The following is a 141,374-nucleotide window of genomic DNA, read 5'->3' on the forward strand; positions in this document are numbered from 1 at the left end:
TCAGTTTCAATGAAGAAGTCAAATACCATCGCACACTGTTGCTTGCTTTGCTCTGCTCAAAAGTAGAGTTCTAAATTAGATTATGTTTTTTACGTGTTCGGAAATTGTATATTTATTCTTCTAACTTCACAGAAATCAGCTTCAAGACATGACTTTTCACAGGGAGCAACCAAACCAGCTATTCCTCTTGACAGTGTTCCTGATAATTCTGATTGCCAGGTGCATCAAAGTGTTACACTTCATCCAAGTCAATCAAGGTGGAGTTTAAATGATGAAGCTAACAATCAACTTCATTCCAAGTGCCCCCCAAGCTAACTTTTTACAAAACCTGTGTGAAGATTAGGTTTCAGTGTCAAAAGTTCCGTCTGACTTTAATGCATTCTACATCTCTCATTACTTCTCTTCCTCGTCCTAGTAATGCATAAACTAAAAATTAATATTACAGGAGCTGCTGCAATGTAGTTAGTGGATGATGTCTGCATGCTGTTTCTGCTACTCTATGGGACAAAGTGGAGCAAGTGTCAGATTTAAGTCTGGAGGAAGAAATCAGATGTAGAATTGCTGTTGTTTTGTGGCTCAACATGGTGGTGTGGCAGAAGCTCATCGTACATACACTACACATTCCTTCATGCTGTGGTTGGCCATCCAAAGCAGATTAAGGATCCAAGATAAGCCGCCTTGTCAGGGTTGGGGATTTTTGGCATCAGGTTGACTGTTGGCAATGTAATGAAGGTGAAGAACATATGAGGGTCATCAACTTTGTTAATGTGATCTTCTCAAGAAAAGCTAAACTTTCAGTAGCTCATAAGAAAATCAAAAAACCAAAACAGAGAAACTAATTTTGCAAGGAGTGTCTCCTTGAAGCTCTATTTGGTTTCTGGAGATGTGTGATTTGGTGGTTTGGCTATTTCCTTGATGGTAACTGATCTTCTAAATATCTGAATATTTTAGGTAAATATTTGATGCTCTTTTTCATAATAGAAAAATAAAATTCTCTAATCTTTAAAGAGTGAATTTTCAAAAAAAACATCTCATCTTTTAGAATTTCCCGGATTGCAAACAGTATCTTTTAGAATTTCTTATAGAGTTTCTCTTTTTTTTTTTCTCAAAATGATCATTCTACCCCTATCAACCATTATCCTCCACCCAATCCGTGACTGTCCTTCTGTCCCAAAGGGTTGCTCATTGCATGTGGGGTAGGTGCAACCACGCGTGGAGGTGACCAATGACGATCGGCCTCCTTTCCCCTCTGTTCCATTGGACTCGCACCCTTGCACGAGAAAGGTAGGGGTATAAAGGCCATCACCACCTCCTTCCTCACATGAAGGTTATGGGTGGGGTTGATAAAATTTGCAAAAACAAGATAGCCCTTGTGCCCCCTCCTTGCGCGACGATTGCGAGCAACATATCCAAAGAGGTAGAAGAGAGGGGAAGCGATTGCTGGGGTTTAACGAGGCTACAAGGGCGATAGCGAAGGCGAAGGCGACACAAGATAGCAGTGCAAGGAGAGGAGGTAACATTTGGTTCGTTGTAGGCGACGCAAGACGATGGTGTAGGGAGGAGGAGGTGATGATCGATCCAACGGAGGCACGGGTGTGATCTTACTACGAGTGTTATGCGAGAATTTCTCAAAATTTAAACGCTTCATAGGAAATTCTCAAATTTATGGGTTTTTTTATAAGAACTCAGCCCATCTTTAAATAGCCGTCATCCTAGTGTGACAAAATCTTTTTAATTCAAAAAAAAATAGAAATAATATATTTGTCCTCACAAAATCTTAGTGTGACAAATTTATCCCTCCAATATTAAGATTTTTCACATACATCCTTGGTTAACATACATAAAAAAAAAACTCCATCAATCACTCCTAACCATGATACCAAAAACCACTTTAATATTCTTATCATAAAATATATTTTGAAATAGCGTAAATATCAATTAGAGGTCCTGACTAATAGGCAATTTTTTTAGCTAGAACATGAAGCATATGTTAAATTTAAATTTAGAATGATAAATATATAAAATATTGGAGATATCTAGCGATGAATGCACCGTTGAATACTTAGTATGTCTTATGCCCTAATCCACCCAAAAAAAAATCGTATAATATAATGAATAAAAATTAATCTAAAAATATAAATGTTACCAACTTTGAAAGGATAATATAATTAAAAAAAAACATACCAACATCCTTCCTCGATCGAGTTATATCACATCAAATCATATCACATCAAATCATACTCCAACGAAAAAAATATATAATTAAGCTTGTATCATAATATATGGGGCAATTTTTTGAAACAAGTTTCTAACTTAAAGAGTTTTTCTCGCAGTGAAAAGACTATTTTACCTCCGAACACTGTAAACCAAGCCCTAGCCGACAGTGACCACCTGGCCCACCAATCCTTGTCGTGTACCGCGGCCCTCACACAAGCTAAGAGGGGACACGACGGCCACGGGCACGTCCGAAGACCCCACTGGCCTCGTTCCTCGTTGTCGGACCCGACCCACCGCCGCCTTCTCCCTCTCCGTACTTCTCTGCCTCCTCCCTCGCCAATGATTGCCAACACGCCGATCGTGTGAAGGCTTACGGGCGATCCCTCCTTCCTCGCACGACGGTCGTGCTCCACCCGGAGTTCCTTGCGTGAGGGCCGTAGTCGACCACGACGGTGGCCGACGAGCGAGGTTACCAGGAGCCGGGCGGAGGGGGGCGACCGGCGGGGCGTAGGTGCGGCCAGGCGCGAGTGGAGGCACGACGAAATGCGATGACCGACGGGAGTAAAATAATTATTTCTGAAAAGAAAAATACTCTACACGAAAAACCCAAAGTCATGCGCTTTTTATGAGGCTTCAACCGATATCCGAAACCCGACCACGTCACCTTTTAACTTTCAATTTATATCCGAAAAATCGAGCATGAGAAGAGAACACATACCAAAATTATCTTGACTCGGTCAAAATCACCGGGTCACTGCGTGGGCCCCCGCTCGTCACCTGGAGCGTCGCCCCTTCCGCCGCCGCCCAGGCAGTCGAAAGGGGTCCTCACGCCACCGAACCTCCCCCTCGAGGAACCCTCCGCCTCCCCCTTCTTCACCGACCCTTCGTTGTCCCCTCTCTTCCAGGCCGGGATGGTGAAGGAGAGCGTCCGGATGAGGAACGACGGCCACCGGTCTGAAACCCCTGCCCGCACGCTCCGCCCCCCGCGGCTGCTCCCCTCACCTCCCGCGGCAGCACCGCCGCGGTACCCCGGACGCGAGCTCCCTTCCCCGGCGACCGGGAACGCGACGCAGCTCGTGGACCGGTGGAATTTACGGGCAGCGAAGATCTCCCGCCGTATGTGCTCCGGTAGCCGCAGCGTGTATCGGTCGACGTCCTCCCCTTCCTGGGGCTGCGCCACTGAGTGCCCGGTCGAGTGAGATCGTGGAAGCTTCGTCGACCGCCGCCCCCTTCTGGACCGCGCCTCCCGCCTCTCGCTCCCTATCCGGGTCAATTCGATCGTCTCCTCCTCTGTCGGGGACTGATCGACGACGACGACGTGATCCGGCGCCGGCGCCGCGGCGGAGGATGCGGGGGGCTGCTCGAGAGAGACGGTGGAGAGGTCGGAGCGGCAGACGGGGCAAGTAACGTGGGAGGCGAGCCAGGCGCCGATGCACTCGGGGTGGAAGACGTGGCAGCAGCCCGGGAGCAGGCGGAGTGTCTCGTCGTCCTCGAACTCGCTGAGGCACACCGCGCATTCCAGCGTGCCGCGCCCCACCTTGAGGGCCTTCGCGTCCGAGTACGACATCATCGGGAACATCTCCAGCACCTCCGGGCTCATCCCCACCGCCCCGCGCCGCCGCCCCGACCGGGCCACCGCTTCGTACCCCACATGCTGGTTCGACGGGTCGTTGTCGTTGGCGCACTGGCGGATGTAGACAAAGAAGAAGGCGAGGAAGAAGAAGGCACTGATGAGGACTGCGATGATGGTGGCCGTCGAAGGGCTTAGGGTGGTGGGGTTGGTCGGGCCGCTATCGTGGGAGCTCGGGGTCGAGGACTGGGCGGCGCACCGGGGGGTGAGAGGAAGCAGCGCGAGCAGGAAGAGGACGGCCATGACGCCTCGACCGTTGCTGAGGGCAGCGATCGAACGGCGACGGAGCGTCGTCGCCATCTACGAGGAGGAGTGATGGCGGGGGGCGAAATAATGAGTTCGATGATGCCAAGGGCGATGATAAGCGAATAGATGGCAGCGCTTTGGGCTAATTACACATATGTAATTAGCTACCTATCTCAATCTTATATTTTTTTTAATTATATTAAATATAAGATTGCGATCATTTTACATGGTCGGTAAAGATCATTTGCCTCTTATTGGGCTAACAATGATGACGTTGGGCTTGCAAATGAGGTCCAGCTCACCATCTAATTATGAGATCAATTATTTATTGAGAGAATTCTTGAAAATTTTGCTAGTATAAAAATTTTTCATATATAAGATCAATTATTTATGGGATGACTTTTCAAAAATAAATTCTAAGCATGAATTTTTCATATAATGTAATAGGTTTAAAAATTTTTTATAATTATTTTATCTTCGCCGATCATCATCCTTCGCCTAGTCTCTGCCCATGTCTCTATAACGTCGATTGCTCCTCTTTGTCAAACTCATCAAGTAATAAAGATGTAGTAGTCCTTGTTGGACTCTATTGGAACAAAAATAAAGACAACCTCTACATCCAATGATGAAGGCTAAGGGTAAGGTAGAGCCAACCCCCTCCCTCCTCACTTGTGACCAACGACGATGGGGCTGCAAGTGATAGATGATAATAATGGGGCATGAGGAGACTGTGCAATCATCAACAGAGATTACGGACAAGGTGGGCTACTCCCTCCCGCTTCCTCGCCCATAGTTGATGACGATGAGGGGCAACGAGCGATAGTGATAGTCGTAAAGGTTTTGCCTTCGTCACTAGGTCTAGTGAGGTCCGATGGAGGATCGACTCAAAAATAACAATAATGATGGGTTCGAATGATGCAAGATTAAAAATGGTCTTTTTAACATCACTAGAGACTAATATATATATATATATATATATATATATATATATATATATATATATATATATATATATATATATTCTTAAGAAACTTTATGATTTTTTATTTTCTCATATAGAGTTTTCTTTTTATTTTATTTATAGGTAAGAGATGATGGTACCTTTAGCCTTTACCCTATTAGTTGTCATATTTGTTTTACTGACTATTGCCTTTGCCCTACAGGTCCCCGCCTCCGTCTCGCCCCCTTGCCCTTCCATACAAGAGGAGCCCATCACTTACTCTCGAGTTGTTATGCTATATCAAAAGTGATAGGGTATCAAACATATTAAACTGAATGATAGAAGTCTCAAATGAATGACAGACTCTTCCGACATGATAGGACAAAGGGGTCGAAGATCACAAATGGATGATGGGCACCTCTAGCATGAAAGGGTGAGGGGCAAGGGAGAGGTGACAATTGATGAGGCAAAAATCAAAGATAATTTTGCCTTTTAGAAAAATAAGAGATGCTCTATAGAAATAAAATAAAAAGCGGTGTGCTACAAAAATAAAAAAATAATAATAAATAATAATAACTTTGAGTTTTGAGAGAATTATGTATATTTGACGAGTTTCCAGCTACTTACAAGTGTAAAGTGGCAAAAGTGAGGGTAATGATTGAGATGGATGAGAAGATTGGAGCTGACCGGTTCCCAGGATGTTGTCTTACTGGTATAGGGAGATGGTGGGAAAGGAATCAACTCATCATGGAACATTGGAGAGGGCGGTTTTTGGTCAATATGGCTTTACGTAAAGGCTTCTTTAATCAAATAATAAAGCTGGAAGCTTCGACCAATTGCAGTGACAGAACAGCATCAGCTCTTCCATCTCCTTTTTAAAGAAGAGATAAGATGGGCATCCAATCCTTCTTCCCATTCAAGTTTGGCTTTGGTTTCACACACTCATTGCCAGCCGTCGTGCTTGTCACTTTCTCCGACGCTTATAAGAATCATCCTTCACACTCACTGAACGTACCGACTATTACTTTTGTTATTTTAATTAAGCATATATATTTTTTTACAACTAATTATAAATGCATATATCATTCACTGTATGCCCTAACACAATATTATTAACGATTTATCCTGAACAAGATTAATTAGTCAATTATCCTATCAACAGGAAGCAGATAAACATTTAAATTGATTTATAAGAATTTGATTTAGATATTTTGAATTAATTGTATTAATTTACACACGGTTTCACTTTGTGATGCCATTTGACAACGGTGAATCACCGGGTGTTGATAAATGTCTCAGAGTCCGTCTCACTAATTTTGGACGTATCGTCAACGTTTCTTATAGGGCGGGCGGTCAAAGACGACCGCACCGGTGAGTCGGCATTGAGCACAAGAGAGAGCAGTGGTTTTGTACCGGCTTACTCGCGTGGCGCATTAACGAGAGAGACAAAAGCAAGATAGAAGGTGTTACGTCATAGCGTTTTAGTTTACATGGAAACAAGTCTACAGTCCAAGAGAAGTCTGTGCCTACTTTGGTCCTTTAAATCATTCGCACTAGTTTGGGTGGATAAAATGTATTATATGTTTCCCATGGGCTGGAAATTGTTCTTGTGTTCATATGCTTAATATCTAATTGAGATTTAACACATGAAACCCAATCAATCATATTCTGTCTAATATCTAAAACATTTGGAGGACAAACATCTAATTCACACCTCGTGAAAAATAGTCAAATCTGCTCGACAACAGACGATCAAATTTGACACTAACATATGCTAAATGTCCCACAAATCAAATAAGATTCTATTGATAAAATCTTAATTCTCAAAGATTACACCTCTCGAAAAATAGACGGTTCTCGATCCAATTTGACGCTAACATATACTAAATATGTCACCGATCAAACAAGATCATATTGATAAAATCCTAATTCTTGAAGATGACATCTCTCGAAAAATAGTCGAATCGGGATTGACGATCAAATTTGACACTAACATAAAATAAATATCCCACCAATCAAACAAGATCCTATTGATAAAATCCTACCACAAGCACTACAATTTCACAGAGAAAAATGCATTCATCATGTATATAGCACCTCAGGAATCAGCTGAAAGCTCCACAAAGAATGAAGGTTCAATGCAGGAAGCCGACAAGGGATAGTTGTGGTCACAGTCAAATTCATTGCGAATGGTGGCCACACAAAACATGAGAAAAAGGAAAGCACAAAGTAAGAAAAAAGAGCCTTATGATCCTTCAATGGATTGACTCTTGCAGCATTATGGGGCCACATCTTGCATCAGCAAAATCTACTTTAATAGTTAGGATATACTTTTCCTGGTAATAACATTAATCAGCTTCAAAGAACCCCCAGAAGGCATCTGTATAATACCGTGAAGTAGTATAACTATCCACCAGTCCAAGAAGCAATTAAACCTTTTGAGGAAAGCAGCACCAGTGGATGAACTTATCTTACAAGTGGCAGCATGGTCAACATCCAAGTAACACAGAAGGATCTAAAAAGGCTTGAGAAAAGACAATGGTGCAGTTATGCGTTTTAGGATCATGCTACTAAGCTGAAGATACAACATAATGCAAGAGGAAAGCCATATTTTCATAGCTGTAGAAGCCTTAGAACCAATTATCTTGGTATCAGACACGGGGTTATCCATCCACGAACTTTTCTATGCAGAAAGTGCACAGCTTTCCAGAATTTAATGTCAAATCATAATAAAATATTATGATCTTCAGTAATGAAACCAAATTATCTCATTAACATGATCTGCATTGAATCACTATGAAGCATGGACAAAAATAGGAGATATGAACACATGATAAGTCTGACTAGCACAACAATCTTAAAACTTCATGAAACAACATGGAGTGAAGATGGAAACTGATATGTACAAAAATATTGTTCATACTAATTAGACAATTTGAGATCATAAGAACAACAATCGTTCACAAATTTACTTCAAATGAAAATTAGAATATTTTAGAACTACATATAGTTATTCTAAATTAAAACCAACTTACATTAAATTTCCATTAATCAACATGTCTAGAAGCCTTGTGTAGAAAACATGCTTGTCTCGTATCTTCAAGTAACTGACATGTCTACGGAAGCACAAGATAAATGTCAGTGTTTAAACAAGAATGCATGCCACGAACAAAACATACATTTTAAAGTGTCTCTGCTTCATAGTTGAGATAGCTTACCATCTGATTGATTTAGAAGTCATTGTTTCATCATGAGTATATCTGATTACTGAACTAAATTTGTATTCGACTAGAAGTCATTGTTTCATCATGAGTATATCTGATTACTGAACTAAATTTGTATTCGACTAAAAACCTTTAGTGTTTCTTAAGGAGGAATTACATCATATTTGATAACATAATTTTTTGGATAATTGAGAGTAAATAATAACTTGTGTACTACTAAAGTGTCCTGGTTAGCCTATTCCATTAGCAGATAGATACATAAAAACAGTTAACTGTACTTTATTCTTTGAAATTTGACTTCATGAATTGTTGTGATATAGTTTTTTGCATTGTCACCAGTATCTAAATCCATGTGTATGGTCTGATATTGGTCCTTGGCCGACTGGCAAACATCAGCCGGTATGCACCGTACCAACCAGTATTTAAATCCATGCTACACATAATATAAAGACTTATGTGATGCAAATATATACATATATGCTATGAGTAAATGTATGTCGCGATACTCAATACCTCACAAACCATGGCAGTGCTGGATCTAAGATGGCCTCAGCCATGCTTGAGAATTTCTCAACTGAGGGCCCTTCATGGTAACCATCTTGGGTGTTGAGGTTCCCAAACATGCCCGAGAACTATTGACCCTACAAGCTCAGATCATGTCCTTGAGTAATCAGGATCTGTTGCTTTCCTTTCAAGCAATTCTAGTCCTCCCAAACTCAGTCTGGATCATGGTCAACGGTTCTCGGGCATATTTGGGGACCTCAACACCCTTTGGGCAGAATTGGTTGGAGGCTTGCCACCACAACTGACAGCCCCTCCACATAGAGCCATTCTAAGAGCTTCATTGTTCATTCTCTCTGAATCAATGATTTGGATGTGTATATATAAACTACATCTGTCTAAGTTAAGCATAAAAGACATCCTGGCAAAGAAAACAGAAACACCCTTCTAACTTCTTAGTATTATAGGCCTCTTACCTTGACAACTTAGCATCCTTTTTTTGATGACCTAGTTAATCTCATCAGGAAGATCACGTGCCATGCAACTATCTTGTTTGCCATGACAGCTAGAGACAGTTATGATACAACAAAAGTAGAAAAGTATCAAATTAATAAACAATTTATTTAAATGGTTATTATGTGTATTAGCAAGCCTCATCTTCATGGCAAGAACGATCATGTTGGATTGATAAAAGAAGAAGACACATGGATCGAATACTCCAATGGTGCATATATAACTCTATCGCCTAATCCAGCTATTTAAACTCATCATAAAACAAATGACGACCCATTAACTACTATTCATGTTATGGAAGTATCAAAAAGTTTCACCAAAGATGTTCAAACAGAAATATAAACAAGTACTAAGAATGCAATGTAGATGTGATAGGGCCTAAATATGAATCTAACAATGAGAAATTCTAGTCTTTTAGTCATATTCTCTAGACAATTTAAGTTGAGTCATATCTTATTCCATTGATGATCACCCCCTTAGTTCATGGACACAAACTAAATTTGCATGTCTTACATTATTGATAATACGTATTCATACTATGAAGAAGGACAATAAGTAAACAATTACAAATTTTAGATTTTCCAACTGTAAATGATTCCACAAGGAACGACACCATGTAATAGTGACAATTGAAAAACCGAAGCAAACTAGTTCTCTATCAAGGGCAGCCAGATAATTGAGGCTCTCGCCAAAGAAAATTCAGGACTCGAGATAGTAAGTCAGCATTGATGCACTGATTAAAAGCAAATGGATAAGATGTTTTGGAACATATTCAAATTTATCTATCAATGACAATGAATTGAATTCAAAGGCAACAAAAAAAATCACAAGCAAAACTTCTTCCAGACAAATCTGGCAAACAACAAAACCAAAGACATCCTGCATGCGCAAAGCGATGGCAAAAAGAAAAAAAAAGAACCATATAAACAAGCAAAGGTGGCTAAAGAAGCAAACCTAAGTTTCATTTGCAACCTCTAACAATACAGATATTACTTTAGGTAGAAAAGCAAAAAGATAATTAATTCATGCATCCGACCGACATAAAACCAAAGATGCACTTATTTTCATTACTGTCAATTTGAGTCCACCAGGAAAGTTAACATTCTGAAACCCTTTCATGAGTTTCATAAATAGAATCAAGCAGCTCCTGACATGCCTCGGACCAGTAAGTTATTCAAAATTCTCAGATGCTACCAACTCAAGACAAAGAAAATACCCGCTTATAGAGGCATACTGTGGATTCTATTAACTCGTCCATGTCTTGAGAAGAAGAACCCTCTCCCACTGCTAGATAATGATCTTCCTATACCGGAATCATCCTTTTGGTCCTCAACCCCATTGGAGGAATTCCCCTGCTTTCCTCTGTTATTGGGCATGCTGTCTTTCTCAAAATTCAGATCTTCCCCCTCCTCATCAATGGGACCTTCTTCTGGCCTCACTCGGAAGATGACAGCATCCATCGATGGAGTGTCCATGGAAACCGATCGCCAAACCGGCTGTAATCCACATTCCACCAGATCACTCTGCACACGCGACACAGAACTTTCAGACCATGAATCAAACACTTGCAGGGAATTGACCGGAATCCCAATTTCAATTACGCTCCCCGGTCCTCCTCCGTCCTCCTCCTCCTCCAGTGCTTGGATTCCCATCTGGGAAGTCTCCACCGGAGCAAAGGAGCCAGAGTCCAAGTCCACTGACTCACCGGCGGCAGCGGTAGGAAGGGCTGGGGCAGCAGCTGGGATCGCAGGTTCGGCGTCGGGATCGACGATGTGAGACCGGCAAAGGGGGCAATTAGCGTGATCCCGGAGCCAGGTATCGATACAGGAAATGTGGAACGCATGGCCGCACTTGGGGAGCAAACGGACCAGCTCCCCGTCGCGGAACTCGCCGAGGCAGACGGAGCAGTCGGAGGCGCCGTCGAGGAGGCCATCGCCAGCCTTGAACTCAGCCACCGCGATGGAACCAATGGTGGACTCGTCGAGCCCGACGGTCCGGATGTACCACACATGGTGGAACGGCTCCCCGTCGTCAAGCGACGCAGCATCGTCGTATTCCGGCCCCACACCCGCTGTAGCGGCGCCGAAGGGGCGGCGCCGTCGGCGGAGGACAGCGTAGTAGGTGAAGAAGAGAAGGACGCCGGCGAAGACGGCAGCCGCGATCAGTATGATGTGGGTGAAGGGGAGCCCCGAGTGTCCGTCGCGAGAAAGCGGAGGAGGCGCCGGGTGGTCGTCCCCGGAGAGGATCCGACGGTAGGGAGCCATCGGGAGGCGAATCTAGGTGTGATCGGGCGGCGGAGGACAAGCGAAGGACGACGACGCTCCAATCGCCTGCCGTCGGCGAGAGGCGGAGAGGGAGGCGAAGCAACAGAGGTCGTCGGTTTCGCGTCGGGGAAGTCAACCGAGCGGGGCTCGTCACCCCATAAGGACGCATCCTGTGACGGCCTGGCCTTGCCGGTTTCGTGCGGCGGGTGCGACAATTAGGTGACGCTGGCGCGGGGTGGGAGGGGGGGGCGTTGGGGAGTGAACGACCCATCTTTTAACAAAATTCCTAGACTCACCCGATTCTTGGCCCCACCCGAGTCGCGTCACAGTCGAGACCAGCCTCCTCTGACTCGTGTCTCTCCTCGAGGCGGTCTCTCCGGTTTCCAACTTGCGGGTGCAGAATTGGGTCACGCAAGTTGGAGGAGGGCCCCGATCTTTTTATCAAAATCCTAATCTCACGAGTCATGGGCCCCGCCCCGTCTTGGTCGCGTGACAGTCGGGACCGACCGTCTCGCATTTCATTAACGCAAGTGGGACCCACACGATTGTGGCCCCACGTTAGCAAGGAGAAAAGTTTGGGTATTAAATGACCTTTCCCCGCACGGCCGAAACCGACCTGTCTCGCCTACCTACCTCGTAATTAGAGGTACATATGAGCCCACCAATATACCTATATACACATATACGATATATATATATATATATATGATCTCTTTGGTCTTTTAGGAAAGCAAGCATGACACTATAAAGCATGAATGTACACAGCTGGCCAGAAAGAGATATCTCAATTATAAATAGTATATGTATATATTAATCTCAATGAGACTATAGAGTAACCATCAGACGTCTACGCGTCTACAGTGGAAGTGAACGGACATAAAAGGCATTTTAATCATCAAAATGTGTTGCCAAAGAGGGTCTTCAATAAGCCTATTGTGGGTCATGTTCAATGTAAATGGTTGCATTGTCACGTTGAGGTCTTCGTTTATAAAATTAATTAGAATTTTTTTATTATATTAAACAGTCTTAAGCTTATCACTTATGTAATAATGTAATAACCACTAAAATATCTTTTCAAAAAAGTTGAGAATTTATCATCTATGTCATAGTTTTATCTTAAAATTATGTTAATTATATATTATTCCTATAATTAATTATCTTTAATATTTTGATTATTGTACTTTCAAGAATTATATTGAGATTCTTATATCTATTTAACTCTGTTATTCCAACAAAATCTTTATTTTGATTTTTAACTCTATGAAATTATCTTTTTAATCTTGTATAAAAATATTAATATTTTATTTTCATAAATATAAAGATCCTAATATAATTAAAAAAAAATTAATTATATGAGCTAATATAAAATTTTAGCGTAAACACATAAGCGTACACAATCCATAAACATCGATACTTATCCATCAAACGTACAAAAACCATACAGTGCTAAAGAGTACACAAACACAAACCCTGCAGTGCCATAAACATCAGTGATAATGGATAGAGCTGATATCATCGTTGCTTTGGCTCTGCTTAATCTTCAAGAGGCTGTCCCACGACCTGCATGGTCCTCTTGGGTGGCGCATTCAGCAACTCCACCAGCAGTGGCTTCACCTTCTCGGTCATCTTCACGACCACCAAGAACAAGAGCCTGTAAATAATCACCATGGCAAACAGTATGGCAAGATCGACCCACTTGGAATATCCCACCTCCATCTGCCAGTAATCCTTCACAACCTCCTCCCCGGTGATGGTGGCTGCTCCACCTGCTTGGTTGCTGGGGAAGGTCAGCCCTGCGAACTCGTTCTTGTAGTACCCTTGGTTGGCATACTTGTGGAAGGAAATATAGTACATTGGGTACTTCCACACTGGCTTCGGCAGGTCGCCGGGCAACCGGAAGAAGCCACCTGATAGCATCATCAATCCTTGGATTCCGGCACCGGAGATGATGCCCATGAGATAGTTGGGCACGACGCTTGCTACGATCATCATCAGTCCTTCCACCACCATCATGGACGCGAAGAGCACCAGGCAGAAGAAGAGGAAGTGATCAAACCCTCTCTGGAGGCCGATCAGGAAGTAACCGGAGGCCGCCGGAATCAACGAGACGAGAGCCAGAAATGGCGCCGAGGATAGCGTGTTGCTGATCATGAACGCAGCGACGCCGTAGTGTCCATTTAGTCTTTCCGCTCCAAAGATCTTGTTGTTGGAGAAGAAAGAGTTAGCAATTAGCTTCGTGCATGTACGATAAATCTTGAAGTGTTTTACCTTCATATCTTCCACAAAGGAAGGAAATCCTCCGATCGCCATGAAAGTGAGAAAGCCTCCAACAAACATGAGCACGGAACCTCTGGCCTGGAACCATTTCATTAATAGATGCATGTATGTGACTTGCAATTCATCAAAATGAGTTTCATTAATGGATGCATGTATGTGACGCACAATAGACTTTCTTCCGCCATCTTAGCAAAAGGAGAAATCAAGATCATGTCAAAGAAAGCTACGTGGGGAATCAACTCACCTGAATTGACCCATAACTGTGTCCAATATCGTGGAATAGAGTACCGATGCATATACCCAATATGAGGTATACTGCAAGCCGAAGCCAGTAGTAACCCAAATCCCTGTGCATGTTTACCAAGGATCTCTTTGTGAGGACAAGCACCTGGGTGAAGAAACTGACTTGCGCTCTGTTCTCTACAAGATCCCTATCCTGCGAAAGCAATGGTGATTTATTAGTATCAGCGAGACAAGATCATGATCAAGTGTTGGTGATAAGCGTGACAAGCTCACCATGTTACAGATCTCAGCTACTCGTCGCTCCACGTATTGGCATGTCTTGTACTGCTTGTATGCGGTTGTCAGCACATCGATCGCCTTCGTGGCATTCATCAAGCCGGCACTGGAGCCTTCTTCCCGTTCCTATTCAGCGTAAGCTTTTAGTCGAAATGAACGAGCCTGAAACTTGGAATACAAGTTCCGAAAGCTTCACAACGCAAAGGAAGAACTCATCGAATACCTCGTCGAAGTCCTTGTTTATTGTTCTAAGGAAGTGGTCGGATGGGTTTATGAAGGTCGGGCATGCAAAACCATTCAGAGCAAAGAACTGCAAAGAGATATCTTAAGTTAATAGATGAAGTAAATTTATTAGTGTTCTTGATCTCCCTCCGTATCACTCGTACCTCGTTGGTTCCCGAAGTCGGTCCAAAGTATACTGTTTTGCCATCAGACAAAAGGCACAAATCGTCGAACAGCTCGAAGACATCACTGCCAGGTTGATGAATTGACGCGAGCACGGTCCGGCCGTCATGCTTGGCAAGGTTGACGATGCGGCTCATGACATGGTACGACGCCGCGCTGTCGAGGCCGCTCGTGGGTTCGTCCAAGAAGAGGAGCTTGGGGTGGGTCAAGATCTGAATACATATGCTCACTCGTCTCTTCTGCCCACCGCTGATCCCTGTGGACGAGAAGTTGCCTCCGATCCTGGCGTCCATGGCTGCCTGCAGACCCATGTCCCTGATGGTCGTCTCTGCTCTCTCCCTCTTCTCCGACCTGGTCATGGTCTTGGGGAGCTGCAGCTCCGCCGAGTAGTACACCGCTTCTCTTACTGTGAGCGTGGTCATCAGGATGTCGTCTTGTGTCACGTAGGCCTGAATCGAAATCGAAAGAGATTACTGTGAGATGGAGCAGAAGAAGGGGCTGTGTGATGAGAACTACTATTACCGAGTTCCCAAAAGACAGTCGCTGTCGTCGGCCATTCACCAAAATGTGGCCGGATTGCTTCGTTCTTGCGCCGAGCCTCCCTGCCGTAGTCCTTGCATGAGTTGCTCGACTTTCATGCAATAAAGATCTAAATTAATAGTTGTAATTTACACCATCTCATGCGATCACCTGCTAAAGCGTTAAGTAGGGTCGTCTTGCCGCAGCCGGAGGGGCCCATGATGGCCAAGACGGCGCCGGGCTGGGCGTAGCCGGTTATGCCGGAAAGGATGACGTGCGACGCATCCTTACTGTTGGATGCGGTCACCCACAGATCCTGCCACGTCAAGTGAACCCCGACATCAGCCGACCCCACCCGAACCACATGGTCCGCCGTCCCGCCCACCACTCCCATCTCCTGCGCCATCTCCACCGCCATCGAGCTTACGAACGGGAGACGAAGAGCAGAGAAGCAAAGAGGCGAGAGATGGTTGAACGTTCAAGCTTCCATCGTCTTATGTAGCCAACGAAAGAAGACTTCGTCTTCGACTTGTGGTGCATGAGACACATGATCGATGAAAACGTCGCTATGCTTTTGGTACCCATAATTAATGGCGCGAGAAATAATCGGGCGGCAGAAGGGGACTGCAGGCGAGAAGTCCCGCTGTTGACATAACAAATGGAAAGGAGAGATGGAGAGGAAGAATACTAAGAAAATTAATGTAACAAACAAATATAGATGGATTCTCATACTTCACCAACTCTCCGTCTATCGTGTATCATGAGAATCTCATCTATTTATAGCACATAGAATTATAGATGGGAGTTGCAATCCTTAATTACACTTTTATTACCATGTATAATCTATGAAATTTACTGTTGACTTTTTAGTTCTTATAATCCATGCATTTTTTTTTTCTTCATGGTCATTTTTATCATGATGTCACATTTCTTATCTTTCATTTGATTGATGTTTCCTTTTCTCTCCTCTCGTCAGTCAATACTACTGTTTGGAGTCCACCGTATGCATCTGTTTTGTCTCTCTTCCACCCTTGAATCTGGGATCTTCTCAGTTAAACGGTGCAGAATAGTGTCTGTGAGATAAATCAACGCAACCATTTTGGGGCTTTCAATCAAGCTATCTGGAACAGTAACAAACGTGCAATGTGTGCGTTTTGGGAGACGACTTTTCCACCGTATGATCTCAAAATTAGTTCTCCACCAGACCAAAAACATTGGCACAAAGCTACCGATGTATCCGCTAGCTTGGATGATTACCGTGACATCTATTTCTTTCGCCCTCGTTGATGGATGTTTTAGGACGGTATGGTATCTCAGTATGGTTTACATCGAGTGCTTCATGTGCCAACCTCCTATTATAATTTGGCTCTTCAACTTTATAATGTGAAAACTAGTACTAAAGAGATGTCCATTAGCTTGGATGACTCTCTTTCTAAGGGATTACTGATTTAAATTTCCTTAATAGATAATACTTATTTTCTTGTAACCTCGTTTGTGGATCTTTGCCCAAATCTCAATTTATGTATGTTGCGTGTTTTGTGTGTGAGCCATTATCGATGATTTTTTTATAATTTTTTTGGTACAGTATACTTAAGAAAATATACTATTAAGCTAATTTACGTCCTACAGAGTCATTATCGATGATTTTTTATTTTATTTTTTGGGTGCACAATACATAAAAAAGATGTTATTTTAATATTATTATTTTAGATTTTGATTATTTGACAGGGGATTCAAAGCTAAGTTACATCCTACATCTAAGTTTATCACAAGTCCGATGTTAAGAAAATAAGAGATTTAGTAGGTGATCTTATAGGAAATACATAGAAAGTGTACCTAACAAAAGTCAATGAAGTTTCCTAGGATTCAAGAGAATAAATGCATAGTATTTTCACATAAATTAAAGGATGTACCTGATGAGTGAGGTTGAGTAAGTATCGAATTGAGGTGGAGAGAACTAATCTAGAAGATGATTATATAAGATCATCAATTTTTACTTAACCGTGAAGACATGCGGTTGAACTATCCAATATTACAATTATAGTTAACATGACCACACTGATATAAAAAATGATTGATATTGTTGATTTAGCATCGGATCCACGTCTCTATTTTTCTCACATGCGGTGAAGGGCCATCCACGTCTCTATTTTTCTCACCGTTGACTTATGGTGCTCATAACTGTTGAATCTCAAATTTAGTGATGGCCGTTGGTCCCTCACTCTGTTTTCGGACGCTGTGTTTTCGCATCAGTGATTGCGGAACAGAAATGATGATATGACAGGAGAAGTTTTGTGCCAGCTTTTGAAAATGGGCAACGCTTCTTTATCATGTTGGACAGTAACAACGTCACTTCTTGCAATAAAAAAACACAGTACAGTACTATGCAATGAACACTGTGATTCCAATGAGAAAAAAAAAAAAAGAAAACAAAGCATCTACTACTTTGTTTCTAAATCATTAATTGAATGTTGAGCCCATCGTTCATGTAAAGAGTGAAATTAAAAAGATAAAAAAATTTAATTAGTATCATATGGTATTTATTTATATATGGTGAAAGAGAAGATTATAATATTTCCTTGTGCAGTTGAGAAAATCTCATTTGCAATGCAGTTAAAAAAATATCTTAATTATCATGTCTTTATAAGATCGAGCTCTTATCAAGAATATCGATCTTGGATCGATCCAACAAAAATAGTTATAGACTAAAGGCTTCGTGAATTAGTTTGCTAGTTAATCAATTATATGGATATTAGATTATTCATATTGGCCTTATAATGAGACTCATCACAGGGTATTGATGAGTCTGCTAGTTAATATTTCATATCCTCTGTATATTGTCACCATATAATGGGAATGTAGCATTAGTCGCAACCAACCTCTCATCTCGATCTGCATTTTCGCTCAGAAGTCTCGGACTTTCCATGGTTAGCTCCATTTACAATGATCATATTAGACATGACTGCCAATTACAGCGTGAATGATGTCGATCTCCCTGCCATAAGCAGCAAAAGATGATTGTGAGTTGCCACTCCAAAACCAGAAGGCATTAGATGGTCGAGACTTGAGCATGAAAGGTAAGTTACCATAAAGATCATTGATGTCTTCTTTTTCTTCTTCTTCAGTAGCAGTGGCATCAGCATCGATTAGGTTTGTGTCGAAGGTGTTAGTTTAGCAAGTCCCACATAATCCCACATCAGGAAAATCAAGTTTGGTATCTCCTGTTTAAACTATAAATAAGGGCATGGGTTTTCAAGTCAGATGCACCACAAGAACACATAATTGTTTGCTTTAGGCTTTTCTTATTTAGTAGTTTCGTGTTTTATGGCCTAGGAACATGCATTTGTAATAGTCCCTCTTTTATAGTAGTAATTTGCTCCTCCTTCGTCCGTAGATGCATGTCAATTGACCGAACCACGTAAATCTGGTGTTCGTGTCTTCTTTTATTTTTCTGCTTTATTATCTTTTTTTGGGTTGCCAAATTACCCTTTGGTAAATTTTCTAGGGCTAGCTCTAACAAACTGGTATCAGAGCCTGGTTTCGGGATCTTTTGGCAACGATGACAATAACAAAGATCGATTTCGGCATGTGACAACTCAAGATGGAGACTATTCTGGTTCAAGATGAAGTTGATTTGGTACTATAGGGAGCTGAGAATATTCCAAATGGTACGTCAAAGGAAGATCTTGTGGGTATGGATAAGAAGGCCCGATCAAGCATTATTCTAAATCTCTCTAATGAGGTTTTACGGGAGGTAGCTACGGAGACTATGGTTAAGAGCATGTGGGACAAACTTAAAGCCTTATATATGAAGAGGATAGTGGAGAATCGTCTCTTGAAGCATAGTTTTTATACGCTTCGGATGACTAAAGATATATCTATGCTCTCACATCTTGATAAATTTGATTCCTTAGTTATGGATTTGGAGAATATAGATGCAAAAATTGATGACGAGGATAAGGCCCTATTACTTTTGTGTTCTCTTCCCCAATCCTTTAAGTATTTCCATGATACTATGATTTATGAAAAAAATAATAATTTCATATCAGGAAATTAAATCTGCACTAAAATCTAAGGAGCAGATAGACAGGGATATCACTGGAGAGGGAATCAGGCTGAAGGTCTGATTGTCAGGGGTAGAACGGATAAAAGAAAATTTGACAGTAGTAGATCTAAATCTAGATCTAAATCAAGATATAGAAATTTAGAGTGCAGATATTGTCATAAAATGGGACACATTAAAGCTGATTGCTTTAAATTGAAAAATAAATTAAAGCAAAAAGAAAAAATTATTGAGAAAACTACTGAGTCCGCTGAAGCTAGTGTAGCAGCTGATGAAAATGTTGGAAATATTTTCTTTGCTACTGATGACAGGATGAGGTCTAAAAATAAATGAATTTTAGATTCGAGTTGTTCTTATCACATGTGTCATAATAGAGATATGTTTTCTACATATGAATCTTGTAATGGTGGAATTATTTTGATGGGCAATAATACCTCGTGTGATGTTGTTGGTAGAGGCACAATCCGAATTAAAATGCATGATAGTATGTAAGGACGCTCACTAATGTTAGACATATTCATGATTTAAAAAAGAATCTCATCTCTTTAGGCACCCTAGAGGCTCTTGGGTGTAAATACGCAGCTGAAGGTGGAGTTATGAAAGCTTCTAGAAGTGCTCTTATTGTTATGAAAGCTTGTAGGTCTAGTAGCTTGTATATTTTGCAGGGAACTACTGTCACAGGCTCAGTTGCAGTCTCGTCATCATCATTATCTGATTCTGATATCATTAAATTATGGCATATGCGTTTGGGTCATATGAGTGAAAAAGATTTAAGCATATTGAGCAAAAGGGATCTTCTTTGCGAACAGAGTATTTGACCACTAGATTTTTGTGAACACGCATTTTAGAAAGCAGAAAAGAGTCAGCTTCAATTCTCTAGCAGTTCACAAAACAAAAGGTACTCTTGACTATATTCATTCGGACCTTTGGAGTCCAGCTCATGTTCAGTATAAGGGTGGTGTCAGGTATATGTTGACTTTCATGTTGAATCTCGTTTTGATGATGAAACCACTTGATATATGTTTATGATTTAATCTACATTTTGAGTGACGCAGGATCCATCGATCGGGATGAGACAATTAAAGCAGGAAAAATCATGTTGTGCCGGAGGAACATGTAAGAAGATTGGACGTCGGGCCGGTGGATCGGTCGACGTATCGACAGAAGGCTTCGAGCCGTGGACTCGGACATCGGGCCAAGAAGAGCGGGTATTGTGCCAAGGATATCGGAGTTGCAGAGTCAAGACATGCAGTAGGAGTTGTGCCGGAGTTAAGACTATGATCACGTTGGGAGTTTGAGAGTTCGACGAAAGTCCGGACGGTCGTCGGAGGTTCTGCGAGAACAAATTCGAGAAGTCCAAGAGCTTGCCAAAAAAGCTCGTGGGAACTCACCAAGTGGATCATCGCAAGTCTAAGAGTTTGCCGGAAGTCCGTTGGAGCATCACCGAAGGTTCGTCGGATGTTCGCCGGAAGAAGCGATTGACGCACCGGAGAAAGTTGCAGTAAATGTCTTAAGAAATATCGTAGTTAGCAAAGAGGAGAATCATCCGAATGAATGAAATGATACAAATGAATCACATATATCTTTTTGATTTATCTTTTTAATGTGATGTTGATAATTTGATATGCCTATTGAAATTCATGATATTAGATAATTGAATCCTTGACTTACTCTTTATACGGCTTGAAAATAGATGTTTAAAATCTTGCTTGATGAGTTGTTTTATAAGATTTTGCCTTTATGTCTTCTAGAACCTTAATGCTTATATTGATTTGGCATATAAAGACTAAGGTATGCTTAGATGAAAAAGAATCACTTAAAAAATGTCATTTCCATCTGATCGAGATTAATGATTTCAAAGCTAAATTACATCTTACATCTAAGTTTATCATAAGTCCGATGTTAAGAAAATAAGAGATTTAGTAGGTGATCTTATAGGAAATACATAGAAAGTGTACCTAACAAAAGTCAATGAAGTTTCCTAGGATTCAAGAGAATAAATGCATAGTATTTTCACATAAATCAAAGGATGTACCTGATGAGTGAGGTTGAGTAAGTATCGAATTGAGGTGGAGAGAACTAATCTAGAAGATGATTATATAAAATCATCAATTTTTACTTAACCGTGAAGACATGCGGTTGAACTATCCAATATTACAACTATAGTTAACATGACCACACTGATATAAAAAATGATTGATATTGTTGATTTAGCATCGGATCCACGTCTCTATTTTTCTCACATGCGGTAAAGGGCCATCGCATCTCTATTTTTCTCACCGTTGACTTTTGGTGCTGATAATTATTGAATTTCAAATTTAGTGATGGCCGTTGGTCTCTCACTCTGTTTTCAGACGCTGTGTTTTCGCATCAGTGATTGCGGAACAGAAATGATGATACGACAGGAGAAGTTTTGTGCCAGCTTTTGAAAATGGGCAACGCTTCTTTATCCTACATGTTGGACAGTAATAACTTAACTTCTTGCATCATAATACACATTACTGTACTATGCAATGGACACTGTGATTCCAATGAAAAAAAAAAAGAAGAAAACAAAGCATCTAATACTTTGTTTCTAAACCATTAATTGAGTGTTGAGCCAGTCGTTCAGAGGTCTTATCACATCGTGCCTATTAAAGATCTAACCCAAAATTTTCATGATGATTTGATGAACTTGATAACATTTTACCCATCATGTAGGTTTATAACGTCAACGAAAACCTAATGCAAATTTTATTATGCAATAAATATTGTCTATTTAACAAAAAAAAAAGATAAAAATGTTGAATAATTTGTTTGTAGAGCATGGATTGTTTGTCAGGAGTTGGCTAAGATTGTTCTCATCTTTTTAATGGTCCTCCACTTTATTGATGTGGACAAAAGAATATAACTCAAATGTACGACCATTAATGAGAAGACTTAATGTACCATGTCTTGGTAAATATACTCAAACAATCAGCACATCCGAGTGTTTGTTAGATTACTATCAAGTGTCCCTCAAAAATATCAAGCATCCAACACACCTAATAGGAGATGAGGACAAAACTAGACCCCAATTGTATGACTTGTCAACTATATGTAGATGAACATTGCATTTACTCCTTTATCAGATTTTTATTGAATGTCACTTCAAAATGTAAAGCTTTCAACAAGCAAAGGGTAGGATATTTGTGAATTTTACTTTACCCTTTCTCAAACTTGGTAAAGTATTTAAGTGCTCCAAATGTTTTCTCAAATTCAACATTAATATTTTCTTGTTGTGGTTATCTTGATTAAAATTAACATATGCATTTATTTGGCTTAAGAGGGGGTAGATTGACGTGAATATCGATTGTCATCTCAACATTAATGGTTATGAGTACCTTTATTCGACCTAAAGAAAGGGACTTAACTTTTAGGACGTTTTCTTTTTTCTTAAAAAAACTTAAGCAATTGAGTAAACATAAACACATAAAACATCTCAAATAATTGTCATTCAAAATTACTATATGCATTCCTAAACTCAACTATTGTGTTCCAAGGGTACCTATTTTGCGCACCTATGACCTACCTTCTTAGATATTTTCTTTACTTAGATAGATTTGTTTATTTGATAAATTGAAATATTAATTTATTATTTTTTTTGTTTTCCTTTGTGTTTGTGAGAAAATAATAAAATTTAAGAAAATGAATTATGCCTATGATGTTATGTTTTAAACCAGTTGAATACTTGGATTTGATGTTTATTATTAATTAGTGGAAATTTAATTCATGGCGTGTGTTACTAAATCATGTTTTCTATCTAGTTTGTTTAAATATTACCATGATAATTGCATTTACCAAATGGATTGTGATTGATAATATATAATTTATTTATTTCATAATTAACATTAAAATTCTATTGTTAGCCCCAAAGTCAATTGTCGACTAGAAATGTTGAGATGATCCGATTTAATCTAGTCAATGTCGGTGCGGTTTGACACCGACTAGATCAAGCTTGGGTCAGATATAGTCTGTCTTGAGCAAGTAGGCACAATGTAAGTCAAACCCAGCATGGGCATGCCAAGTCTGACCTAAACCAAGCGTTCTCAGGCACTCGAACCAATGTGGGCGGGCATAGGTGTCCGACCCAATACATGGGCCATATTAATTCGGCCTCTTAAGGGCCACACTGATCGGGTGAGTTTAAGCGATCGCTTTCCCAACATTGGATTAGCGCTACGCAGGTGACTCTAGCGTGCTCGACTTAATTGGTGGTGTGACCCAATTGATCCGACCGTTGGTTTGTGCGTCATCCCATGGTCCAACCAACTTGGGGAATTCACACTAGCCAAGCGTCCAACAGCCCGTTTGTGGCTCAGACAATAGCTCGAACACCTCAGCGGCCAAACAAAATCGTCATTCTCGGTTTAGCATCTCGATCCTATCTACAGCGAAAAGGAAGAAGAGACGACGATCCTAATACGGAAAGAGGTGAAGATTACCTAGGAAGGAGTCGAGGCCGCGGTCGTCCTTGTCGTCGAACTCGGGCCGGGGGCGGCGTTGGTGTTGGGGGAGCGGGTGACGATGGCGACAGCTGCCACGGAGGGCGACTAGGGGAGATGGGAAGCTTCTCCAAGAGCTTGGACGCAGCAGTTCTCCTGGCGGCAAAGAGGGCGACCATTGTCGCCGTGTGCAGCAAACGGAATCAAAGAGACGGAACAGGCGAGGTCGGGTTTAAATAGAGCAGTTGGGGTGTATCATAGTAGCTTCTGGAGAACGGGGAAGGTTCTAGAAGAACCCAATTGGAATCATAGCGAAATTGTTGGAAGTCCTTTCTTCTTGGATTATGTATTAATTACAAAGTATACATCGTATAGTATAATTCAGTTACATAATATAAATTTCATACTATATATTGTATCTTATGAATTATGCATTAAATCACTATGCATTACATTTCCTCTCTTTCTTCCTTTTATGAATATAAGAGCAACTCTCCAAATAATAAAAAAACTTGAGAACATGAAAAATACTTTTACAAACAAATTGTTATTGATGATATATTGGCTTGCATTATTAGTTGTTTATGATTGAGCCTAAACTTTGAACAAAACAAGGTTAATTCAAAAAATCATAATTAAATAGGCCCAAAATAGTAGGATGCAAGTTCAAATGTATGGCATTGGGTTTTTAATAGCATTGGACCGATTTAGGTTCAATCTTCACCCCCAATTTCTTTTTATGAGTGGATTCTATGTTAATTAGCATGATAAAATATATTTCAATAGTTCTCTAAATATAAGCTTAAAATATTGGAAGGAAAGGTCTTACTAATCTGAGTTTATCATACTAATTTTTGTTGAAGGAAAGCATAATATAACCGTATTTATAGCTCGATAACATTTTTGCGATTATAGATCATGAATAATTTTTTGATGTATAACTTGACATAATGTAAATGATAAAATCCTCACATATCTATTAACTTAAGATTTTGTGTCACCAAATAAGAAAAAATATACCAATGGTTGTCTCTTCATCGATATCTAATCTAGATTGTTGATTCTCATCATTAATCTCAACTTTAATCCTAAACATCCATGTTCAAACATTGCACTTAGTGGTCTGCTATGGAAAATTTGTAGTTAAAAGAACTCATGAGAGCTGTTGCCACCTTATTGAAGGATGCATCTCATCAAGTAGCTAACTAATATGCTTTTATTTCAGTAAAATTGTCAGGAAGATGTTAAAGACCTAAGTTTTGTGCAAAAACTTTCTTTTGTTTCTCACACATTGGATGTTGAAATATCATGACATAGTCGATCTCACATCAGGCAGCCATCATCAATTTGGAGTCACCTTCTTCCTGTTCTCTTAGACTTATCTGCTTAATCTTCCAACCTCTCCTGTCATCAACTTGTCACTCATCTAATATTAGTCATGCAAAGCTGAATGCTCCATCAACTTCTGCAATCAAGAATGGTCTAACTTTGTGTGTCAAATCAGTTTGAAAAATCTATTATATTTTGAATCTTTTCTGAAGATGACACACCAACTACTCCTTGGTCTTTGTTCATATCCACAATGGATCAAACATGGTTTTCACAAGAATTATATATTCCCAGTCATTGTTTTCCTCTTTCAGATGATAGAGGATCTATACATATGGAGGCCATCTGTGTGTCAGTTTTGCTGATAAATGCTGCTCGTCATCAATCTGAGTAGATATAGTGCAATTAAAATGCATACTTTGTGTTGAGAACATGTGGTGAGGCCTATCTGATGCAGACAATATACTTTGAGCTGATCAATATCTTTGACTTATGCTACTTACCATTTAGCCTATTCTAATGAGAAGATTCAGATACACCAAAACACTAATAGTAACTACACTTCTGTTGAGCTCTTCAGATGAAATTGTCATGTTCAAGCTCAAATTATATCCATTGAGTCTGTATGAAACATTTCAATTATTTTTCCAAGTCTTGCGTGCTGCACCATCAAAGCTTTCATGGCCTGTAAAACTCTGAACAGTGTTGATGGAGTTGACATGATGAATATCCAATGAACTGTGTGTCCTGTCACTTGAAATCCGCCTAACCCCATAAATGACATCCGAAAGATTGATACAGTTGATTGGCCACTTGCATGCGGCCAAGACCATATTATTAACACAAATTGATGATAAGGTCTTCTTCAATGGACTTCGTGACCTGGAGATGGCTCTTGACCAATGAGAGTTCAGCTCTCTTCTCTCATACTGAAAGTAAAGTTAAACAGGGAAAGAAACAGTGCAGTTCTTGAAATGCTGCTCATCGCACCATCAAACTTCTGTAGTTCTCCAACAACTTGGAGGGAGACATATATCAGATTAGCTTCAAGTGTAGCATCTGCAAATAGTAGACAATCGATCTCAATTAATGCATCGTTCTTCGCTTTGATGATATAAATACATGCACAAGATGGCAGCTAGGAGGCTGGTGAAAGAGACTTGGAACAGCTTAGAGGCAAAAGAGAGTCTGGGGACGGAGAACAGCATGAGGGTTATGGGGAGGGATAAGGAAGACACGGGGCGTGGCCGACATGGAGGGAGTCGGGTCGTCGGAGGGAGGATAACGACAGCACAAGGAGCTCGTGCCGCAGACATGGTCAACCGTTGGTCTTTGGATGACGTCGGAGGTGAGGGAATGAATGGATCGGCGCGCGTGCGAAAGCATGGATAAGCTTGCCGACACGCCTCGCACGTGCACCAATAAGCTGATGTCATAATATCTATCCAGAACGGAAGCAAAAGAGGGAAAAGACAATTTTAATGTCTTTATTCGAAGCTTTTTTATTATCTCTTTATAACTCTTAAAATAAAAAGAATTATAAAAGTGATAACTTAATTTTACATGATTTAATTTGTTCAAAAAAAATAAAAAACAAAAAGGATGAATTCAATGCACTATAATTATGCCAATATGAAGTTTAGGAATTTGTGTTTTCCAAACTAGATTATGTTATTACACATCGCATTTGTTTTAGATATAGGGTTTGAATTGAGATTTTACATAACTTATTTTAATTTTATATAAAGTTTTATTTAAATATTTTCATATCACTTTATAACTTTAAAAAATAAAAAAAATTGTAAAACATATGAAAATAAGATTATAGCATAAATTTATCCGATTTAACTTGTGCAAGAAAAAAAAAAGATGCATCACTATCTTCAAAGATAAAAAGGTCGAATTCGATATGCAAGATGAAAAAAATCAATCTATATAACCACACCTTTGAATTTAAATATATTCATTGTATTTGGATTTGGTGCTTACCATCACATGCATCTTTTTAGTCTAAGGTTGTTTTCTCTCATAATTGTGCTCACGACATTTTTATGCAATTAAAATTATATTACACCTCTCCATCTTGTAGTAAAAATCCTCCTTCTTCTCCATGAATCCAAGAAAGCATATATAACTCATGCATCAAACAAACAATAGAGAAACAATTACATTGTCTCTCTATTGGTGTTGCTTTCATGACTATGGCAACCAAGACTAGCTATTATATATATACATGTGATCCTTGAACATATAAATGACACACTCTCATCATCATCACAATAGATAAGACTACAGGACTCCTCAACTTCTATTTTATCTCACACATGTTCTCGCTAGTAATGAGGGTATTCTATCACTATGTAAGAGCATATAGGAAAGTCATTGAACAAGCCATCTCCAAACTCCAAAAAGTATATGCACTTGTCATAATTCTTAAGTGTACATAAGGAACCATATTTAACTGCCTATACCATTATGGAGGGAGGTGTTCAAGATTAGTAGTAGTGATGGTTCTTCTTTTCCTTCACCACAATTCTTTCACTTGATTCATATAAATCCGTTCTTCATTCTCACCGTATAAAGGAACACATGTGGTGGGCTACTCAATGAATAAAAATAATTAATATCTTGAACAATGTTTGCTAACCTTTTCGTGTAAGATAATATTTACTAAACTTTTGATGGGTATATTAACAACAATAGTGATTTTAATAGTTTAGAAAACCACTATCATATATGACTAATAGCCATGAGTTTGATCAATGTTGTATCATGTTATGTCTGTTACTGAAGTTTTCAAGTATTTCATGTGTATGGTTGAGATTCTTATTGGTTCATAATATTCTAGTGGATATGAGGAAAAATATATAACATACCTCCGCGTTAAAGTGGGATGATTCAATTCCTTAGAATCTTTTTTTTCTTTTCAATAATCTGAGTAAACTCCTCTATATCCATATAAGATAAATCATATCAATTTTTTAAGATTCATATTTAGGTTCATAGTCATAAAATTTTAATATAAAATTATTAAATAATCCTTATATTTATAAATATTTTTTATAAAATTTTTAAAAAAGAAATATTACCTTCTCCCCTCTTTAAAAGAAAATTTTAATCTTTTAAATTTGAGATCAAATTTATCATACCTTTACGAAAGAGAGGATAAACTTTCTATATTTTGAGATCAAAATTTTCATTGAAGATTGTGTCTATTATAATTTTCACATACAGGAGATTCACTTTTTTTGAGGGGTTCCCATACCACTTTTATCACTATTTATGTCATCAAAGAAAAAGTTTTCATTTGCTTCAAGATGTGAATAAGAAAAAGTTTCAAGATGCATATCATTTGCATTTGCTTTCTAATTAGTGACAAGTTGACAACACACAGCTTTCTATAGTAAACATTCCCTCCAGCCAGAGAACCTTTAAAGACCACAATAAATGACACCATTCTTTCTCCTTTTATTAAAGGAGAGCAGCAACCTTATTCCCTACTACAACAATTCTTCATATTAATATGTCACAGCAGGTGGGCCACATGTTAAAAGCAACTCTTTCTATAAACTTAAACGCCCGTACCCGCTTCTGTACTCGCAATCTCTGGCTTTTAGACCAACGTGGAGCACTCGGACGTCGCCGGGTCCCACATCGCGGGCAACAAGTACTTCCTCCCGGCCAAGCCCCAGGCGTTGTAGCTGGCCCCGGTCGCGGGGTCCACCAGGACCTTGCCCGGGTACCCCGGGTAGGCTCCGCTGCCGAACACCCCCGTGCAGGCCGTCACCGCCTCCAGCGGGGCGTCCGCCGGCCCCTGGAAGTAGCCATGGCCGTCGGGGTTCGTGGCGGCACCGGCCAGCAGCGTCGCAAGGTTGATGACGACGCCCTCCATCCCCACGTCGCCGTTGGGGGACACCAGCGGCGGCGTCTGCGGACCGTAGAGCGGCTGGTGGAAGGGCCAGGCGCACTGGCCCGGGCATTGGCTGGCCGAGTCCCCCACCCAGACGAACCCGGCAGATCCGTCGAGCCGCCCGTGCGTCCCGCACCGGCTCGAGCAGAAGCCCTCGACCGCCACGTCCGCCGCGGTGACGACGACGGCGATGGCCCTGGGGCCGCTCGCCGCCGCCGCTCTACTAGCCAAGGCGACCACGTCGGGCGAGGAGAGGAGCTTTCCCTTGGAGTAGGACTCGTCGAGGAGCTGCGGGCCGAGGGAGAAGTGCACGGCGGAGCCGCCATAACGGGCGGTGGTGCGCCACCAGCTGGCGGCGGAGGGTGGCTGTGGCGAGGCCCCGGAGGGGGAGAGGGACCGGACGAAGTCGGCAACGATGGACCGCTGGGCGGCTGAGAAGCGGCCATAGAACAGCAAGCTCAACGTGTAGTTGCCTCGGAGGAGGGGGCCATTATGGTACTTGAGGACGAGAGGCGGCTGCTGCACCAGGACAAGCTTCCTTCCTGGTACAGCTGCCGCAGCGCTGTAGGACAAGACCAGGAGCAACGAGAAGAGGAGCAAGGTGGGGGAGGCGGCCATCGTGCTGTGCTGGCTAATGGGTTGAGGACGAAGCTGCAAGGGAGGGAGATATATAATGAAGCCAGCTGTGGGTGGCGAGGTCAGGTGAGGTGACTGGAAGCGGCCAAATCAATGGTGGTGGGGCTGGTGGACTTTGACTGATGCCGTGCGTTGGTTTGCTTACTCCATATTACAACGAGAGTTAGAAGAAGAGTTCCTCATGTCAATTCTTTCAGGTGTTCTATGATCATGCTCAATGAGAATGAACATGAGAGGATCAAATGACGTCAAACCTATAGATAATTTTTGTATGTCTTCTACTGGAATAGACATGTTGATTGTGGTGAAGTTGGTGATATTTAGATCAATCTGAATAATGATTGACATTAATTGTTATGCTCTCAACTTAAACGAAATAGTCTATAGATTTGTTTTCTCAGTCTTAATTATGCTGTCACATGTCGAGTCCTCAAATATAAAACTGTGAGAGCAAATCGACTGCACGAGTTACTTGTGATACTTGTGGGCAAAAAGAAGTGGCAGCTTTCTTGTCTGTTGATCTGTGCTCCACAGAGTGGCTTCTATTAATTTGGTTAAAGCTTCCTTTATCTGACTGTGAACAGTAATTGTTTTAGTGGAAGCTCTGCAGGAGGAAAGAGCAATAGATGTGAAGAACGTGATACCAAGTAAAGTTGACTGAATTGAGTGATGAGGTCGACCGGTGGAGACCGGAGACGGTAAAGCCGGCGGTTCCGGCGGCAGCCTTCGCCGCCACAGTGGAGCAGAGTCTACTCAGCAAGTCTACCTCTGTTTCCAAAAGGTCGCACATGGATCTCATTTCTCTTGACTTTGATGACTCTCTCCTTCTTTGCTCATATGACAATTTGGCATCACTTGAGATACATTTGTATTTTGTTTTTTGTTTTTAACTCCGTTTAGTATAATGTGGAGTAAGATTTTGTTTTGGAATAATTCTTTAGGAAAATTTCTTTTTTTCTTTTTTTTTTGTCCTGTATAGTGGTTTTTCTCTACTCAAAATGTCAATTTCTGCAATTTGATTGTTGTTTTGCTATCATTAAAAATTACTCTAATATATTTAAAGAAGAAGAAAAGTGGATTTTTAAAAGAAGTTAATTTTTTTTTGGAGAAAAGTTTTTAAGTTTTCTTTGTTAGATATAATAATAATAATAATAATAATAATAATTAAACAGGCCAAGATTATGACTCTTTAAATCTTATTTGTAGCACTGCTTTCGGTTCAGTCAAACCATAACTTAAACTTGGTTATTTAATTTTGACTCGCTAGAATCAAATTTTTGTCCATATGATTATTATATTATGTTAGAAACTAAATAATAATAAGTATAAATCAAACTTAAAAATTAAGCTAATCAAATTATGAGATATGTTTTTTTTTTTTGTCCATATGGTTATTATATTATATTAGAAACCAAATAATAATAAGTATAAATTAAACTTAAAAATTAAGCTAATCAAATTATTTACATATATAAAGTGATCATTCTCTTTCAATCCAAAAGCTTAAATTTTCTTTTTGGTTGATGTCATTTTAATCCACAATTTAGCACTCATGGGATGAGCATCGCAATTCGTGTCAACACGAAGCATGTCTCCATCATCATCGGTGCTATTGATTCACCTAATATCCTAATCTTAATCAACCATGGAATATAAGGACTAAAACATGGTGATGTCCTACCGAGCATCACTTTCCGCATGGTTATCATCATCAACAAGTAGTGTTTGTGGCTCACTTAATAGGAAGCACATACTTTAGTTACCTCTTCCCCACCAACCTCCATCACAAAGAATCAGAAGTCCTCTCGTTTGATCATTGTTAGAAATCAAATTTGATTCTTTCGATTGTGGGCTAAATCTAATATATGCTTAATCTTTCACCACAGATATTAATGTCAATATAATATCATGAATTGGATCACAAAATTAACCGTCTCATTTGGTAGATTGAATCGCATCATAATCACTAGTAGCTCCATAGCATGATAGAGCACCCTAACATTTATAGGGCCCATATGATCTTTTGTAATTCTTTGAATTAAAGTTTATAAATATTTTACGTCTTAGTCTAATAATATATGTTTTTGGAATTTATTGATCCTCCAATCATATGATGAATTCGAATCCTACATTATTCTTATCCTAATTGATGCATTACATGAGGGAAAAATCTTCCATTAGGCACAATAAGGATTTGCAAGTGGACCCATTGTATTCGATGCAAGTTTGTAAGGAAATGAAATATCGATATGATGGCTAAACTTATGTTCCTCTTAATTTATTTCTTTGTTTTTTCTTCACATATCCATCTTAATCATTATTAAACATTAATCTTAAAAGAAAAATATAAGAGAATTAGCTTAATTATGAAGTAAATATTTTTTTTCTGTTGAATCTTAAATTTTGACAATGAAATCAAGTTAACGATCTAATTTGTATTTTAAGTGACGTAGAACTAACTTCGATTAGAAAAGATAAATTGATTAAAGTAGAAGGAATTAATTGGGCCGAAGTGAAAAGATTAGATATTGAACTTAAAAGCTTAAAGTCACTATATTTGATATTATACAAAAGCTAATTAGTCAAAGTCACTATATATGATATGTTGATATCAAAATAATTGATCAAAAGCTTAAAGTCATTCCTTTGTGAGCTAATATTTGAATTTAAAACTCAGTTCATTATCTAATTATTTTTATTTTATTTCAATATCTGTCTCATACATAAGAATTTTTTGACATCTCATTTTAAAGTGATATAATTGCCTTCCCATTGTTCTGATGTTTTTTTTTATATCTCCATTCTAAATCCTTTGATCCATCTTCATTCTGTCAAGTAAAGGTTTGTGTATCACCTTGCTTAACCTAATTTAAGTTTCTTATTATTGCTCACTTCTCTCACCTTAGTTAAAGTATTACTTATATTAGCATACCATGATGAAAGATGGTGGGCCTCAACAATCTCCAGATGAGAGGGGACTAAAAAATTATGCATTAATTAAATTCCTATTTTTTATAATATTACTTCAATTACTAATTCCAAATCTTTTGAGATTTTGGTAATAGAATGGCATAATATTATAACAACAACAAGATTTATAAAGAATCATATAATATTCATTTTTTTTTTTATAAAAATCTTTTTTGAAGTCTTCTTCTATTTCTCCTCTGATATGTGATGATTACATTTTGTTGTAAGTCTTCTAAGCAAATTTCCAATGATATGATAAAATTTTGAATAGTTCAATCTCATCTATTGGACTTGGGGAACAAAGATCTATTTCTGATTAATCCAAGTAAAAAAAACAGAAAAAAATGAAAATGAAAAAAAGAGTAACTTGAGACCTTTTTGAAGCTTGTAAAAATGGAAGTGTTGTATTAAAATAGGAAAGGCGATGAGGTCGTCTTCTTTATCTTAACGATGCGTGCATGGGGAAGTCTTCTGATCTCACTCCGTGACGAGGTTTACGTGCATGGTAAACAAAGCCAGGAAGTGTGTAAAGTAAGCAAGGCTTGTCTAAGGAAGTCGTCACAGTATCCAAGCCACTAAGATTTAGATGGGGAGGTTTCCTTGCAGTGATGATGATGGCGGTAGGAAGGGTTACCGGACGCCTGAAGAAGACCAGAAGATACATTCAGAGCCATGTCCATGGCAGCTGGAGATCTCTCTCCTCTCTCTATTCATCTATCTACCTATCTATCGATCTAATGACTCCTGTAGGACTTAATAGATGCGGCTAAGATAGAAGAACTACTTGAGGCCAAATCTCCCCAGAGGAGAAGCAAAGCATTCTCAATCCCCATTCCATCCTATGCAACAAGTATTTCTCCATATTTCTCAACCCCAACACACTGAATTCCACTAACATCCATCTTCATGTAGCCTAGATGATTTCTACCCGTCGGTGGTGGTCAGCTTCAACGACGAAGCTGCTGTCTGGCTTCACCGGTGTTAATGACTGTAACACCCACCAGCCGATGGCCGACTTCCTCGCCACCCTCCCGCGGCTACTCGCTCGTTCGAATCCCCATTACGAGCTCGTCACCAAAGCCATGCTATGGCGAGTAGCTCCAACTCCAGTACCTTTGCCGCCATCACCAACAATGATCCATGGATGAATTCTCAGGCGATTAACTGACCATAAATAGCTTCCAAATGGCCAGAATTTTGTTTCCAATGCCAGACTAATGATTTAAGGACAGACTACCTAATTTTCTAGATATATTTGTTCCAAAATCCAAATAATACCCATCCTTTTCTGATTCGAGCTGGTTGGACAGAGGAACACAGACTTACCATCAGCACTGTTAGTTGACTGGAAGATTTCCCGAGCACGAATCTTAAAAACGATGGTCACATGCCACGCGTCGGAGAGGTACATATACTTCTCCGCGGGTCAGAATAGGCCCACCAATTTACTTCCCCCACTCCAATTTTACGTCCACAATCTTCAACGCGTCTGAGAGATATAAATGCGTGATATAAAACATATGATTTCTCATCACCCGTGTCGTCTCGACAGGAAACGCGTAATTCACGCCAATTAGACGATGTCGGCCCCACAATGTTTTGCTGATGTCATTGAGTTCCCTGGCATCACCGTGGGGTTGGAATCGTCTTCCCTGGCTCGGGCGAGACAGACTTGCTCTGCTCTGCGTAAATAAAAAAAGAAAAACAAATAATAGAATAAAAAGAAGGGAACGGAGTCTGCGAGGAATGACGCAAGCAAAGGCGACTCCGGATCGACTCCTACCTCTCCCCCTTTCCCTCGTTTCCTCCTCTTCCTAACCCTAACCCTTGTTTTGAAGCTTCGATCCGCCTGATCCTCGCGTGCCGGAGGTACGCCGTCGCCGACTCTCCGCCCGAATTCCGGTCGCCCAGATCGGCTCCCGTCGCACGCAGATCGGACGGACCGGAGGTCGGCGGAGTGGAAGATGCCGTCGTACGTGGACCTGGACCGCCAGATCGAGCAGCTCAGGGAATGCAAGTTCTTGTCGGAGGCGGAGGTGAAGGCCCTCTGCGACCAGGCGCGGGCGATCCTCGTCGAGGAGTGGAACGTGCAGCCGGTGAGGTGTCCCGTCACGGTCTGTGGCGACATCCATGGGCAGTTCTACGATCTCGTCGAGCTCTTCAAGATCGGCGGCGAGGCGCCCGATACCAATTACCTCTTTATGGGGGACTATGTCGGTCAGTCTCTAGGGCATGGCATTCTAAAGAAGGGATCTTTCGCTTCGTTTGTGTTACTTTGGTGGCTTGTTATCCCGTTGTTTGTCTGATTTGATTTCGCTTCCTGGTTGGTTGATGATTCCTTTTGTGCCTTAAATTCACAACTGTTCTCCCCTTGCAGTTTTATGGTGCTCACAAGTAGATCATTTTCGCGTACGGAAGAGATTTATATTCGTGTTCTGCCCATGAGAGTTGAAATTATGTGGTACAAGTTTTAGCTGGCTGGGTGACAACCTTTCTATATTTATTGACGGATAATTATTCGAGCACCCAAATATAATTCGGAAAGCTTTCCGTAAAAGAGTATATACTTGGCATCATAATGAATGACATCGTTCGTTGACAATATGTATTTCCGACAGTCACACCGGAAAAGTCCTTTACTTGCTATGCCAGGCACTTGGACTTAGCAACTCTTCACATGTCACAACACATCCTAGTTGGCTTTTTGCAAGTTATACAGTCTTAATTCTGAAAATTATACTTGGATGAAAGGCATATCACTTGATGGCAGTGGCTGACAACTGAAAGTATATAGCGCACATGTTGTTTTACTACTGAGCAAGTTTTTTTTTGTCATATGGGGGTGAAAGTATAGTATGGATTACAGTAAACTGTAGCTTCGGATGAAGTTTCCTTTCTGATGCTTGATTTCATTGGTATAAAAATAGTCAGTATATTTGGGACAAAAACTACTCAAAAATCTTGTGAAATTCAACAGTTAAAGTATGTGCTAACAGAGTCTTTTTAGATTTGCATTTAAGAGAGATAAAATATTTTTCATAAAAATAATGGGTAGGTGGCTTCTCCTTGAATGTTATTGGAATTGCATCATCATCATATTTCACAATGGTTTTAAGAATAGGCTCACAGTGTTGTGTGATTTACATAAAGAACTTAAGAAAGGAAGACAAAGCTCAAAATATGAATGTGCTTTGGTGGATATGTAAATTAGGAACTAAAGGGCGAGCAAGAATGGTTGACCTTACTACTTGCTTGTGTTACATGATACTAGTGGCGTTTTACAACTTTTGGATACAAGCTCTGAGGTTTTTGGATTTCAGTTGGATTAATTGAAATGAATTTAAGCTGGTTTGAACTTAACTGCTTGAATTAGCTTGTGGGGTTTGAGAACAAATTTTCTTGCTCTTGAATTTGTTTAAGCTTAGTTGGAAGCAATTAGCTTCTAGCATGCTACTTTGTGAGCAATATTTGTTCTGGTTATAGTTCATTTGCAGTCCCATGTGCAAAGAAGATATAAGGAGCTTCTCATCCGACAAGGAGCTTGAGTAACATGAAGGTCAAGAAAGAGGAATGAGTAGGTCTAAGAACACCCTGAATGGTAGAATTTGGAAAGTATGACATGGAAGATGTTAACAATTGATGAAAGAAGCATTAATTGAAAATAAAAAATCCCAAACAGCTATGTGAGATAGTTCTCCTGATTCTGGTTGTTTTGTGGACATGCAACCCCATGATAAACTGAAATCGTCATAAGTTTTGGGTTCTATTAATGTTCAATCTCCTGTGAGACACTTGGTCCACCTTATTTTACTGAGGGGGAAGATATGACTTCTGCCTGTTCAATGTATGAAAAATTAGTTTCTAGCATGCTGCTTTGCAAGCAAGATTTGTTATGTTGTTCATCCATGATATAACTTAAATCTTCATAAGCTTTGGGTTATATTGATGTTCAATCTCCTATAAGATACTTGATCTACCTTATTTTACCCAAATCAAGCTGGTTCGTGCTCTATTGACATCTTTGTTTTGTAGGCATAACAAATAACCATAATAACCACAAGCATCCTGATAAAATAATACCATGATCATGAAGTGTATGGCAAAATTCAAAAGTTTGAAAAGAGTGCTCAAGTCCAAATATTCAAATTTGTCAAAAAATTGATGTAACAGGTAAGTAACTCCCAACAATTGTAATGAATAAATGCATTTGAATTCTTTTGTTTATTCTATAAAGCTCCTTCCAAAGTCCAAACATTATGGTGTTCTGCTTGAAAAACATAACGTAGTAGACTAGCATCCTCACCATTGTACTAGATTAATTTCTTTGCCATGAATAATTTTGAAAGAAGGTTCACTTCAGTATGTGCAAGTCATATAAGATTAAGTTCTATCTTATACGGGAATAAGTGGAATTTTAGGTATGATCGTTTGTATTCTATATGTCCATTTACACGAGTTATTTCCCTCCACCTACAGCTTGCCTTGGTTGTGTTTTGCTGCAGCAAGGATTATGACGTTTCTCTTCCCGAGCTTTTGCTTTCCTGTTCCTTTATATGTTCTCAACACAGTGTGACATACTGCTACTTAGCTAGATATTCAATCTTTGTTTTTGTTGATAAATTCAGTAATTTTTAGGAGATTTTGATTTTCATTTGTGTACTGTTGTCCAAAATCCAAATTACATTATTGGGTTTGGACTTGCTGTATTTTTTTTCCTTTTTTGTGCCTGTCTTTAGATACTCCAAAGGTCTTTTCTTTCTTTTAACTACTATGTTTCGTGCAGATCGTGGCTATTACTCTGTTGAGACAGTCACACTTTTAGTAGCCTTGAAAGTTCGTTACAGAGATAGAATTACAATCCTTAGAGGAAATCATGAGAGCCGGCAAATAACTCAAGTGTAAGTGACTATTTTTCTTTTCACGTTCAATTATGGTCATTATGCTTTACAGCATTTAGTTCATATGATGAAATTGGTGGCGTTTGGTTTTCTTTCATAATAGAAGACTGAATTTGTAGTTGATATTGTGATATTTTTTGTCTAGCATGATCTTGTTTATGATTCATTGCCAATTAAAAATTATTATTTAAGATTTATTTTTGTTATATGGGCAATGGGTAATTGAGTACTGGATAATCCTGGTGTTGTAGTCAATAGACCTTCTTACCAGCAATCGTTGCCATTCAATATACCAATATCTTACATGTTTCTAGGCAGACTAACGAGTACCTATCAAATGTATGACATGATTCCCTGATGATCAGTATGTCAATCACATTTTCAAGTGTGTGTCAGCATCCCCTTGGCACACTCTGAGACCCCATACCAAGACTAATCAATATGCACCGATTTGGACATCTAATGACAATAGTTCATACTTACCACAACCAGCTACTGCTTGATAATAGGGTTTGTCCATTCTTATACAGCAACTGGTATTTGCCACTAGTAAGCATCGTGAAACACTAAATAGAGAACTATAAGTATCGGCCTAGGTCGAAGTACATGAGTCTATCAATCAATACCTAGTTTAATTAACTAAAAGAAAATATATTGGAATCCAGTGAATTCTGTGCTGGCCGATCCAGTGCATGCTGGATGTGCCATTCAAAGTGTTTTTAGGCTCTTGGATCCTTTTACTATACAAAAAATGACTTTAGTTTGACATCCAATTGTCAGTAGTTGGATAAATTTCTTGATATTTGAGATTTATTAACACCTATTACGAGTTCATCTGTCATGGGATTTGGTTTCAGGTATGGCTTTTATGATGAATGCTTGAGAAAGTATGGAAATGCAAATGTGTGGAAGCATTTTACTGATCTGTTTGATTATCTGCCTCTTACAGCTCTTATCGAGAGCCAGGTCTAGTTTCCTACTCTTGTTTCCTCGAATTTTGAATTACTAATTTAGCCATTTTCAATTTCTTATAAGCAGACTTTTTTCCTGTCATAGATATTCTGTTTGCACGGTGGCCTGTCTCCATCGCTGGATACACTAGATAATATCCGTGATCTAAATCGTATACAGGAGGTATGTATTAATTTATATTATTGCTTTGTCTATACATCTATGTTGTGTAGCAATCAATGCCTCAGATTATGTCAACTATTTAGACCATCACTAGAAGGATAGATTACTACACTGCACAAGGGCAGCCCCGTACATGAGGTTCCTCCAATGTAACGTCTAAAGAGGATCAATGTTCAATCTTACCCTGCCAGAAGATGATTAGTGCATTCCATATGTACTGCCATTTCAAGTTTTTGGAGACATAATATAGTCTTACTCCCATCCAAATAGAATTGTTGTTTACATGAGTTGAACATGTAATACAAGTTCTAATGGAGGAACACTTATGGAACAAAAACTCATCCAGTCTCATGAAAAGTGCATTTGAGGTGTGCCTATGTTCAAGGCGAGGTGAGGCAAGAGAGCCCTGTGGTATTCAATTAAGCATGCTTGAGGCATGCACCTCATGCGCCTTACCAGAGCCTGAAGACAGCCATGATAGTCTGCCGTTTATTTTTGAGGCACAGCTGGCTGTGTTTCTTTAAGTTTCTGTGCTATCTTTTCATTAAATTCATAGTCTGTCTTAGTATGCATGTCTCATTTTTATTGAGGTGTGTGTCACACATTTCCTAGGCTTTAGAAGATCTATCATCTTTATCATCTTAGGCCTTTGATTACTTTGTGCTGACCCTGAAACTTTGTATTCATCATCAAAATAATTTTTTGCTAGAACTTAGCAGGCTCTCCTTTTATGATACAACAATAAGAGGTCTCAAGAGTTAGAGGTTGTATCTTGTTGTGACAATCTTTTCGTTAATGTCGGATGTTCTGATTGTAGTTCTATTTGGTGAATGGAACTGTAACATTTCTGACTTTCATTTGTAAGTTAGAACTAAATTAACTGGATGGCATTATACTATGTTCATTATCCAGGCCCATAAATAGCAAATATTTTCTGCTTTTATTAAAATTTTGATATACTGGTCCTTGGTTTAATTTTTTGCTCTTAAACTTTTCTCTCAATTTCTTAATCCAGTCAGTAGTCACTTCCTTTTGAACAACTTTTCTGGTTGGTCCATATGATATTTAAAGTTATTATATATTCTTCACAGTTCACACAAATCCAAATTGGAACTCTGTTCAAGTAATTGATATATTTTTAATAGGTTGTTTGCTTTTCACATGCTGGAAATGGATAACTAACCCAACTGGCTGGAATCTAGATACTCTAGATATTATAGAAATAAATATTCAAACTGATCCAAAAAGCGAGGCAGAATGCAGGATTACTCTACATACACTTTCTGCCAGTGCTGATCTGGATCAATGAGATGGGAATACATCGAAACCCAGTACCTTCTGATAAAATCCTGACCATGCTCTATCAAGTTTGTTCTCTCATGACTAATCCATCTAAATGATTTGGAATTAAGCAACATGAGATCCAATTTCTCATGATCCAGCTGGTACTTGATTCAGTAGTGGTTTGTCTTCATCATAATATCGATTTCGTGCATGTGGGTTAATTCTAGAACACATAATAATTATGTTAGTAAAAGTTGAAGGATGATATCATTGTGAGATTAGCTCAGACATCAACAAGATGTTCTGAAGCAATAGCTTGTACACTTAGCTGTGAGTTGCAGGGTGATCATAATAAATTATGTCCATCAGAAATATCTCAACAACTTAATTTTTTCTTCGTTTATTATGCAATTGTGATTTGGGAATTTTTTAAAAGTTATTCCTTATATTCTTCTCCTAAGTATTTGTTATGTTATTTGTGTTTCTGACATATAAGATGCTTTACATGGTTTCCATATTAAAAATAAAAACGTACCCAGTGCACAAGGCTCCGCCAATGCAAGGTCTGAGGATCAATGTATGCAGTCTTACCTTTCCATATACAATAACTTAAATGTTTATTCTTATATAGGTTCCACATGAAGGTCCTATGTGTGATTTGCTCTGGTCCGATCCTGATGATCGATGTGGATGGGGTATATCGCCGAGGGGAGCAGGATACACATTTGGACAAGACATTGCGCAGCAATTTAATCATAATAATGGTCTGACTCTTATTGCGAGAGCCCATCAACTTGTTATGGAGGGTTTTAATTGGTGCCAGGTGGGTTGAAATGTCAGTTAAATATCTGGTCAATTTGTAGATTTCTGATACCTAATGGTTACCATAAAGTGCATTTCTTAAAGATTGATGTTATCACACCAACTGCAGGATTAACATGTGATAGACAAATGAGCAGTTTGGTAAATAAGTCATAGAAGCACGAAACAGAAATGGTCATATAAGGAATGCTGGAAAAATAAGATTAAACTCAAAAGCATAGTTATTCTCCAACTTTCATATGATACTTCAAATTTCTATCTTGTGATATCTACTCCTTCTTGTTTAGCATCTTGTTCAAGCTTTAAAGCTAGGATAGCCGGATTTCAGGGCTGTATGTTTTCCATGTATGATAATTATGAGGCATGTGTGGTAACTTTGGATATCTTCTCCTTGATCATTTCGTTTAGTGTCTTCCTGATGCTTATCAAACTACAATACTAAGGCTAGCCAGACTGAATGTGTCCATGTATGATAATACTGTAGCATGTTTTGTTGTAACTTTGCCTTTGCCTATACAATTAATTTGTTGCATTTTCCTAAAGGAAAAGATTCAAGTGTAATCTTGGATTTGTGCATCATAGCTCATGCATTTTTCAATTATAGGAAGATGTTCAGCACATTTGCAAAGATTCTCTGCCATAGAGCATAGTACTATTGATTGAATATTTAGAAGTCGCAACTTGATTCATAGATTTTGTATATTTTTGTCATGGCTGCAGGAAAGAAACGTTGTCACAGTATTTAGCGCCCCAAACTACTGTTACCGGTGTGGTAATATGGCAGCTATATTAGAGATTGGGGAGAACATGGATCAGAACTTCCTTCAGTTTGATCCAGCACCACGACAAATTGAACCTGATACAACTCGCAAAACTCCCGACTACTTTTTGTAGTCTTGACGGCCCAAAACTATGTTTATCCACCTTCATGTTTGTTCTGTAGATGTCCTAGAAACGAGTTTCTAGTAAGTTGGAGAGACCACCATGATTACCATTTTTTCGTTTGGGAAGTTAATAGTTACTGCCGGTGGTGGTGGTGCTAGTTCTAGAGGACGACGGACTGTCAGGGGGGCGTGCAGCGTGCAATGCTGCTGTATCTGAAACTGAATGCAGAAGCAGCAATAAGAAGCAAGATCATCTTGTTTTTATGCACGATCTCTCTTCTTCATTTTTGAGACGCATGACATGATTACCACCAGCTGTTTCACTAGAAGTTCTCCGGTCGATCGTAGTTATTGACAACCTCATCATATTACATGTCTGAAAATTTGAAGCAGTGTGCTGACAGAATGCCCTGTGCTCGTCGGATGGTCTGTGGGTTGCGTTCTATGAAATCAACTCTTCATGAATAGTTGGGTGGACATGAATTTTCTTCAGCGGACTTGTATGGGAATAATGCGGTATCATATAGTTGTGGCATTTTAGGTGTCATTTATTGATCTTCAATTAAAATATTAAACTTGGGTTAAAAAAGTGTTTGTTTGTAGTCAGATGAGTGGAGAAACTGTTTCTTGAGACCAAATCAAGTTAATTTGTTTGTACTTTTATTTAACACGAGTTCATCGATTCAATCATTTAGCATAAAAAAGAAGTCAATCGCTTTTGTAACAAAAGGCCACTTCACATGGAGTCTCCATTTGAAAGACTCCCCTTGAACACCTCTCACTTAAATCTCTCACAATCCTTACTGGTAAAGCACCATATATATCTAATGTTAACAATGCCTGCGTTACGTGGTTACACTGTCTCCTCACTGAACACTTCATCGATGTCAAGGTAGCCATGGCGAAGTGGGTGCTCAAGGTGGATTGTGTTCTGGGTGATGGATAGCCATGCTTGCACCCCAAGCCTCACAGAAAACCTGGTCCAGCGTCGCACCTCGGAGGGCCTTCCGTAGCTATCGTCGCTCCCGTAGGTGAAGAGAGCATGAAAGAGACAACGTGCGCGGCGCGGAACGGTGACGGAGAGGAACCATGCGAGGACCGCTACATACGGCGGCATGATGGCGGGGAAGCTGTAGGATAACATAGCGATCATGATTGTGGAGAGTAACCAGAGTGCGATCTTGGGTTCCCTCCACCTTTGGACGAACTCTGTAGGCCTCCCCTCGAAGAGGCGAAGGCAGTAGAAGAGCACGGCGCTTGGGTTCCCTCCACCTTTGGACGAACTCCGTAGGCCTCCCCTCGAAGAGGCGACGGCAGTAGAAGAGCACGGCGATGAAGGATGCAGCAAGCCAAGGGTCGTTCCTGCAGAGGTTCACGGCCAACGGGAAGATGAGGAGAGTAAAGAAAGCCGGTACCAACCCGTAAATCGACGGGAAGCCGTTGTTCGTGCCGGTGTCGGGGTAACCAAGCTCCATGTCAGGCCAACCGGTGGCCGCCTCTTGCCAGCGAACCAACGCTTCCCGCGCGTTTCGCATGTCGGAGGCCAAGAAGCAAATGGAACGGGATTAGCATATTTTATACTGCGCTTTTGGGAATGAAATTTACGTTAAAACCATTTGGAGGAGGAATAACAACAACAACAACAACAACAACAATAATAATAATAATGGGATTAGAAAGTCTCTCTAGTTGATAAAATAGTCAACAATAATTGGAAGATAATCAACCTACAATGACAAACAAAAAAAAAAAAAAATCAAAATTATAAATAAAAATATTATAAAATAAAATAATAAGTAACTTTTCAAAGATCATTAATCTAACAAGAAACCTTTCAAACATGAACCATGGTGTCAAGAGTAACATACGACAAATTAATGAAGATCATATTTAAATCAATTATATGATCTTTCTAATTTCTATGCTCTTATAGAACCGTTTGATATATGGTCTGAGTTTAGATTGGGTACAAACGAAGATCTTTTGGACGAATATTTCTGCTAGATAATTTCTATAAATTTATTTTATTTCGACGGCAATGATGAGACTTAAAGGAGAGTATATGTTTTTTTAGTTGTTTCTGTAGTTGGAGAAACCATCATGATTACTATTTGGAAGTAAGATTACCTTCTTCTTTGTTTTATACACATTTATGTTAGAATTAGTTGTTCGAAAATTAGCTTCCTTCCTATTTAACTTAATGTAAAGTAGTGGTGATCATTTTCAAGTGGGACGATCAATCTAACTTGGTCTAGACCTGACTCGCATGAGAAAAAATTAATATTATTTTTTAAATATTGAAACCTTTTGATACAATAGTAAATAATATGGTCTCTCTAATGCCTATATTAGTAGTAACTCCAAATTATATATAAAAAAAATGAGGTCTAAAAGGTTAACAATTAAATCATCTCCATCAATCTTTTATATAGCTCATGGTTTCCGAAAATAGCGAGAAAAACGAAAACATTGTTAGCTGAAAAATGACTCATGGGAGGAATAATATATAGTTTTTTAATAAAAATAATCTTTCAAATATTTCATTTCGACTGGGTCAATTTTGACTGCGCGAGAAAGTGTCAAAGTGACGGTCAATGCTGTGCCATCCGAGATGATTCGATCGAATGTGAGGTGCTAAGCGTTGTTTATTGTGATCATCCAAGAAAATGAAAACGATGTGAAGATGATTCGATCGAAAAAATGAAAACGACTTGAAGATGATTCAATCGGGATCAAAAAAATTAAACAACCCCAAGAAGGCCTAAAAATGAAAACGATGCGAAGATGGCAATCAAAGCCACCCACCCCCCGTCCATTCGTGCGAATGCCCTGTGCTCGTCGGATGTTGTGTGGATTGCGTTCTATGAAATCAACTCTTCATGAATGGTTGGGTGGACATGAATTTTCTTCAGCGGACTTGTATGGGAATAATGCGGTATCATATGGTTGTGGCATTTTAGGTGTCATTTATTGATCTTCAATTAAAATATTAAACTCGGGTTAAAAAAGTGTTTGTTTGTAGTCAGATGAGTGGAAAAACTGTTTATCGAGACCAAATCAAGTTAATTTGTTTGTACTTTTTATTTAACACAAGAGTTCATCAATTAAATCATTTAACATAAAGAAGAAGTCAATCGCTTAGTGTTGTTGGAGGGGATTGCAAGGCTTTGTACAAAAAGGGCACTTCACATAGACTTGTTCACATTGACTATTTGAAGATGGCCAGTTGAAAAGGATGCTTTCAAGGTCGTGTTGAAAAGGATGCTTTCAAGTCGAGCCGTTGAAAAAGGCTTCGAGTGGATGTGTGAATATTTTTTTAATTAGAAATTATAATTACATTAAGCATGTATGATTGTTTGGTAGTACATATTACATGATAATTTCTTCTATAAAAAATCAGAACCCGAGAACTTTTGTTGATATCATGATTTCAATTAATTCATGCGGCATCATTAGGTAAGCATAGAAAACCAGAAATAGAAGAATCGATCTTCAAATACCTCTCTATCCATTCGGACAAAGAGGTTGATGATAGAAAGTATAGGTTGAACTAATAGTTCGAGTGATCCTATTGAAAACCGTCCAGAAACTAATCGAACAATATTTTTTTATTGAAACAACACAGCTGCGTGCGACAAACAGACAATTAAGTATCAATTGACTGAACAAATGTAAAACACAAGTGAAAGAAGAATTCCAAAATCAAAGAAAAAAAAAATCCAGAGATTAACAATCGAAAGCATATCAGAACAACGATATATCTCATCGAGATGAAATTAAAAATTTAAAATCAATTATAAGACCCTTTAGTTATCCTCACTATATCATAAAGATTTGGATCGTAGTAAAGCACCATATATATCTAATGTTAACAATGTCTGCGAGAAATCTCATTACATAGTTACACTATCTCCTCAGTGAACACTTCATCGATGTCAAGGTCCCCATGGCGAAGTGGGTGCTCAAGGTGGATTGTGTTCTGGATGATGGACAGCCATGCTTGCACCCCAAGCCTCACAGAAAACCTGGTCGAGCGTCGGACCTCGGAGGGCCTTCCGTAGCTATCGTCGCTCCCGTAGGTGAAGAGAGCATGAAAGAGACAACGTGCGCGGCGCGGAACGGTGACGGAGAGGAACCATGCGAGGACCGCTACATGCGGCGGCATGATGGCGGGGAAGTTGTAGGATAACATGGCGTTCATGATTGCGGAGAGGAACCAGACTGCGATCATGGGGTTCCTCCGCCTCTGGACGGACTCCGCGGGCCTCCTCTCGAAGAGGCGAAGGCAGTAGAAGAGCACAGCGATGAAGGGTGCAGCAAGCCAAGGGTCGTTCCTGCAGAGGTACACGACCAACAGGAAGATGAGGAGAGTAAAGAAAGCCTGTACCAACACGTAAATCGACGGGAAGCCGTTGTTCGTGCCGGTGTCGGGGTAACCAAGCTCCATGTCAGGCCGACCGGCGGCCACCTCTTGCCAGCGAACCAACGCTTCCCGTGCGCTTAGCATGTCGGAGTGCAAGTTCTAACGAGAAGCAAATGGGGCAGCATATTTATAGGGCGCTCGACGCGTATGTACTTGTCATTTGGCTTCGCCTTCATATTATTTGGGAATGAAATTTACGTTAAATCCATTTGGAGGAAAGCAAAAAAAAAATAATGGGATTAGAAAGTCTCTCTAGTTGATAAAATAGTTAAGAATAATTGGAAGATAATCAACCTACAATGACAAACAAACCAAAAAATCAAAATCAAAATCAAAATTATAAATAAAAATATCATAAAATAAGATAACAAGAAACTTCTCGAAGATCAGTAATCTAACGGTGACAATCATTTCACGATCAATCCGTCTTGATATAATATTATATTTGACTTGCACAAGGAATAAATAATATTATATTTGAGTATCGAAAATCTGCCTTAACGGTATCCTTGACCAACTTGGGTAGGATTTTAGTCTCTATATTTTAGTCGTTCGGGTGGGATTTTAGTCTACAACTTGGGTAGAAACCCAAGCGATCATATGTATCGTTTAGATTTCTAATACTTGTGTCCTTGTCCAACAAAAAGCTCAACTATTAGAAGATATGAATATGAATATGAATATGCTTTGTCTGTCTACCTACGTTTCCGTGGGAGATATGAAAAACATGACTTCTAAGCTTATCTTTTATTAGATTTATTAAGGATAAGCGAAAACATGATACAAAATCCTTTGGATTTCGTGTAAAAAAGTGTGTTTTGGTGGTTGATTATGCTCGAGTGGAGATTAAATTAATAAAAATAAAAATATAATTTGATTTTTTGAGTAAGAATTATGGTACCACCACTTGGATCTTCCCTTGACCTTTTTGATTTGTATTTGATTGTTGATATTTGAATATATATTTTTTTATTTCGCGGATATATCCTAAAGTAGATTATTTCCTAGATGTATAACCTTTGACCGATCCATGCACTCCCTTATAACAGTCGAGGAAACGCTGATTCATATTATTTGGACTCTTTTAGAAGAAGGCCTAATAACCCAATGCAACGTAGCCGAAGAGGCCCACCACCGGTAGTCCGATGGCCAGAAGCTCACTTGTAGCTCAGCGGACCGCGGTCAATTAGTCGAGCAGCCCATAGGCTGATGCAGTCCGCGGGTTAGAGAGAGAGAGAGAGAGAGAGAGAGGAAGAGAGAGAGAGGAAGGGAAAAAAAAATAAGAGAGAAAGAGAAGATAATTGATTAAAAAGAGAAAACGAATACAAAAAACGAGCTATTATCAATTAACACGTTAAGATGGGATTAGTATCTTAATGGATACGGGCATATTATAATATATTTTATATCGATTTTCGATAAATTATATATATATATATTTAAGAATAAATAATAAAGATGAGATTTAAAGTCTTTATCGATTAAACTAATTTACATCTTCTTGTACCATCTTTGAAAGATTTTAGTTGAAATAATCTCTACTAAGCCTACAATGCTCATTCTAAATTTATATTTTTCTCGTACAAGTCAAGTTTGGATTGGGTAGATAATTTTAGTTGAATATTTCTGCTAGATAATTTCTATAAATTTATTTTGTTTCAATGACAATGATGAGATTTAAAAGAGAGTTTATCTTTTTGGTTGTTGTAGTAGCTGGAGACACCATCATGATCATGATTACAATAATAGGAAGCAAGATTACCTTCTTTGTTTTGTACACATTTCTGTTGGAATCAGTTCAACAATAAATTCTGGATCCTTATTCCCATCATATTGTAGTATCATATGGTTGTGGCTCTTTACATGTCATGTTCCCTGAAACCTTGTATTTTGAGTTTAATAAGAATATGAAGCAATACTCTTGAGACTGCTATTATCCTAAAATTAGCTTTTTTTAATTTAATTTAAATATACAGTAGTAGTGGTATCTTCGGATAGTGATGATCATATTCAAGTAGGACAATCAATCCATTTTGGTTTGGACTTGACTTGGGTGAGAAAAAATTAATATTATATTTGAGTACTGAAAGCTCTCGATATGATAGTAAATTGTTAAAGAATTACATTGAGAGGGGGCATCTCTAATGCCTAAAGTATAGCATTAAATTAAAAAAATATATAAAAAATTAATAATTAAACCATACCCATCGCTCTCTTTTATTATAGTCTATGTTTCCTAAAGAGAGAGAGAGAAAAAATTTGCTTCTGTAAAATGACTCATGGTAAGTGAATCAAGGACTAATAAATAGTTTTTAAATAAAAATAATCTCTCAAATATTTCAATTTGGTATATAAATATTTGAGTCTTGTTATTTTTATGGGCGTCTCTACAACTTTATGGATGGAATAAAGAAAAGAAAGATAGAATAAATCCAAAAAAATTAACTGACTTGTGATTTTATTTTTAGAAATTCTAATAACTCATGTGTTTTACATGGTTTCGAGAGGCTCAAGGAAAAAGATGATATTTTGTGTGAGGCGCAAGTCATTCAAGCGGGGATAGACTGTGGACATACGAGTAATTCTATTGATAATAGAATCAAATTTTAAAACTATTATTGGTATCTTAAATAATAAGTCAGTATTGTTTTGAAGTAATTTTGCTTTAATTAAAAACATAGTAGCTCTTGTGATAAATTGACTTGTCGACTTTGATAGGAATTCTATCTAAGTTCTACTTGTAATTGGTAGACGAATTTATCTCTTAATCTAGATTTTTTGATTCAAAAGGTTGTATTAAGTTTTGATTTATAAATTTTTCTTCTTTTGGTCAAAAATAAAAATAAAAAAGAGAGAGAAGATAATGGAAAAAATAATTAAAGAATTTTTTTGAGTGAGTGAAAAATGTTTTATGCCATGCTTTTTTGCTAATGCTTTTGTAATGTTGATGGCATACATCCGCAATACTCCGTCACCCTTCTCAGGAGGTGCTGTATGTGTCTGTTCCTCAGCTCGCGACTCAAAAATCTCTTTCACATTTACATAGAGATTAGTGTTTATACTATAATTTCAACTAAGATAAGAAAATGGATTGTATGTTCTTTTTTAATTTACCCTGTATGAAGAACATGTATATGTAAGACAATATATCAAATTACTTATATAACGTTACCAAAATCTTTTGTTTTTTAAAGGACGATTGAGTTCGAGAAATGGACGACAATAATTATTATTGATGAAATCGATCAAACATGATATGATCAATTTTGACATTAAAATCTCTATGCCCAACTTTCTTTTTCCATTCCTACAAAATTACGATCATGAGATAACAGTTTAGAAGGACCAAACTTTCCACTAACCCCTGTGGTCTTTCTTGATCTCTTTCTTCATGTGGGGTTGCTTCTCATGACAGCAAAGAAGGGTGAAAAGTAATAAGCTTGTAAAAGGCTTATCAAATATGCTTTCCTTCTGTTTTATTTATTAATTAAAAAAAATAAGCGACGAACATAAGATTCGCTCGATTATCTTATAATAATCTATCGATGTTTTTACCAAATACATTAGCCAACATACTTAATATTTAATTATTCAATGCGGAGAGAACGCCTCATGTGAAATGGATTTCGATAGAGATACAATAACATATCTGAATGTGCAAGTTTCCAACAACATTCAGAAGCGGAGACTTAAGAGATATTAAATATACTTTTGATAGGACATATTTTGGTAACCTACCGTTCAACCACTATTCACAGTCACATCAATGTCAAGATCAACATACCGGATCACACCCCTCGGTCAATGTAGTTCTGCAAAGATCGGGACGATGCCAACCGAGTACCGTGCAGTCTTACGAAAGTCGAGACGTTACCGACCAAGTACAATGTCATATCGCAAAGATCGGGAGGGCGCCGACTGAGTACCATGCCGTCCTGCGAAAGTCGGGACGACACCGACCAAGTACAACGCCGTCATCCCATAAAGATCGAAATGGCACCGATAAAGTGCAGTACCATCTCGTAAAAGTAGGGAAGGCATTGAGTACGACACCACCGCTAAACGTCATGATATTGAGAGGGGCTTGAAATATAGCCTCTCTAATGCCTAAAGTATAACATAATAATAATAATAATAATAATAATAATAATAATAATAATAATAATAATAATAATAATAATAATTCAATCTTACGATTCGGTGCATTGATAAATTGTTACAGTGTTTAGTTGCCACATTTACGAGTTGATTCTCGTAAATTGTGTACGTAACAATATTTCAAAATATAATTAATTTAGGAATTTTTAACAAAATGATTTTATCTGATTATTTTAACAAAATAAAACTTTACCAATATTTATTCCTCCATGAACTGAACGATTCTATTACTTCTTATAAAATTAAAAAAATATTGTTATGTGTGTTTAATTTATCAAATTTTCATTTTGATTTTGAAAAAAATAAATAATTTTTATAATTTTTAGATCCATTTATCTATTTATTTAAAATGTTGCAAACTTTAATACAAATTTTAATATTAATAGTTATAGAACGTATAAGATTAACTGTTTCTTGAACTTGTCCTAAGTATATTTGTATTATTTATAAAAATAATATGGGAAAAATTGAGAAACATAATGGAAATGTTCAAAATTTATTATATATATCTAAATCATTTCAAACTTTCTATTTTTGAAATGAGATATTTATGAAATTCGTATGAATAGGATCAACCCTTATTTGATCATGATTTATATTTCGAGGCAGCATTCGATTTTTTTTTTATTGATTCTTTTTCGATCAAGATGTATGGTTCCATATGTCTATATAGATCATGTTCATCAATTAACAAATATATAAATAAATGTATGGTTCCAAATTGTATTCCAAAGTAAGTCAATTATGAAATTGAGAGTCAGCCTTTAGATATTGAAGTCATCCATAGGACAAACCCATCCACTCAATGTAAACCAGCGTGCCAGAAACATCTTCCTTGACTTGGAAAAATATAACAATTCAAATAATTTGAATACTCTTAGTCTTTTTCTCTAATAAAGCCAAGATATTGGTTTTCCAGATTTAAATAGAAATTGAAGGTGCCGTTCCGTAAAAACCCTTATCGTCATTGTACGATACTATCTAGATTTCAGCTAATGAGGATCAATTGTAAGAACATGTATCTACTTTAATATTTACTTTCAATCATGATTCAACATGCGAACCCAATCAGCAATACATCCACAATGCTCGAATGAAAAATCTTGAAAGAATATTCTATCAATATCATAAGATATTCTTTTGGGTGAGTTAAAAGCTCTTCGATCCATTGTTATCGATATTAATTATTATTTATTCAATTTTTTTTATTAAAAAATTAATTTAACCGCATGTAAATCCGAACCGAATAAGACTGCTTCAAATTGCATGACATCATAGTTTATAAAATTTACGTCTTAAAAAATTACAATATACTATATATAATATTGTCGATGTGGTCCAATGTCCATGTTCGAGAACGTGACCGCTCACATCACGACAAACAAAAGTCAGTCGCGAAGGTTCCGCGAAACTTCGCGCGGTAGCACATTCCTATGGAGCTTTTAAGCCTAAGCAGCTCTTGTGCTGCTTAGGCTTACAAGTGTATGAATAATTTATATGAAGTATTTTCCAACTACCGTTGGATCCGCAGCCTTCTGCCATCTGATGTTTCTACAAAGAAAATGACTCAAAAAAGAGTACATTTAAAACAAAGAAACATTCAACCCCTTATTTGGAGCGAGGGGCATAACTCCAACTTTGTCGTTTCTGTAAGCACTTCGTAGATTTAAATGTTAGAACTAACATGCAATGATAGACTTCAAATAAAAAGCAATTCTTATTAGCATTTTATTGAATCGAATATTCTAGCGTCATAATAATGTCACGCCTATTAATGACATGATGGGATATAATAAAAGATAAATCATGGTCACAAGATTTGGGACCCAAAGTTGTCAATTTGTGATTTTTCTTTTATAATTATATTTGGTTCAATCGTCTTGCTCACTAGCAGAGCAGTATTGGCTTGAGTGTAAACGCGAGAGTACTACACCGCTGGCGACTCGATAAAATGAAACGAAATAAGTACAAGACGGATGTAGTGCGTCACGACTCGAGGCACGGTACGTTTCCTCTCTCTTTTTTGCTCTGTTTCATGTCGACAGCAACAGGCGCCGGCAACGATCCTATGCGCACCGAGGGCGATGGAGGCGCCGCCGGCTTACTTGCTGCCGAGGCAGACAATGTTGGGGAGCACGGCGGCTTCCCGTGGATGCGGGTGTTGGTGCTCGCTATCCTCACCTTCAACTTCCTGCTGGCCTTGTACCGATCCACGGACGACCCCGGGAATGCCGCCTTCGTCGTCGCATCGTACGCGGACTTGATCTCGCTCTTCTACTGCCTCCGCCTCTTCGAGAGAACCCCCGAGGCGGCAGTCCAGATGAGGAAGAACCTCAAGAAGGCGGTGTGGTGCCTCTCAGCTTTGCTCGTAGCCATGTTCAGCTACCGCGTGGCCGCCGTCATGCCACCGGCCGTGGCGGTCATCGTCTGGTGCATGGCGGGGTTCACTGTCACCGGCGGCTTCTGCGCACTGTTCGTCTTCGACAGCGATGGTTACGGCGACACGGATGGCTGTGAAAAGAAGCACTTGATGGCATGATGCGGGCTCTTGAGGTGAAGTCTCGGTAATGCTGTTTAATCCCTTCGAGCATATTATATTTCTGTGTTCTACACTGTACAGTATGCATGTCGTTTGGATAACCGAAACTAATACAGAGTAATGATGTGTTTTTGCTTTTTCTTCTGATCTAAATGTTTCAGTAAGAAGCTGATTGCTTTCAAATTTACAGAAACTGACCATTTACCCTCCAACGATGGGTGCACCGAATGAAGAAAATGAGAAAACTAGTTCAGATGGTCGCTGCACGTGAGACCTAACTTGGACTCTCAGAGCAGAGCTGAATAGAACAAATGATGTGCTACACGCGGAGGTTATATAGACCAGATGATGTCTGGACCAGAGAAATATGAGTAGACGGGATCGGGCCTTTTCCTCCTCTTCTCTTCTTCACCAAATTCTACTCTCTCTCTCTCTCTCTCTCTAGACATAACTTCGACTCTCAGAACAGAGCTGAATAGACCAAATGATGTGCCATACTCGGAGGTTATATAGATCAAATGATGCCTGGACCAGAGAAATATGAGTAGACGGGATCGGGCCTTTTCCTCCTCTTTCCCTTCTTCACCAAAGTCTACTCTCTCTCTCTCTCTCATGTTCATAACTTCCTATTTCTTCCTTTTTCCTATGTTCAGCACTTCCTATTCTCCCCATTTCCGCCCAAAATATTAGCACTTTTACTAATATATTTAATGCCAAGGAACGATTGTGCAGTTTTTTTATGAAGCTTATGAGAGAGTAAAGAATACTATTTTGACCCAAAAAACACGAAAATGTTTTGGCTTCATCATGAGTTATCTGAATAAACCCAGCTATACACCCTATACACTACCAATATGGTAACAGCTCGAAACCTGACCAGTAAATGTACAACCTCGACTGAGATGGACATTCCAGTTCAGTTAGGTCAGCTTGGTCGTGTTTTTCCAGCTATTGAAAATTAAATACAAAAGAAACCAGAGATTATGTTAGAAAAGAAAAAACAGGTGGCCCACCAGCGAACAAAACCAAGGGTCTCAGACGCTCCTAACACGCCTAATATCAATCCGGTTAACTATTTAGATATTAAAAGGCACAGATCAATACTGCTTGTAGCATGTGACTCGACTGCAGAGTCAAACAAGCTAAAAAATCAATTGTTGTGAAACAAAGGATCAACAAGCAACAAAATGAAATCCTTGTGTCTCCTGTTGACTAATATGCCCACAGTAATGGCTAAAAAGCCTTCCTTTGTACCCTGATTGTATCTCCTGTAGACTACTATGCCCACAATAATATGCCCACAGTATGCCCAGAAAATTGACTTCAGGGAAAAAAAAAAAATCCATCAACAATGAGAGACCATGTCAAGAAAGTAGAATGGGCAAAGGGAGTAGAACATGTTGATGTTCAAGATGATGATAAATGACACAAGTGAGAACCATAAATCACGCATGCACATAATGATTCAGTTTTATGAATAGCATCCACCACAAGCTAATACGTATGAAAGTTCAGTTGAAGTTATTGCATGGTACCTGCAAAATTATGTGAGATATACTGTAAAATTGTATGCATGAAAAATGTGTACATCTGGCATACTTTGTTTCTGGTGTATATAGCATGTGTTGGTGGTGATGATATCTGTGGGGAAGTCCCAAAGTATCAGGAAAGGCTCTTGATAATTATCCACACAGACTGATGTTCCCAAGAACTTGTCCAAAACATAAAAAAATGCCCAGTGTTGCAGGATAATCTGATTTCCAGTTCCTCCCAGTTGGATGAAGGGAGCACCATTTGTCTTATAGGAACCACTATAATTTGAATGTCTCATGGTGCAGGATTTCCTTTTAAGAAGCTTTTGCACATACCAATTACTCTGTCAGATCATCTATCACCAACATAATCCTTTTAACATTTTTCAATCTGTTAGCAGCTATCTGCACAGCAAATGGTTCCACCAAATTAAAAAGCTCCAAACTGCACATCTGAGATTCAACAGACAAGATCCACCTCTACTTTGAAGCTACCTACGATGTCATAATTAAGACAAATCATGGTCCTATGAGCACAACTACTAGCCATGGCATAGAGGCTGCCAAACAAATGCGCTTGCACATTACAACTGCTATTTGTTTCACAGTGATGGTTGTGAATCCAAATCACTGGAACCACCCATCAGCAATTACTAACAATGGTCCTGCAGCAATTGATAAGAAAAGATCAAGTGACCACTGGATATCCATTTGAATAGTTTGTTAGTCCTTAACTTTCCACACCAAACTGTATGATGCTCTCCTGCCAAATAGATTATGATGGCATGTGGTGTAAGATGAACAGAAAAAAGCACCTCAGTTCAAAACACTGCTTTTGGCCAGTTAATTGATACTCAACTTATAGATTTAGTAGCTGCTGCTGGTGATGCTTCAGCAAGCATCCAATGACAAGATTCACTTGAACATGGTGCTCGATGGCAGTAATTCTCTGGATACAATTTCAGTGATGATACATGTAGAAAATCCTGAAAACTAATTTGTTCGGCCATGTGCATCCAGTTTGAATCCACAAAATCTGATCCACAGGTTTAAGTTTGTACTTCCCAATAAATATATAAACTGATTTCCCACATATTATTCAGTAGAAAACATGTAAACTAACCAACAGTAAATCACAGAAAACAGTTCTCTAGTTGATGTTCATTTGGATCTAGAAGACGTGATAAATGCACACACTTGACCATCTAAAAATAACCACAAGGAACATTGACAATGGTAAATTACAGAAATCAGTTCTTCAGATGACATTCATTTGAATGTAGAGGACATGAAAAGTGCACACTCCTGGCCTTATCATAGAAAGTTAGAAACCACAAGGAACTTTCATATCATATTCTGCTTCACCAAGTCTTAGATACATAAATGCTACTATCATCCCACAATATCATCAGGGCTATCTTGATCAATAGAAACACTATCTGAATCCCTACCCAACCTCACCATCCTCAGAAGAAATTTATCTTTTGGCAAACCATTTCCTGAAGCATTCCATAATATGCTCAATATTTCTTGGGACAACTGGATGAATTCTTTACACTTAAAAGCAGCAAAGCTTATCCTATATCAAAACGTAAGCTGGATCGTTTAACTCTGCATGAAAATCCAAACCAGCAGTAACATTTAACACTCCAATCTTTGGCAAACCAGTTCCTGAAGTATTCCATAATATGCTCAATATTTCTTGGGACAACTGGATGAATTCTTTACACTTAAAGCAGCAAAACTTATCCTATATCAAAACGTAAGCTGGATCGTTTAACTCTGCATGAAAATCCAAACCAGCAGTAACATTTAACACTCCAATCTTTGATGGATGATGCAAATATTTGGGAGGATACATCCCATCCTCATAAGGATACATCTTGCCCACAGCCAATTCTGGAACATGATGAGAAAAAGACCGTGAGTCACTTGAAACCAGACCGATAAACTATGCTCTAGCGGCTAGTCTGATGGAAATGAAGTTTTTGAAATTTTCTTGAAATGTAGAAATTTGCCATGCTGCTGGATTTCCCTATAGCATAATAATTTGCATATAGAAAAGTTCAGTCACTACCGGGAGCCTTTAGAAGTCATATATGTAAGATCTGTCTGCCACCAGCAAACTTAATAAACCTGCTTCATTCTGGAAAAAGGACTGCACTGATAAATATACACTTGTGATCATTAAATATGAAAAATATCTTTTTCGAGTGAGGGTTCAATACATTCATTGTTACCACCCAAATTCAAGTGCATATATTGTATGTTAGGTCTGCCACAGCCTCTAAACATATTAATGGCATGCCAGGAAACACCAACGAATCTTGAATACAAGCTGATTTTACATCTAATTGACAAACTCCCACCGTTGACAGCTAGCATTCTCAATTATCATAAGATGCAGTATAGCCATTCTTTTAAAACAAAAATTAGGACCTATCTTTCAACTGTGAGCAAATTATATGGCCTTTAAAATCTTTCATGGTACATGGTTTATAGGCCAAGAACTGTGGCAGGCAATCATGAGTAAGAATTAATTATCTTCACTGCATAACTTTGAGAACAAGAACAAACAAACAGTAAATTCATTTCCAGTCTTAACCATCTAATTAATTAGCTAAGTAGACCAAGAAAAAAAAATAATCCACCTGTTTGTCCTGCTCTCACAGAGCAACAATGTTCATCCATGCATGTCTTAATTTCTAGTTATGTTGCAGTCTATGCGTCACTAATATCTTCTCATATAGAAATAATGTTCCTCCATGCATGTCTTAATTTCTACTGTGGTGCACTCATATGTGTCACTAATATCTTCTGGTTATATATTACCATCCAATCTTCAACCAAAGCAGGCTATAACCCATGACCTGAAATTCTTTCGTGTGATTTTCAATGTTTATAGTGGTTAATCCTTGACTCGTAGAAATAAGATATGGAATTCTCTTCACATAGACATGGACATAGGAATTCTCTGTCCAATTAAAGCAATCATAACAAAAGGTATCTGCAGCACCATAAAAAAGGTTCAGAGTCAGGAACTTTGAAGAGACCAATTCAAAAGCAGGCTTCAGATCGTGTTACCGAATATGAAGCTTTTAGTATATTGAATGTCAATATTCAGTCACTATCTCAGTATCTGCTCAAATGTTATTTCAGATCTATCAAGCACTAGTCTTCTATCATTCTATGAACTCTCAAAGAATCATCTGAACTAAGGTCTTAGAAAAACTAAATTGCTAAATAATAAAATTTCAACATAGTAAGCTGTAAATTTTTAATACCAATTCATAATTTTTCTATTCCAAAACCTAAATGATGATACTTTTATTTATATTTTCCTTTTCTAAAGAAACATTTTAATCATAGCTTTCTCTTTGTTGAGCAACCATTTTAGGCCTAACTTACATAGAGGGTTTTGGCCTCTCTGGTATCTTATATCTTACAATTTCTAAATGATGATATTTTTATTTATATTTTCCTTTTCTAAAGCAGCATTTTCATCATAACTTTCTCTTTCTTGAACAACCATTTTAAGCCAAACTTACATAGAGGGTTTTGGCCTCTCTGGTATCTTATATCACAATTTCTGTCACAATTCCACATATCTTAAACCTCCCTTTCCTGTGTCATCCCTCTGTACAGGTGAAAGCTGCGACTGCATTTGTGGATATTATTCTGAAGCCCCACAGCATATATGTTTATCACAATCTAAACGGAAGCAGAAATGACTCAGCAAGGAACCCCACTTCTCAAGGTGCACTAGGTCAGGGCAAATAGAACTGGATTGGAACGAAGTGCTGCATAATTTTGTCTCAGCAGAGAGTCATTCACGTATGCGATCTAATTCTTTTATATATGTGCGCAAAGTTCCCTAGTTGAGAACTAAAATTGATATGAAAAGGCAAGCGGAAATTCCATCCAAGCAATAACCTAAATGTTCTCAGAATTTGGAATAGAAAAACTCTGCACAAACCCTAACATACATGTTCAAGAAAAAATAACGTAACCTGTTCGTACAAGCCAGACAGGGGTGATGACAACGGCGGCCAAGGCGGTGCTGCCTTGGAAAGGATCAGCGCCCTTCTCCATCTCGAGCTCCTTGACGACCCTGACGGATGTCCGTCCCTCGGAAGAGTACCCCAAGCCAAAATCGCCGCTTCCCGCTGCCCTTATCCTATGGATTCACCTGAATCCCAAGAAATTTGTGTGTCATACTACAAGAATAGATTTCGGAGCAACAGATAAGCGTTAGCAGGAGTGTTGCAAGGAAAAGGTACCTTTTTCCTATGTTCCTCGGCGCCACGGCGAAGAAGCCGCAGGAATCGACGATGGCTTGCCTCTCCCTTTTCTCCTTGCCCTTCCCACGCGACGATGGATATATAAAAATATATATAAACTGCAATAGTGCAAGAGCTTCTTCCTCTTCCTTTATCTTTTTTTTTAAAATTAATTGTTTAATTTTGTCCTCTTTTATTTTATTTTTATGAACTTTGATATGCTGATCGATTCATCCCACTCTTTATGTTTTTTTGCATATTTAGCTGTTTAGAAGGAAAAAAATACATATATATTTTCTTGGAATTACATGTATACTAATTGACTGGTTTCATATCCATTTTCTTAATTTATTTTTTATTCAAATATTACGTGGCATTCCTATAGGATACTCTAACCACTAAAGAAGTCACTCTGGAGACTTGCCTTTGTGGTGTAACTTAATTGACGACCAGTGTGGCCAAGGTTGCAATAAAATCGTCATAAGCTGGTGCAAACCACCTCAGAAAGTCAAAATGTCATAGGTCAAAAGTCAAATTCAAAGTAAAAATGGGCCACCCACCATAGTGGGGATTGTGAACACGACCTATTGCATGGCAAGCAAAATTCTCTCAGCGCCTTCCTCTTGGCTTCCAACTCACCATCACATGGGAAAAGTTTCACAGATTTTTTGGGGTTCAGAAATGCATTGGTCAGAGGTGTGATGTTCCGTTTAGCCCTTAAAGTGCTTCTCGAACTTAACCCTATGGACGTTCTGCAGTGGACATCAATTCTCTATGCAGGAACCTGTGAGGAAGCCGTCTCTCATAGACTGCGTTGGAGAATTTGATAGATGGTTTAATTCCTTGTAAAGTTTTTATCGATTCCGAAAGAACATATCTATCTTCCTTTTTCTTTTTTTTGGTTTCAGATTTCAATCTTTAGATTTATTGTATATAAGTGGTGTACTTGAAAAGTTGGCTTAGCTAAATGTTTGATTCACACTAAACCCTTGATACGTAAAACTTCCAAGTATCGGCAGAAGTGATCTTGCGAGGAAGTGAATGCTCACTTCCCCTTCTTTGTGGAAAACGAGGCATTGCCTCGATTCATTTCATAAGAGATGAAACGATCAGAAAGGACACACGAGGAATCCAGAGAAACTTATACTGCGCATATTCATAATGTAACAGGTGTGCGTCGACAATAGCAAGAAAGCGCGATTTGAGGCACAAATCTTGGAACTAAAGTTGGTCCAGTGACTGAGACGACGAACCAATGTACTGCTCACTGTTCCAAGAAGGGGAAAAGAAGATAGTAGAAAGCACTGCAGAAGTACTTCTTTGCTCGCTAGTGACGGCCAACTCCATTGGTGGGGTGGAGCAGCAGCATGCAGAGGTCAGGAATCTGGAGGCACTTGGCAGCCAGCAACATAATATCGACCGGAGACGCTGTCTTGGGTTGTGTAGTAGACGACGCCAGGGCTCATGTGGTTGTGGATCCCTTCGTATGTTGTTATCACGTAGCTGGGATCTTCTCTGTCTCTTTCCACCCTCTTCTTCACCGAGCAACCCTCTGTGGAGCACCGATAGTAGTTCCTGCTTTGCCCAGTGCTGAAGTTAGTCAACCGATGATATACTTCTTAACCAGTAAGTTCTAGCAGTGTAATTGCGTTTGATCTCGATCTCCTAACAAACATGCAGCTAGCTGTTCTTGCAGCTTTCTGATGATCCATGAACAAGATCTATATGACCATCACATGGATCCATTTGCATGATTCTTAATCTCAGAACTATTGGCAGCAAAATCATTGTGATCACAACCTCTCACCAGGGAGAGGGAGATCATGCTCTCGCATCCAGGACAATGGGGGTTGGCATAAGCATAGCATTAAATCATTCTTAATGAAGCAAAACTCGGATCCTCCACATAACAATTTCGGAAACAATCACTTGGCATACCTGGGGTTGGGGCTGTTCTTCACTGATTTCTTCCCGTACTTCCTCCACTTGAATCCGTCGTTGAGGACCTCCACCTCTGACTTCATTCTGAATGCAATCCTAGATGTCTCTTCCCTTCTTTCTCCTTCCACACCAGTGTTCCTGTGTTTCCAAGGCATTCCCCAGATTAAGCAACGGCCAACTTGAGAGTATGTACTGCGCATGAATTCTAGTGGTGCAATGGAAAGAAGAAGGAATTGAACACCATATTCACCTGGCATTCACAGTCATGTCGCCGCTGTTGATGGTGATGTTGCTCAGGTTGCTATTCTGGTCATTGCTGCGGCCGCCATCTACCATCGGAGGAACTACTGGCGGCTCAGGACCGAAGGAGGACGGCGGCGCGAACTCGGCCTGATCAAACATGATGAAGTCGGAGAGATCAAACGCTGGCGCCGCTGCGTCGGCGTGGAGCGGTGTGCTGTTGGAGGAGCTGCTACCCTGGCTTCGGGAGGGGAAGTGGGCCATGCTACCGGCTTTGGCATGAAATGGAACTCCGACTGCCGCCATGATCTACGAGAATTCACCTTCTTATATATTTATAGCAACGTATAAAACAGCAAAACATAGGCGCTTAATGACATACAATTGGGAGTGAGTTTGCAGTATCCATTAGTACCTTCCCACTGAGCTTCCTTCGCCTAAGTTCCTTTCCACTGAGCTGCCTTGCTCAAGCTGGAAGCTTCCAAGTTGCTGCTTCACTGCCCTCCAATCTCCATTCACCTCCGCAGCGTGCTGCACTTGCGCGCAGACTTGGGTCGTTCGTCTTCGCACGACTCAAGGATCAGCTGCAAGGACCATGCATGAAATGTTTTCTGGCCATTATCTCAGAACCTGACATCTGTCATGAGCTGACCATGTGTCACCGCCGGGGTCCGTTAGTCAAACCGCCGAAAAAAAGGCATCTCGAAGAAGTGAAGGGTGTTTCTGGGAATCATTTAGGAAAGCAAAGCCTTATCAGTTATAATAAATCTCTTTCTTGATGTCATGACTTCAAACAGTTTAAGAGTAGGCTGCCACTGTTTAATCTCTCATTTTTCGTTGTATGCTACGGCGGCGCGGGTACCGGATCTTTGGACGTGGCCCCGCAAATTTGATCTTTGCTGCAATGAAAGTGGCGCTCACATGAGTTTTGTAGCCATCAGATAATGATTTGGTGGCGACGATCACATGTATCCCGAAGAAAGCCAGCCGCCTGTGGCCGTCCATTCAGCTGAGGTAAGAGAGCATCATTCTGCTTGCATCATGAAGTTGCAAGGATTGGTACAGAAGGCAACCTGCTCCACAGAAACCGATCGGAGGCTGCAAGGACATCCAAGCATGTCTTCCTTTCATCTCCAGCCTTCGACCATTCAGCTTAGATATCATCTTCAACAGTTCTGGTCCACGAGTGCCTCTTTTGGCACCAGGAATGCAAAAGCAGCTCCATCAGAAGTTATGTATACAATCTGTTCCATCAAGGCTTCCTTATCCAAAAGAATGGCACATTAGCTGGTGATGCACCTAATTCCAAGTTACTAGTGTATTCAACTAGGAACCTTGACATCAGAGAGATCAATTGACAGGATGCTTAATTATGTGGCTTGAAAACTACTGAGGTGAAGAAGGGTATGTGATCACATCCTTATCTTTGTTGGAGGTGACATCGAGAGTACACTTCGACTGAGTTAGTCGAACAGCATCCTTAAGATCTTCTTCTCCCGTTGTGCATCCAGAAGCATGGATCGGAGCTCCCTCAGCCGCCAAGAAGCTTCCACGCATGGAGGAGTCCCCTCCAGATATGACACGCCGCCTCTGATCCTGGGAAATGGTCACAGTCAAGAACCTGTCTTCTCGGAAGGTCACCATGGAATTACTTCGAAAGGGGAAAAGCGCTGACTATGGTTGTCTGATTGCGTGCTTCTTGACTGTACCGATCCTCTCTATGACTGAATGTAGAGGCCAACAGAGAGAGGTCATGCAGAAGGAAGTGAAAAGCGTCCCTCTCCTTCTTCTCTCAGGAAACCACTGGGAAGATGCAGTCCTGAGCAAAAAAGTCTCCTCTTGTTCCTCGAGAGAAAGAGAGGGGAACGGGGAACATATTGTCTTATGCTACCCAGTAGGATTCTGGATAGAACATCATTGTGATAAGTCAACGTTTGTCACCCTTCGTGCTCCCGAGCTAAACAAAACATCACGATGAAGTATGCTTGCATGTCTGCATCCAAGAAAGTTCCCCGTGCGCGCTGAGGTACGAAGGTTCCTACTGCGAGGTAATCATGTCCCTTAGCGTCATATAAATAGATGAATCAAGTTCGTAGTTTTCTCCCTTTGAACGCCATGCATGGGAGAGAGGGAGAACACCACACGATAAGCGATACCATATAATTCCACTGCCTACGATCTTAAACGGCTCCGAGCTCACACCACTGCGTGCGTAGCTTACAAATATTACTAATTATATTGTTTAATATGAAACTTTGACTAGTCGAAATATTATAAATTAAATATCAAGAACACAAGAACTCCTCTCGCCCCAATGTGTCTTTATCATTAATTTCCACTCTTACGTCCCTTTTTTCCCGTCTTTCCTGCAGCAATACCTATCCTTCCGTCTGCCTTCATATGCTTGATTGAGACTCGAATCCTAAATCCATTAAAAATATAGTCGGATCCACAACCATATCGAGCCGCAAGATAAAATATTTTTGAAAGTATTATCATAGTACTATTGAACTGTTTTTCACCCATACATCTTATTTTTTTAATAAGATTTATAAGGTCAAAATGCTTAAGTTTTAATTAAATAATAATATATTCATAAGATATAATATGAGTCTTTATACACTATTAAATTAAGGTATTACAATTGCTTAACGAGTTATATAAGTTGTGACAGTTTCATTATGTAAATAATTCTGAACATGAACGGTAAAACTATTCACTAAATATCTCTTGCCCTAAGTGTGGTTTGAAATGTGAGATAGGGGTAAAAATCCGAATCAGATTTATCCCAAAAAAAAAAAATACACCCAAATAATTTGAAGCTGAATTGCATAATGTTACTGAATTGTATCGTGCACGGTCCTGATCACCTTAGCGATCGTCCTGCTCGAATAATGTTGCTGTTAATTATAGATTATCTTATGTATTTAGCTATTACTATACTTTAAAAAATTATATTGATATTTCTATAATTATGAAAGTAAAATATCTAGATCTATTTATCTTAATATCATCAGTTTTTTCATCGAAAATATAAAAATAAAAAGTAAAAAAATAATTTTAATGTTCTAGTTGATGATGACGAACAATGTCAGTGGTGATAAATGACAGTGCCATTGGGGATCGAGGATGACTGTTGTGGATGTAGAGGGCAATGACGAGAGGTGAGAGTCGTTTTGTATCTTCATCTGCATCGATGCCGACGTAGTTGTTGACAGTCCTTTTCGTCTTCTTTACATTTGCATTAGCATCAATGTAATAATTCAACAATGAAAGAATCATCAATGCAGATGGAGAATAACGAAAAGACTGCTTGGTAACTATGTCAGTATTGACGCAAATATAGAGCGATTCTTATCTTTCGACATCGCTCTTTTTATCCACAATACCCATTGGTGATCCAGTGACATTATTGTTTAGTACCATCGATGTCATTTATCATTATCAACTGAAATATTAAATTTTTTTTTTTATTTATTATTATATTTTTATTGATAAAATCGATGACGTTAGAATAAATAGACATAGATTACTTAGAAATAAATATAAAAAAAAGAAAAGAGAAGAATATGTTGATTAATTAACGCGACATTCCGGACCTGTGGTCGATGCAGTAACGAACTCATCCCTTCTCCCACCATGGCCTGGCAGAGGAAAGCCTTCCTCGTCGGCGGCAGAGGGTTAAGATTTCCTCCCAACTGCTGCTGCTGCTTCTTCTTCTTCTTCTTCTTCCCATTTTGATCTCTCTTTGCTTGCTCCAATTCTTGTTTGGGGTCGTTTGGTTTCCTAGGGTTCGCCCTCTAACTCTTCTTTTGTTTCTTTTGCGTTGATCTTTTAATGTGGGGAAGACGTCATTGATGAATCGGCATCCTTGAAAGTTTCTTGTGACTCTACTTTCAATTCCTCGCTGCCACTTTGTTAATTTGATGAGCTGTTCCAGTAGCTACTTAGATACGTTCTTTTCGTGTTGCTAGTATCGTCGTGAGTGTTTTTGTTTCGATTTTAATTATTTGGACCTGTTGTGAAACTGGATGAGATATTCAAAACATTTGATTGTCTATTCCTTTCTTGGCTTGATTTGTTGATCTCTGTTTTACAGTGTGGATATTGGTTATGTTGCAATCTTTTTGTTTTTTGATGCATCTGTCCTGTTCGATCAGTTGCACTGGCTTGTTGGCACTTGGCCAGGGAATAACATTTTCTCTGTTTAGTATTCCTTTGACGATACCATTAGATTCGTACTCGAGGAGTTCACTGAGCAGTATAAGGCTACATCTATTCCTGATTATGTCGAGAAGATAATTGAAGTCAGTGACAGACATGTGACCTTTCAGGTGGTCTCACTAGAGTCTTTACCTCTTCTACTTTGATATTTTAAGAATTTTCGTTTTAAAATTTGTGCAAATTTTAGCCGTTTTCTTTTGTGGATCTGGAATACTGCAGGACTGGAAAGGTTTCAAAACTATGGTCGTGCATTATATAGAGGGGCCAACTGCTGCATCTTGGTGTATGATGTCAATGTTGGTAGAACGTTTAACACTCTTGATGACTGGCATGATGAAGTTCTCAGGAAGGTATATAGTGCCATGGCCTTGTTTTTATGCCTTTTTTGCTTTACTTTTAATTTTGCTAAACCTTGCCCATGACAATGCTCTTGGAATGCTTCTTTTAAATCCTCTCATGATCATTAAATGACCTTATTTGATTTGTTTGTAGAACGAACTCCGAAATGGCTCTGTTTTACTTACTCTGTGAGGTTCAAAAATTTGAATCGAATCTGGTAGAAATAGACGTTACTTACTAAGCATAACAATCTTTTTGAATGATAGAACTAATTTTCTATGCATGTATCTGCATATTCATCTAAGAGGTACATTATGGTGACTCTTTATTGACACTTGATATTTTGCACAGTGGCTTGAATGGTCATGCATTTGTCTATGGATCATTTAACTTGTTTAGTGAACATTTAGGTTTATGTTTGTCATGGTTATTTTTCATGCATGCTCATTAGTCGTGACAATACTTTTTTGAGTTATGAGCCGAGTCTCTTTGCTTCGAAGGTGCCTGATTCTGGACCTTCTATGTATCATATTGGTTTAGTTTTTCATGAAAAAGGTGTTGTTCACTTTCTCACTTTCCCCAGGTGCTGTCCATAGTTAATCAAACTTGTAGAGCTAGAATAGCCTGGATTTAAGATTTGGATTTCCATTTGGTTCCCATCTTTGTCACCATGAAGATACATAGAAATTGAATGACTCTTAGGCAAATGAAAGTGATTGACTACCTAAGACTTCCTCTTAATTTTACCTCATCATGTTGTTAAATTTCAAAAATCCTGAAACTAAATCTGTTTTTTTTAGCTTCAAATGTTGGGACGATTATGTGCAATGTAATTGCTCAAGCTATCATTAAAATGAAAATCAGAATATTTGGATACCAAACTCTGGTGAGGTGATGGTATCCCCACTGCTCAGATGTCATGTGGCACATGATATTGTTGGATTTTGTGTATGCCATTTGTTTTCTTTTTATGAAAAATTTCCTGCTTTACAGTTTCTTTGAAGCTTTAGCTTCTAAGATTCATTTACTTCTAAAATGAAAGGAATGAAAATGTTACAAGTAAAAAGATGCAAATTTTTTAGACTTCTGATTCTTCTTTACAGAACATGTGGATATAGTTCCGTTGGTTTTTTTTTTTTTGCATTTGTTTTCTTCTGTTTAGTATCTTAATGGAAAGTTGTACATAATTAAATAATCATACAAGGCATATCAACATTGAGGAAAAAAAAATAGTGTGACAACTTGATACTGTTGACTATAACCATGATCAAGTTTGCTGCTCTTTTGTTTAGTTTTACATGTTTTGAGAGAACAACTGCAGATCAAATATTTGAGGTGGCTGCCCATCCAGGAGGCTTGGTATTATCTGCCTGATATGTCTCACCACCTCTTATCAGATAGTCTAGGTCTTTAATTTACCTGTATATATAACATAATGATTATAGTTTCTTTTTACTATTTCTTGGATCTCAGTGTGGCTTAAGATACTCATACAGATATTGTACCATGTATCGAATCTTTATTTTGACAATGGTGTATGATTCTCTCACTTGTTGATAAATGCTTCTGTAGTTCTTGGCTTTTCATATTTCATGACATTTTGACTCATAGCTCTATCATCTTCGTTTATTGCTGACAAGAAATTCAACTGAAAAACCAATGAAATAAAAAAAGACTTCCTTTTTGTTGTTAAAGGTGCATGGGGTAATATTTGTGTCATGGAATCCATGACTTGCTTTTTGTCAAAAGGTCTTCCCTCTTATATGTATAATGTGACTCAAATTTCCAGGTCTTCTCATATTTAAAAAATAAAATTATGGGTACAATAAGCTTGATTTTTTCTGCTGAAAGGCCTCATGGAGACAAAAAGATGTCCCTTCCACTTTTTAATCAGGCTTGCCTTCAAATAAGCTTGAATTAGTGACCCCTGAGGTGCTTATATAGTTCTTAGTCATCATAGAAAAAAAATATACCAAAAAAAGTAACATTCTGGTTAAGTGGATATTTGTCATAGTTATGCTCTGAGATTACACATGAACGGATGGACTTGAATCTCTCTTAGTTAGATTTTTCATGCTTCTTTATAGTGTATGGTTTTGTTTAAGGCTTTAAAAAGTTTTTTAATTCATATTATATTCTGTACGTTATGATTCTGCAGGCTAGCCTACTAGATCAGACAAGACCTTTCATTTTAATTGGAAACAAGATTGATGTAGATGGTAGAAAGAGTGGTATATTGGATGCTCAATTCAGTTCTTTATAGAGATTTGATTAATTTTGTATTCCAAATCTTCCATTCTTCTGTTTGTTTGTTTTTTCCCTAATATCATGCAGGTTTCCATGAAGAGAGCTGAAGAATGGTGTGCTTCCGGTGGTAATATACCTTACTTTGAAACCTTTGTAAAAGATGATTACAATGTCGATGCTGCTTTTCACCATGTTGCTCAACTTGTTCTACATTCTGATCTGCCCAAGTCAGTATTCTCAGTTACTAGTCTGCATTTGTCATAGTGATGATCTTTGATCTCATCATTATTACTTCTTCTTGTTACATTTTTTTTGTTGATTCACTAGAGTTTATACTTTTTAGAATACTTGTGAAATCCTTTCTAAGATTGAATGTAACACCATAATTAGTCTTACATCGAAACTGATAACTTCAGCATAAGCATTTTGAGCTAACAGATCAATTATGCCATCAAGTCGGGTCGTTTTGACTCCAATACCAATTGTTATGACCTGGCCTGATAGGATAACTAGTACGTTAACTTCGTTGAGCTCAAACTACCATATCAAAATGCTTAAGCTGAAGTTACTAGTAGTATACTCATCAGATTTTTATAAGTCAATTTTAGTCATAGCCCACTTTTGATATGGGACTAATCGGGGTGTTAGATTGAATGTACTAGCCATGCCACTTCTTCTTTAGCTATACATGCTAATTTCCTACAATGTAATGATAGATCCTTGTATGTGGTGAGTGACTTTTGATAGTTAACAAAGCTGGACCTGCATAAGCCTATGCAGCTTGTCTTGAAGACATTATGAAGACAGTCTGGAATGTTATCAAGGTGAGTACTTAAACAGAGACAAATCAGTGTAATGAAAGGAATAATACTTAAACAACTACGAAAAAAGTGAAATCTGTTTAAGTACTTCAACAGAGACAAACAAACATGGGATGGACATTGATACTCATTTTGGAACCTACTTGGGTATAGAATGATCTTCTGTTACGATAACAGCACTATTTTTTGTGAAGTTTATTGTTTTGCAATTATTGCTTGTGTTTCCAATCTAAACCGGCTATTGAATCAAATCTAAGTTTCTACAAGCTATGAATGATTTGGAAATGAGATTTCTCACGATGTTTAATATTGTAGATACAATTGAAGGCATTTAGGCATTAGATGATATACACATGATTGCTATGGGGTTGTCATGCGATTGAACTAGTGATAAATCAATGACTTCCTTTTAGAGAATTCTACAAGAAACTGATATATTTTTCATTGTTATTCTGGTAGACAGTTAGGTTGTAGTTTAGGAAATGACGTGAGGCTTCTGGTAAATCATTATTTGGTCTTTAGGAACCTACTTGGGTATACGTTGTAGTTTAGGATATGACATCATTCATCAAGATGTCTTTTCCAATTTGCATATCCTGATGTTTTATCCAATCTGTATATCCTGATGTCCTATCCAATCTACATATCCTGAGATGTACTTCTAAATAGTTGTTCAGCTTAATGTTTGTTTCAGAAGATAGTCTGCCTGAATATTTATTAAATAGTCTCTTATTTATTTATTGATCTTCCATAAACTACCATCTTCCTTTTTAAGCTTGATCATTTTCTGATGCTCACCATTGTTTTATAGCATCTTTACATATTTGCCACTCGAAACTTTCAAAATATGATATTATGCATCACAGATTTTCAAATACATAGTGGCATTAGAAAATCATTATTTGGTCATCTATATTATCGGGTTGAGTGGCAAATATGCTTGGAATATTTGTTTGGTGGATGTAAATGTTAACTAATGATATAAATTAGGTTGGACTGTAACCAATAATATATCTAGAACATATACCTCATAAAGCTGGAACTAATATTTTAAGTATTTCTATTTATGTATATGATAAATGTGAACAAAAGGTATAAAAGGAAGTCATTGACAGTTAAAAAATGACATATGTGATCAAATATTAATTTTTTAGTGGGTGAATTTATGTATTTTTAAAGAATGTGATAATAAATATTGTAGTATGAAAATTTAGAAAATCATTATTTGGTCATCTATATTATCGGGTTGAGTGGCAAATATGCTTGGAATATTTGTTTGGTGGATGTAAATGTTAACTAATGATATAAATTAGGTTGGACTGTAACCAATAATATATCTAGAACATGTACCTCATAAAGCTGGAACTAATATTTTAAGTATTTCTATTTATGTATATGATAAATGTGAACAAAAGGTATAAAAGGAAGTCATTGACAGTTAAAAAATGACATATGTGATCAAATATTAATTTTTTAGTGGGTGAATTTATGTATTTTTAAAGAATGTGATAATAAATATTGTAGTATGAAAATTTTGAGCAGACAATATGTAAAAGAAGCGTATTCTATTTTGCTCAAAGTATCTTAGGAAAATCCAGAAGCATTAGAGGATGTTGTTTCCATGTGATGATGAACTGTTGCCAAATGCCAGATTCAAAAGCAAATATTTTCCCTGATTTTGAGCACAATTTGACTGTTTCATAAATCTTAATCTATCGGCAGAACAATTCCAGATCCTGCTTCACATTCAGAGCAAAGCAGTTGTTTCTACTAGGGTGAGCTGCTTCAGATTCAGCTTTAACTAACATCTTGCTTTGCTGATTAATTGGGATCTTGATACTTCATTCATGATTTTGGCCATTTGCATTGGCTGCTATGCCCATATGAATACTATATGCTGCATCTAGTTTGTGATACATGCTTCCTTGGCTTTTGTACGATGTCTTTTGCAAGATCTATAGGGAAAGCCACCTGCCACAAAAGACAACTGGGAGCTGCCAATAGAACAAATCCATTTCTTGTTTATTAAATTGCATACCTTTTCTGTTTGGCAGTAACATGAGTGACACTAAACCAGTAAAAATTTATAAAAAAGTTCTGTATAATCCTATAGAATTTCATTATGATCAGGCAAGAAACTAATATATGATGTAGAAATATTCAGCGAGTTTCACAGAACCATAAATATTAGACAACCAGAATTTTCTTGATTATTTCAGGGAAAATTTTGTCCTCAATATTTATAGAAAAAATAACATTGTCTAATTGAATCTCATAAATAATTTAAGAAATCGATAATAAATTGGTCCCTTTGGCAACTTATATTGTTCTTCATCAGGTAAAATCCATCATAACGAATCTTCACCTCAGTTTTGTTACTAAATGTACAGCTAATTTACAGATTCACCAGTTTTCCTTGTCTTAATAGACTGATGAATTCCTGATATATGTTGTTAAACAGTTGCATAGTTCTGCACCTGAAAACTGTATGAGTACATGATGTAGCTCACTGTTCTTAGAGATGGCTCCTACTGGAAAGACTTATAAGCTTCCAAGCTGTGATAGTTATTCTGAGGGTTTACAGTTGAAAATCAAATTGCCATGTCGTTGGCAACAATTCTTCTGCATTTACTCAGATTCCAGTTTCATCATTTCCAGAAATTCCATCATGCAAAACTAAAACTCTAACCATGCATCATTTATCCATGCCTTGTATCTGACATTTTATTTAATTTGAAGATTTGTGCACCTTTTTTCTTATCCTTTTATTCTTTCAAGAATTTATCTTATGATTTATGCTTAAAGGAGATTGGACCAAATGGCGATCCTTTTTCAATGTACTTATAAGGTTTTTCTGGTAGTCATATACTGAACCCATTTATTTGGCATCTGAAATCTAAACTTCACCCCTTTGAAGGAATAATTGTGGTTCTGTTAGGAATCTTGGATATATCGATTATGCGGCAATCTTCTTCAGGGTCATAGGCAATGTGGACATTGTAGCAGTAGTTCCATCAGCAGGTTAGGCAACAGCTGCAAGAGTGGAAGCAAGTGGTATTGGAGCTCTTGGAGAAGCAGCAACCCATGGCTGCTGGCAGAAAAGGTATGGGAATGGATGCTCCTGTTGCTGTTGCCGGACCTCTTAAAAGAGGATTTCCACAAGATTCTTCATCAAGAACAACATTTGTAATCGATAACATTAAGGACTGAAATTTGTTATGGTCTTTCAATTTTCATGGCTATCTACTATTTTCTTCCCTGCTACAAATTCCTTCTGGTTACTCCAATCTCCGGTTTTCTCGGAGGGAAAAGTAAATTGGCCAATGCCTATGCTTGAACATTGTACTGTTCATGATTTTAGGAGAATTATTCTACACAGTGAACAGAAATATTAGTGATGATTCGGATTCAATAGTGTTCTCAGCTAATAATACAACATTGCGTCCGTTGGTGTGAAATTTTCTTATATAAAAAGAAGAAAACCTTGTTGTTTAATTAAATTCCATCTGCTTTTATAGCTAATAAATTGTGGTAGAAGAGCAGACACTGCACAATTTCTCAATTACCTGTTCTTGAAAGACCTGCAAATTTTTTGTCTAGCTACAACTGCAATTTCCATATTACTTATTATTATTGATATTGTTATCATCACTGTCACTATTATGATTATTATTATCATCATCATTACTTATTAGTTATCATTATCGTTACCATCAATATCATCAACAAACTTGATTCCTTGCAGTCGATGACTCATCCCAGACCGTTCGATCCAGATGATCCGAACTCATCAACCCTTCGGATTCAATCCCCGATCATCAACCGTTGCGTGCATCGTGCACGGCCCTGATCGCCCGCGACGGCTTAAAGCGTGGGCTTACTTATGGTGTTACTAATTGTTAGGAAAGAACAAAGAAAAAGCATAGAACAAGTATAGTTAGTTGATCAGTTATCTAACGTAACAGAACCCCAAGCAGCTGCTATAAAATGGATTCCCCCCCTTCGCTTTGGTTTCTTTCTTTGTTTTGTTTTGTTGTGTGTGGTGATTGCTTTCCGGTCGATCCCTTCTCCCGTCATGGCCTCCGGCAGCGGCACCGCGCTCAAGATCATCATCCTCGGTAACAGAGGGTAAGTGGCTTCTCCCACTTATTCTTCTTCCCATCTTGATCTCTCCTATGTTTGTTCTACTTCGGATGTTCTGTTTGGTTCGTTCGGTTCTCTAGGGTTCTTTCCCCTTTCTTTCTTGGTCGTCCTCTAATTCTTCTTTGTTTCATTTGCTTTAATCTTTAGTGTGGGCAAAACGTCATTGATCAATCGGTATCCTTGACAGTTTCCTGCGGGGCGCTAGATTCAATTCCTTCTGCCAGCTTACTTGCTTGTACAGGCAATGTGGAACCGAAGGAGGTTAATTTTGGTTAATCTTGCTGAACTGTTCCATTAGATAATTAAGGTCTATCTATTATTAGTTTTCTTTGTTGTGGATTTCAGTGAGATGTTCAAAATCCTTTCACCTCTGCACATCTTGAGCAGCAATTTAAGGTTCTTCATTTGTGCTTGTTATATATTTCGATATAGGTGACTCATAAAGTGTAATTATTCCCTTGTTGGAGTGGTCTATCATGATCTCTGTTTCAAAGTGTTGAGTTACGGGGACGTGAGTTGCCGGTATACTCTGTATATAATAGTTTTGCTGGTTGGCATGGGGACAGTGTTCAATCTCTGTTTAGTGGTTTCTTGACCTCACCATTAGATATGTGCTCAAGAAGTTCCACGAGCAGTATGTGGCCACTTATGGTGCTCTTTTTGTTACCAAGGAAATTCTAATTGGTGACGCACCTGTGACCTTACAGGTGAGCTCTTATTCAAATCATTCACCCTGATATTCTTATTTGCTATGTTTCTTCCCATTACTCCATTATTTTTAAGTTTAGCTACTTTCTTTTGTAGATCTGGGATACTGCAGGACAGGACAGGTTTCAAAGTTTTTGTACTCCATTCTATAGATTGGCCGACTGCTGCATTTTGCTCTATGATGTCAATGTTGGAAACTCATTTGACACTCTTGATTCCTGGCATGATGCACTTTTTAACCAGGTATGTTGCTTCAATCTTAGTATGTTTGAAGAAACCAACATTACTTCAATATGTTGCTCATCCCACCAAAAATTGGCTTCAAGATATTTGGAGATCTTTTCAAAAATTTGCTTTCCATTATAAAGCATGACAACCCTAATTTGTGCAATTATGCTCTTTGCCAGCGGGGGGATTTTTTGAGGTGGTTGATAGCAGGTCCATAAAGAACATGAGAAATTTGTTACTCGGTTTTATGTTTTTACTTAATATTTTTTGCTTTCAATACTACATGTCTTCTGATAGTTGGTAAGGGTGCATAAAGAACAAATCAAAACATCTCTCTTTTTTTGTTTGTTTGGACATTGTTCTGTTGCATCAAATTTATTTTGGAAAATTTGACGCATAAAGACTACCTGCTTATGCTTTTCACAAAGAACATTTTATCTATTTGCTATTTTAAATACTTTAACAGTTTATTTTGGACACACATTTTTCCTTTTTATAATACTGCTCTGCTTTACCTACTATACTAATAAGTTAGTAAAGTAACTTTGGAGAACATTGACCAGATCATTCTTTATATGGTTCTTAGTTGTCTCATTTTTTTTCGTTTTCCCATGTTTTAGTGTATTATGAGGATTACATGTTTATTTGACTCATTGGCTTGGCATTTGAGCATTTTTTCATTTGCTTTCGTGTGTTTCCAGTATGACATCTGCCAAAATAAATGTTATACTAAAGCTTTTGGAAATTGCAATCTACAATATGTAGAAGGCAATTTTCTTCCTAAAGATTGTAAGAGGTAAATTGTGGTGATTCTTTGTTGCTACTTGTTAGATGATACGTTGGGCGCTGGCTTGAAATGATTATTTTTGCTTGTTCCTCGTGACAATACTTCTTCAAGTGTTGAAATGAGCTTCTTTGGTTCAGAGGTGCCAGTTTCTGGAACATTCATGTACCATATCTTTTAGTTTTTACCACCCTCTGGTCAGTGATAGAGAATATTGAACGAATAGGATGCCTCTGTATCACTTTCTCTACAGGTGCACTCTGTAGCAGATACAACCTATAGAGCAAAAGTAACCATTACCATTCTGAACAGATATGGGAAATTAATGGTCCTTAGGGAAAATGATAATGACTGACAATTTAGACCTTACTTCACCCCATCAGATTGTTTAAAGATCACAAGAATCACTAGATGTGAATTATTTAGAGGATCTGATTCTTCCACAGCTGGCACACGTGTGCAATTTAGATGCTCACTCTGTGGTTGAAATGGGAATAAAAAAAATTCGAGAAACTAAAATCTGGTGAGGCTAGGGTGTCTCCTTTCTCAAACGGCATGCAGAACAAAATCTTGGATTGTGTGCTTGCTTTGTGTTTTTGAATGACAAACTTTCATACTTTTTGGTTTCAGTGAAGTTTTAGCTTTTAAGCTTCTTTTATTTTAACATGAAAGGAGTGAAATTGTTAAAAGTGGAACCGCGAGTTTATGTGGCTTCTGAATCTTCTCTACTAAACATGCGGACATATGTACCAGATGAATCCGCAGGATAGACCACTAGATCTCCCAAAACTTCCACTCATTTTACTTGGGAACAAAGTTGACGTTGCCGGTGGCAAAAGGAGGGTGGTACGGTGGAGGATAGTCAATTAATTTATTTATACAGCTATGGCTTTTTTTTTCCTTCTCTTAATCTTCTATTTTGCTTGTTTCATATATATCATGCAGGCTAGCATTAAGAGAGCAGAAGATTGGTGTGCATCCAAAGGCCATATACCTTACTTTGAAACCTCCGCTAAAGTCAATTTCAATGTCGATTCTGTTTTTGTCCATGCTGCTCAATTTGCTCTGAATCCTGATCTGGGCATGTAAGTACCTAGGATTAATTATATTTAACATTGTTGCTTCTCATTGTTGTATGTTTCCTTGTTGGACTTGCTACAAGTCAGTATACCTTCTAAATTTTTTATGAAACTTTTTTCAAGTTCATTTTCTTGAAGTGAATTTCCTTTTTTTTGCAAAGCATAAACATCATAGTTGTTGGAGTGGATTGAACATGCAGGCCTTGTGATACAATATGGTGAAAAGTAGATCCTTGCATGTGATAAGTGACTTCTAATAGTCAACAGAATTGGACCACATAGGCCTGTGTAGTTAATCATGAAAATACATGATTATTTTATAGATGTTGTCAAAACAAGTATTTATAGATGAATTAGCATAACGAAACAGCTAAGTGTGGAGATTCATACTTATTTTAGAACCTGGTATGGTTATTATTTTTTGGAAGTTGCCTGGACCCACAAAGATTGCTTCGACTTCTAAACTAGAATATCCATCAAATCAATTTTAAGTTTCCATAAGCTAAAAATGAATATCTTTTTATGCTTTTCAAATGGGATACTTTCATTCTTATAATTATGACAAGACACACAAGCATTATCAGAGACAAAAAAATAAATGACGGAATGAGTGGCATATATGACGAAATGATTTTCAAATGGCATACATTATCAGAGAATGTGATGGTAAATATGGTATGCTGAAAGTTCTCAGTGGCAAATGTAAAGTCCATATATTATATTGATTTGATTATCTTTGGTTAGAAAAAACAAGAAGGAATGTTGTTTGCTTGAGATGATGAACTAGAAAATTTTTTCCATGCTCAGGGAGCAATAGTTAAAGATTCACACATCTTACCATCTTATCTGCAGCACCCTTCGAGAACCTGCTTCAGACAGAGCAAGGAAGTAGATGTGCTTGTTAGGTTGAGCTGCTGCAGATTCAGGACTTCATAGTGGCTTGATCTGTTGATTGATCGGGATCTCGCATGATTCGTTCATGAATTTGGTCATTTTTGTCGGCTACTGTGAACATTAGCATTACATTCTAAGCTTTAGTGTTTCGTCTTCAGCAAGATCCGTAGGAAAAACGACCTGTCAGAAAAGAAAAGAGAAAGCGGTCGTTTTAGACGCATTTTGAAGTCACAACCATTCTTGAAGCAGAGTACAATAGCCAAAAACATAGGAATCACAGTTGATCTTTGTCAATATTGATAGCTTCTAAATTGTTAGACAAATTGTTGGACTGCACCGACTTCATTCCTAATGGTTTGGTTTCTTTAATTGATCATAGTCAGAATTCTATACTGGATCTCTTGATTTTTCTTTTTCCTTTTTTTTTAAATATCGATCATATACTGCCTATGCAGGTGCCAACCTCATTCCACGATGTCAGATGCTCCAACGGCCCCCCTTTTTTTTTCTCTGAATAAAAGTGGAACAAAAAGACTAAATAATGAGAATGACTTTTGGATTCAAAGACTAAATAAAAAGACTAAATAATGAGAATAAAAGTGGAATAAAAAGACTAAATAAAAAGATTGTCAAGGCCGTACGAAGACTTTGACCAAAAGGTACATGCATAAAAATAATGAGAATGACTTTGGATTCAAAAATAAAAAAAGTAGTCTTACTAAATATTTTATATTTTTATCTATTATATATTTTACTAAATATATTTTTATATTTTCCTCTTACAAATGGAAAAAAGAGGATGGACTCGTTATATTTATTGTAAAAGTGGATGGACTGTGAGATCGAACTCATCATTCATCGTAATCATAAATTTTCTTTTCATCTTTTATGATAAGGAAGAGTTTCTTTCCCATTAAATATGACGAGGAAGATAATTATAAATTTACTTTTCATCTTCTAAGGTATAAAAAGAGACTCTTTTGAAACTATTCGAACTTACTTTTATGATAAGGAAGGGATCAAGTCGGGAGACCCCTCTCGACCTCAGTCTTCATATAGGTGGTGCCTCGGGCATATGATATTTATACCTTGGAAGCACGACATTTGCACCTCGGGAGCATGACGTTTCTACTTTGGAAGCTTCTCAAACATTCGTATGCACACGAGTCTATACTATGTTGGGCTGACCAAAAGGTCAACAATATTTTTTCCTAACATTTTGGTGCTAGAAAGATGGCCAGATGTTGTAGGAATGTCTGTCTACCAACCCTCTCAACGAACACTCGAATGAGGAGGCATCCTTAACTTGTAATACTTTCGCTCGGGAGGCAACAACCACCCTTTCCATATGTGGATGCATCCACCTTGACGCAAATGCTAATACGATATAGACAACTGTTCAATGACCCGAGCCTCTCACCCTCGGGAGTGACCTTGAGTCACCTGCTCGTCCCTATTGAGTTGTTCCTAAACCTTATACAATGGGTACAGATGTTAATGGGCATGATGCAAGCTGATATTCTGCTCTTGCCGCAACTAGCTCAACAAGTGACGCTACTATCTCAACTAGCACCACCTGCACTAATATCCAACAGAAGACCCCAACAAGATAAAAAGGGATAGTGAAGCAATATCATGCCTCTATTTATGGATAAGATATCCTTGTTTGACTGAGAATCCTCCTCGATGGTAGAGGTTGAGGACATCGATTGTGATGGCCACTACAACCCCGAAGCCAATGCCAACTAAGGACTCCAAAGGCGACGACGATAGCAAGTCCATCACCCTTGACCATCTCTTCATCCCACACCCCTCGAGCTAATGCCAACAAAGACTCTAGAGATAATAACAAGTCCATCACTCTTGATACGTGAATTGGAAAAACTCGATCTGCGCAAAGATAAATATGTTATGGTAAAGGTAGAAGGCCAAATATGGTGAGTCAAGAAAACTCGACTTACGTCAAGATAAATCCGCTATAACTAAGGTGCAAGGCCAAATATGCCTAAGACGCATGAGTCTTAAAAACTCAACCCGCACCAAGATAAATCTACTGCGATGGAGTTACAAAATCTACTATAATGAAAGAGCAATGCCAAATGCACTCAAGATGCATGAGTTAGAAAAATCAATCCACGTCAAAATAAATTTGCTATGGCAAAAGTACAAGCAAAATACAATAACAAATTTTTTTCTATCTTTTATGACAAGATAATCACAAACTTCCTTCTCATCCATTATGACAAGTAATTACAAACCCCCTTATCATCCTCTAAAATATAAAATAATATCTTAAACCTAATACAATAGACTCCTTTAGAACAACTCGAACCCACATTTAAAAATCTCATATTACTAACTTAAGTGTTAAAAGGATCGAGTCGAGAAACCCCACCCGACCTCAATCTTCGTATAAGTGACACATCGGAAGCACAATATTTTCACTTCGAGAATATGATATTTCCACCTCGAGAAAAAAGTATTTTTATTTCAGAGACATCTCATACATTCCTGCACACACAAATCTAAACCATGTTGAACTAATCAAGACGTAAGTATGATATCTTAATTATCAATGGGTTTGAATCAATTTTAAGATTAACTTCAAGATAAACTGCAAGGCAAACGTACCATTAGAAAGTTTATTGAGTCAGAAATATAAAATAATTGTCAAAGTCCAATTTTGATTTTTCTATATCAAGTTATATTCACATTTGTTTACAAAGATCAAACTGAATACCCCAAGAAAATAAATAAAATTTTCTTATCCTTTTCTATTCCTAGATGATATTGAAATATTCAATAAATCTTCAATCTTCATGAATCTATATTTATTACATTTTAGTTTTCCATCTTCCTATCATGCATTTATCATTATCAAACATCACGCAGGTAAAGAACTGAGATCTTTGTTATGAAAAAGTTAATCATGCAGCAAGAAATTCGTAACACATACAGAGACAAGAAATTATTGAATGAATTTGAGTGAAGACTAGAAAATCAGATCATGTGAAGACCACTAAAGGCAGTATGCAGCATAAAGCAATGGCCAAAACGAATCTCTGCACGAAGCAAGACTAAATTTCTGGAAGTGAGAATATATGGGACAAGATCTGGTCCCGATCACCAAAAAATTATTCTAACAGACTCGTATAGAAACAAAAGGAGAATAAATGCTGCCATTTGTACCATAGAACAAGCACCAGCAAAAAGATTCAACGATTGAAAATCATGCTACCATCCATTGTGAAATGGAGGCACAGTGCAAATGGTACCCAACTTTTCATCATGGCTTGAGAACCAAGGATAAGCCTACTTTTGAACTCTTCTCAATGGCCTTGGTGTCAATCTCTCCTGAGATAGTCAGAAATGATTTGGGTTTCCACTCATGCTGGATGAGTGCACTAGCCTTACCATAACTGTTGATACGTCCCTTTACGGTGGTCAGGCGGTCCAGTGCGTGCTGAGTTCCAAAGGTGAGTGTGTTCTCATTACTTGAGAAACTATGTGTCAGCTCCGCACCAACTGCTGTCCTTGACAAAGACTTAACTAGGTGATAATAGGAAGCAGTCAAGCTGTCTCCCCTGTTATTCCTGCAAGGGGATGGAATTCAAAGTTAAAACATAAATATCCTAAACCATGATTTGGATTCAAGCACATTTTACTTAGTCATTAGACACGATAAATGAATTTTGTAAGGAATAATTCTCTATTTGACGAAAGTCATTAGAGTGAAAGTTCACTTGGAGAAGGTACTAACAGAGTCAAGGCAGCAATAAGATCAGCATTAGTGATGCTCAAACCAGCATTGTACTTGATGAATTTCCCAGTTGCAGTGTCAAATGCTACATCAGCACCAACTGAGAGAGTCTTAGATCCAACCGCACCAGAAAGGTTAACCACAGGATTTGCTGTCAATCCAATACTCGCATTAATCCCAGTATAATCATGCAAGTATTGAATCTCAACCTGGAACACAGCAATAAGTTGATATATAGAACAATTTAGTTGACAACAAGAACAACTATCTGATGACTTCACCAGAACTTTCTGCTTACCTTCCCAGACCTCTGGTCTGGAACAACAAAACTGAAAATTGTCTTCAACCCTGGGCTGGCAAGTTCGTCAATGGTAATTGTTGTTGTAACCTAGCAAATACCACAAAACAAACTTTGTTGTCACCACCATCTGTCAGCAGAAAAAAATCATATCTGCAAGAAAATGGCACATTCTCTCCTGTCTGTTGTTTCATTAGTTGAGTTGACAAGAATACATCAGGCTCATTATTATAGTAAAAATGGCATTTTCATGATAAGCCAAATAATGTGTTTGATCATGATTGACTTAATAGCCTCACAATCTATTTTGTTTTTTCATCTCATAAAATGTACAGTTGTTAATAAACCTTGTTACCATTTAATCATTTATCATAAAGACTTGACGAGTGAAGTCTACAGGACTTGCCCATCAAATCCCTCCCTCAACAATTCTTTTTAGTGATCTAGACCTTTCTTTCTTCTGAAAATCATTACATAAATGTTAAAAAGAACAATTCTCGTAAACTTATTTAAAGTTCTCGATCTAAACCCAACTCCAGACTGTGGATAGGCTATGATTGCCTGCATTTAAGGAAGATCCAAACCCTCATATTTCTTTAAGAAATTAATTATTCCATTTTTATCATCATTGCATTTTGAAATACAAAGACTTGATATGAATCTCAACATTCTTTAATAGAACACCTAGCTTGATGAAAGATATTGAATTTCAGATAAATTATTTGAGAATAAGAAACTACAAATATTTGAAAGGAGAAGCAACAAATGATGAGATTAAAAAAAAAAAGACCAAGAAACAAAAACCTGCTCCTTAAGAGGAACGGTATATCAATAGTTCTCTCTGTAGGTACCTTAAGCATGTGTTAACAAGCATGAGAAATTGTATGCACCAGGTCAACATTTCCAAGTACCATACAATAAATAACTAATGAATAATACGAAACTCATGAATTTCTGGTATAAATTATATGTGAAAGGTTTATGCTTCAAACACTATAACATGTTAAATTTGGAAAAAGACAATCAAAGAATGAAAGAAGTGTTACATTTGAATCTGAGTTTGTTTTCACATCAAAGGTGACATTCTTGTTCTTTATGTGAGATTGAATCTCACCAAAAATCAAATCATTCTTTCTTGTGCCCGATGCTGTAATTTCCTGCAGCAGAGAAAAGATCAAACAAGTGGAAATTTGTGTAGAGAAACAACAAAGAGAGAATTATTCAGTATATAGCATTCATATTAATCTGTAAGTATACATGTAACTAGAAAAACAAGCTTCAAACAAGAAAATCACATTGTAAAAAGTCAAAATGATGTTTGTCTTTTCTAAATGTACTGCATGGACAAGTCAATATGCATATAGACCAGCAATGTGCATGACCTGATAATTAGAGAAACATGTGATTAACTTTTTATCTTGAAAGGTCATAACCCTGCAACTCTTCTTTTCAATGCCTTTACCGGTTCCTTATAGATTTTTTAGGAGTGAGGTGCTTTTTATCTATCCAAAGCATGCAGCATCAGAACCAAGCAACACTTCCAAATGGGAAACATTTTTCCTTATTATTCGATAGGATATTCGTTATCTATCAAGCACCAACTTAGTTCAAGGGAAAAAGTGTGGTAAAGAATATAGTGAAAAGGAGAAAAGATAGCCAACAGAATCGAGAAGAAAGAGATAAAAGAGAGAAAAAGAGGTAAAAGATAATATTTTATTAAAAATAATACTTAAGTTCTATGTCTTAGGGGATACACAACTCACCTATTTATAAACTCTCAATCTCAAATGCATCATTAGTTGTACATTATCTAGCAAAATAAAATCAATGACCAATCCTTTCTTTGAGTACAATCAAATTAGGAAAAGAAGATGTGTCAATTAGGTGTCCATGCCCCAGCTCTCATCCATGACCTTGATGAGCCCCTAACTTCTAGAAAAACTCTCTAAGTTTCCGATATCCCTTGACTTGAAATCAATCCAACCAAATTTGGGTTGATTTAAGTGTTTCCAAATGAATAAAGGTTACTCTCAACTGGCACAGTCCTAATCTGACTAAAATTAGGAGTTAGAACCAAGGATTAAAATATCGTACCGTACTGGAGTTTCGACATTCGCTCGGTACGATATACCGAGCGGTATACAATTCGATATATGTATGTGTGTGTGTGTGTGTATATATATATATATATATATATATATATAATAAAATAAAAATTCGGTGACGTTGCAGAAAAACAAGGCGACGTCGCCTATATATATATAAAAGTAAAAAATATATATATATGGATATATGTATATATATATACATACATATATACATACATACATACATACATACATATATATATATATATATATATATATATATATATATATATATATATATATATATATATATATATATATATATATATATATATATATACAGTCCAGTAACGAGTGGTCTGTGTACCGATCTACTGACGGACCGATATGTACCGTCCGTACCGGATGATATTATTCGAAATTGAAGACCTTGGTTAGAACAAACCTATGTACAAATGTGATGAAACTTGATGGTGTGTTAGCCTAGATGCTAATATAAAACTTCAAGTGGTCTTAGGCTGCTAAGATGACACTCAGCCCCCCCTCTAGGCAGACCACATGACAAAGCATCTAAGACTGTTGGGCCCACATGACAAGGTTTATTTGGCCCATCTCTTGGCTCACCTAAGGAAGACTTAGGCTGACCTAATTAGGGCTGAAGTGGAATCTTTTGGCCCTCCTTTCATGGGTCACATGCTAAGAAAGATGATTCTTGCTATAAATTCATGTCCTCCAAATTAATCTCTGATAAATTTTAAATTTTCAAAATAGCTAGTAAATTATTGAGATATGTTGTGATATCCATATTCCACTAGTCATGTAGATTTGAAAGTGGTGAGTTTTGAGACAAAACTGCTAGACTCTCTTATTGGATTATTGATGTGCGCTGGCATGATCTTCTTGAATGTCCAAATGCACTACAATAAACAAAAAGTTGGTGTGGACATCTACATGTCAACTGCTTTAGATCAAAATTAGTTGCATGGATGTTATTTAATTGGGAAGCTACACTAAACATTAATTGCAGAATTTCTATGATGAAATTCTGCAAGTCGGCTGAAACTTTTCTAGTCTTATTTGAATTATTTCGTGTTGCTACAAAGCTGATCAAAGGGTGATTCTAGAGGTAGGAATACTAGAGATGTGCTTTTCATATTTATAAATTGTTGAAAAATCACTGGTGAAACGATAGCTATCATAACTAATCATAGATCCTCATATCCACCCTTTCCGCAAAGATAGTGGTTGATTCTTCTGTCTTCCTCTTCCTCCTATGAGGAACGAAGACAGAAGCAACCTGTCACCACTACTATAATTAACAAGAAATTATTAGTTTGTGTGTTTTTTTTCCACATATATGAAGTTGATCTGAATAGTTCTTGGAAAGTGTGGTTGAATTGGTATGGGAAATTGTTGCAAATTTCAACCTAAGGCTTGATTAATAATTCTGACCAACTTCTTGGTCAAATATAAAAATGATAGGCTGCTATGAATTCCATTGGTCACTTGGTACATTACTTTACAGAAATAGTCAAATATGTCAACCCTAGATCTCCAATGCAATATGGGCTTGCGGTTGCACAGACTTGGCCATGAATAAACCAGACCTCAAACTAAGCTCCTCATAGTTCATGTCCAGAGACCAAAGACACGTCAAACAGTATGTCCATTAACCAATATTCCATTTGCAATTCCTGCAAGTAAAACGGTCTACGCAAAGACCAATCAGAGGAGGAAAGTCAATCAAACTTTGATGGATCTGCAGCATACTCAAATCCCTCTGACCATAAATTGTGATCTCCCAATAGGAAAAGAAATGTAAAAATAAATGCAAAACATGAAGTCATATGAGTGATTTCAAGATCCGTCTCCACGCAAAACTAAAGACTAAATTGACTGAAACGATCCGTCCATTCATCAGAACCAGAGAAATCAAAGAAGAACTAGCAAACATTACGTAAAATCCCTATAAAACGAAAAGGAGGAGAAAAATGATCACTCACGACTCCATTCGAGGTGCAGGTGGTGACGGTGACCTTGTGGTCCGTCTGGTAATCCCTATAAAGGAGTTCTGCAACAGAACCAAAGATCTCCATCAAGAAAAGGTCGAAAAATCACAAAGTAAGAGACATCGAACAAGACGAATTTACCTCTGGCCTTCCTGCCGATCTCGAAGTAGAGACCTGGACCCATCCTCCCTCGATCGGGATCAAAGAGCAGCAGCCGCAACAGAGAGGAAACAGAATAACAGACGGAGGGAAGGAGAGAGAGAGAGAGAGAGAGAGACGATGACTCTTAAATAGCGAAGGCGCGATTTTTCTTTTTCTTTTTCAATTATTTCAAAAGAAAAACCTTCTCGTTCTGAATTCAAATTTTGAAAACCAAAATCATTCCGCGTTAATTCTCCAATCACTCGAACATATTTGTATCAATATCCATCTTAAATCCAGTTAATTATTATTATTAAATCTAATTTAAATAGGTGGTATATTCATGAATAATCGGAAAGTTTTGATTTAACTAATCTGCAAATTTTGTTAAATTGGTTCAAGAATTTAATTAACTGTTGCTTCCGTGATTCGGATGCTTACTAATACCTGAAAGGACGAAAAAAATTGAACGGCTGATCTGTTCGGCGTACAGAGATGTACACCGTCTGATCTCCTTTTTTCAACATATAGACGAAGTATTTCACACACACACACACACACACACATATATATATATATATATATATATAACTTTTAAAATTAATTTTTTTTAAAAAATTATAACTTTGAAAAATTCTCAAAGAATGTTCTAATTTTCAAAAATTCCTATAGAACGCTCCTAAGTTTCAAAAATTGTTGATGACTTGTGAGGCAGAGCCTCCACCCGTCGACCCAGTTCGACCTCCTCGGCGCCTTTTGCTGCTTCTACATCGAGAACCGGACAGATAATCTCTGACATCACTCATTCGTCCGATGATATGCCACATCATTAATAACTCGCATTCCAATATGAAGTATGAAGTTCTGAAACACGATCGATAAGATCAAGACAGCAACACGCTGGTAATGAACGAATACAGTTGATTTCATGGCATTTGTAACCCAAATGAGCTGCCAAACTTTTACAGACAGGTTATTGGGTGAAAACAGTAGGAAGTAGAACGCTGCTAATATCATAATTCTCCAATGTCTTCTTCAGAAAAAAAAAAAAGGACCAGTGTTGCTTATTGATTAGTCAACTCCACTGCAATTTACCATGTTTTTGCCTGCACCACAGAGAACAATGTCACTTCCTATCTTCTCAAGTATCAGAATGACTATAAGAACTGAAATTTGTATTATCAATGTGGCAGATGATGGCTGTATCAACCATAGACCAAAAGGAAAAAAGAAACTTGCATTGTCAAATGGTGTCGAAGTGATGTTGCAGTTCTCAATGAACAAGTGTGAAACATTAAGTTGAAAGGGTAGTTATGATGAAAAACCTATAACTTAAATTCACACAAACCAATGACAAATGATAGAAAAAATTCGACTGCAGTTACTGTGACAACCAAGTAGTTGATGTTGGCAGCCTACGGATCTTCACCATGGTCCATTCCCTAGAAAATCAGTAGCATAAACCTATTGTAAGATGTATAACTTCGGTGTCATTTTTTTGGGTCCGACACAAAATAATTAAATCTATTTTTAAATGCACATAAAAATGAACATATGATTCCTTTATTTTAAAAATGCACATAAAAACAGCATCATTTTACAAAGAGCAAAATAAAGCAATATTTGGCTGGAGATAAAATTGTCACTTTAATTCAAAACATATGATTCCTTCATTCTTGTTTGGTCCAAATCAGGGTCAATTTTCAACAGGCAGCTCCTAGATTCATGAGTTGACACACAAATGAGAGATAATTTAAATTTCACAGTATCCTCTCTCTCTCTCTCTCTCTCTCTCTCTCTCTCTCTCTCATCTCTAAATTTGCAGTTGTTGGTATATATCAGTGTTTCCCAAAGGACTTACATTCATCATGTGGATGATTAAAAAATCTGCTAAAAGTTAGATTGTTTCATATGCAAATGCTTCTTAAGGTTCCTTTTACCCAATTGGATAGAAAGAGAAGGCTTGCATGGAGTATGACTATTTCATATCCATAGTCTTCTTGACTTAAGGTTTTTTTTACCGGATCGGATAAAATAGATGACTTGCATGAAGAATGACTACTTGACACATGCTACACAGCCAATGCTTGATGAAGGAGATCATAGACAAATTGGCACTTAAAGGAAAATAAGTCATCCTTGCAATTAATATATATTTTTATTTTCACAACCACCTTGGAGCACAAAAAGATAGCACAGAAACATCATTATATCCTGAATTTCCATTAACACCTCAAACATCATTAATGTCAATAACTATAATGAACTCCTATTTCGAAAGAAAAATAATATTCAACTGATGGTGTTTATTAAAGCAGTGATTTGATAAACTACTTGTACATTTTGTTCAAGTTCTGCCTATTATAACATGAGCTAAGTATGCGGAAAACATTCTTGTTAAGAAGGAAAAAAATCTATGATAAAATTGTCATTTAATGTTTTCAGAGTCTGAACAGAACTTGCAATCAGTATCAATTTTCAAGAAAATACATCCTTTAATTTATTTTTCATATAAAAGAAATAATGTACCTAAAACTCAAAAGTCCCAGAACCTTGTTCTATATCATTTCAGTTAACCATTTGCACTATGTCATAACACCATCAAAGTTTTAAGGTCACCAAGGGACATAAGAGAATCATGTCATCATAAAACTGGGTGACCTACTGCATAAGACTCTCGCCAATATAGGGTCTGACAAGGTTTAGTATATAAGTCTTACTTCTGCAAAATAAGCAGATAGTTTATACTACTTGAACACTGGGCACCTAGATCATAAGGAGGCAACCGCATTAGGATAACAGGACCCACCATCAAAATTGTGTCCCTGTGAGCAACCAAAATTATGCTTTACAGATGAAGTATAATTTTTAAGTATTAAGATTTGACATCCTGATTATCCTTAGTCGTAGTCCAAATCTAGTTCTAGAGGGCAACATAAGATTTATATGAAAGTTGTTAGCTTTGTGTTTTGATCACATGAGCAAACATGCTACAAATTTGTCAGGGTCAAGAGGCAAATATTTAAATATCCAAAGAATCAAGGAAGCTAAAAGTATCATGAGCAAGTGTTATTACAAGCATATGCATATTGAAGTTACGCCTTTCATGAAAATATGATAGGCTCACATTCTTACTACTTTGACATACCTGTAACATATCCATGTCAATAACTATGTACTACTTGAAGTAAATTAGTTGTGTTGAATGGCATTATCCATTGATTAACTAAGACATGTGGGATATATAATTAAGAAAATTTCCATTTGAACTGAAACAAATTACATCCCACAATTCTTCTGAGAAAGCACATTAGAGAAGGGCAGTTTGATAAACAAGGAGAAGATGGGACAGGGAAAGAATTCTGTAATTTTGTGCGGAGTCATTACCAGTGATTGCTTTTCACCGCCCATACTTCTTCAGCACATCCTTAGTTCTCTTCCTCAAGCGAGTGAAGACGATAACCATGCAAGCAAGAACCCATGGAGGAAATGTTATGCCGGAGAACCTTGACGACTTGAACCATTCCGGTGTTTCTTTAAAGAATATTGCGATCAGAAGTGTTAGCACTGCTACTCCGACCATGATCTTCGTCACAGGCTTAACCAATGAATCCTGCAAAGAAGAATTACCATAAATACTCTCAAAAGAAATAAAAAAAAATCAAGAACAGCATGAGATCGCTACAAAAATCTATCTTTTTCGCCAGGAATTTTAGCTTTCTTAAAAAGAAAAAAAAATCATGATCAATCGAATAAATTCAACAAAAAGGTTCAGACGAACAAACGATCGAGAGAGGAATCACCTTGGGTTCTCCATCAATGACGACCACAGATCCTCCGGTGTAAGGGAGGATTGATCGGCCGTTGCGGGAGCTGAAGCGGATGGGGACGCCTCTCCCCGACTCGGGATTAAAGGCGAAGAGGGACTTGAACCCATACTTGTCGAGGATGTCTTGAACCTCGAGGCGATCCTGATCCCAACCGCCCAGCTTCGATCGGAAGACGTCGATCGGCCCTCGTCCCCGGCGGAAGAGGTGGACTTCCACCTCCGGTGCCTTGTTCTTGTCGCCGGAGCTAGAATTGGGGTCAGGCTTCGGCGAAGACTCTTCGAAAGACTCGATCGCTTCGCCCGCCTTGTTTTCCTCCATTTTCTTCTGGGCCTCTCTTCTTCCAAGAAAGGGCAAAGGAGCGCAGGTGAGGGCAACGGGGGAGGCGAAGTGGAATATGTCTTTAGTGGTGCATCCCGTCCAGTGTGACTTTTAATTTATAATCCTCCAAGCGATTCCAATATGAATCGCTTCGTCGATGTGGGTTCCATTTATTTTATATGACCGGCTTAGATCGAGTTTCCGATGTGAAGCACAAATTGAGTCCGACCATTAATTAGAGAAGATCCCAATATATGGTTATTTTTAAGTTTGCCATAATTCGCATACATATATATAACACAAAAAGTAAAATTTGAATTATAGAAATTTCAGAAAAATAATTTAAAAAAATACCAATAAGGAATCTATTATCCACAAAATCAAGAAATTAAAATGGTTAAATGGAGCAAGCATTACCCACCAACAAAAATTAGATATTACTTGATAAACAACTCATGAGATCAACTAGGTGAAATTAGCATATGGAGATGATACAATATCAAGGTTCAAGATACAGATATTAATATTCCTGTCAACTATATTGTTGGGGGCAATGATAATAATCATACACTATCTATCTATGGATGATATCATTAGATTCTCAAACCAAAAAAGTAGAATCATTATACCAAACATACAAATTTATCCTATAAAATATAACACAAATTAATGAATGAAAAGAATAGAAGATAAGAACAATTATTAAAGAAACTTTATTGAAGTAACTTTAGCTTTATTAAAGTAACTTTAACTTCAACTTTATTGAATAGAGAGATTTCCTTATATACTTAGGAAATCTTATCTTCTATCACAAATAGCAGCTGCCAGTATTTATCAATCATGAAAGCTTATTGAAATATTGTTGGCAACTTTGATGAACACATCCTCCAATGTGGCATCAACCAGACCCCATGCCTGGATTGTGAGTTTACTCTTTGCAATCTCGACGGCTCGGAAAACATCAGATATCCTGACCTCCTGCTTTGGCAGCTCAAACTTTTGGGTTCCAGATATGTGATAGATCTTGTTTGCATTTGGCGATAGTCGCCGAACCAAGTTTTCCACCTCTTCTTCTTCGTTCGCAGATGTCGTCATGGTAAAGACATAAGATCCACCATACCGAGCCTTAAGCTGCAATGAAAATTCTTTCAGTATATTCTGTTTCTCGGAACTTTTTCAGATTTGAAAGCTTTTTATCACCAGATGAAAGTAGGTGAGGAAATTATTTGAACAATCAATGTAATTGTAGATATCATGTGTTTGCAGAGCTTGAAATAGTTGAGGAAATGGTTTGAATAACCATGTAGCTTAAACTTTAGATCAGCCACTTAAATTGTAGGAACAAGTTTTTGAAGTAATACTACCCTGATATGAATGTCATGTGATTGTCATACCTCCTTTGCATTTCCTATGCACTGGAAACCTCCATCAACGAAGATGCCAAGACGATCACATAAAACCTCGGCTTCCTCCATCGAGTGTGCTGAAATCATTGAGATATCTTAATTATTTGAGGTCGTCAGTAGTAAATAAGAATACATATTATCCCCTGGCATGAGTGAGAATATTTGATTGTCCTATTATCTAGGTGAAAACAATGAATCTGAAACTTTTGACAATGCAGTTAAATATGTTTATGCAAGATTCAGACATTTGTCTTTCTAAAACCCAGACTTCGTGGGTAGGTTACTGGCAGCAATAAAGCTGGCAGAATATACATACTTGTGAGTATGATTGCCCGGTCTCTTTTTGCATGCTTCACGACATTCCATAATCTGTTTCGTGATGCAGGATCTAGTCCAGTACTCGGCTCATCCATGTAGACAACCTGCCAAAGATATTTCAAACCTTAGATTTTTCTCAAAATATTTCTGTCTGTGTAGGTCTAGAACCATCAGAAAGATTTGTACCTTAGGATCCCCAATCAGTGAAATGGCAACACTAAGCCTCCTTTTCATTCCACCACTATATTTCGCAACTTGTTTATCTCCAACACCACCATAAAACAAATCCACACTCTTCAAAGATTCCTCCACAGCCTGGAAGATGATGAATACATGTAAGAGATGTCAATAAGTTTCAGACATGTAATACTGAATTCCATGAGAAAATGTGTTCCTGTGCAATTAAATTGTTAAATAATACATGCATTTGACACTTTCTGAGCAGGATAACCTCCTGATAGCAACACAAAGATGCCTCTACAGAAGAAACTAAGATTAAAAAAAAAATCCTTATATGGGAAGAAATTGGCTTGTCAATTTTCAATTTCAGATTGATAAATAGAATATTGGCCAGATTAATGCAACAGTGAATTTAGACAGCCAACTTAAGATCAGCCAACACAAGTGAACCATGAAACCTGCTTCTATAACAATGTTAAGTCCTTATTATTTGAGCATATAATATAGCAAATCTACATGGTATGTGTTAATCATACACTACGGTGAGTTAATAAATGGTAATTTTGTGATACCCCCCATTTCTTTTGTTCAATTAATAACTTGTACAGTTGCAGTAAAAGGCAATCTTTTCCTAATACAAATGTTTTCACTAAGAACCTCATACACGTTTAAATTCCAACCTGTTTGTTGTTATCAGTTAACAATCAGAATATGGCTTGGTACTCCCATGATTATTGTAATTATTGGAACTGAAAATTATCCTTTAGTGATGCATAATAAGCAAAGTTAGAATATGATGATGGAATTGAAATTAGAATCTAAAGTGATGCATAATAAGCAAAGTTACAAATGGTGAAACTGAAAATTATCCTTAGTGTTCGATACAACTTTGTACAGAGGCAATTAGTAGTATAATTGTACTATGGTAAGATGACCCAAATCTTAAGTATAACACACCATATTGATAATTATGAAATACCTGTAACAATGCAGCACCCTTAAGGTTCTTCAGTCGGCCATAAAACAGTAAGTGTTCTCTGCCAGTCAATGTTTCCCAGAGCAAGCTGTAGTTTAGGATGATTGTTAATAGGACTAGCAATGTTTGATTGAAGTGAACATGAGAACTATCAATGGTAATCTTCTCAGCAGTAAAATCATAAGATATAAATGTCTTACTCATGCTGTGGGCATACTCCCATGCTTGTGTATATTTGATCCATATTGGTTCTTATGTCCATTCCCTGAACATATGCAGTGCCAGAGGAAGGTGTAATAAGACCAATCATCTGCAAATACAGTTGTTAGGACAATTTTTTTGCCATGTAACATATGTTAGAACCATACGAAATGGAGGACTGATAGACCAATAAATATGCAATACTGAAAAAGGCCTAACTGAACTCTTAAGAGTTTAGCTTGAAGGATGCTAGAATTGACTTTATGGTGACTGAAAAAGGGCTTTCAGTAAATAATTTTTTTATTTCAGGAAGAAGAATATATATATTGAATAAATGCAACTAACTTTTGGAACTGATACAAAGCCAAGGCTACACAGTGCCGTCATGACCTAGGTATAAGCATCTTGATGTAATGCAGTCGATAATAAATCCATATTTAAACTTTATCACTTACCATAGTGATAAAGGTAGTTTTTCCAGCACCATTAGGGCCAAGCATGCCAAAACATTCACCATTAGGTAAAGCAAGAGATAGTCCTCGAACTGCATGTTTGTCTGGATTTCCATCACATCCTGGGTAAACCTTTTTGAGGTTATCAGAGATGACTGCATGACTAATATAAGGTTCTAGTAGCAGATGCTCAACAACTTCACACTGGCATGAACAAAAACATGATATGAATGATTGCAATTAATCAAGAGCTGCAGAAACTAAAAGATCAGTAATTGAAGACAGTTAAATGTAATATTAAGAAATACAACAGAATTTTATGATAAGAAAAGCAATTAGGACATATAGAAATGTAGTCCTCAAAATCCAAGCTAGCACTTAATGAAAGTAGTAGTTCAATAAAAATTGTTGTTTAATAATTGTTGTTATTTGCATCTTAAAGTTCTTTTATGAAACCAAGATACTCTTAAGTAATCTTCACTTGGATGACTTTATTTTAACAGTCAGTTAGAAAAACAACACGATACAACCTTGATTTGATTTGGAAAGGCCATTCATAAAGCAGTAATAACAATCAAATCATTCTTAGCAACCTAACACAATTTTCCATTTCAAATTATTTATGATAACAAGATAATCAACATCTTCCAAAACATCTAAGCTCTAGTATTAAACCAAGTAGCATTTGAACATTGTTGAGTTGCTATTAGTTACAATAACCAAGTAAAATACAAAAAATTCTGACATTTAAAAGATCCATTTTCAGTTAAGCAATTAACAAACTCTAATAATTTTCTGATTTTGTGTGTCTATATAGCTTGCTATGTTATGCAAATATATTAAGACTCTTAATGAAAAACTTGAACTTAAACAGTAAACAATTAAATTAAGTGTTTCACCTTTTCAGTAACAATGAACTTTTAAATGTTTGTCTGATCATTGGAACTCAGTGAAGTATATACAATAGCTCTGGCAAGTAATGTAACTTACTTCCTGAGAAACATCAGTACTATCTATTTTAACAAGAACTTCAGATCCTTGTCGCTGCAAACCAGGCTTTCTTTGAGATGATCGAGATTTTTTCTGGAAATAGTTTAACAAAAATAGTGGATCCTTCCTGATTCCTCCTAATACTTTATCCAAATAATATGCGACTGGAAGAAATACTAGCCACTCAACAAACATTATGATCAATACATCTTTCATCCCATTTTGCCTGTCATTTAAATCTCGCCATTGCATACCAGAAGTCCCCATTTGATCTCCTTTAAAGGAATACTGTGAAAGCTCATATAACCCACGATACAAGGAAAATCCAGGAACGAGCTCCATTACTATAATCCAAGCTCCTGAAAAACATGAGAAGACCTTTTTTCAATGTTGAGGAATTGTGAAGAGAATTGATATCTTCCAGAAAACATAAACTTTCAGGTCAAAACATCTTTCAGATCATCCCATAAAGAATATTTATTTGGAAATGATCCCACTTACTTGGAAAGCTAGTATCTTCGATGAAAAATTGCAAAAGGTATGGTCCTAATAAGCCCGAACCGAACACATAAATGTACCCAGTGACTGCAGCAACAGATTTCATTTCATTAAACTATGTCACTAAGTTCTCCCATCCAAAGTTTAAGGCATAATTTTTTTATTCATTTAACCATATTTATATCTCACCTGTAGCAGTTTTCACAGCAGAAAAGAAAGTTGATGCGAGAAAGGCCATCGCTATCTGCAAGTTTATGTAAAAGAAATAGAACACGATTTGTACGCTGTAGTCATTCAATCTGAAAAATTTTAGCCCTGTACAGGAGAAAAGATTATCAGCTCAGTTTTTCATGTACAAACTAATGAAGTTTTTGGGCTGTCTTTACCTATTAGAGAGCCAAATATGACAAAACATATCATGTAGAGTGATGATAGTGAGAAAAAGTAAACGTAAGATATCAACCAGTAAGGTCCATCTTTTAGCCCATGCATTTTCATCATAATTTTTAACTTTTGTTGCCTCTCATAGACAAGGTATGTCAAGATAACCTACATAAGAAACAAAAGGTTAGTCTCGGTTAAGCAGAAATAAGTTAGAACATCCAAAGTTAATAATGATAGTATATTAATTTAGGGTTCTATAGATGTTTAGAGATTGAAATCCTCATACAATGTCACAGGCATGGAAGAATACAGTAGAATCTCAGGGTTCTACCCATCCACAACAAACACTCATGGAAAGGCAGACAGTGTATTACAGAAACTTAGCACTAAATTTGGATGCACATCAAAACAAAAAGCTGTCTCTTTAAGAAAAAGATTTCAAAGATCTATTTTAATAATATTATCTCTCATTAAACTTACCGGGAAAAGTAGCTCAATGATCCAGGTGAAGAATAATGCACCAAGAAGGGAAGAAATGTCAAACCTCAACTGTGTTCCAGTTTTGGGCATTTCTTTAAGATATTCAAGCATTGCCATGACACCAGGACCATTGTGAAACTTCAGATAGGCATTTGAGGCCTGCAAAGTAAATGAAAATGATAATTTCATAAATAAATAAAATATGAGATAATGCTCATTGATCTATGTGTTCTTATACCAATCTTAGGTCTAGGGGCAACATGGATATATAAACACAAAATTAAAGAAATGTTAGTTATGATTGTTAAAAAGGGCCTCGCTTTCTCTTTTCTATTGTTTAAGCAAAAGGGACATAGAGACAATTGAAAGGATCTAAACTTGAGTTAAAAAGTATACAAAGTATGAACAAACACAATTCAGAAACAAAGTTGAGACATACTGCTAAAAGTAAACAAAAGAAATGATGCAGACAACAGTATAGGTTAGACAATTAGCTTAAGCCTCTCTCAGAACTTGAGACAGACTGTTAACTTGTTTTCCTTGAAAATGAGTAGCTAGTAAAACATTGAGTTCATTCATCGCCTGAGATTCATCAAAAAGGCAGGATTTACAGAGAGGTGCAACTAGATATGAGCCAAAAATATTGAGTCAGCAGGACTCATGTTGATGTTTAGTGTCTACATAAACTTAAGAGAGGCTCAGCTGAGGCCATGTGAAAGTGAGAAAGCCTCATTCATATAAAAACAACATATTTTGGATTCTTACTAAATTTTCATTGAATTCATATCAATCATATATTTAAAGGTATGAGAAAACCACAAACTAGGATTAGGTTCTGTTTTACTAGTTATTATCAAGTATGAGAGAACCACTCACACAAATTGCTCAATCTATCTCCCACTGATAAGAGTTACAACAAGTAATATATTTAATTTTGTCAGTCAAACTTATCTGTGCTGTTGTACAAGGGAGAGAACACTTATCACCTTAACAAGATGAAACAATAAAAAAAGATGAATCGAAATGCCCTTAAAAAAATACTATTGTCATACTTATTACTGATTTTAGCAGCCATTAGCCAACTATTTGATGCTAATACAAATCAGAACATATTTGCAATATCAGAGATTATAACAACAGTCTCATACATACCAGATTCACTGAGCGAGGTACACGCACCAGGTAACCATTGCCATCATTATACGTTGAGTTGTACCCAATATTTAGATTAAAAGAGTTTTCATCAGAGTTCAAGAAGTCATAGGCTGCAAGAGAAAGAACATACTGGTATAAGCAGCCCCGTACAGACACACAAAAGATAAAAAATTTGAAGCCGTTCGAAAAGATAACCTGCAATGAACTCATTAATTTTCTTCTCTGAATTTCCTTGTTGGTAACCTTTAAACAACTCATCATTTATCAACGACGAGTTATCACGCCACAAAGTCAATCCTTGAACACATTGTAACTCTGTTGTCATTTCAAAGACTAGAGATTCAGAATATAATAATTTTTTTAACAAAAGCTACAACATTAAAATAGTACAATATGAAGAATATAATTTCAAATAAACTTGCATTTAATTTTAATTAAAGGCAGTAAAGGTTTTGGCAAGCATAGTTTTATGCATCACCTGATTCAATGAAATCTTCAGAATAAGCTTGATTGCAGCACAAATTCCAAGTGTACATAGATTTGAGGAATTTAGGCTTAATTAATTTTGTAAAAGATTATGGACATGAAATTTAAATTTCCTTTTAGTTCAGACTTGCATTCTGGGTGCATTTATAAATCATAAATGACACATCAATATCATCACCTGGATCACATAATACACGAAAAAGGGTTTCCAAATAGTTTTCCGAAAAGTGGCTGATTCTCATCAATTTTCTTTAATATTTAGTATGGAACAAGTCTAAAAGGGCTCAAACATCACGCAGAAAATCCAAACATTTTCATCTGGTCATAAGCTGAAACAGGAAGCTCATTCACGTTATCATGGAATTCAAAAAATAAATGGAAAATTGTTGGCAATATGCCAAAGCAAATAGTCACATTCAGATTCTAGAAAGAACAAACAATAGAGGTTTTTTTGCCAGATCTTTCAATTAAGTATTAGATGAGAATATGATAATGCAGAGTCCTACACTTCAGCCATCAGTATGCCACTTGAAAATTTTTAATTAAAGCACAAGTCATTTGTTCTAGCTCCATAATGATGCCAAGTGAGTTAGCGAGTTGCCTACTGTTCCAGAATTTTCAGAAGTCAGCATGCAGTTGGAAGCAAGCAATAGATAATGACGTGAAACAACCAACGCAAAAGAAATATCTTTATTATATATTTGGGGAAAGATCCTATAGTTTTATGAGGCATCTCTTTCTTGTAGAAGAAGAGACAAAGGACACTTCTGTGTATTACCAATGGACACACCATGTGACTGCTGAGATACCAACAAAACCTCACCGCAGGCGATTGTACAAATGCAGATTTCAACATGACAGAAGTACTCTAAACCAGACCTCAAATGGAAACGATAAGTTGACAAAGAAAAGGAACAGGAGGAGGAAGAAAACTTAGTCTTGCTCCCGGCAAGAAAATATTTTACCTAGCTCAATTGATCTGTTGGCAATTAGAAAGGAAATTGGACTTGCTGCATTTGATGCACATTGAGGTTGGATCAGATATAAGGGTTTATCAGAGACAAAAGCAGGCTCCATGAACTGTGTGTTTCCCGTTGATGTGTCGGTCCCCTGGAAAGGTCAAGGACAGAACCAATCTTGCCTCCAATTACGAATGATAACAGCAAACTAGACAAAAGCATTGGTTCTAAGATCTTACAAGCATGACAGTAGACAAACTGCTGGGGAAATCCGAGAGGTTCAATGCGGAGGAAGAACTCAGAAACAGACTCTGCGCCAGAACTGCCAACAAAGATCAATTTCGGTTCAGACAGTTACTCACGGGCAATCATCGTATTGTGATGGATTTCCGGAACAAAAGCATGGCAAGAGAATCGGATACTTTGTGCGAAGGATTGATTGCCGCCGGTGAAAAGTACCGACGCCGGACAGGACTGCGAGACCTTGCAAGACTCATCGGGCAAGCCCGCGGGGGTGGGGTGATCGGATGTCACGACGCGAGACTCGGGGCGAGGAACCTGGAGGAGCGCCGGCCACTCGAAGGGGCTGGAGATGGGGCATGCGTCGAACTGATCCAGCGATGAGTACTGGATGCCGCAGACCCCTCCCTGGCACCCGCATCGATGCCCGTACTTGTTGATCTCCTCCTCCACCACCTTCTGGATGAGGATGATCACCGCGCAGAGGAAGATGGGGAACGCGACGATCCCGATGTTGGTCTTCAGGTTCCGTTTCTGCCATAAGAGGACACGCATACAGGCAAGCAATGAGAAGGCTCGAAGCGCATGAGGGAAAGAACACAAAAGGTGATTCTATTCCTGTTCATTTCGCCACTCCGCTCAGGAAACGAAATCGAGTTGATGAGAGGAAGGCGGAGGAAGGGGAACCTGGAAGGTGAGGTTCTTGCGGAGGAGAGCATTGGCTTGGGTGAAGAAGCTGGCGGCGCCGCGGGACGAATAGGAGGCCGATGACTCCATCGATTCCTTTCTCCCTCTCTCGCCTTCGCAAGAAATGTATTTGCGTCTACTTCCCTGTTCGCTTCTGTCTCTCTCGAATGATCAATGATTTGAAAGCTTGAAAGAAGGGATGGAGGATTTATAGGGCAACTCCGAAGTGGTGGTAAGGAAAGGGACGGCATGACTTCGCTTGCATGGCTGCACACGGGGAGGAAAACAATCGCTGGATCACGTGACAGCAGCAAATGTACGTACGAAGGATACAATGGTCAACGCAGGATCGTTTGACTTCCGAGTTGGGAGGTTTGGGCTCAGTGAGAGTTTCGGTGGCAGCGAAAATGATGGAAAACGATTTTTTTTTCCTTACAAATTCTATTCTAAGCTATGAAATTATAGGAAAAATAAATATTTTTTCTTCTTTTTCTTTTTAGATATTTGAATATAATAAAAAAAATTTCTTTGCATAAAGGAAGTTTTGGAATTTGTTTTTGTTTTTGTTCCTACCAAATAAACATCACAAAAGAAGTTTTCAGAAGAAACATGACCTTTCAAAGATCCATTTTCAGTTAAGCAATCAACAAATTCTAATAATTTTCTGATTGTCTGATTCAATGTAGCTTGCTATGTTCTGCAAATATATTAAGACTCCTAATGAAAAACTTGACCTTGAACAGTAATCAATTAAATTAAGTGTTTCACTTTTTCAGTAACAATGAACTTCTAAATGTTTGTCTGATCATTGGAACTCAGTCAAGTTTACAATAGCTCTGAAAAGTAATGCAACTTACTTCCTGAGAAACATCACTACTCTCCGTTTCAACAGGAACTCCGAATCCTCGTCGCCGCAAACTACGGTTTCTTTGAGATGATGGAGATTTTTTCTGGAAATAGCTTAACAAAAATAGTGGAACCTTCCTGATTCCTCCTAACACCTGATCCAAATAGAATGCAACTAGAAGAAATACTAGCCACTCAACAAACATTATGATCAACACATCTTTCATCCCATTTTGCCTGTCATTTAAGTCTCCCCATTGCATGCCAGAAGTCCCCATTTGATCTCCTTTAAAGGAATACTGTGAAAGCTCATATAACCCACGATACAAGGAAAATCCAGGAATGAGCTTCATTACTATAATCCAAGCTCCTGAAAAACATGAGAAGACCTTTTTTCAATGCTGAAGAATTGTGAAGAGAATTGATATCTTCCGGAAAACACAAACTTTCAGGTCAAAACATCTTTCAGATCATCCCATAGAGAATGTTTATTTGGAAATGTTCCTACTTACTTGGAAAGCTAGTATCTTCGATGAAAAATTGCGAAAGGTATGGTCCTAATAAGCCGGAACCAAACACATAAATGTACCCAGTGACTGCAGCATCAGATTTCATATCATTAGACTATGTCACTAAGTTCTCCCATCCAAAGTTTAAGGCAGAATTTTTTTGATTCATTTAGCCATATTTATATCTCACCTGTAGCAGTTTTCACGGCAGAAAAGAAAGGTGATGCGAGAAAGGCCATCGCTATCTGCAAGTTTATGTAAAAGAAATAGAACACGATTTGTATGCTGTAGTCACTCAATCTGAAAAATTTTAGCCCTGTACAGGAGAAAAGATTATCAGCTCAGTTTTTCATGCACAAACTAATGAAGTTTTTGGGCTGTCTTTACCTATTAGAGAGCCAAATATGACAAAACATGTCATGTAGAGTGATGATAGTGAGAAAAAGTAGACGTAAGATATCAACCAGTAAGATCCATCCTTTGGCACATGCATTTCCATCATAATTTCTAACTTTTGTTGCCTCTCGTAGACAAGGTATGTCAAGATGACCTACATAAGAAACAAAAGGTTAGTCTCTGTTAAGCTGAAGTAAGTTAGACCATCCAAAGTTTATGATGATAGTAGATTAATTTAGGGTTCTATAGATGTTTAGAGATTGAAATCTTCGAACAATGTCACAGGCATGGAAGAATACAGTAAAATCTCAGGGTTCTACCCATCCACAACAAACACTCATGGAAAGGCAGACTGTGTATTACAGAAACTTAGCAGTAAATTTGGATGCACATCAAAACAAAATGCTGCCTCTTTAAGAAAAAGATTTCAAAGATCTATTTTAATAATGTTATCTCTCATTAAACTTACCGGGAAAAGTAGTTCAATGATCCATGTGAAGAATAACGCACTGAGAAGAGAAGAAATGTCAAACCTCGACTGTGTTCCAGTTTTGGGCATTTCTTTTACATATAGCACTGCCATGACAACAGGACCATCGTGAAACTTCAGATAGGCATTTGAGGCCTGCAAAGTAAATGAAAATGATAATTTCATAAATAAATGAAATATGAGATAATGCTCATTGGTCTATGTGTACTTATACAAATCTTAGGTCTAGGGGCAATATGGATATATAAACACAAAATTAAAGAAATGTTAGGTATGATTGTTAAAAAGGGTCTCGCTCTCTCTTTTCTATTGTTTAAGCAAAAGTGACGTAGAGACTTATGTTCATAATTTTGTATCGTATCGACGTTTCAAGCTCAGCTCAGTACGGTACTATATGGTATGATACGGTATGACATCGTCAGTATAACGCCGACGATGCCGAGGCCTCGTTGCCTCAGATGAGGAGGAGGTGACATCTCATTTGTGGCATCCGGTGAGTGAGGGGGGCGACGGATCGGGATCGTCGAGGGAGAGCAACGACGATCGAAATTGATCGTTATCGATCGATTTCGGATGGTAACAGGACGGAAACAGTCCCATTCGATAGTATCGTTCTGCTGGTAGACCAGGCGATCCAGACGTTATCATTCGAAATTAAAATCTTTGATAGAGACAATTGAAAGAATCTACAAAGAATGAACAAACACAATTCATAAACAAAGTTTAGACATACAGCTAAAAGTAAACAAAAGAAATGATGCAGACAGCAGTATAGGTTAGACAATTAGCTTAAGCCTCTCTCAGAACTCGAGACAGACTGTTCGCTTGTTTTCCATGAAAATGAGTAACTAGTAAAACATTGTGCTCCTTCATCACCAGAAATTCATCAAAAAGGCAGGATTTACAGAGAGGTGCAACTAGATATGAGCCAAAAATATTGAGTCAGCAGGACTCATGTTGATGTTTAGTGTCTTAAGAGAGGCTCAGTCGATGCTAATTTGAAAGTGAGAAAGCCTCATTCATATAAAAACAACATATTTTGGTTTCTTACTAAATTTTCATTGAATTCATATCAATCAGAAAACCACAAACTGGGATTATGTTCCATTTTACTATTTATTATCAAGTAAGATTACTTTGACAAGTAGTCAAAGTAACACCTTGGTAGTGAATAAAGAATATCTATTAGTATAAAGGCAGGATTTTCAAATTAAAGAATTTGGAGTAGTACTCATCAGTTAAATAATGCTATGATTCCACAGAAAGTCCATTATGTTTTTTTGCTATCGGAGCCCAAGTGATTAGTTTCATATTGAAAATGGATAAGACTAAGATTGATTTATAAGGATCCGATGAACATATTATTATCAATTTTAGTTTAAACATTTTAGCCAATTGCTAGGAAGTGAACCTCTCTGAGGGTTAACCACAACTTTTAGGAAACAGAATTAAGAGTATGAATAGAATAATATTAACTGAAACCAAATTTTATGAATAGAATAATGTGTTAATAAAATTGCTCACTCTATCTCCCAGGGATAATAGTTACAACAAGTAACATATTTAATTTTATGTCAGCCAAACTTATCCATGATGTTGCTGCACAAGGGTGAGAACACTTATCACCTTAACAAGATGAAACAATCAAAAAAGATGAATTAAAATGCCCTTAAAAAATACTGCCCTCATACTTATTACTGATTTTAGCAGCAATTAGCCAACTATTTGATGCTAATACAAATCAGAACATTATTTGCAATATCAGAGATTATAACAACAGTCTCATACATACCAGATTCACCGAGTGAGGCACACGCACCAGATAACCATTGCCATCATTACACGTTGAGTTGTACCCAATATTTAGATTAAAAGAGTTTTCATCAGAGTTCAAGAAGTCATAGGCTGCAAGCGAAAGAACATACTGGTATAAGAAGCCCCATATAGACACACACACAAAGGAACAAATTTGAAGCAGTTCAAAAAGATAACCTGCAATGAACTCATTAATTTTCTTCTCTGAATTTCCTTGTTGGTAATCTTTAAACAACTAATCATTTATCAACAACGAGTTATCATGCCACAAAATCAATCCTTGAACACATTGTAACTCTGTTGTCATTTCAAAGCCTAGAGATTCAGAATATAACATTTTTTTTTAACAAAAGCTACAATGTTAAAATAGTACAATATGGAGAATATAATTTCAAATAAACTTGCATTTAATGTCAATTAAAGGCAGTAAAGGTTCTAAGCATATTTTTATGCATCACCTGATTCCATGAAATCTTAAGAATCAGCTTGATTGCAGTTCAAATTCAAAATGTACATAGATTTGAGGAATTTAGGCTAACTTAATTTTGTAAAAGATCATGGACATAAAATTTAAATTTTCTTTTAGTTCAGACTTCCATTCTGGGTGCATTTATAAATCATAAATGACACATCAATATCATCACCTGGAACACATAATACATGAAAAAGGTTTCCAAATATTTTTTTTCCAAAAGGTGGTTGATCCTCGTCATTTTTATTTAATATTATATTATGGAACAAGTCTAAAAGGCCTCAAACATCATGCAAAAATTCCAAACATTTTCATCTGGTCATAAGCTGAAACAGGAAGCTCGTTCATGTTTTCACGGAATTCAAAAAATAAAAGGAAAATTGTTGGCAATATGCCAAAGCAAATGGTCGCATTCAGATTCAAGAAGGAACAAAAAATAGAGGCTTTTTTGCCAGATCTGTCAATTGAGTATTTGATGAGAATATGATAATGCAGAGTCCTATACTTCAGTCATCAGTATGACACTTGACGAATTTTAATCAAAGCACATCATTTGTTCTAGCTCCTTAATGATGCTAAGCAAGTTGGAGAGTTGCCTACTGTTTCAGAATTTTCAGAAATCAGCATGTAGTTGGAAGCAAGCAATAGATAATGATGTGAAGCAACCAACGCAAAAGAAATATCTTTTAAATATATTTGGGGAAAGATCCTGTAGGTTTATGAGCCATCTCTTTCTTATAGAAGAAGAGGCAAGGAACACTTCTGTGCATTACCAATGTACACACCATGTGACAGTTGAGATACCAACAGAACCTCACCACAGGCGATTGTGCAAATACAGATTTCAACATGACAGAAGTACTGTAAACCAGACCTCAAATGGAACTATAAGTTGACAAAGAAAAGGAACAGGAGGAGGAAGAAAACTAAGTAGTCTTGCTCCCGGCAAGAAAATATTTTACCTAGCTCAATTGATCTGTTGGCAATTTTAATGGAAATTGGACTTCTCGCATTTGATGTACACTGTGGTTGGATCAGATTTAAGGGTCTATCAGAGACAAAAGCAGGCTCCATGAACTGTGTGTTTCCCGTTGATGTGTCGGTCCCCTGGAAAGGTCAAGGAAAGAACCAATCTTGCCTCTAATTACGAATGATAATAGCAAACTACACAAAAGCATTGGTTCTAAGATCTTACAAGAATGACAGTAGACAAACTGCTGGGGAAATCCAAGAGGTTCAATGCGGAGGAAGAACTCAGAAGCAGACTCTGCGCCAGAACTGCCAACAAAGATCAATTTCGGTTCAGACAGTTACTCGCGGGCAATCATCATATTGTGATGGATTTCCGGAACAAAAGCATGGCAAGAGAATCGGATACTTTGTGCGAAGGATTGATTGCCGCCGGTGAAAAGTACCAACGCCGGACAGGACTGCGAGACCTTGCAAGACTCATCGGGCAAGCCCGCGGGGGTGGGGTGATCGGATGTCACTACGCGAGACTCGGGGCCAGGAACTTGGAGGAGCGCCGGCCACTCGAAGAGGCTGGAGCAGACCCCTCCCTGGCACCCGCATCGATGCCCGTCCTTGTTCATCTCGTCCTCCACCACATTCTGGATGACGATGATCACCGCGCAGAGGAAGATGGGGAACGCGACGATCTCGATGTTGGTCTTCAGGTTTAGCTTCTGCCATAAGAGGACACGCATACAGGCAAGCAATGAGAAGGCTCGAAGCGCATGAGGGAAAGAACACAAAAGGTGATTCTATTCCTATTCATTTCGCCACTCCGCTCAGGAAACGAAATCGAGTTGATGAGAGGAAGGCGGAGGAAGGGGAACCTGGAAGGTGAGGTTCTTGCGGTGGAGAGCATTGGCTTGGGTGAAGAAGCTAGCGGCGCCGCGGGACAAATAGGAGGCCGATAACTCCATCGATTACTTTCTCTGTCTCGCCTTCGCAAGAAATGCGTTTGCGCCTACTTCCCGGTTCGCTTCTGTCTCTCTCGAAAGATCAACGGGCTGCAAGCTTGAACGAAGGGAGAGAGGATTTATAGGGCATTGTCGGGAGTTTTGAGCAGGAAATGGTGGTAAGGAAAGAGACGGCATGACTTCTCTTGCATGGCTGCACACGCTGGATCATGTGACGGCAGCAAATGTACGTAGGAAGGATACAATGGTCAACGCAGGATCGTTTGACTTCAAAGAAGGGAGGTTTTGGCACAGTGAGAGTTTCGGTGGTAGAGAAAATGATGGAAAACTATTTTTTTTCCTTATAAATTCTATTCTAAGCTATGAAATTATAGAAAAAATAAATATTTTTCTTATTTTCCTTAATATATATTTGAATATAATAAATTTTTTTCTTTGCATAAAAGAAGTTTTGGAATTCTTTTTCTTTTTGTTCCTGCCAAATAAATATTAAAAAAGAAGTTTTCAGAAGAAACATGAGCTTTCATGAACTTTTGGTGCAACCATGCACACCCTTAGAACAATTAGGTTGTATGAACATGAGAACATTAGGAAAAGCTTTAGTATCAAATTTGGTGATGCATGTTCATGTTATATTTGAAAGAAATGACTAGTTGATATTGTGCATGAATATATGCACTAACAGTAGTTACAAAATAGGATAATATGATGATTTTTTTGATAAAAATAATGTAAAATATACATTCCAATCATATTATGATGGACGAAATCATGATGAGATTATTATGATTAAAAAATTATAATATGTTATCATAATTTATTTGATTGAGATAACAATGACAACTTGTTATCATTTCTCTTTCCAATATTATCTTTTTCTTTATCATTCTTATTATTATTATATTCTGCCAAGATGCTTATTAAAAAGAAAGTAGAAGGAAGTATTGGCATGAAAAAGGCTTGTTAACTAAAATTAGTGAAATTTAGGTGGGTAAATTGTCTGAATTAGTGGATGAGGTTAATGTTTCAACTCAAAGTAGATTAGTCATATAAGGTGGTCGAAATCTAATCAACAAAATTGTTAGAAGTAAGCGTAGGCAAGAGAACATCAAGCAATTAAAAAGGAAAGACAATCTACAAAAATCAAGGATACGAACTTTTTTGGTCGATAGATCAGAAGATAGAAAGGCAAGAATATCCAAGAAAAACTCATGATTTTGATTGGGCTTGCAATGTTAGATTTTAACTCTAGACACTCAAAACATATAATTTAATATAATTAAGATTAAATCAAAATAAATTTTTAAAAGGTAATATATTGATAACGAAAGTGAGCATAAGATTAACAAGGCAACATGTGAGAAAAAGCTTGAGTGAGAAGAGTGAGTGCTTTGGATGATGTAACGATCATGACATTTTGTAGATTCATTAAGGGATGAGAAAATAAAATATTTTATTAATTTTAAGAAATTACAAGGTTTTTGGAATTCATCATCATTACCATAGTAAAAACATAATTGATTAGACTTTCGATTATGAGTTTGAATCTAGAAAAAAATGATGAATACTTCATATTTTGCTTCATAAGAAAAAACCATATATACTTATAATCAATCAAGAAAGATAATAAGACTTAAACTCATTGTGAAACTATATTAGTGAAGGACCTCAAATATTAAAACAAATAAGTTTAAGTGATAAATTGCTTTTGAGATATGTAGCAAATAAAATTTTGTGCATTTTATTATATTTGCATAAAACTACATGAAACAGGATGGCAAGAGGATGATGATAAAGAAAAATTATAAGGACAAAGGAAAAAGTAAGGATGCTCTAATCATTTATGTCATTTCTGGAATGATGGTAAAAGCAAATATGAATTTGTATGAAATTGATCCAATAGTTGGTCACTCACAAATTTCATAAAAAATATTATTAGAAAAATATAATAGAGAAATTTTTTTTAGGAATCTTAAGCAATTAAGGAGAAGAAAAGTATGTGAAACGAGTATGAGTTATTTTAAGATTTTTACTATCACATTTCTTAATATCATCTGAATGATTATAAAATAGAATAATTGCATAATTTTTTTAATCAAGAAAATATATAATTCACATTCCAATTATATTATGATGGGGAAATAATTTCCATGACACTTGTGATTGAGAGAATTTTAATAACATATTACCATAATTTCTTTTATTTCATAAAATTATCTTGCTCAATATCATCATTCCTAATAATATAAATAACATAATTTTCTCTCCAGAAAATCTTAATCTTGGAATATAAGTTTAAACTCTGAGTGTAAAAGTCTGATTGGTATTGAAAGTTCGAGTGAGAGAATTAGGACAGCTTTTATTCTCTTTAATTGTCTCTCCTCTATCAAGTTACCATATTGCTATCAATTTTCCAGCACTTAATGAATTCTAATGAGACATAATATGACACTGTATCTGCTCCAAGTTGGATTATTCAATTATAAGTGCATATTTAATTTTCATAATGAGTTGTTAATTCTTATTAATTTTCCCATCATTCTTGGTATCAATATATTGATTGGAAGATTCTTGTCAATCCAATGTAAAAGTAAAAAATATTCATTCAATTTAACTATATCTTGATAAGGCATATTTTGGGCCCTAACTAGGTCGCAACCAATATCGCATCACGCCCCTGTCAAGTTAGCACGAGGAGTACTTCCACGTGATAAGCCAGGATCCGTACCAAGGCACCTCTCGATACATTTCGTCCCGAGAAGCTCAGGACGGCGCCGTATGGCGCCGTTCCATGCATTCCGAGTGGCGGCCGCACAAAGGTATCATCTCGTCGCTCGAGGATCGGTCGCCACGTCAAATCCGCATACAATCGATCCTTATGCAGAAGTATAAAAACCCCTGACCAACATCTGGTCAAGGGGAGGCGGAAAAAAGGAAACCAAATACTAACTTAACCGTCGAGAGGCCAAAGTCGGAAACCCCCCGACAAGGGCCTTCTGTGCAGGAGCGCGGTCCTTCCAACTTAATATGGTAACTTTTTGTTTCTTTCATATGCAACTTCTTCACGTATTAGGTGCATTTATATTGAGCACTTGATTAGGCTTGTTTTGGATACGTATTGTCTTTTGAACTTCTTCCTTGCTTATGCTACATGTTGATGCCAATATTACTTATATCTTGCATATATGGCCTCCTTTGCAGCTAAGTTTTGCTTTCATGATATCAACTTTCATTAGCAAGTCATCATCAGCCACAACTGTTGGGTTCTCGATATTCATAATTGGTTTTCTAACTCAGGTGAAGGTCTCGTAGTAATTACTGTAGCTTGGAAGTGAAGCTTTAGTTGTGCTGATTTACAAATGGAATAACGTATTTCATCACTGCAGCTCGTTACAGTAGGCACGTTTCCATATTCTAGCCACTTCTCAAAAATATATCGTGTTGTATGGTCTCTATTCCCCCCCAACCTTCTTGCCAAAGCTCTTGGTTTGCTTGGCAATGCAACAGCTACCTCTGAAGGCAAAGGAATCAGTCGGCGCAACCGTGGAGAATGCACCACGTTTGAACCTAATTGTGTGAGAACTATTGTATGTTTGCAGTTTATCCCAAGTAGAAAATTTGCCATTAATCTCCTTCACGTCTGACATTCACTGTGTATATCAAACAGGAAGATATCTATAGGTGGCTCATATCAACATTCTTTTTATGGTTCATTTTGACAATTTATTTTGCCTTCTTGGACCTAACGGAGCTGGGAAAACTACCTTGATTAATTGTCTTACTGGTATTACACCAGTTACAGGAGGAGATGGTAAAATCTTCTTCTTTTTTTAGCATATATTTTTGTTGTGCACAAACAGTAAAAAGGCCATGATGCTAAGTCACACTACCTACTTACAGCATTAATTTATGGATATTCTGTTCGGAGTTCAGTGGGTATGTCAAAAATCCGAAGGATGATTGGAGTCTGTCCCCAGGTATGCTTCATTTGCCTCCAGAATTAAGTTGGCCAACTCTTTAAAGCCATACTTTTAACTGTTTGAAAAACAAGACTGATTAGTTTCTGATTATAGATTCTTCTCTGTTTGGCAATTTGATATCTTATGGGATGAATTATCAGCTCTAGAACATTTGCATCTATTTGCTAGTATTAAAGGTTTGCCTCCATCTAGGATTAAATCGGTAGGTGCTCAAGACCCTTCTAGCATTTCATTCTTGTTTTTGTTAAACAGTATCTATAATCTTCAATCCGGTTAAATACAAACTTTTGAAGTGGAATTTCTTGGTGGAAAATATGCCCTCCTTTCTCCTACACAATTCACACACACATATGCAAGAACACTACATCTGGAGTTGAGACAATTTTCATAAACATTTGTGAGCTAAAAGAACTTTATTTCAACTAAGAAGTGTTAATATTATTTTTACAGTTTCTTTTTTTTTTTGCTCTAGGATGGTCAATTACTCAAATTGAATATGCTTTTTGGTAATTCAGGTAGCTGAAAAGTCATTAGCAGATGTAAAACTCATTGCTGCTGCTCGAGTTAGATCTGGAAGCTATAGTGGAGGAATGAAGCGTCGGCTTAGTGTTGCAATAGCCCTCATTGGAGATCCAAAATTGGTCTTTTTGGATGAGCCAGTAAGTTGCTGTTGAAATTTCACTGTCATACACTATCATTATTTTCTTTTGCCAAGAATATTTGGTGCTTTTGGTTTCTTTTCCACAATTTCAGTTCTACCTGCTTTAACTATCTTTAAACAATTGTGTCGGATATCTTCATGATTCATTTAGGCTTCTCATTCCAAGTTCCGACTCTGCAGAAACTAGTTCCAGAATGGCTTGTATCTCCCAAGGATCCAGTGTTTTCATATTCCTCCCTCTTATTCATTAGATCACACTAAAGCTTCTCCTTTCCTGAAGTGATGAGAGAGATATGACTAATAAGAAATTTAATGTTCATGAGCCAATATGCTTTGTGAAGCATGGACATGGAAACAGCACATGATATGAACACACCAATACATCAAGTCTAACAAATGTAGGACTGATGCAACATGGATATGGAAATTAATACATGCATATTATATACGGTTATAATTTTGTACTTTTGGATAATAAGTCTACGTGACCAAATTTTCATCCATATTATTTTGTATAGCTTAGATATTACTAATCATAGGTGTCCTATAAGCCAATCACGTAAGTAATGACACGTGTGACTTGATACGTAGTCTTTTTATTTATTATTATTATTTGATATTTTATCACTTTATATTGCTCATCGCTTGAATATATTATGATATCCATAGATCTGTACAATGAGAATCAGATCGTGATGAGATCACGATAATGAGATCGATTCGCTTTTAAACACATATCCTAAATAATCCTAGTCATAGGTTATTCGAAAGGGACATCGAGATAATCGAAAAAACTGGTGTGCTGTATACCCGTCCATATGATGGATGCAGCTGGTCTCATAGCTGCTCGTGTAGGGACACTAGGGATACAGTACATGTGCTTATTGGAGAATAAGTTTATTGATTGATCCGCTTACGGAATGATGGATGATTGATGATGCCTTATTGTCAAACAACGATTTCGTAGTCCCAATGGTGTATCTGGTTCTTAAGCTTGAGACAGTAAGAATATCCTATATTAGTACTTCACTCTTTGATGCTGGACTTATAGATCTGAAGGTTCCAGATCTAGCACAGCCGGTCATCGGGAGTGGTAGCCAACCTTACGAGGACTATTGAGTGTCGATAGAGGATCATCGCTCTCGGTGTCATGAGAGGAATATCACATGTGTTCTTGCTCAGACAAATTCCTGGCCACGGTCATTCGGATTGAGAGAGAAAGAGTTCTCCGGGAGAATCCGATTAGAGCGAGACTCGAGCAGAAACTGTATGGGTCTGATACCACCATGTCTGATATATGGTCTCTAAGATATTAGATGAATGAGGGACTATAAGTATACAATAATTGAGGACAAACAAGTCTAATAGATTTGATTCCCTTGTATCATCTGGAGACTATGACATAGTGGCCTAGTACGTTCGTAGTCAATAAGTACGTCCGTCGGAGTTCTTATCTTATTAGATATCCAATAAGCCCCTGAATTATTGGATCCTATGGATGTGATTCAATAAGAGTCAATGAGAGATTATTGGATAGAGATCTACTAATCTAAGATGCTTGAGTAGTTGGATAGAGATTCAATACCCAACAGGGCAGGATCTATTAGGATTATGTTGATAGGGGACCTCTATAAATAGGAGGAAACTAATAATTCATATGCTAGAACCTCTTTCGGTTGTCATCTCCTATTCTCCTTCACTTTTTCTTCTCAGATAGCAGGCCTGGAGTTTTGAGGAGCATTGTCGCAGCTCTGCTGTGTGGATCACCGCTAGAGAGTAGGACGCTTGACCTCCTTCACCCTCTCCTACATATCTACAAGGATTCAGGGATATACGATCTCCCTAGGTAACACAATCTTTAATATATGTAGTTTTAAGTTTTGTGAATTTTGCGTACCAATATTCACACGACGACGAACACATCGATGAGAAATTTAAGGATTTTGTTTTTATGTTCTTCCGCTGCATATATGATATCGCCCCCTAAATTTTCCTACATATATGTGATGGTTCTCTTATTCAGATAGTTATGTTGTAGGAGCATAAGAAAATAAGAGAAAATGAAGCGGAAGCATTAGCCTCAACAAGTTGATGGGAAATTCTTTACGGTAAAATTGAAAGGTGAAATTCATATACATCTTTCTAAAGATAACACAATTTGGATATTACATGTTAAATACATCCTACAAACACTAGTTAATACTTAAGTGAAAAAAAGAAAAACATTTCACTTCTGTTATGATCCAAAGTTCATTATAATATTTTGCTGTACAAAAGAAGGAAAAATGGAGATGAGTATAAAAAACATAATTAAGGTGAGAAATTTGTTTTACTATTCTTTTCTTTTCCTTTTCTAAGCAACTTGACATTTGATATTTGCGGACATGGATCAGCTATATTTGATCATTTCCTTTATTTTCACTTTAACGAAAATAGACTTTGTGAGAGCATTATTATGAAACTGCTGTTTCAAAAATTTATCTCTGCAATGTTATACTATCATACCTTATATATTCTATTCAAAAATAATATGACAATGATTGCCAAGATAGTAGTTTTTGACGTGCAAATTTGAAGAAGTGCAATCTCAACATGATTCTGTTATTGGCGCTAGATTGGTATCCTTTTATGAAATGGATGTATGAGTCTGTCTATTTCAGTATTTTTCTTGCCCCAGGGGGTAAAATTCCTGATCCTCTTGTCTTTGTAACAAAATCTAAGCTCATTAACACAAAATTTTCTGCTTATTGTCTGTTTAAGCCTCTGACACATTTTAGCCATATTTTTTCTAAACAAAGGCTGCTATAGTAATATTCCAATGTATCTCATCAGCAACAAAATAGAACATACTAGTATTTGATTTGTCAATGTATTTTTGAGAACTATCTGATGACTTGGATATGAAATATATTAATTCAATTTGAAGAAAAGTTGACAAGATGACAGTTTCTAATAGAAGTTGTAAACAACTGAAGAATGCCTTGGGTACTTGTTAGCAGTAAGTTTCATATCTTTGTTGTCACAGCATCTCTCGAGTGAATCTTTTATTGGTTTGGCCTATGTTTGGTGCAGACTACTGGTATGGATCCAATCACTCGAAGGCGTGTTTGGGACATAATAGAGGACGCAAAGAGAGGACGAGCTATTGTTTTGACAACCCATTCCATGGAGGAAGCTGACATTTTAAGTGACCGGATAGCCATTATGGCGAAGGGAAAACTGCGGTGTATAGGAACCTCTATACGACTCAAGTCTAGATTTGGAACTGGTTATGTTGCTAATATAAGTTTCCTTGGCAACACACCAGGTCAAACTCACAATGTTTATGGTATCACACCAGTATACAATCCTCACCTTGAGCTTGTGAAGCAGTTCTTCAAAGATGTAAGTCCAATGCATTTTCAATAATGTCCTCTTTTATGATTTTTCTGGTAAGTTATAGACTGACATAGGAATGAAATTAACAGCGACTCCATGTGGAGCCTAAAGAGGAGAACAAGACATTTTTTACTTTCACCATACCCCACAACAGAGAGGAGCTTCTCGCAGTAATTTCATGATATTATGTTTTGAATTTATGTGTGTCCTTGGCTGGAGATGCACTATGTTTTATATATGGTTACTTATCTAGTTTTCTTTTCGGTGGCAGAACTTTTTTGCAGTGCTCCAAGATAGAGAAAAGGAATTTGGCATTTTGGACACACAACTTGGTTTAACAACACTCGAAGAAGTGTTTCTAAAAATAGCACAACTGGCAGAGCTGGAAAGTTCTTCCACTGAGGAGAACCTAGTTACCCTGAACTTGTCATCTGGATCCTCAATTCAGGTCAGAATCTGCACTGCAGAATTTAAGGATATTGTTTTAAAACTCTATTTCTGGTTGCATGAATTGATTAAGCCAATTAATCTGTTATCATATGCCTCATGTCACCGAGTAATACGGAGGATTGAGAACAAAAATGACAATGCTGCACTAGTAATAGATTCCAAACCAGTAATAGAGAAATTTTTGTGGCATACCTGGAAGTATGAGATAGATAGTATTCGATGGCTCTAGAAGCTATAATAGATCTTCTAAAATCCAAACTTGAGAACGAGTGGAAAGTTGCTCACCAATAGCAATTGTGCAGATTCCAAAGGGAGCCAGGTTTGTTGGGATTCCTGGAACAGAATCATCTGAGCATCCAAGAGGCCTGATGGTAGAAGTCTACTGGGGGCAGGATGACACCGGAACACTCTGCATCTCTGGGCATTCACCTGAGACCGATGTGCCTCGGAATGTTCGACTGACAGTGAATCAAGCACGTTCCCGCATAGGCTTATACGATGTTCCTGTTGGATTCGTCATAGATTCAAATTAGATTCCAAGTGTGTATTTTGGTGTGTTGTATTCACTTTCTTAAGATTTTGTGCATGTCTAGGCCATTAGAAACATCAAATTTCCAAAGGAATTAGATATGGGCAATAAGTATTCCAGACATGATTCCTGATGTATGGACATTTACTTCTTGTTCATGCATTTACACCCTTCTGCTCAGACAGGTAGAACATAGTCCAATATTTCTTTGCAACTAAATTGTGTTACCCAACAGTGATGGATCGATGGATGGCTCTAAAAAAGCAAATAATTTTTTGTAAACTGATCTGATGGCTCTAAAAAAGCAAATACACTTTTGGTTGTTCCTTTGTCCCTCAACTTAAGAACACATTATGGATCACAAAGCGAATATCACCTGAATCAAACAAGAACATGAAAAGGTGTTTAGCTTGACGATACACATCTCGACAAAATCCAAGAGGGAGACATGCTACATGTGTTTCTTCTCTGATGCCACCTATGTACAACGCTACTACTTTGGTCCTTTGGAAAGGATGATCTTACATTCTTGATAAAGAATAAATGGAGATTAAATTCAGGAAGAAAAAAAATTAAATCAAAACTGTTATCGAACCATATAACATCCATCTTGTTATTCAGACACAATCATGGGCACATGCTTCTTTCTCTCATTCTCAAGCTGATGCTTAAGAATTCTTATCTCAAACAACCATTCCAGACTGCAACATGGAGACTGAAGAAACACGCCCCCCCTATCCGAGCTGAAGGCTTTGACTTGACGAATCTCGTCAGCAAAATGGTCAGGATGTTCTTGAACTCTAGCATTCTGAGATGATGTTGTCGCCATCATTCACTTCGGTATGCTGTTCAAATTTGAACCATTTCCAGTTTGCATATAATCTAGCTTCATCATCAAAAGGAAGCAAATCGGCGGTCGGAGGAGTCTCGAACTTGTGTGATGCAGAAATAACAGGTAGCTTTCTTCTATACTTTTGGGCCATCTCTTCCGCCTCAGAAAACACTTTCTGATAATGTAAGAATAACAATTTAGATGGAAATAGTAAAAGAAGTATATGTATATCTAAAGCAAAAATGTGTCCTTGATTAAATAAACTAGAAGAGACATCACCTCCCTATCCGATAGAAAAAGTCCAGGCTCGCTTTCAAGATCTGCAATGCTGTTTGTACCACAACAAAATTATTCAAGAAAATGTATTATTTTTCATGGTAGTATGATCTTTAAGAAAATTAGTTTACATATAATAATAAGCTTACTAGTCTAAAACAAGATCATTAGAGTTCAGTATGACTCACAACTTGCAACATTATTTTCGTGATTCTACAACTTGCAAGCACAGACACACCAATGTTTAACATATATTGTGCCAATCAAACACCCAACCTTTCATTTCAGAATTCAGTATCATACAAAATGAGGCTACTTTTGAAATTGAAGAAACAGACAAGAACAGAATATGATGGTTCATAATTACGAATTTGTTGATTTGGACTTGCAATAAATAATTGACAATGCAAAAAAAACAGAAAATTGTCCAACACCCACCTAAGAGATATTTTGTCTGGAAACATTGACTTCACCACGAGAACCTTCACTTTTTCATCCACCTTTAGTACATCACTTACTGATGAAACTCGGGCACGAGTTATATTTGAGATATGAAGCAACCCACTGCAGTTAAAAAGCCAGTGTAATTAGTCTTTCTATCAGTAAAAAATTACAACTTAAGATATCTGTTATGTATTCAATAAAAGAAGCATTAAAACCTCTTTTTTCTATTAGCCAAAACTATGATATATTTCATAAAGACTATTATTTCTAGAATCAACCTTTAATCTGATGATACTAAACAAGAAGATACTCTGAGTTCAATATGTACTTTAGAATCGGATCATGAAAACATATCTTAAACTGACAGTTTTGGATCTTTTCCACAAGAGAGAGGGAGAGGGAGAGTGCGCGCGCGTGAGAGAGAGAGAGAGAGAGAAGAGAGAGAGAGAGAGAGAGATAAACCTATATATCAGTGTCACTGACAAAGTTTTCCAATAGTCATTTAAACAATAATCAACCGAAATTTTGGTGTCGTATCAAGCATAGACAACATACTGTAACTAAAACATATTTTTAAAAAGATGCTGGACTCTGACACTTGACAGAAAAGAGATCACAACAAGAAATCTTTTCAGGAAATTATGAAGAAATGTGTTTATTTGTCCTCAATGTTTCACTTTTGTGAGTCTTTGGCATCAATCTCTTCGGTGACTGATCCTGATCTTTATGAAAATTTAGCAAAACAATCAAGTCCTTACTCCTCAATCATTGGAACAAAAGGTCAGACATATAGGGTTACATAAGGTGGTCAACATAGTAACTAGAGACCTTCTTGTTATTTCATAGAAGAACCTGCAACAAAAAATAATCATATATATATATATTGGTTCCTTACTGCTAAGAATTGAAGCATATTGAATTCTTTATTGGATCTTTTCTTATGCCTTGGTTACAGCAGATTGCATATCCTAATGCCATGTTATTCTTCGTCATTAATAATTGACTTTTGTAGCAGGTTGCCAATAGAAGAATACCCTCTATTGGGGTTCCCTCCAATTCGAGAAGAAAACACCTCCCAAGTGATATCACTAGAAATTATTTGACTAACTAATTAATTTTATTAAGCGTAAAAAGAAATATAATAACAAAAAATGTTATTGATTTACAATGTACTATACATATTGCATTAATAAGCATGTTGGAAACGATTAAATAATTCCATACCAAGAATTGCTACAGTATCTGCAGTGGCAAAGTAACCTGCCTCTAAAATACTGTTCACTTCTCTGGTACATGGCCAATTCCTGACTTAGGACTACTACCTTCTAGAGTTCTGCCTTTGGATCAATTATAATCAATTCATGCATCTTTCAACCCTTCCAAATTGACCCGCACGCTGTCCCCTGCAGGAAATAGAAAGTCTACATTGTGTCCAATCTCCATCACCCAGTGGCTGTAGAACTTCCAACTGGAGCCAACTATGATTTTACCAGATCAGTACAATTTCTGACACAAAAATCATTAGACTAGAAATATGCATCTTGTGGCCCTAAAAATTGTGTCCCATCTTCTGAAATTGGTTGGACCTTCGCAAGACTGTCTCAGGTCAGAATTCAGATCAAGTATGATATGCTCCATAGATACTTCCCTGCCTCTTAGATCCATTTGACCCAAAATCGGAGATCATAAATCATAACAGTTATAGCCCTTTGCCTAGACAAGGCTCCAATACCTGGTGCTTACCAACTATTACTTGCTGGGCCAACCAAGCATTGGCATCGTATCATAAACCTTCAAACAGTTCAGTATACCACTTGTATTTGCCTTTAATTATTTTATTCAGTAATATCAGGTAGTTCCAGTTTAGCATACAGCTCAGTATCTTGTTACAATAACAGTTAGACAGACCGGTGCGCAATCAGCAATTAAGCCCTCGGTTTTAATGATAAAGTTAATAAATTGGTGGCAGAAGGGATAAGTATCGAGAAGTATTTGATTAAACATAGTTCTATTTTCTCAGAATGTAAGAAAATGAAGCACATATTTGAAAGTGCTGGCACAAGGACCCACAATTTGATCAAACATAGTTCTATTTTCTCAGAATGTAAGAAAATGAAGCACACGTTTGAAAGTGCTGGCACAAGGACACACAATTCAGCCTCAGCTGATGGTAAATGAATTCCTTGTTAGAATATCCATCGGTATACTCATAAAATTGCACTGTATAAGCAAATTAATATAGCAAAGTGCACAAAAGAATGAAGTTACAAGTTCAACAAAAGCCAAGGGTGTTTGGCAGTACACTGTTAGTGGGAGAAGATTCTGACGTAAACCCAAGAAAAAAAATCTACACAACCAACCTTAACTAGCAGGAAAGAAAGGCAGACTGTCAGCGCTAAGATAAGACTGAAGTGTTGAAGGATTACCTTAACCGAGAAAAAATTAACTTGTCCAGAAAATTTTGGATCTTTAGCAAGCTACCAACCAGTACAAAGAAGCAAGCAAACACAAAAACAGGAGCTTCAGTAATGCCAATTTACCAGGAACAGACTTTCTGAAAGCAACAATTCTTCCTTTCAGAACAAAGTACAATAATGGTAAATGGAAGTTCTCATCAGTCTGTATTCAGTCTTAGTGTAGAAGCCAAAAAGCATATATACATATTTTCCGAGTATTGAAACCTTGAGAACTGAACATTATAACCATCATCCTATAATCTCTTAAGAACATATTGCTTGAACTGCTAATGGTCAAGACAACTGTTCATGACCTACCGGTAACTTTAATATGTATAAAGATACCAGAAATGCCTATTTTTTCAGTTAACACACAGCTATGATACACAATTGCATATGAAATCCGAGTTCAATAAATTAAATACGACAAAGATGCCAAGGCCAGGTTGCTTGTACCTCCGGTTTGTGGCACCTATCCTAATTTGTGCTCCAAATGGAAGAATTTTGCACACGGTTCCTTCTAGAAGTGTTCCTTCTTTCAGGTTCATCATATCCTACAGAAGAAAAGACATCCAGATATGTAAGCATCTCATAGGATCTCACAACATATATCATTCTAACATAACATATTAAAAAGCAAACAACTTCCAAAGAGCGATTATCAGTCTAGTGCTTCTTGTAAATGATCACTGCTCTAATCACATTTTAGAAGCAATCAGGTATATATAATGAACATTTTATGTATTGCTTATAAGTCAAGACATTGATATTTCAGAAACCAATATGTAATGTGCCAAGAGATGAGAGGAAAGATAACAACCTTATATTGCAATACTTTCACTCTTGGTCAGCATGATAATAGCAGCTGATAAACCACTTTATCTATCAAGATCACATGGGAATAAACAATAGCCATAAGAGGTTAAATCAACCATCCTTGGTTGATATATGACATCTTCCGTCCTTGGTTGGATAAACAATTGGAGAAGGGAGCAATGCTAAAATCAACCAACTTGTCCTGCACCACCGATCCCTACAGATCATAATGGCATTTATGATGAACTCCAAACAGCTAGTTAGAATTCACATTGACAATGTCCATCATGGTATGGTCCTTCCACTAATTACATGAGCTTATACACTTTAAGGCACTTGGTAAGCCTCATTCTTTACAGTTTTTCAGCAAATTGGTTTACTATAGTGATTATGGGTATCAACTTGTTCTGTTGGTTTCTCTGCATGGACTGACATGCTAAGATGAGGTTACCAAGTGCACACTGGACTAACACGTTTGAAGATGTAAATTGCTCATGCACAAAGCTGTGTTACCCTAGGTTAACTTCACATCAGAACCTTAGAGCAGGTCATATGTGATTATGGTTTTAATCTTGAGAAGTACGTCGAGGCATTAAGGAAAATTGTGATACCTCAAGAGTCCCACATGGAGAAATGATAGGATAGATTGGCATATAAGACTTCATGAACATATTATCAGCAACCTGGGTTCAAGCTTTTTTGACCTTGTTGTAAAAGGCCAGTTATATTGAGTTGTTTGGCCAATAGGTCTATCAGGTGACATAAATTAAATCCTAAGGGATACCATAATTAATTCATGTTTACATGTATAAGATTGCTTTATAAGTTCCAAGCCGAGAAGTGGTGGCATAAAAGGTCTATAGAACCTCTGAGAACAATAAGTTTTCAAGATAATAGATGGCTCTTAAAGTCCAGATTTAACTGATATATGGCTTATATTACATCCTTATGGGATTAAAGCATGCCTAAGATACCAGTCAACTTTAAATTTTGAAGCAAAGTAAATAATAGATACTTAAAAATAAAGACAGAAGCATTCAAAACAAAGTAAAACAGATGTCTTAAGTTTTAACTAAAGTCAGAAGCATTAGAAGCATTAGAAGCAAAGTAAAACAGATGTTTTGAACTAAAAACAGAAGCATGACTAACAACTAACCCAGGCTTCTCTCTCACTAATTATCAAGTCATTAGTTGCTTCATCGATCCTGATAATACGCACGTACATCCTGCGGCTGACCTGCAAAGAAATACAAATGGGGAAATCTACTTTTTTGAACTTTACAAACATATTAGACATAATGGAAAAGCATGAAAAACTGTAATGTCAAGAAGCTACTTTTCTTATTTTGATAGGAAGTGGCGGCCCCCATAACACAGGCCACAGGGGGACCATAATACCACCACAGAGTCACAGACCATAAGAAGCATAAACCTATTGAAGCACAGAGCACATGGACAGGTCATGCACCATAATGGTGGGGGAATGTTGAATTTTTACAAGATGGGGATTAAACCCTAGATTAATCCACATGGCCTAACGCCAGTCAGATCGAGATTGAAATCCTTGGCTCTATAATCCAAGAGAATATATGATATAGTTCAAGTGTTCAAATAAGATAATTTGCATGTCAGAAACAAAAACTTTATCGGAAAGTTTACTTACATTGTCTTTTAAATCTGTGAAATTCTTTATTCTATTCATCAATTCAGCTTTAGGGAGGAATGCACGCAAACCCTGAAGATCAACAAAGTATCATAGTCCAATACATTAAGATAAGCTTATAATCAACTATATAAAAGACCAATAAATACATACCTCAATTCTAGTAAGAAGGCCACCAGTGTTCCACTCAAAAAATTTTACCTCTATAGGCTCATTCAATTGCATTATCTGCATGGACCATGTACAAACTATTAAATAAAAAAAAGTGATTTCTTACTTCAAGTTTATCCACCAATAATGATAAAGCATGCCCAAAACATCATCCATCATCACCATGTGTGGTTTATTATAGGAAAAGAGAGGAACGAATAAAAGTTAAGAGGGAGCATACTTGAGCTTGGACTAGTACATGCTTAAATCTAACCCACCTCCCAAATTTAATTCTGCTTTTTTGTGATCAAGACTAAGCAAACACAACTTACATGCATCACACCTTAACAATGTCATTAGGAGCATGACAGTAGGATTAGTTACTGAGGGACACCCCTTTATGAAATAATGTGGACCAGAAGATTTCTTTATTCAACCCCTCTTATGCAAATTCTAGATAGACAATAAATACAAGAAAATCCCAAATACAGGGAAAAAACAGAAGAAAAACTGATAAAACGAAATTCAACCCTTTTCAAAATTATATCTAACCCAAATATTTCTCAAGCGAAGCCACATTTAAGCCTTCTATGAACTACCTAACCATGTGATGAAGTTTTATCATCTAGGGTCAAGATGTGCTTGTTGTAATCTTCTCATAATCCACAACTAATAAAAACCAAACTGTCCATCTTCTCATCAAATTCAATAGGGTTTGTGTTTAAATTAAATATCAGCATAACTCTATCTCCATAGCATATCCAATCTCAAAAGTTAATATTTTCATTTCAAATAAGAAAACATGCTTCCACTATCAGGCCCACATCAAGGATGTTTCTTTTGAACAATATTGAGACTTGCTATTGAACATCCTAAATATGCCTTCTAAGATGCACTTCAGAGGGACAAAAATGTTTTGAGGAAGGCCACAATATTTGCAATCCGTGACTCTTTGACTGCAATGCTTAAATCAACATGATGGAAGCTAGATGCATATCTAACAATTAAAGGCCGTCAAACCATCAAAAGAATCCCAAGATTAACAAGAAAATGGGTGGACAGGACAGACATCCTGAAGAACAGGTCGAAGTTACAATTCAAAACATCATGAACTAAAAGAGGCCTGACATTGAAAATAAAAGGTTCCCAGTAGCACATATAATCTAGAATTCAAATTGAACAAAATACTACAAAAACGAAAGAAGGCCCGTCTCATCGCCCTGCAATCCCATCAAGCAAAACTAACGTACGATGACATGAATCATTCCAGAAAGAGTAAGCGTAGAGAACCTGCCTCACTCGGTGCCATGCGACCCGCCGGAACATCCTTCTCGTAGACAGGAGCGGCCGTCCACTCAGCGTGCGACCGAGCACCTCCGCGAAGAGAATCGTCCCGACTTCAACGACGGGCCTCCCTGCCACTTTCCCCCCGCTCAACGCCTCCTCGTCCTTCAGAATTCCCATCTTCCCAGGCACCGTGTATTCGGCCGCATCCTTGTCCCGATCGCAAAGCAGGTAGGGCAATTCCGCTTCATATAGCGGCAGCACCTCCTTGGTCAGCATCGTACCAAGCATGTCGGCGCCAACATTAACATCGAGTCTGTTCTCATTGCCTGACACGACGACGCCGACCACCAGATCCCCGGGCTTGGGCTCGTAGTACTGGACTTCCACTCTCTCCTTCTCCTCCACCTCAGCTTCGGCTTCGGCGGCCGCCTCGGCGTCGCTCTCTTCGCCGGAGATGATGAGACCCTCCTCCGCGGAATCTCTGGCTTTGAAGAACTTCAAAAAGGGAGCCAATGCCTCATCCGAGTCGGGGGGCTTCCGAGGGTCGTCGTCGTCATCGTCGTCGCTGGGGACGGGGGAGGGCTTGCTGTGAAGCAGAAGCTCGAGGTCTAACTCCTTGGACGGGTGGGGGTCTTGGGCGGCAGCGGCGGCTAGCAAGCGGCGGAATGGGCCGGCGCGAGGACGTCGCCCACCAAAGAAGGGTCTCCCGGTGAGGGATAAAAAGGGAAGGGGAAGGGTAGGCTTGCTGTCGAAGGAGGCGAAGGAGAACAGAGGATGGCAGCAGTGGCTTCGCAACGCCGTCATCGTCGTCGTCGCTGCCCTCTGCCTCTTCTCTCGCGCCACAACTCAGTGTTATCTACTCCAAGATAGCACAATGCTGTGGATCGAGGCTAACGTACGCCGGCCTGGTGATCCATCTTACAGGCCCTACAAAGTTGGGCTGGCCCAGTTCACGCATCTCCAAGAAAGATAACACCTCGTATCCAACGGCGGGGAAGTCACGCTGCAAAGAGAGGACCTTTATCTAGTTAAACAAGAGAACATTTCATGATCATTTAACAGCAATGAATGAGGGTGACCTTTTGATACCACAAACAAGTCACCCATCTCTATCCTAATTGATACCAATATGATCAATGATTGAATGTTCTTTAAAGCCTATTTGTTTATTTTTAGTCACATTGAAATTATACATACAGTCATCCAAATTTAATACCTGCAATTACTACTTGTAGCGTTTCTTTTTGCCTAAAACTATTATTTCCAGACTTTTCAATGATAAGTCTCACCAAATATCTCGTCAGGGAAGCCAATCTTGCTGCGAGCTATTGGGTGCAGACTGAGATGTCCGGCGCAGGGACTGTTGCCATTGGTCCCACTGTCTATCTCATGCATTGGCGTTCAAGGTGTCATCGACACTGCAAGACAATGTCACATGAATCATGAATGATTGGTTCAGTACAATAAGAATCATAGGTCTATTTGGATAAATTTCTTGTGAAAAGAGATGCAAAAATCACAGGGTCGAAGATCGCCAGAACAGACACTAACTATATGTAACTTGGAAGAGACGAGAATTGAGTTCTCTTCGTATCTCTTCACCGAACTCTGTAAGGCACAACAAAAACTATCTGATAAATAGTACTGAGAAGAGGATGGAAAACTCCCCCATAATATGGAGTCGAATTAGCAGTAACTTTAGACATCATGCTTCATGGGAACTGATGAGTCCAATAATGAGAACCAGCCCTCTACTGTGCATTATGCATCCCAATGAGCAAATATAGTAATGGACGGACATTGTCCCGAAGTATAGCAGAGAGTTACTAATACAAGGTAGCAGCAGAACCAAGAATTTACAATACCATGGCAGTGTTCCATTATTCTTTACAGATGTAGATTTGGTGCGAATGGCACACAAGACATCATAAGCATTATTAAGTTGGCAGGATCGGAGCACTCTTCCAGTAGGCAGAGTCGAAGTCCTCTTCAACCCGACTATCCATCAACGCCGGGATACAAGGTTGCAGACTTCTTCAGCCAGTACTGCTGGAACCTCTGCCTTGCGTACTCCATATAATCGAAGTCTATTTTGTTTACATGTTCCTACCAGGAAAAGAGAATCGATCATCCGTAAGTGTAGAACACGTATGATTACCAAAACCAACAGAGAACACCAGAGACATGAAGCAGCTTACAGATATTATTCCCCACAAACCCCACAGGAGATGGCTTGCCAAAGCATATTTCTCAATATTCATCAGCAGATTCTCAACCTCGGTGTCTCCTGGTTTCTCACCTATTAAGAAAAAGAGATGGTCTCTCTCAGATGTCAAAAGATTTGGTCCTAGTCGATATTTTGACTGCATTCATTCACAAATCATATGGTACAAGTGAATAAACTCGAGGTAAAAGCACACTGTCATGGCATGACAAGTTTCACAACTGAAAATAAGAAATATTCTACCACAAGCAATGAAATTTTGCTAAAACAGATTCTTGTAGTTTATTTTTTAAAATTCTCAATGGATTTGTAGAAATTGTGCATTATTATCTTTTTCTCAATTGAAGCAAGTTAACAATGTCACAAATCTGATTAGCCCCATCATTTGCAAGAGAATTGCAATATATCTCTTTCATATTTCTGATCGGAACAATGAAGTCCACTTACCCATTTCACTACTCAGTATGTTTTTGTGCATCTAAAAAAATATGGTAAGCCAATTTAAAATGTAACACTCATTATAAAATGTAATATCATCACTAAAAGTTTACCATCTGTAGTTCTACCTCAAGTATGATAGCTTGTGTTTGAATCGATATGACGAGCAAAGAAAAATTATTTTCATAAATCTAGACAAATAACTATGTTATGCTCAGTCTTTCAGGAGGCATGTTTTTAATTGATGTTACTTCATATTATGACTATGTTACTTACTTGACAAACAACTTGTATCCCATCGAAACTTCAAAATTTTCAAGTATGCAAAGCTGTTAACTTAGTGAAATAAAAAGCTAGTAAGAGACAGTGATGATTCTATTTGTGTCAGTGGTTTAAACCTTCTTTACCTGAAGAACCAAGATATAGCTTTACAAATCTTTGACGCTCCTCATGATCTATGCCATAGTAGACACAAAGTCAGACTTTGATGACATGGTGTTAATCTAGTTGATGTTAACTTTTAACTTTGATGAGTCATAATAGAAAAGTAGGAATATAGATACATATTCGAAAAAAAGAAAGAGTACAAAGAAACAAATCACCTGGATATTTGCTATAGTCCAATATGTGAGGCGTTTTGCTGTGGTAATCAGCAGCCATCTCGCAGAAGTGATTAGCAAGATCATATGCGACAGGGTTGAAACTTGCATACTCATAGTCCTGTCAGGAACAAAAACAACGAAATATACAGATGCATAAATCAAGTCTATGGTAGTTGGATATCCAAGCAGTGGATATGGGGGACAAGGGTCAAACTTGAGAAGTACCGATATGCTGAAAACAATGTCCAGGTGAAGAATTGTTGGCACTAAATGGTACAACAGTAACAGGCTGCCATGTTAATCCAGAACAAAGCTTAAATGTTTGTAAGAAAATCTAAATCGTTCATAATCAAAGACAACAAAATGCAGTTGCAAGCATGTGCCAATCATGTAGTATGCAAACTAATGATGTAAGGGTTACTTCAGATGACTAGTTAACGATCATGTTACTGCTCAAAATCCAGAGAACTGAAAGGTTTGCTCAATGTATATTAGTTAATTTCAACTGGAAATCATTTCTTTACCAAAAATTTCTTACATCACACTTTTTATGTAAGAACATTGAGTATCATTGAAAGATTAAAAAAGTAAGTCCACACGTCTAACTGTCAATATTGGTACATATGTTAGTTATTTCCACTTGTAAGATAACATGGTTTAGCTATTATTAATACATGTCATCTCCATATTAACAGATAGTGAAGGAAAAAAAACTCACTGTATTATTTACCATGACCAAGCAATGGTAACAAGGGGAACCATGAGCATCATTTACTTAGTGTTGTAGTTTTAACTGAGTGAGATTGTATGTATTGTTGACAGAACAACTTACTATGATAGTCACTACTCTGGTCTCTTCATCAATCATAATGTTGCCATACTGAAGGTCATTATGGCAAAAGCCAATCCTCTGATCCTCTTCAGAAAGTTCATTCTCCAATGTCACGATCTCCTCCTCTAATCCGTCCAAGCAAAACTCTTCAATTTCTTCAGCAGGGTAGAAGCTCTTGGCTACTTTAAGCCAGCATCTACGAAAGAAGAGTCAGCATCCAAATATGGCAACGATTTCATAAAAGCACATAATAGCCAAAGAATTCCAGCACCATACCTCAATCTGCCCCAGAGGAGTACAGTTCTGTGACCAGGCATATCAAGATCATGGAACTCTCTTAACTTTGATGCTATGAGACCAGATATTTCTGGGTCACGAAGGTCAACAGCAGAAAGTGTCTGCAATATCCAATGTGACAAGCAGGATAAGAGAAGATCTTTATCATCGTGATAGTATTATACTATTATCAACCAAATGCATTCTCTACTCGTATGGTTTTCACTTCCAGCAGGGAGAACAATGAGAAAAACGTCCGTAAAGCAATTATAGGCCCAAAAGATGTTCTTATGGTAAATGATAATTTCAGACTGCAAGATATTGGAGAATCTCTTTAACTCTATCCAACAGCACAGATATGTATGTGGAATCAAAGGAACAGAGAAATGGTCATTTGCAAAATATTTTGTATAAAAAAGTTACTGTATTCAATTTAATTAAGATTCTTTTCCTTTTCCTTTAACTTTTGGATAAAAAAGAGGGTGCTTCAGGTACCGGCAATAATGGATATAAATTCTCATTGATATCAAAGTTCGCTTATGGGAATTGATTTACTTTCATGAATTTTCTCAATCAACGTGGAAGCTTTTTCTTTACGGAATTCAATGCTGAACTACCAAATCAGATGCCCGAGATTTCGCACCCGTTATAAAATCTAATATTCCTCGTCTCTATACTTTTTGTCTTAAATCAATCAAAGAGGATCCACAGTGACGAAAGGTTTGCATAAATCAAACAAGCTACATGCTTCAGTCTACATCCACATATAGTGGGGGAAAATGCCGAAGTCAAATTCTTGACATCACAAGTTACCAAAATATCAAGAAACTCAAGCGAAAGCAGATAAAAAGATTCTAGAAATTGGGAGGGACAGGGATCTTTGTAAGGAAATCACAGAAGCACATCGACTCGCAGCCAAGAAAAAACGAGGAAAATAAAGGGGATTAATCGGAATAAATTATTCCGCTTCGGAGTTATTTGGTATAGATTAACTCGAATTCGGAGAGAAGCACCAAAAAGAACACCAACCAATTTTGTAATTTGTGAGGAAACGTAAAAAAATCATGATTTTTCGTACCCTGGCGTGAATGAACTCCTCGACGCGGCCGTTGGGAAAGCGGCCAAGGAGGAGCGGCCCCTGTCCGTGCCTGGACAGACACTCGAACGTCCGGATCTCTTCCTCGCGGTCGAAGAACACGTCCACTCCTTCGCCGTAGATGCGGACCAGCACCGTATGGGGGCGTTTCCCGGCGGCCGTGGCGCAGGTTGGCCAGTTGACCTGGTAGACCTCATTGGTCAGGGCTCCCTTGAGGGGCACCACCTCGAGCGCCATGGAGTCGGCCACGTCGCACCAGCTGGAGGCTAGCCGCTGCAAGATCCCCCTCGCCTCCTCGGGAATCCTTCCTTCCACCTCCTCCTTCCCCCCACTGATGCCATCCCCAACCACAATCCCCACCATTTTGTGCTTCTTCTTCTCCTTCTGGCTTCTTCTTCCTTCTTCCGACGCGAAATCAACGAGAAGATTCCGATACAGATTCTTGCCGGATTCAGGAAGATTCACTGACCACCACCACCTAAAAATGGAAGCAAGGAAGGAAGGAATCAAGAAAGAGGATCACACGTTGCTGTTGACGGAAGACGATCAAGCCAATGGCGGTCCGGAGGCGGGGGAAGATGAGGAGTCGACCCGCGGGCGGCAAGGTTGGTGGGAACGGGGCCGCGCTAAGTACTGGCTTCGAAGCGCAGCAGGGAGAGGTATATAAAAGCAAGACCAGCACGAGGTGGGCGACCCAACGGCCTGCCTTCACTCGCCATCGGACGGTCCAAGCAGCGACACGATGGAAGGACCTTTCGACGATGGCGACGTGGGGACACGCGTCTAACAGGTCGACCGATGCCTGCTGCATCGGACGGTCGTCATCCGTCCCGCTCTCTCGAATCGCGTACTTCAAAACAAACGGACCATTCCCGTATTCCGACCACCCGCCACGATGAGACGCCTTCCATTACTGTCCACGCATTCAAAGCGAGACGGACCCTGTTTTTAATTGGACAACGACGTCCTGGGTCGCACGGGTCCCACGTGCCTTGAGAGGGGTTTGCTTCTTAACTCGGTAGATTATACGTACACATTTAATTGCATTATATACATATACGCACTCTCCACATAGCAAAATGTTCTATACAGGACATGCACACTTAGAGAGCAGATGGGTTGGTGGATGGTGACCGGACACTTTGGAAACGGGAGAAGAAGAAGAAGACATCAAATCTGATAGCAATCTGCTTTTGTAAACCAAGTCAACCATGAGAGCAGCTCGCGGAAAGCTTATCCATGTACGTGGCGTCAAAGATAAAAGAAGTCGGCACAGTAGAGGTCGTGTTTCCTCGTTTCAGGAAGAGAAACACTGAGATCAAGCTTAGTTTAGTAGTATTTTTCCAATTGCTTCGAAGAATTGGCGTGGTGTCGAAATCATAGACGGAAGACTTTTGACTAAGGAGGCCAGTTCTACAGTTCTTGTGCTCCAGCATGTCAAACACATCGCAGAGAAAAGTCTCCACGGAAACGATAACTTATGTTGATGATGAAAGAAAGGTATGTATTTCTATTGCACGATAAGATTCGTTTGTTCACATGAAATGGATAGGCATATAAAATATCACATTGTACTCGGAACTCCAGAAAAATCTCTCAGCGCTATATCTGTAAAGATAAATCAATCGTCACATTGCTGAAGGTTCTATGCAGATAAATACTGGCAAAAGGTGGACTGTAAGTCTCAGAACATTTGTGCTTGCGGATTTCATGATGATGATGAAGGTTGTTTTGATGAATAGAATCACTGGTTATATATGCCTGCGTGATCAGCATAAGGAGTAAGGGAGGGAGGTCTGAGGTCACTCGACTACTTTGGTTCGATACTCTTCCACTGGGAGTCTTTTGTTGGCTCAAGAGCGACGTTATATTCTTTATCAGAAAGGAAAAGAGCTTCATTCTTCATAAAGTCATTGACTCTTTCTTCCGCCATTCTTTTTCCGAGAAGATGAGACGAGGGATTCTCCCATCTCTCCCACCCTTCCTTTGCTCCTTTATCCTCGTTCATATCACGCAAGAGCATGATTACACGCTATAAATTAAGCCGGTTTTCTGACGATAAGATCATACCGTATCTCTTTCCATCAGGTTTCAGAACGAGCAGAAGCCACACGGCGTAAACATTTCATGGTTCAGCCACCCTTGGCTGCAAATACTACTTAGCTTTTGCAAAGACGGACAGAGTGCCGCTGCTTTCTCTCGATCGCGTACATGTTTTCTGATGCCAATTGCAGCAGGAGATATGCGTGCTTTGTAGTATCATGGTTCGGCACTGTCATCTCTGTCTCAGAAGCGGACAGGTCTACAGTGTTATCCATGGTCGCTGGTCAACAACAAAAGGGAGTTGCAGTCTTGCCAATTCCCAAGAGACTCCTGGCCAAGCTCGATGTAGTCGAAGGTGACAGAGGGAGGAACAGTAGTGGATGAGTCTCATCATTATAGCCTAATAAAAATCATGTTCTATGCCTCCAATTAGGTGGAAAGTAGAAGGATACTCCGCTCTGATCCGTCCCCGTCGAAGTAATCATGCATGGAGCGTTATTTGGTTCGAGTCCAACAGAAACACGACGTAGCTAATAACAGCATGGCCCAATACGGCCCGGTTTTAGCCCAAACAAATCGAATGTGATGAAGATGGGCCATCTAAATCTTAACATGGAACGATATAGGTGGTCCCACCAACCAACCACTGTTATATGTTGACAGAGATCAAATATTTCGGATCCGACTTGTTGAGTTGGCCCCATGCGCGAACGATGCCATATTATATAACGACATGTGTCATCAGCATCATTATTTTTGCTATTATTATTATTATGACCAAATAATATTTTGACACAAATGATGACAACTACGTAACGTGATTTGGGGGTAAATAAAAGAAAATAAATAAATAAGAAATGTTTGGTCTACTTTCGTATACTAGTAGTATAAAGATTGGGTAAAGAGGGTAGACGGCGGGTGGGGTCTTCGCTCTTCGGCCATAGCTTCGATCCCTTTCCTTTTCTTGAGGACGCGATGTGATATGCCGCCCAGGTTCGATCTCTTCCGCCCTTTGTTTCGATCTTCTCGTACTTTGTGATCCTGCAGCCTCGTGGGTTTGGCGAGCAAGCGGTGATAGAGCCCTAGATTCGCTGATCTAGGGTGAGAAGAGAGTATGGGATTGGAAAATGTAGGATACCGATGCGTGTTTTCTTTTCTCTGTTTTCTTCGCTCATTTTCGCGCTACTGCGTCCCTTCGGTGATTCGTTTTCCGTTTCCTTGACAAAGTTGTTCTTTTTCTTTCGTGGGAGGTGATATTTCTGCTTTTGCGGATTGAGTGAGAGATGGGCTGATGACTGCGGTGGTAATTTGGCGTTGTCGCCATTCTATACTTTGCATTGGCGTTGACCATTCGTTACTGCGCTTTATCTCAGTAACTGTATGTTACTTGCACTTGACGGGGTAGCCGCAGATCTAGTGAGCGGTTCCTGTTTAGATCTTATGTAAAGAACCGTTCTTTGTTACCTTCTTTTCTTTTTCCATGTCCTCCCTATTTCGGTTATTTTTTGTTTTGCATTTTCATGAAAAGAACATGAGAGATAAGCACTGTCACCATGGCAGTGAACTCTTTTGCTACTAGCTTGCTGAATGAGATCTTTGAAATAAAATCCAAACTTGTCAGGAAAACTTTTGGATTGAGATATTTGAAGTGACATGAAATAAAGCTTTGAGGAAGCCTTCAGCTACCCACCTTCTTGACAATAGTTACTACAATGTTCTTTAGCATACAGCCATTTAATATGGTTTAGAAGAGCCTCTCATTAAGCCTCGTATAAAAGTTCTCTGCAGTTAAAAGTTTAAGAATTACCTGCATTTCTCTACCGCAATGTTTCGACATGTCATCTTTTGCAAAAGTCTTAATTTAACTTGTGTGACAGTCATACAGTGTAGATTGTACAGGCAAAGTGAACTGATTCCTCTGTGGACATTAACTTTTTTTAAGGTGGATATCTTAGTTACTTTGATTAACTTTTTCATTCCATATGAGACTTCTTTCCATTTTGATGGTCCAATTATTCGGAAATACCATATCACAAAAGCTGTCTTATTGAATTTATAATTCTGTATAAGTTTCTTTAGAAGCAAAATGCCATAGCATTCTAATGAATATCGTTGACAGCTTGCATGAGTGAGCATTGAGATGGATAAGCAGCAGACACTCATTTCCAAGAGAAGTCCTTCCTTACATCAACTAGGTTAAAAGACGTGTTGCTTATTGGATTAGATCAGCAACAGAAATGCTTTTTGCTGTGGAAGGAGGAGGATTTTTTTCCTCTTCGGCATCAGGGTACAGCAATGGTCTTGCTCTTCTTCTTCTTGGCCGGAGAAATGAGGACAAGCCTATAAAAATTTCTTCATGGAATCACTACCGATTGGTTGAACAAGAAGTCGAGGCAAGTTCTCAGCTGGCTTCTAATAATGATCATGCTTCTTGTGGATGTGCCTCCTTTTCCTGCTTTGGTTGTTCTTCTGCAAGACTTGATGAGCCATATTCCAGGAAGGTTAGCCTTGTTCACCAGTCTAAAATTCCATCAGATTCATCACCTTCGTCTGATAGAGGCAAGTTAACAATCAATGATGCTGTCAAGTGGGATGAAAGAAAGACTTGTCTCAAGAGCAATATGAAGAAGCCCTCCAAAGGTTATTCTATGGTATGTGAAGCTGATGATGCTCGTGAGTTGTTGGAAGAGGCAGACAACAAGATGTCTTGCTGTACTGTAGGGAGGAAAGTTCAGTGGACCGACAAATGCGGAAAAGAGCTTGCTGAGATAAGAGAGTTTGAAGCCAGGTATGTTTAAGAATTGTTAGTGAACAGCATTTGGAGTAGTATGACCATATCACACTTCTTATAATCAGATCTACAACATATTCATCATTGTTGTTGAAAGTAAAACCCTATGCAGCTTATGTTTATCTAGTTTTAATTATATTGTTTTTGTTTCATGCCTTCCTTACATATCATCAGAGATTTAGTTCACAGTGACTCTTTTTTTTAAATTATGCTTGTTGGGTTTAATAACATTCTAGTAGTTTGTGGAATTGCATGAACTTGCAAACTGGCTTTCGTTTCATGCATCATCTACATTACAGGGAAAGGTAATACATGTATGAATGTTCATGCATGCATAAGCATCTTAGCTTGCCTTTATTGTTTTCAACTATGTCTTAAGAAACACCGTAGAGACAAACATTGATTACCATTCACTCTGTTCATACTTTAATCACGTTCCTTGTAAGAGAACATTGATGACTAGGAGAAGGTTCCTCTAATGTACATTTTCATCATTGAATTAAAGCAGATATATAGAGCTAACATCCAATGGCCAAGGTCTGGGAATCAGTGCTTCAGATGACCCTTATAGATGCTTTTACAAAATATTTTTGGTGATTGTTGTAGAACCAGTAATTTATGTAGTGTGTATATTGACAAAAAACAGAAAATTCCCCCTGTAGTGTGTCTGGATGTTGTATTTGGATTGTCAATCTTGTTCTGGTTCATCTGCCCTATTGAGAAGAGTTATGTGGCCTCTTTGATTCTTGCACACCTTCCAAGGTGAGCTCAATCAAATCCTGCTTATTTTCTTGAAAATCTATCAACTGATTAAGCATGCATTTGCTTTAAGTTTGATAATTTCTGACAGTGATTGCGCACTTTGTGCTCAAAATAATCTAGGCAAACTGTTGGAAGGGATTAGACTTGTTCGGAGACGTGATATTGTGTTTATGTGTTGCCAATTGAAAGATTTTTCATTTTTTTTAATCTTAAGAAGCTCATGGATGAGAAGCCATTGGCCATGGTTTAGATATGTGCAGATTTTACCAATGTCTAGTTTTTTGGATCTGGATTTTGCTTCACAGAGCGTGTGTATCTTCTATCAGCTGTCTGGTGTCGTAATTATCATGAACCGTTCAGAAAGTATGTTTTGATAACACACATCTCTAGTCAATTTACTTTTAAAGTTATATTGTTCTTTATAATGTTGCACGACACAAAATAGGAGTTGCCCATTATTGTTTGCATATGTTGTATGGAAAACAAGACTCTGACCTTGTCATCATCTGACCTTCTAAATTTGGTAGTGATGATGGATTATCCGATGATGATTTTGAAGGCGAAAGTTTCAGAAGATGCGAATGTGTGATTCAGTAGGCTTCATTTCTGCGCAGATGAATCAGTCGAAACAGACCAGGCATGAATTGTTGTCATCTAGCAACTGCAAAGCTCGCTTTTGTGCTACTTTTACAGAATTCCGTCTCAGTGAGTTCTTGAAGAAAGGAGAAACCAGGAAAATCTTTTTTTTTTCCCACATTTATTTGTTTTGTTGGAAGTCCATGTGTCAGTTACCCGCTTGTGAAATTTTGGCAGTGTGCACTTTTTATCAATCTTAGCCTACAGATTTGTAGCATAACCCTTTTACTGCTTACAGATTTCATGTTTATACTACTGCACAAAACCTTTATTCCCGAAATCTCATTGCTCAGATTCTCCTGGATGCTTGTGAGGCTTTAAAGATGTTCGTTTTCAGATATTGCCTTAGATAAATACTGATGCCGCACACAAGTAGACCAACTAGCAATTGCTAGATCGGTGTAGGATAAATTCTCAAATAAAGTGATTCTCGTATAGTACTTTTATTTTTAAATAATTTCATAAAACATCCATTTCTTGTAAAAATAAATATTTTTTCCTTGCCTTCACTCTCACCTCCTTACACTGTCATCGCCATCCTCATGCTCGCCAAGGCGACAACGAGCGTAGGAAAGGCTCACGCGCCCCCACCAGCAACCCCCTCCGTCAAGGTGATGGACGCAGCAAAGGGCGAAGGCGACCAGAGGCCCTCGCGTGTGGTCTCAAGTGAGATGATATCATCATTTAAAAAAACGAAAAATACTTCCATGAAATTTTTTTGAAAAGAGGGTGCTAATTGAGAATGTTTTGAAAAAAAGGGATAATGATGCGAGTAACAAAGTTTTCCAATGAAGAAACCCATACACCACTTCCGGATCTCTAAGAACAATCTGCAGAACCGATAGGCTTGGAATTATCACCAAGATCCACGGGTGTCTCTAGATTTACACTCATATGAAGTGGCATTGCAACTCTCACAGATAATTTAGCACAGCTTATCGATATCCTCTACTTTAGGCCTAGTCAACCGTTGTCTCGTCTAACCCAAACTGCCTTCTCACGTTTGAACAGAACAGGCAGATAGACCAATTGTCTGGCTTACAGTATAGTAAAGCCCATCATCAGCTAGATTTAATTATGCTGCTCATCCGCTGTACAACAAAGAGTGACTCCTCCCGGGGACAATGTTTAAAGAAAATAAACACTGACACATTCGATGAATAGAAGGATCAGGTTTGTCGATAACTCAAGACCCACGGACTTCCTCGTGGCACATAATATTAGCTGCAAAAGATCCCCGATGAAGTGTGAACCTATGAAATGGAAAAAAATAAAATCAAGATGGTCCAGTCTGAAACTGTCAAATACATGATCCAGTATAATAACATAAATCAGCAACCAAAGTTGTCTTAACAAAGTAAAATTAGCAACTAACATTGCTGTCTTACCTCTCACTAGATGCTAATATTTGGCTCATGTTTCACTCTTGAATGAGCACCGATTGCATAATAAAGAGACACTTGATTCATCAAAAAAAGCTTTGAGACAATAAATATTCTGCATCTAGCCATAATGATTCAGCAAGGGTGCTTAAATAGGATAGAATACACAATTTGAAGTTGCACATGTACAATAATGCGGATATGTGGATAGTTCCAGAAGCTTGTTGTATTAAAGCACTGGATTCAATTCATCTGCAGAAGAATGGAACACTGATGCATAATCATTGAGGCAATAAAATATTTTGTAAAAGAGGAAAATTAAAAACAAAGAAACAAGCATAGATGCTCCAACTATCACCCAGTTTATTCTAAAATTGTGTCCATTATCTTTCTAGTTAGAATCTAGCCAAACTTTTAACAAAGAATCATCTTGAATTCATTTTACAGAAAAAAGGATCAAGAGAACGCATACAAAAATGAACCTTCCAAAAATCCTAAATTAGCACCTCATAGATTTTCCTTGGTATGCTTTATTTATAGGTACAAGGAACACGCAACGTTTATAAAAACTGTCTCAAAATAGTTCAAACAATTAAGAGGCTACAAACTCAAACCACAACTAATCAATCTACACTCAGAACTCCTAATCAATCAAAACTATGTTCATGTGCAATACATAATATAACACCTGAAAGCCAAAGATTCAAACCCTACAGTAAAAATGAAGTATTGCTGAAGACCTAAAATTTTATGGTAAATTGTTAATTAGGGTTTTTTCTCGTATTAAACATCATCATCATCCTTATTTGCAGAAAAAATCTTCAGTACTAATTTTACTTGCTTAATGACCACTCAAATCATTTTTTATTATACATATTAGAGTAATTGTTTCAATTACAGATTTTTAAGCAATGTACCTGGAATATTTATGAAACAGGTTAAGTTACTAACAAGAAAAGATACAAGGACAAGTTTGCCTGAGGGCATTGTTACACTTGTTTAATTGTTGCAACTAATACTCCCAGAGATCATAAACTTTCCATGTAATAAAAAAGGAAACATAGATAACTAAAATGCTCGCAAGCCCCAATCTAATACATATCCATGTTGACTAGTACAAAACACAATCATAATATCTCACCATAACATCTCTTTTTGAAAAAAAAAAAAAAATACTTCCCTGTTCTTGTCAACCTTCAAGAAGCTTCAATAATAGACAAATGCATAAAGGAAGAAAGCACAATTAATCTCTATTTTATTATGTCAAAGACAACCCTTCTATCATCTGTCAAGGATCAAAAATAATATTTCACCACACTAAATTTGTTTGATCAATCTTGACATATTGCTAAAGCCACAGATCCTGTTACAGCCTAAACTCATGACAAGCGAGGGACTGAGTAGAGCCACAGGCTTTGTCAAGTGTCAACAATCAAATATGAAAGAATTTGATGAAAGAAATTTTAAACTTAAATCAGCAGCAAAACAGGTAGCATTTTCTTACACATCATTGTTCGTGCCATGAACTCTAAGAAGCTGCTCATAAATGGGATGATATTTTGCAGGAACAAAATCCTTGAACCTGTTGGGAGTGAATGAGAAAGCAAATGGTCGCGCACTTGTGTTAGCATCTTCTTAGAAAAAAGGTATGGAGAGAAGTTGAACAAACAGGAATAGTTAGTCAGTAAAACAAACAAATGGACCATGACAAGTACTATGGCTGATAATATAGGCAAAGGAACAAACCCAAATGCCTGAAACATATGGTTGCCAATACAGACTAATTATCAGTAACACATGTGCTGCTTGATACAGAAGCAGCGGGACTAATAATTAAATCATTGCTTCTATTGAAAAACAACGCTACTACAAACCACAGAGACAGGGAAAGAAACAGGTGCACATACAATGAGAGACCAATGTCATAATGCCTAGAACTACTACCCAAAAATCTACTATGAGCTACAAGCACAGTTCTCAGGACCAATTTGCAAATGACAAATGCAGAAGAATTTGTTTTCTTTCCTTTTATCAATTTACTTTCTGAAATATTCAACAGAAAGAGAAATGATTCCTTTATGTTAGTTCGGAAGTAGAGAATAAGATAAATGAAGATCGTCTAGGATGAATAAAAATCATCAAAAATGATATTGAGAAAGTCCAAGAAAGATATATCTTGCAATGATAAGTTGTGTTAAAATAGAAAATAACAATGGAAGACAAAAGACGTGGATGAAATACTCATTATCCAAGTGTTTACCTTCAATGTAGGTTGGATCAATTATAGAGCACCAATCAAAAATTGAGAAAGCTCAAATTGACATAAAGAACCTCAAATTCATTACAATAAACAGCATCCATCTCAAAGGCACAAAACCAAAGGATCTATAGAGCATAACTACCATGACAAGCCTCAGGAAAACAAATAAAGGCAGATCTAAGTGTGAATAGTACAAAATGGGTGCATAACAAGACACAAGGTCCCAACTAAGTTGCTAATATAAAAATCAGCATCTATATATATACAGCACTTCTTGGACTAACAAAAGTGTGAAGAACAACAGGCATACGTCCAAAAAAACCATGCTTGATTCATTAGCAACTCATTTCCAGCCATTTGCCTTTTGACGATTACATGAACTAAAATACATTAAAAAAGTAAAATTAGATGTGTGCAATAGCTGATATGTTTTTTGCTAGTAGAAACCTAAATAAGTGATCACAGATGCACAGATTTAAGTACAATAAATATATTATTAAGAGTTGTGCAACTCCATGTCAAGCGATTGAATGTCTTATATGCTAACATTCAGCTTATGCAACACACATGGATGAGACAAGGAGATTTTGATAGTTAGGAATGGTCCCGGGATTGATTATTCCTGCACCTGACTCTTTTCAATAATTTGAAAAAGGAGGTACTCTGCCACTTTAGTGTGACAGCACAGTTAGCCATGGAAGAATTTCACCAGAGAAACAAAACATCCAGTTTCACCAGGCATTTGTGCCATAAAGCCAAAATTAGATGTTTCAATTTAATAAAATATGCATCACAAAAACAGAACACTGACAATGATGAATGACAAATGCTAACTGTACCGACAAGATGCTTGATGTATGCATATGCACACCCATACTTCACATCTATCATGCCAGTCTTTTGCAGACCAAATGGGACATCATGGACAAGGTTTTCTTGCTAATCAACCTTTCACACAACCTGGCACGTGAGCTAAATGAACCAGGACAACATGATAAAGTATTGGACATGCCACACTTGGAAAAGGGCATATCAATCTTGCATTGAGATCATATTAGATATCATAGGCACCTTCGAAATAAAAGTACGCACCATGGAAAGACTTGTAACTTACAGCTTCTTCAAGACATCCTAGGCATGGAAAGAATTTACAGAGCTCGACACATATTATTAACTGCAACCAATAAGATGAACCTTTCTGCCCTTCAACCAGTCTTTAAATTTTTAAGTGAGTTCCTCTACTACATAGACTCGTGCTATGTTTTACAGGGTTGACATCAGGTTCAAAATCAGTTGTAAATTATCCTAAAACCCTTTACAGAGTCTTAATTTTAAGAATGGCATTAACAGGAAGAGGTTTAAATTATGCTGATGAACATGGAACATTTTAGATTGTGAAGAGTATAGCATTGATGCCCATGTCAAAATATCTTTACAAGAACCAAAATTCCATAAGTTATCAAAAACTATGCTTTCCATTAACATCAAAAAAGGCCAAGCAGTTTTAGATGAAATTCTTTTAAGACAACTTAAATGGAGTTACCTCTCGAGAAGAGAAAATCTCCCAGGACTTGAAAATAACTTTGCAATGGACTCCAGCAAAGGTGTAATTTTCATTGTTTTGGATTTTAATGCCTTCATGAAGCCCACAAACTCCTTATATTCTGCAACAGTAAGCTTTTCTTGAACCTGTGAAAAATATCAACAGAATAAGCATACAAACTAAGGCAACACCACTGTAGTCCCTATAAAGAGAATAATTAATGTTGTGGAACCAATTAGTTCTACTAAGAAAAACTTGCTGTAGATTCAACCACCAAAACAAGTTGCTCATTTCCACTTCATAAACAATAAAAACTGAAGAAGGTTTGGAACTTCCGGTACTAATTCATAATGCAATTATATGCATTGGAAACACAAAAACATTTCAATGAAAAGAAAACTGCATCAAAATCTTCAGCAAAGGAATGTCATCAAGTATGTGGAAATGACCACAGATTATAGAAAACACCATTTCAATTTTCAGGATCTATGCAACTCAACTATAATTTGATGTCTCTATATATTGCCACCAGATGACCCAGTTTCCAATTACAACTTGGACAGATCAAAAGGTGAAAAAGTTAAATAAATGAGACAACACAGTAAAAAATAAAAACAACACCACATGTTTAATCAGTACCAATGCTTTCTTAGATTTTTCAGTTTAAGTTTTGCATAGGGCCATTACAAGCAATTTTTTTTACATTTAATATCACAGGGTTAAAGCAACTTTTTGTATATCAATCCCTAAAATCTACATGATAAATTCATCTACTCTTAGATATCTGGATATCCATGGCTAGAACTTAATTCTGACACCTATGCCATTCAGTAATATTGCATAGTAAATTTGAAAGCTTAAATATCCAGAAAAAACCATCTATCTGCTTCTTGTTCCTATTGCCGGTTCAAAAAGGTCAAAAGGTGAAACTTTGTACCACTTTCCACTAATGAACTCATAAGCCTCAAATTAAACCATTGATTCACTCACAACTCCATACTTAACCATCGGTAGTGTTGATTCAAGTAAGTGATGGGAGTATCCTTGCATTAAGATGAAGCTTTTCAGCATGGAAATTTTCCTTGCATTAGTATGAAGCTTTTGACCCATCCTTGGTGGAACTATCATATGTCTCATGTTTAAGGGCTTTGCCCACTAACGCTAACAGATAAGAAGAATATGTATTAAGGAAGCTTTTCAAATCTTTAGTCAGAGAGAAAAGGATTGAATCAAGGTAGGAAAAAGCCAAAGTAAGGTTGGACAACGATAACTAATATGTAAATATGAAGTGTCAAAAGCATGTTAGACATGACACATCTGGGATATGTCTCTTAGCAGTTTAGTATATAAAATGATTCAGCAATAGAAGAATGAGGTTTTAGATTCCAATGCACAAGCACTTATAACTCAAGAAAAATAACAGACAAATGGATGAATGTAGAAAAATATGAAGGCAAGAGTGAAGATAGCCATCATTTAACATAATAAAGATACACAGAGGATTGTTGTTATCAGATAATTTTTAAACTCAATGGTAAACCTTACACCATAATCGGCCAAGTGCATTTTACTAGAAACTAGTTGATAATATTTTTCTAGTGAATTATTATGCAAGTCACAAAGGAACTAACTTGGTGCATACCAGTTGTATAATATCTGCATGCTTGTAGCCTATGACAAAGATTTATAAGAAAATAAACTATAAAGATAAGGAATTTTTAGTGCCTGTTGACTTTCTATATAATCAAGTTGCATTAATTAGCAATCAATTCTAATAGGCAGCTGATGGTTCATGTCAAATCTCAATTCTTCCATGTGACAAGATCTGATAGCCATCAAATGCCAACCAAAACAAGCAGGGCACTATACCATCAAATTTACTATATTAAAAATCAAAATTGACTAGTCATTATCCAAAAATGGTCAATTAAACAATAGTACTAATAATAAAATAAGCACGAAAGTAACCTGCATTAGAAAAGCAGAACCACTAGTTTTATCAGTACAAGGTATAGAGGTATTATGCTTCTCCTTATGTGATGTTGGTTGCTGAAAAGTTTCTTTCACAGTGTGAACATGTTGCGTCAGCCTAACACTGGTAGAACTCCCAAAATCTGCAGGCCTACATGAAGAAGTTGTAACAATTGTATACAATGCATCCCAAGGTTAATATTTATTGGAGATCTCAATTAATGTACCAAACAAATAACCAAATAACCAACCACTTTGAATCTGTATCTTTTTGACATTCAACATTATCAACCGGTTCCAATGTTTTAGGCCTTTTTGCAGAAGTAGCTGCAAATGCAACCTCACATGCTTGTTCACTCGATGATGTATCATTTGCCAAATCAATCACTACAGTATCCTGATACTGAATATTTTTAGATATTCCTTCCTTGAATGGTAATCTCTTTTTATGGCAGAAGTGATTTACTGAACGTTGCAAGGTCGAGCAGAACCCAAGTTCATTAGAAACCGATGAACGGTTGGCGGGAACTATTTGCCCCAAATGATCAAAACCACTACTTGTGTTAGTTGAGAGCACAGATGACAGTGACTTTCTGGAGCAATGTTCAGTATTAGGCGCCTGGCAAAAGAGAGAATAGGTGACTATTAGTAAATTAAAAAAAGTGCAGGTCAGTCAATATTAAAAATTTATTGAAAGTAGAAAAGACAAGTTGTACCAAGGAGGTGATAGACTTCAATGATAAGGTCTTCTCCAGAGGCATCAAAGATTTCTCTGCCACGAACATTTGCTCTTTTCTCAACATGAGTAAGGTGCGAGTAAATGAAAGTTTCAATACCGAAGATTTACTTAAAATTAAGAAAACATTTAGTATAAATAATCAAGCCAACGCCAGTACAACAAGAACCCATGAGGTCAAAGCAAGGACAAAAGGTAAAATATCTCATTTGCAGTTTGTACCCAAAATGGACCAATGTCATGGAGCTTAACCAAAGCGTATTGCTACTCCAAGTCAAACATGCAGAAGCAAGCAAATCGGTAGCATAAGTAGATAAGAGTCAT

General features: G+C 37.8%; 16 protein-coding genes, 1 long non-coding RNA gene and 1 pseudogene across 28 annotated transcripts in view; 5 read left to right on the forward strand and 13 right to left on the reverse strand.

Moving 5' to 3' along the window:
- Nucleotides 1-2,255: 2,255 nt before the first annotated feature.
- On the reverse strand, nt 2,256-4,246 carry LOC135584571 (E3 ubiquitin-protein ligase ATL31-like). The gene is made up of 2 exons (XM_065134356.1): nt 2,936-4,246; nt 2,256-2,810 (listed from the first exon to the last, which is right to left on the reverse strand). The coding sequence occupies exon 1, from the start codon at nt 4,145-4,147 to the stop codon at nt 2,969-2,971; it is 1,179 nt and encodes a 392-aa protein (XP_064990428.1). The 5' UTR covers nt 4,148-4,246; the 3' UTR covers nt 2,256-2,810; nt 2,936-2,968.
- Nucleotides 4,247-10,312: 6,066 nt separating this feature from the next.
- On the reverse strand, nt 10,313-11,771 carry LOC135627908 (RING-H2 finger protein ATL52-like). The gene has a single exon (XM_065134368.1). It carries the CDS (start codon nt 11,533-11,535, stop codon nt 10,492-10,494), a length of 1,044 nt encoding a protein of 347 aa, XP_064990440.1. The 5' UTR covers nt 11,536-11,771; the 3' UTR covers nt 10,313-10,491.
- Nucleotides 11,772-12,925: 1,154 nt separating this feature from the next.
- Nucleotides 12,926-15,724, reverse strand: LOC135627917 (ABC transporter G family member 1-like). Its single transcript, XM_065134378.1, has 8 exons — nt 15,427-15,724; nt 15,259-15,338; nt 14,718-15,185; nt 14,555-14,641; nt 14,329-14,457; nt 14,057-14,248; nt 13,804-13,890; nt 12,926-13,734 (listed from the first exon to the last, which is right to left on the reverse strand). The coding sequence occupies exons 1-8, from the start codon at nt 15,671-15,673 to the stop codon at nt 13,069-13,071; spliced, it is 1,956 nt and encodes a 651-aa protein (XP_064990450.1). The 5' UTR covers nt 15,674-15,724; the 3' UTR covers nt 12,926-13,068.
- Nucleotides 15,725-28,430: 12,706 nt separating this feature from the next.
- On the reverse strand, nt 28,431-29,670 carry LOC103979284 (protein EXORDIUM-like 2). The gene has a single exon (XM_009395365.3). It carries the CDS (start codon nt 29,636-29,638, stop codon nt 28,724-28,726), a length of 915 nt encoding a protein of 304 aa, XP_009393640.2. The 5' UTR covers nt 29,639-29,670; the 3' UTR covers nt 28,431-28,723.
- A 4,687-nt stretch (nt 29,671-34,357) lies between these two features.
- Nucleotides 34,358-41,916, forward strand: LOC135627926 (serine/threonine-protein phosphatase PP2A-1 catalytic subunit-like). The gene is made up of 6 exons (XM_065134389.1): nt 34,358-34,843; nt 37,410-37,524; nt 38,382-38,490; nt 38,581-38,658; nt 40,574-40,765; nt 41,485-41,916. Exons 1-6 carry the CDS (start codon nt 34,591-34,593, stop codon nt 41,656-41,658), a joined length of 921 nt encoding a protein of 306 aa, XP_064990461.1. The 5' UTR covers nt 34,358-34,590; the 3' UTR covers nt 41,659-41,916.
- A 10,278-nt stretch (nt 41,917-52,194) lies between these two features.
- LOC135584579 (uncharacterized) lies at nt 52,195-53,512 on the forward strand. Of its 3 annotated transcripts, none has more exons than XM_065134420.1 (2): nt 52,195-52,793; nt 52,930-53,512. In XM_065134420.1, the coding sequence occupies exon 1, from the start codon at nt 52,265-52,267 to the stop codon at nt 52,766-52,768; it is 504 nt and encodes a 167-aa protein (XP_064990492.1). In that variant the 5' UTR covers nt 52,195-52,264; the 3' UTR covers nt 52,769-52,793; nt 52,930-53,512. The 3 variants fall into 3 exon arrangements, with proteins under 3 accessions (XP_064990492.1, XP_064990482.1, XP_064990487.1); XM_065134410.1 differs by having other exon boundaries at nt 52,959-53,512; XM_065134415.1 differs by having other exon boundaries at nt 52,195-52,782; nt 52,959-53,512.
- Nucleotides 53,513-54,220: 708 nt separating this feature from the next.
- On the reverse strand, nt 54,221-58,797 carry LOC135627955 (uncharacterized). The gene is made up of 2 exons (XR_010492735.1): nt 58,581-58,797; nt 54,221-58,489 (listed from the first exon to the last, which is right to left on the reverse strand). It is a non-coding gene; the product is annotated as an uncharacterized LOC135627955 (long non-coding RNA).
- A 913-nt stretch (nt 58,798-59,710) lies between these two features.
- LOC135637627 (probable WRKY transcription factor 50) lies at nt 59,711-61,084 on the reverse strand. The gene is made up of 3 exons (XM_065150288.1): nt 60,772-61,084; nt 60,519-60,659; nt 59,711-60,155 (listed from the first exon to the last, which is right to left on the reverse strand). Exons 1-3 carry the CDS (start codon nt 61,065-61,067, stop codon nt 59,957-59,959), a joined length of 636 nt encoding a protein of 211 aa, XP_065006360.1. The 5' UTR covers nt 61,068-61,084; the 3' UTR covers nt 59,711-59,956.
- Nucleotides 61,085-71,958: 10,874 nt separating this feature from the next.
- Nucleotides 71,959-76,620, forward strand: LOC135627984 (ras-related protein Rab7-like). Its single transcript, XM_065134476.1, has 7 exons — nt 71,959-72,520; nt 72,683-72,709; nt 73,143-73,242; nt 73,340-73,486; nt 75,009-75,101; nt 75,201-75,340; nt 76,187-76,620. The coding sequence occupies exons 1-7, from the start codon at nt 72,468-72,470 to the stop codon at nt 76,224-76,226; spliced, it is 600 nt and encodes a 199-aa protein (XP_064990548.1). The 5' UTR covers nt 71,959-72,467; the 3' UTR covers nt 76,227-76,620.
- Nucleotides 76,621-79,259: 2,639 nt separating this feature from the next.
- On the reverse strand, nt 79,260-84,650 carry LOC135584587 (mitochondrial outer membrane protein porin 1-like). The gene is made up of 6 exons (XM_065150296.1): nt 84,524-84,650; nt 84,377-84,444; nt 81,333-81,443; nt 80,287-80,376; nt 79,989-80,197; nt 79,260-79,821 (listed from the first exon to the last, which is right to left on the reverse strand). The coding sequence occupies exons 1-6, from the start codon at nt 84,564-84,566 to the stop codon at nt 79,515-79,517; spliced, it is 828 nt and encodes a 275-aa protein (XP_065006368.1). The 5' UTR covers nt 84,567-84,650; the 3' UTR covers nt 79,260-79,514.
- A 692-nt stretch (nt 84,651-85,342) lies between these two features.
- Nucleotides 85,343-88,739, reverse strand: LOC103979276 (uncharacterized). Of its 2 annotated transcripts, XR_671241.3 has the most exons (4): nt 88,327-88,739; nt 87,911-88,136; nt 85,918-85,965; nt 85,343-85,629 (listed from the first exon to the last, which is right to left on the reverse strand). XR_671241.3 is itself a non-coding variant. In XM_009395357.3 (3 exons), exons 1-2 carry the CDS (start codon nt 88,669-88,671, stop codon nt 87,924-87,926), a joined length of 558 nt encoding a protein of 185 aa, XP_009393632.1. In that variant the 5' UTR covers nt 88,672-88,738; the 3' UTR covers nt 85,343-85,629; nt 87,911-87,923. The 2 variants fall into 2 exon arrangements, 1 of the variants encoding a protein (XP_009393632.1); XM_009395357.3 differs by lacking the exon at nt 85,918-85,965 and having other exon boundaries at nt 88,327-88,738.
- Nucleotides 88,740-89,496: 757 nt separating this feature from the next.
- LOC103979614 (ABC transporter A family member 7-like) lies at nt 89,497-98,245 on the reverse strand. Its single transcript, XM_009395783.3, has 18 exons — nt 98,084-98,245; nt 97,579-97,930; nt 97,396-97,478; nt 97,163-97,307; nt 95,907-96,026; nt 95,709-95,821; nt 94,557-94,715; nt 94,079-94,241; nt 93,882-94,007; nt 93,696-93,779; nt 93,195-93,553; nt 92,208-92,408; nt 91,752-91,861; nt 91,555-91,639; nt 90,582-90,710; nt 90,394-90,499; nt 90,066-90,154; nt 89,497-89,802 (listed from the first exon to the last, which is right to left on the reverse strand). Exons 1-18 carry the CDS (start codon nt 98,171-98,173, stop codon nt 89,506-89,508), a joined length of 2,811 nt encoding a protein of 936 aa, XP_009394058.2. The 5' UTR covers nt 98,174-98,245; the 3' UTR covers nt 89,497-89,505.
- A 653-nt stretch (nt 98,246-98,898) lies between these two features.
- LOC135586993 (ABC transporter A family member 7-like) lies at nt 98,899-104,539 on the reverse strand (annotated as a pseudogene).
- A 172-nt stretch (nt 104,540-104,711) lies between these two features.
- On the forward strand, nt 104,712-113,538 carry LOC103979611 (ABC transporter A family member 2-like). Its single transcript, XM_065152140.1, has 11 exons — nt 104,712-104,762; nt 107,738-107,833; nt 107,923-108,123; nt 108,218-108,347; nt 108,437-108,509; nt 108,625-108,718; nt 109,032-109,175; nt 112,250-112,561; nt 112,645-112,725; nt 112,827-113,003; nt 113,308-113,538. Exons 1-11 carry the CDS (start codon nt 104,712-104,714, stop codon nt 113,536-113,538), a joined length of 1,590 nt encoding a protein of 529 aa, XP_065008212.1.
- A 377-nt stretch (nt 113,539-113,915) lies between these two features.
- LOC103979274 (protein PIGMENT DEFECTIVE 338, chloroplastic) lies at nt 113,916-123,099 on the reverse strand. The gene is made up of 9 exons (XM_009395355.3): nt 122,748-123,099; nt 121,462-122,461; nt 120,175-120,249; nt 120,022-120,093; nt 119,515-119,595; nt 117,999-118,096; nt 115,081-115,206; nt 114,646-114,694; nt 113,916-114,541 (listed from the first exon to the last, which is right to left on the reverse strand). The coding sequence occupies exons 2-9, from the start codon at nt 122,260-122,262 to the stop codon at nt 114,335-114,337; spliced, it is 1,509 nt and encodes a 502-aa protein (XP_009393630.2). The 5' UTR covers nt 122,263-122,461; nt 122,748-123,099; the 3' UTR covers nt 113,916-114,334.
- A 96-nt stretch (nt 123,100-123,195) lies between these two features.
- Nucleotides 123,196-127,567, reverse strand: LOC135627998 (probable choline kinase 2). Of its 2 annotated transcripts, XM_065134514.1 has the most exons (7): nt 126,909-127,566; nt 125,831-125,952; nt 125,555-125,750; nt 124,723-124,840; nt 124,528-124,575; nt 123,657-123,757; nt 123,196-123,564 (listed from the first exon to the last, which is right to left on the reverse strand). In XM_065134514.1, the coding sequence occupies exons 1-7, from the start codon at nt 127,287-127,289 to the stop codon at nt 123,457-123,459; spliced, it is 1,074 nt and encodes a 357-aa protein (XP_064990586.1). In that variant the 5' UTR covers nt 127,290-127,566; the 3' UTR covers nt 123,196-123,456. The 2 variants fall into 2 exon arrangements, 1 of the variants encoding a protein (XP_064990586.1); XR_010492747.1 differs by lacking the exons at nt 123,196-123,564; nt 123,657-123,757 and adding an exon at nt 124,948-125,011 and having other exon boundaries at nt 124,555-124,575; nt 126,909-127,567.
- A 2,277-nt stretch (nt 127,568-129,844) lies between these two features.
- Nucleotides 129,845-133,450, forward strand: LOC135584609 (uncharacterized). 4 transcript variants are annotated; one of them, XM_065134525.1, is made up of 3 exons: nt 129,845-129,962; nt 131,089-131,757; nt 133,050-133,450. In XM_065134525.1, exons 2-3 carry the CDS (start codon nt 131,207-131,209, stop codon nt 133,117-133,119), a joined length of 621 nt encoding a protein of 206 aa, XP_064990597.1. In that variant the 5' UTR covers nt 129,845-129,962; nt 131,089-131,206; the 3' UTR covers nt 133,120-133,450. The 4 variants fall into 4 exon arrangements, with proteins under 4 accessions (XP_064990597.1, XP_064990610.1, XP_064990603.1 ...); XM_065134538.1 differs by having other exon boundaries at nt 129,947-130,070; XM_065134531.1 differs by having other exon boundaries at nt 129,962-130,098.
- Nucleotides 133,451-133,922: 472 nt separating this feature from the next.
- Nucleotides 133,923-141,374, reverse strand: part of LOC103979272 (regulator of telomere elongation helicase 1 homolog) — a 23,002-nt gene continuing 15,550 nt past the window's right edge. For 3 of the 5 annotated variants that reach the window (XM_065134559.1, XM_065134565.1, XM_065134566.1), the window contains 6 exons: nt 141,031-141,104; nt 140,566-140,933; nt 140,312-140,465; nt 138,344-138,489; nt 136,045-136,122; nt 134,655-134,792 (listed from right to left, as the gene is read on the reverse strand). In XM_065134559.1, coding sequence (XP_064990631.1) covers nt 134,789-134,792; nt 136,045-136,122; nt 138,344-138,489; nt 140,312-140,465; nt 140,566-140,933; nt 141,031-141,104 — 824 coding nt within the window. In that variant the 3' untranslated portion in view covers nt 134,655-134,788. Of the gene's footprint in view, nt 134,412-134,546; nt 134,793-136,044; nt 136,123-138,343; nt 138,490-140,311; nt 140,466-140,565; nt 140,934-141,030; nt 141,105-141,374 lie in introns of those variants that run through there. The other 2 variants (XR_010492752.1, XR_010492750.1) reach the window with 2 other exon arrangements.

Source organism: Musa acuminata, chromosome BXJ1-3 (assembly GCF_036884655.1).
Source record: "Musa acuminata AAA Group cultivar baxijiao chromosome BXJ1-3, Cavendish_Baxijiao_AAA, whole genome shotgun sequence".
Classification (NCBI taxonomy): Eukaryota; Viridiplantae; Streptophyta; class Magnoliopsida; order Zingiberales; family Musaceae; genus Musa; species Musa acuminata.

Bases quoted from the DNA above. Each gene is read 5' to 3' on its own strand.
- LOC135637627 (XM_065150288.1), bottom strand. From the start codon at position 61,067: ATGGCGGCAGTCGGAGTTCCATTTCATGCCAAAGCCGGTAGCATGGCC. The intron at 60,660-60,771 runs GTGAATATGGTG...TTGGAAACACAG, and splicing joins GACATGACTGTGAATGCCAG to GAACACTGGTGTGGAAGGAG. The intron at 60,156-60,518 runs GTATGCCAAGTG...TGGGCAAAGCAG, and splicing joins AAGAACAGCCCCAACCCCAG to GAACTACTATCGGTGCTCCA.
- LOC135627926 (XM_065134389.1), top strand. From the start codon at position 34,591: ATGCCGTCGTACGTGGACCTGGACCGCCAGATCGAGCAGCTCAGGGAA. The intron at 37,525-38,381 runs GTAAGTGACTAT...ATTTGGTTTCAG, and splicing joins AGCCGGCAAATAACTCAAGT to GTATGGCTTTTATGATGAAT. The intron at 40,766-41,484 runs GTGGGTTGAAAT...TCATGGCTGCAG, and splicing joins AGGGTTTTAATTGGTGCCAG to GAAAGAAACGTTGTCACAGT.
- LOC103979611 (XM_065152140.1), top strand. From the start codon at position 104,712: ATGACTTCTCTTGCATGGCTGCACACGCTGGATCATGTGACGGCAGCA. The intron at 104,763-107,737 runs GTACGTAGGAAG...CCTCCTTTGCAG, and splicing joins ATCATGTGACGGCAGCAAAT to CTAAGTTTTGCTTTCATGAT. The intron at 108,510-108,624 runs CCAGGTATGCTT...CTTCTCTGTTTG, and splicing joins AGGATGATTGGAGTCTGTCC to GCAATTTGATATCTTATGGG.
- LOC135627998 (XM_065134514.1), bottom strand. From the start codon at position 127,289: ATGGTGGGGATTGTGGTTGGGGATGGCATCAGTGGGGGGAAGGAGGAG. The intron at 125,953-126,908 runs GTACGAAAAATC...TGGATATTGCAG, and splicing joins AGGAGTTCATTCACGCCAGG to ACACTTTCTGCTGTTGACCT. The intron at 124,576-124,722 runs GTGATTTGTTTC...ACTATGGCATAG, and splicing joins GGACTATAGCAAATATCCAG to ATCATGAGGAGCGTCAAAGA.
- LOC135627917 (XM_065134378.1), bottom strand. From the start codon at position 15,673: ATGGCGGTGGAGATGGCGCAGGAGATGGGAGTGGTGGGCGGGACGGCG. The intron at 14,642-14,717 runs GTACGAGTGATA...ATCTCTTTGCAG, and splicing joins CGACTTCGGGAACCAACGAG to TTCTTTGCTCTGAATGGTTT. The intron at 13,735-13,803 runs GTAAAACACTTC...TCCAACAACAAG, and splicing joins CCTTTGTGGAAGATATGAAG to ATCTTTGGAGCGGAAAGACT.
- LOC135584587 (XM_065150296.1), bottom strand. From the start codon at position 84,566: ATGGGTCCAGGTCTCTACTTCGAGATCGGCAGGAAGGCCAGAG. The intron at 84,445-84,523 runs GTAAATTCGTCT...GTTCTGTTGCAG, and splicing joins GATCGGCAGGAAGGCCAGAG to AACTCCTTTATAGGGATTAC. The intron at 81,444-84,376 runs GTGAGTGATCAT...TCTCTGCTGCAG, and splicing joins CCTGCACCTCGAATGGAGTC to GAAATTACAGCATCGGGCAC.
- LOC103979614 (XM_009395783.3), bottom strand. From the start codon at position 98,173: ATGGAGTCATCGGCCTCCTATTCGTCCCGCGGCGCCGCCAGCTTCTTC. The intron at 91,862-92,207 runs GTAAGTGATAAA...CTGTATTTGCAG, and splicing joins AAACTACCTTTATCACTATG to ATGATTGGTCTTATTACACC. The intron at 90,500-90,581 runs GTACAAATCTTT...TATCTTTGGCAG, and splicing joins CACTGATTGGGGATCCTAAG to GTTGTCTACATGGATGAGCC.
- LOC135584579 (XM_065134420.1), top strand. From the start codon at position 52,265: ATGTCGACAGCAACAGGCGCCGGCAACGATCCTATGCGCACCGAGGGC.
- LOC135627984 (XM_065134476.1), top strand. From the start codon at position 72,468: ATGGCCTCCGGCAGCGGCACCGCGCTCAAGATCATCATCCTCGGTAAC. The intron at 72,521-72,682 runs GTAAGTGGCTTC...TTTAATCTTTAG, and splicing joins ATCATCCTCGGTAACAGAGG to TGTGGGCAAAACGTCATTGA. The intron at 75,102-75,200 runs GTACGGTGGAGG...TATATCATGCAG, and splicing joins CCGGTGGCAAAAGGAGGGTG to GCTAGCATTAAGAGAGCAGA.
- LOC135584609 (XM_065134525.1), top strand. From the start codon at position 131,207: ATGCTTTTTGCTGTGGAAGGAGGAGGATTTTTTTCCTCTTCGGCATCA. The intron at 131,758-133,049 runs GTATGTTTAAGA...TAAATTTGGTAG, and splicing joins ATAAGAGAGTTTGAAGCCAG to TGATGATGGATTATCCGATG.
- LOC135584571 (XM_065134356.1), bottom strand. From the start codon at position 4,147: ATGGCGACGACGCTCCGTCGCCGTTCGATCGCTGCCCTCAGCAACGGT.
- LOC103979274 (XM_009395355.3), bottom strand. From the start codon at position 122,262: ATGACGGCGTTGCGAAGCCACTGCTGCCATCCTCTGTTCTCCTTCGCC. The intron at 119,596-120,021 runs GTAAGTAAACTT...ATTTCTTTGCAG, and splicing joins TCACAGATTTAAAAGACAAT to GTCAGCCGCAGGATGTACGT. The intron at 114,542-114,645 runs GTGATGTCTCTT...TTACATTATCAG, and splicing joins TTTTTCTATCGGATAGGGAG to AAAGTGTTTTCTGAGGCGGA.
- LOC103979284 (XM_009395365.3), bottom strand. From the start codon at position 29,638: ATGGCCGCCTCCCCCACCTTGCTCCTCTTCTCGTTGCTCCTGGTCTTG.
- LOC135627908 (XM_065134368.1), bottom strand. From the start codon at position 11,535: ATGGCTCCCTACCGTCGGATCCTCTCCGGGGACGACCACCCGGCGCCT.
- LOC103979276 (XM_009395357.3), bottom strand. From the start codon at position 88,671: ATGGAGGAAAACAAGGCGGGCGAAGCGATCGAGTCTTTCGAAGAGTCT. The intron at 88,137-88,326 runs GTGATTCCTCTC...TCTTCTTTGCAG, and splicing joins TCATTGATGGAGAACCCAAG to GATTCATTGGTTAAGCCTGT.